The following is a 102,115-nucleotide window of genomic DNA, read 5'->3' on the forward strand; positions in this document are numbered from 1 at the left end:
CAACGGGGAAGTGACAAGCCTTTCCGAAGTCCGAAGCAAGTCCGAAGACGAACGAGCTTTTACGATTAATGATTAAATGACAAAATTTTCATTTTAGGGGTGGAGCTTTTAAACCCTTTAAGCTAATGTAGTTTTGAAACAACAGTAAACGTGACCGCATCGTCCCTAATATACATGATTTATTTATTTTTTTAATCAAAACGTTTCGTACATTTTTAAGCTTTTAGTGAAAACCTGAACAATTTCCATGTGTGTGCGCGTTTGAATCCGTTTTGCATATGTTTTCTTCAAAAACACTTCAGCTTGACCATAAAGCCGAGAATCGAGTTTCTCTGAAGATGCACCCTCTAATGAAACCAATCGACCTGATTCGATTCAAACTACGATATTTCAGCTTTCTGTTCAACCTGACAATGCCTTCAATGCTAACGCGTTCAAAAAGCCGATAATACCAATGCTGCCGATTTTCATCTGTGGTGGACCATGAATGTCGAAGCCGGTGCCTCGGTTAATTAAAGTTAATAACGAAATTGATAATTCTCGCTTTCATTCCCAACCTCGTCTACATTTCTCCTCGTCGCTCCAAAAACGACCCCCGTCTCATCCTAAAGCGATTGCTCTCGAAAAGCCCGAAACCTAAAAACCGAACCCGGCTTACCTTTTCCGTAGCTGAAGTGGAGTTTGATGGACTTGCCCTGGTTGATGTGCAGGTACGTAAACCACACGGCGAAAGTGAGCAGCACCAGCAGCAGCAGAAGTTTGAACTGCTTCCGTATTTTCTTCACAGGGAATCGCAGCATTTTCGCAGCTGCAGCATCATCGGCAGCGGCAAAAAAAGAGAGCGTCGGCCGCACTTCAGTCTGGCGCTTGGGGGAACGAACTCCTGATGTCACAATGTCATATTTGCAGCGGCATCGGGTTCGGTTTGCCGCAACTAAACTCCCGGTATCACGATCTCATCTTCGCGGACGGCAGCGGAATGAAAGTGTCAGCTGCTTCTCCGCTCAGGAAGCGGTCTCGTTTCGCTGGAAGTTAAGACTCTTTACGTCTAGGAGTCATATTTACACAACTTCTCGGTTTGGCACGTTTGGCGAAAAGGTACGGCGGCGGGGCATTACAGCAGCAGAGAAAAGTCAGCTGCTTCGCTCTTTGAAGACAATGCCATTTCCACAACGGGTTTCTCGCTATGCCAAACCTACAGAAAGGTCACACACGACTCACAAGCCGCGGCGCTCTTCACGACTTCGAACAGACTTCATTGAAGTCCCGTTTAGCCCGAACGGCTTTCGAAAACAGGTGGGGGGACGGAGAACAGTCGGTTTGATTGCAGGCAAGCATGCAAAGAAAAGAGCAGCGGGTTGTTAATCTGGTGAAAGCCGCTCTGACAGCAGTCCAGCCACTCCAGAGAGGATCATCCTCTGGATTTAAAGCTTTCGCTTCAAATGACCAGTCTAACTTTTAACATCGCGGTTTCGCATCTAATTACCAATAAACAATCTTTACTGTAGAAGCTCAGTCGTGTCTCTGGGATGAGGCGCAAGGCGCTTTTTAGACTTGCTTATATTAGCACCGAAAGCAGTGCATTAACAAATGCTGTATTTATCATCAGACCACATCGTGGCACAACGATTTGTTTTCCTCAACTTGAATTTCTATTCATCTTCTTTGAGGGATTCGCCTTGAAGTCGTCCAGAAAGTTGCATTGGGTTATGGACGACTTTGGCAGCGCTCTGAATCTAAACGAACTCTATTCAAGGCAGCGACCGTTAGTTTTTCACGTCTGGAATCAAACAGTGCCGGAAAAAAAAAAGAAAACGCGATGAACGTAAGACACTTTAGATTTAATTAATTAAATATGCGTTCGAGCGGCTGCGCCGATTCAGGATTCAGTCGACATCACGCGATCGCGCTGCAATGCAAAGAAGGGGAAAAAGCAATGCAATCAAATAAATGCCGCTTTACAAGCCGATCTTATTAAGAAACTAATGTGCAGCGTGAATAACCGCGAGTGTAGAAGCACAGCGCTCTCGCGGTTCATAGGTGATGCGGTCGTGCACCTGCTATCCATCCGAGTCCACGCGCAACTTACTCGCTCTTGGCAGGATCTCAAATCAAACGCGTGAAGCTGAACGCCGCGTCCGCCGTTAACGGAAAACCGCTCAGCGTAAAAAAAAAAAAAAAAAAAAAACAATAACACCGCTCTACTGGCGTCCGCGAGCTCCGGTACCGTTAGCTGCATCTGACATTTTGATTCCACTAGTGCTCTCCGCGAAACAAACGCTTTGTTTCGCCGCTGCGATGTGACGCGTCAGTCTCTGCGCGCGCGGACGCAGCGCGCGTGGATGCTGTCACGCCTTCGGTCGGGTGAACTATTTAGCGACGAGTCTCATAAATCCCACCAGCTCCGCTTCCAGTCCGACGATGCGACCGACTCTCGAGCCCCGCGTTTATCTGAGCATCCATGACGCCGCCGCGGAGCGACTTTACGAATCCTACTACGGGAGCGGCCGAGCTCATGAATTATTAAGTAGGTGGTGTTGACTTTACGCCGAGCGGCCGCGCGCGAGGTTCGTTAATATTCATGAGGAGGGGAACCAGCCGGGCTTACTGGCCGGGCGTCGCCGTTACGTGATTAATATTCATGAGCTAGGTCGTTACCGTAGTAGGGTCCGGAGATTCGCTGCCGGGCAACCGAACTTGGGCGGAGCCTTTATGGGCAGGAACGGTGTCCAACCACCGGCGGAGCTCCGGCGCAATAGATTATTACTGGAAGAGCTCCCGTGACGAGACGCACGCAGTCACGGTTAATCGTTCGCTGCGATGATCTCGCCTAATTGTTGATTTGATTCGGCGTTTCCATCATTTGACGGGCGATATCAATACTAAAAACGTGTTTGTGATTAATGTCTCGTGCAGGGTGCGAAGTGCTATTTAGGAAGGTTATCTATAAATTAATATAAAAGATAAATACTCGATATGTAGGGGGTTGAAATTTGGAAAGTGCATTTTTAAAATTAACCATCTATGCATCATTTGTTTTAATAATTGGGCTGTTCGACATTTATTCGATTAATATAGGCAACAATTAGAAATGCATAAAATAAATAATTTATAGGTTATTGTTTAACTTTTGATTACTTTTAAAATGTATTTTAATAAATCATTTTTTAATAAATCATATTTTTTATATATATATATATATATATATATATATATATATATATATATATATATATATATATATATATATATATATATATAATTATAATTATATATATATATATATATATATATATATATATATATATATATATTTTTTTTTTTTTTACTTATTGTATTATATAGGCATTTTTATATAACTTATACTATATAAATTATTACTTTCTAAATTCTAAACATTATATAGTATTTAGTATGATAATAAAAAACTTGTTAAATGTATTAATTATTTATTGTTTATTTGGTTCTTTATAAAAAAGTGTGAAACCACAAGACGATTTAAGAATCTATCTACAAGATTAGAATGGGCTCCGCTAGATACTTTCTATACAAAACAATATTCAGTTGAATTCAACATAACAGTTCTTTCTGGTCCTCAAATCTGATTGACTGACAAGAGTGTGTTATTCACTCCAACTGTATTTCTCACAAGTATCTGATGCCCAAATCTACTATAATGTCACGCAACACGAGTTTTTAAGCCGAAAACGTACCTATTTAGACTTCAGATATGGGGTTTGTTAATAAAGATAGCGTTTCCCTGCATGTGAACAGCTGGATTTGTCATATTACGGGGTAATTTAAAGCCCACGGCCTTTCTAAACTCCTATTTCGCATTTGAAGCAGCCTGCACATTGCCTGACTTTGATCATTCACAGAATAAGCACAACTCATCAAATCTTTGAATAATTAAGCCCTGTTTCTAATATGCATGAAGCTATAAGCCCTCGCAGAGTTTATATGGTGAAATATCACTGGCTCTTCGCAACCACGTTACAGTGATTTCTCTCCCGATGTCTTCTTCGTCCCATTTCCCCCGAGAGAGGCGGTCGTGAGCGGCGAGTCTGAGCACAGCTAGTAGGGTGACCGGTTAATTAAACATGTAGCTGTCATCATACAGCCGCGATTATTGCGACGCATAAACTCCCAGACGAAAGAGAGAAAGCCTAAGCGCGACGTTTCCAAAGCCGCGAGATTTTCTAAACTTAGAATGGCCTTTTCCCTTCCTGTTTGTCTTCCTCGCCGCTTTCCGGCGTGACATTACAATAAGACGGCCACCCTCGACCGAAATGTCAAGAGGATTAAAAGGAAGGCCTCCTCGTAATGTCGATTCAAATCTGACACCGCCGTTCCCCAGGTAACACTCTTCCTGCTTTCGCGAGAGAGAATCATTTCCACAGCATCTTTCAGATCCGAAATGTGACTCCCGCGACTTCCACTTTCGAGACACAAACAAACCAGAAAAGATTAGAGAAAGAGCTGATGAAATCTCGCTGACATGTCAAAGGAACGGTTCACCCCCAAAATAAAAACGCGCTCACCCTCGGGCCATACACGATGTCGAGGAGTTCGTTTCTTCTCCAGACTTGGAGCGGCGTAGGATCTCATCATTGCGTTTGCTTATCGATGGATCCTCAGTGAATGGGTGCCGTCACAGTGGTCCGAATGGCGATGTAGATGTCAATTGTAGTGCCACCTAGTGGTGCACCTTCGGGAGCATCCAGCTGAGCTCAGGGTCTCCTCCGAGACTGATGGTCTCTGACGCCCGGACACTTCTGGCGTAGAAATGAAAATGCTTAGGAAATGCCTAGAAAAGAAAATGGTTCAAATGGAGTTCGGGGCCGAGATGTGTTCGTGTTCATGTTTCTTAAAAAATGCTTCTTGTTGTTGCCCTCCATTAAAGAGATCGTACGATGCTGCTAAAACGAATATGGCACCGGCAGCAACACTATTGCAAGAATAATCTTTCTTTGCATAAACGCTTGGGCGTGGTTAAATAAACCCACACTGTGACATAGAAAAGTGGGGGCGTGTTTAAGCAAGCGGTTTTAGGGGGGTTTGGACAAAAATATATTTTTTAAAAATTTGTTATGTTAAAGAATACAAAAATGTTCATGGATATAACCTAAATGTATTATCAAAATATTTGAAGTATACATTTTCCCAGATATACGTTTTGATTATTTATGTAGCGGCGAACACGCACATAGCTAAAAATCATATTTCACAATATATAGTCAGACCCAGGCAGAATTTTGTAATTGGCGAATTTGTGCCGATCGGTTTATGCTTAAGCCGGTTATGATCTTTCTCCAATAAAGATAAAGAGATTACCATGTTTACATGAGCTCATGCATAGTCGGCTTACCAAGCATAATTGAGTTAAGGTCATGCATGTAAACACGCTCGATATTTGCTTTGCATCAGCTATCCTGCTCTCAAAGATGTCCAAAAAAAACATATGTCAATGAACCTTTTCAAATATGTTCGTATAACAATTAGTGCCGTCAAACAATTGCGATTAATTGCATTCAAAATAAGAGCTTTTGTTTATAGATATATTTGTACTGTCTATATTTATTATGCATGTACATGTGTGTGTATATATGTACACACATGTACATGTATATATTTTTCTGTATAGGCAGATATTCTCTCTCATATATATATATATATATATATATATATATATAGTGTATCTTTGGTTCCTGTAGCCAATTCAAGCACTTACTGTGTTATATGTTTATGTCTCTGTGAATAATACTTCTGCCTTTGCTCTTCATTTTCTTTGTCAGAGCTTATAAATCTTTGACTCGATGCTGTAGTTTGAGGCATTGAGCACAGACTGTGTGTTTGTGTGTGTGTCACAAAGTCCTAACTAGTACAACCGTACTTATTAGCTCATATTTCTTGGTAAATGTTAATAAAAAGAGACACATTTTAGTTCCGTGTTCGTAGCTAATGTGATAAAGCAAACCCGTGGACAGCTTGTGCGAACCTGACGAAAAGTTCGATCACTAGAAAAACTGTGCAGTTTAAAGAGTAACGCATTTCCAGTTAATCTGCAAGCACATTAAAATGACCCCTACTCCTGACGCCAAGAAGAGCATGAAAACAATGTTGCTCTTGCACAGTTCTGTGATCAATAAGAAAACCGCTGCTCCTCTGATGAATCTCAGACAAGAACGTGTTGATCTCACGACATGTGACCAGTAATTGCCTTTCCAAACAAACAGCTCCGTTCCTGTTTTCCTGTTAGAAATGCTGGTATTATCACAGTCACAACCAATGGAGAACATGATTATCGTATCAACAACTCTCACTGTAGACCTGAACAGAAACCCATGTGAAGCTACACCGGCTAAACACTCTTTGATAAAGCTTTCAGCCACCATAGTGCTTAACACTAGTGCTAAATTTCCTTTAAGGATATTTTATTATTATTTATTTTTATTATTTACTCGATATAACCGCATCACTCCCGTTACATCTTCAGGTTGCATGCCCGTTCACACCGAGAATGCTAACTATAAAGATTAGCATCCGCAAACAATATTGTTTTGTTATGCCCACAACATAAAATTATAGGCTATATAAAGACAGTTACAGTAGTATTCAGGTGCAGAAATGTAAAAATTAATTTTAAAACAACACAATAATGCTTACTGCATGAGACAGAAGTAGGTATTTCTAGCCTGCTGTCTCTTTAAAACTAAATGCACAGACCTAATACCGAAATGCATTCTTTTTTCTTTTTTTTTTTAAGTCAGCTTAGTCAGCAATATTGTAATGAAGGGAGACACAAGACATTCTTAAGCATCTTTTTAAAGAATGATTTTCTTTGTCCAAAGTACTGTATTTCTGCTATTTCCGGACTAGCATGAAGACGAATAATTGATGTTTTCGGACAATCAGCCAGAAAAACATTAGCATGTAATTGGATACGACAGGAGAGAGATGATCAAATGGCTGTAGATGTGACCACAGAGATTGATGTGATATCAAGACTTAAGAAATGAGGAAATAAAGAAAGGAAAATGGACATTTTATCCTTCAATATCAACAGCAGCATTTTTACTCATTTTTTAAACTCTGGCCAAAATATTTTTAAATGATAAATATAGTTAAGTTGTAAACAATGATCAATTAAATATATTTTATAAACAGAATATATCTTATATTTCAAAATGTGTTTAGGAGGCAAGAAAATACATTTCCAATCTTACAAGAGCCTACATTTAAGCCAATTGCAAATGTGGACAAAGTGGCCTAGACTAGATTGAGATCAAAACTAAAAACATGTTAAAAATCTAGATTTACGTAACTTATTTTTTGCTATTTTCAGTTTAAATGTGTAAAATATGTTTCTGCATGTGTGTGTTTATATATACATAATAAACATGCATTATAATATGAAATATATGGTATATATATATATATATTTTTTTTTCTCTGTATAGCAATAATAATGTAATACTAAAATATACTAGACCTAAAATACAAAATATTTTTTAACACTAATAAAATATGCTAGACTTTTTAATTTTTAAACATAAAATAGTTGGGATGTTTTTGCAACTCCAAGGCGTGATCAACAAAATAACACAGTAGGATTTTTATTTGCATGTGTTTCTGCATGATAATCACTTTGCTTAATCCCTCTAATGACCTACTTAATAATCAAGGGCGTCTGCATGCAGCGTTCACCTCCTTCACTCTGTTTGAGCTTTGTGAATATACAAGTGACTGACAATCCCGTCAGCTATAAGATCAGGCAGAGCCGTGATAATCAGCTCCATTTACGCTCAAGCCGGTGTGCTCCTGTCAGATATCAGGGAAGCGATGCAATAAACCGAGATTTAGCTGGATTCAAAGCACGGATGAGACACAAATGTTTATTTGTTCGTGCGGCGCGGCTCCGCTGGAGCTTTTCATTCCTAGCAAGTGAGAAGCAGAGCAGGTCAATGGAGGATAGACGTCACGTTCACCTGGTCTCTCGCAGCTGTCAACGTAGCACCTGCCTCGCTTTTTCCCCTCACTCCTTCCTTTTGATGTTAGAAAAGAAGACCTCGTTTCGGCACGGGTTACAAGTGATCAAAAGATTAGGAGTGGAACGGAAAAAAAGATGGGGGGAAAAGGGCCTTTCTGCGCTTTTAAAGAAAACTAACTACCAGTAGAGCAGGGGTCACAAACCCCTGGTTTGTGAGAAAGCGACGGACTGGAGGGACGTGGATTATTGCGACGTTTTTTATCAGCTGTTTGGACTGCATTCAACACTTAGCTGTTACTGCAGAGGGCTCTAAAGCCACTAAAATCTAAACTGCAAAGGTTACGGTTGCTTGAAATAAAGCGAAACGGCGTTATTTAACACCGCGATCAGCTTGCTCTGAAATGGGATCTTCTCAATATTCTTCTCGTGCAATATTCCTTCGGCTTTCCCCATAAATAAGATCGTTGCTCAGCTTGTCTTCACATGCACGATCAGACATGGCAGATGTTCAGAGAGCAAAGACTGAAATGATGGATTTTATAGATAATGATAAACAAATGAAACGCACGGCTGAATGAGACTCTGAAAACAACAACTATAATTATAATAATAACAGTTGTACCGAACTCCAAACGCGTCAGTAACCAACTTTTTAAATAAGAAATGAATGGATGAATCAATAAATCAAACAGAAATACTCCTTACCGTAAATTAACTTTTTTTAACTTTTTGATCTCACATATATATATATATATTAGACGTATAAACCTAAACACACTATAGTATAAAATAAATGTATAAATAGCATAAATTACATGTATTAAGTTCATACAGTATATTCTAAAAGTATTTCGTCACATACAGGTTTTTTTACTGCCTTAGTGAGGGACTTCTTTCAAAAAAGTTGAAAATATCTTACAGACACCAAACTATTGTTCAGCCGTGTAAATGGTTTATAAATAACTAGATGCATTCTTCCCTGTTTTTCCTGTTTGACACGATCTGTATTGTATACAGCACTGTACAAATAAAGATTACTTGACTTGACTTGACCTAACTTGTTATCCAAGGGCAAATAATATAGACGCCAAAGCACATCCAGTGGCGCTCGGAGAGGCTCGGAGGTGCTTTAATGTCTGAACACCGCTGACCTCTGCTGATCATCTGTGTTAATGCAGAAGCTCCAGATGTCACAGGCTAGAGCGTGTTATTGCTTAAAGTGTTACTCCTTACCAAAATGAAACCTGTTCCAAACCCGTAAGAGCTTTGTTTGTCTTCAGAACACAATTTAAGATATTTTAGGTCCAGAAAAGTATGAAAGACGTTGTCAAAAAAAAAAGTCCAGTGGTGCAACCGTAACGTCACGGAGCTACGAGAATAGTCTTTGTAGGGAAAGAAAACAAAAATGAGCACGTTTTCGTAGCTCTGTAACGTTACGGTCGCACCACTGGACTATTGTTGACGACGTCGTTCATACTTCATCTGAGCAGTCAATGGGACAGTCACAAATATCTAAAATTGCGTTCCGAAGATGATCTAAGCTTTTAAGGGTTTTAACGACATGGGGGTAAGCGATCAACGACAACCTTTTTCAGCTCTTTTAAGTTTTAAGTTGCTTGAAAATGAATGAGAAATCAGTGCATTATGGATCGAGACAGAACCATTTAGATCCTGTGTCAGAAGAAACCGAGGAACCGGTCACTCTGTACAAAATCCTGTCTGATACATAGCACGTGTGTTCTCTGTTTAAAGGTCTTGAGAGAAACTCCTTTGAACTCCAGGAGGGAGGAGATAAGAAAAGATACGAGCACATCGGTGCCGAACAAGACTCCTGGAGGAAATCAAGAAGACGGCAGATGTTCGAACCCGCGCATATGGCCTTTTACTGCCATGCATAATGCAAAACTGATAGATTTTTACGTTTTCTGATAAAATCGTGAGTAAGAAACACTTGAAACGTGGAAATGGGCTGTTAATTTACTCCAAGACGACACTTATCCACAGTGAAAGAGCAAAGTCAACGGCTGCCATCACTTTGAGAGCCAGAAAAACAAATCGGGGAACACAAAATGAATACCTGTGTCTCCTGATGATTTATCGATGTCTCGTGAAGTGAATTAATTAGTCTGTGAAAGAAACTGAACATTATTTACAACATTATGACCTTCATTCAGATGTTCAGACAAATGATTCAGTGATTCATACCTTTTTTATTGGTTCTTTTTAGTGAACTGTAGGGATAAGTATCCTAAATGATGACAGTATTTTCTCTTTATCATCGCTCACAAACACTGACACTTGTTTCACTGATGCTAGTCCGGATAACTGATGACTGGTGAGTAGATTAGGAATGATTATGGTTCTGCTGGTCTGAATCTGATCATAAGACTGTATTTACACTGCGCCTTCATCATAACTGCACAGTTTTGCTCAGATGGTCCTAAACCACCCCGGGGTCAAGTCAGGTTTGAGAACGGAGGGAAATGCATCAGAACGGCATGGAAAGCGCCTCATGTACGGAGGTGTGAAGGTGACCAACTTCATAATTGAGAAACACCTGACCTGCAAGATGTCCAGCATGAAGGTTAAGGAGGTGAACAGTGATTCTATTACAATTATTACAAATATCTATTTAAAACACAGTACGGCAGACCCACTTAAACACGAGCTACTGCTGCCTTTAAATTTTCCTTTCAAACAGCAAACTGTCTTCTGAAAGTCTGAACGCTCTAAACGTTTCTTGTTGTTCTCCTTGTACACACACACACACACACACACACACCACAGGTCACAAGGTACACAAGTCTCATTATATCCTGTCTACATAAACTATAGAGGAAAGGTTAGTTTACACAGCAAGCAAAATTGTGGAAATTATAGTTGATGGTCCAACATAAATGTGGTTGTGATTTGGGCGATCCAACTTTCTCTATGGATGCTTGTTTCCATATATATATATATATATATATATATATATATATATATATTTAAAAAGTGTTTGGAACTTTTTTTCTCACAATTTGGATTTTGTTTTCCTCACAGTTCCGAGTTTATACCTCACTTTTAAAGAATAAGACATCCTCGCAATTAGGAGAAATATGTCAGAACTGTCAGATAAAAAGTCACAATTAGCTTTTTAAAGTGCACCTATTATGAGTTATGAAAGATTCATATTTTAGTTTTGGGAGTCCCCAACATTGCTTTCATCGTTTTATAATACGCATTTATTTTTTGCTGTACTTGCTCAACCACTCCCAAATGATTCGCTCAACGATTAGTTGTTCCAAACGTTTGTGTGACGTTAATCTGCGGCGATTGGTCGATTTCATTTGCGCTCTGTGTACAGCCGTTACCGGGGGAAACAGCTATTTTTACCGCTATTTATTTTACAGCTAGTGACAAAAAACATGAATTTGCATTTTCAGACTCTTTCTTTTGAGAGACAATAACTTTATACAAACTGAACGAAAGCTCATTTTCGAAAATCCTTAATAGTGGCACTTTAATATTTTTTATTCCATGGCGGAACAACAGCTGAACTTGTGGAAGTTAAACTAAAAATAAAATAAAAAGTCAGTTACCTTTTTTGAAGCCGGCTTTCCTAATTTCCCGGCCGTCCTATATAAAGTAAAACAATTAAATAAATAAAAATAAACGAAATAATGTAAATAAAATAAAATCATAAAATTCATATGAATTATCTATATTTAGATAATTGCTAACTGCATTTTTGCGCTTATTTGTAGATAAAGAATGTCTTCTGGAGATTTATTCAAATAATTTGAGAAACAGAAACACGCAAAGTGAAAGCTGGGATCAGTATCCTTGTGACCCTCTGAAAACAAATGACTGAGACCAGAGTGATATTTCACAGATTCCATTAATGATTAAGTGAAAAGCCGCCATTGAGAACTGGAGGCAACTTCAAGGTTACATTTATGAACTTCTAGTCACACCAGAAAATGTGCCTTTTATCACATGACATTTATTTTCCTTGCTTGGGGGGGGGTTTAAGAAAGGTTAAACAGCTTAACGGATCATTAATTGTCAATAAATGTTTGGTTCGCATAATTTAACGATTATTATTGCCACGAGAAAACCAGTGCCTTGCTTACCATAATTGCAGCCAAGAAAAAAAAACTGTAAAGGAACCCGAGGCACTTAAGTGATTGTTGCGAACCTGTTCTGAAAGGCATTTACATGCAGCGGAGCAATTTGCAAATTAACGAGCTTACGGCAAGACAGCTGTACTATTACAAATTAACAGAACAAAGTAAAATCTAGGCTGTAGTGATTACGTAACGTTGTACACACTACTCTGAATGACCACTAGGGGTCTTGCCTTTAGGTCACCATTGCTCTTGGTGAAATTCATATTCCACAACCGTCAGGCGCAGCGCAGGACGTCTTATCAGAATGCAGCTCACTTGCTGCCGACCTGGGCAAGTCTTCCCAAATGCGAGTCTTGTCTTTAGAGCAGTGTTTCCACACAGGAAATCCAAGTCTGGTGCTCTACACACCAGTCAGACCTTGTAACGCAGAGGACAAACCGTCCTTAGTTAGAACGTCTATCAATGTCTTACCTTTCCGTTAAAGCATTTCGAAGACGTAGTTTAAATAGTGATGAAAGGACGGGGTGTTTATCTGGATGGAACCCGTATGAAGTCTTCAGTGCGGGTTTCCCCAACATCTAGAGTGTACGTAATTGAACACGAACGGTATGATATCTGGTTGACTGCTTTGTCTGGTCACTGCACAGAAGCGATCCATCCGTGAACGCTGGTCGAAAAGAGATCCGTCCTTTTCCAGTCGCTTTTAAGTTAAGGAAATACTGCACCCAAACGTGGAAAGACCACCCAAAATGGAGATGGGTTTGTTTCTCATGGCGCATTTGGAGAAATTTACTGTATCATTAGACTACATCACTTAAAGAGCCCAAAAAGCTGATAAGTAACCCACATAGCAACCTTTTCACTGTAGAAAACAATATTATGGATAGAGGACTCATATTTTAGCTGAAACAAGAGTTTGGAGTTACAAAAAAAACACTTTAATAACGGTTTTGTTTCTTACAAACATGGAGCTTTCACAAGTTAATTGATGGATTGGAGTAATGCTACATTTCTCCAAATGGGTTTCGGGTGATCAAACAAACCCGTCTACATCCGGGATGGCCTAAGGGTGAGTAAATTTGTGGTAAAATTTCAGTTTTGGCGAACTACGAATCATTTTATTCAACCTCATATAGCTCCAATCCTATCTAACTTTCATTTTTTCTGAGGAATACAAAAGGAGACGTTTAACAGTACGTTCAAGCTGCTCTTTTCCATACATTGTAAGTGGATAGGGACTGTTCCCCCCCCCAAAAAAAGAAGAAAATCACCAAAAACGTTTTGGTGTTCCACATGAAAAACTCAGGCTTGTAATTCCTGAAAAAAATGACAATTTTAATTTTTGGGTGAACTGTCTCTTTAAGGATTCATCATTTTCCGCGTGTTGCTGTCGACAATAACGAGACAAACACACTTGTAGCACATTTTCCATTGCATTGCAGTTGCATTTATTTCTCACTTGGACTAAATCACATTCATAGCAGTATCACTATAGTAAAGGAGCACTACAGTCCTTTTAACAACGATAACGAAAGGAATTAAACTACTGGACATTATAACAATAAGGCAAAATATTTAATAGACCTCACATCTGCTCAGAAAAAAAATAATAACAGCATTCGTTCACAACATAATAATAACTTCACAATGTTAAGGGTCAACTGTAAAAAATATATAGATATATAGCAAGAGAAAGAGAGAGGTATTCCAAAAAAAAATCAGAGATTCCCTTATTTTAGTAATATTGTTCACATACGTCAGACCATTAAACCACTTCTTTTTCGTATTTTTTAAAGATTGCAATCATAACAGCACAGCTTTTACTACTCAAAGTATTGTCACTGCCTTTTTACATACAGCATAGTCATAATATGTTTCAAACATATATTTGATTCTAAGGAACTCTATAATAATATTGGTCCATCTTTATGGTCATGTTTTCTGTGTTACATATGAATACGTTTGCAATTTTGCCTATTAGTTCTCTACAGCAGTTAGAGTCGCCTGTGGTTAATATTCATGTTAATATGTTGGTATCGTATAAGACTTTTCTCATAAAATGGTACCAACCCAGATCATACTATATCTGATGTTAGCAACAGCAACGACCCTTTGATTTACTCTGGAAGGCAGAGGTGATACAATAACATAAAACAAACTTGGTAAAGTTGTGATTGTGCGCAATCTTCGAACGTTTGAAAGCAAAAACTATCCCAAGTCGGAAAAAAAAAAAAAAAAAAAAAAATTAGCTTTCTGGTTTTCTCATCTACTGTCTGAAAGCTTAAACCTAGTGAGCTACCTAGACAGCATTTCAGGCTAGTAAATACTTAAATTTCACTTAATACTGAAAACACGTCGTCAATAAACACTATTCGATCGAAATAAAACGATCTGTTGTGACAGTAGCTACTGTGTTAGCTTAGCAACATGCTAATGAAAGACTCCTGTCACTGATTATGTTTCATTTTACATAAAAGGAAGCTGCTGATTCAGACAGCAGGCGTGGTAGCTCACTAGGTTTAGGAACAAATATATATTTTTGTAAAATAAGATGGCAACAATAGGACAAAAGGTGTACATCAACCTCTCTAGCAAAGTGCATTTAAAAGGTGCCCTATATTGTGACGCAAAAATAAAGTGAATTGAAAATTGGACATGGTCGAGAACTTAATCCACAGGGTACTGGTTACGGTATTGCACACAAAGGCTAGAAATTTACGTGGCGTGACTACAGAGCCGTTCACACAAGAGACGACGTTTAAAAAAAAAAAATCGGTTGAATACTACGACACAAAGGAACGGATATTATTGAAATCACTTTCAGAAAAAAAATTCCCTCAAGCCATGAAAGTTTTGTCATTGAACAAAAATAAAGTTACGAATCGACGAGAATACTTTTTCTACGCAAAGAAAATCAAAATAACGACTTTATTCAATAACTTGTCTTCTCTGTATCTCACTGCGTTAACCACAGCACCATTTTGGAGAATATGCACAAGATGCAAACTACTTACAATCTTTTGTCAGTTTTCTACGCATATTTACGCTTGGATTTAAAAAGAAAAAAAACAGCGCATCCTTGTGGCGCGGCTGACACAGAACAGCGTTTTTAGCGGCTACGGTGACGCTAAGAGACACAGATGAGAGAAACTGTCGAATAAAGTTGTGATTTTTATTTTCTTTGTGTACAAAAAGCATTCTCGTCACTTCATAACATTCGAGTTGAACCACTGATGGCAGATGGAGCATTCTGCCGATGATTTTTATACTTCACTGGACAGTGACAATTGTTTGGAAGTCAATGGGACAGTCCAGGTTTTCATCTAAAATACCTTAAACTGTGTTTAGAAGACAAACTAAGTTTTTACGGGTTTGGAACGACATTTGGGTAAGTGCATAATGACAACATTTTCATACTGAGGTGGAGAATTCCTTAAACTATAGCTGAAAAGATTAAAAAAATTGAAAACAATGTTAACCTCACGGAGGAGAGATATTATTGGAATCACTTTTTTCCAGCTATAAAAACACTCATGACACTCAGACTCCATTCAACTTTAAAGAGCTTGAGCGTTTCAAGTTATTTATAGTTACCTTTAAAGTTATTGTTCTTGGTGTGAACGGGTCTTTATTCAAACTGTAGATCTTCCATGACAACGATTGATGTCAAAAAAAACCAAAACACAACTTATAGTGCCCCTTGTGGCAATGCTCCGAATGCAGCATATACTTGTGTTACTTAATGAATTGTAACCTGACATTTGGGATAGCACAGCTAGGAACAAAATTGGCCTTTGGGAATTGCGTTGAGCATTTGCGCCTCAACCTCAAACACAGAATTTCAGGAAGGTAGTAAAGAGATGAAACGGAAAAGTGCAGATATTTACATCACTCAACGGTGTGCTTTGAACCAAGTGGTTTATTCCTCATTATCTTCAACGACAGGATCGCTATACCTAAACACTGTCATCAATACTGAACCCACTGAAGTCCCGGCATTCTGTTTCATCCCCCTCGACTCGACACAAAAGCATCAAACACACAAGCGCTGACAGAGGGGGTAAAACGATCGCGCTCATTGCCATTTGAATAAGGTCGCGAACTAAAGCAAAGCCAGATGGAAAGGAAATCTTCCCCGTGCCAGTGACACTTCTCAACAGACAGCATTTCAGCGATGGAAACAGAAGGCACCTGTTCTCCTCTATGGAGTCTGCATTAACACAATAGAGAAGGAAACGACCAGGCGAGGTCGAATTCTAACCATCTGGGAGGTGACAGCAGGTTGTAAACAAGGAAGAAAAGAAATGCTAAGCAGTAATATTGCCATCAAACAATGCTTACATAACATTTACTATAAGAAGGGACTCTAAATCACTACAAAGTCCGTTTGCCCCTAAAACAAGATTCAGGGGAATGCTCTGGGACTCTTTATTTTCATGAAAACCATCAAACAAACGATTGCAACTTCACTCAAAACGTCGTTCCGCCGCAGACCTTCACAACACATCACCGATTTGCAGCTTGACTCACAATGGCTCTGAAGAGACATGCTGTTTGATGACCTTGCAAATCACGTACGGTTTTACGACTAAGCTGAAATGGTTTTGCTGACAATGTGACCCCTGAATAGGGAACCTATGAAACTTGGCATAAAGCAAATGTGTCAAAATAGCCTCGCTGCTTCTCGAGAGCTCAGCGCTTGAGCTGAGTGTGTGCGTGTTGATAACGACAGTAGCGTTTATGTGCGTAACAATGTACTGGACGCAATGGCCAACAGGGTTGTGTAGACACCATTTAATTTTAATGTGCCTGAAAACAAGTCTTTGAATTAAAAATTTAAGTCACCTAAGAGTACGGCATCATTTTCATTCACATTAAAAACAAATAAATCGGAGTCTAACGCCAGTCCACTTCTATATGTCGCTGTTCAGCGCATCCCAGCCAGGTTAAAGATGTCGTATTTCTTTAAAATGGACCATTGTTGAGTGATCAGCTGTGTTTGCATCCAAAGCTCATTTCCACTCACACCTGAGGGTACAACAGCTGAGCACATATGAGCCCAATCTGTACTTTCCATCATGGCTGACGGTTCCCTCATTTGGTGAAAGATCAACGGACGATCCCTTATTGAGATTTATACATAAAAACAACAATCAGTTCAAATCAACTGATTATAAATACAGTACTGTTGTGTTAAGCCTTACGAAGCCTGTCAAGAAAATGTCCTAATCATATTTCACCGCAAAGAAAATAATATTTATAGTTGAATATTTTGCATAAATAAAATTAAGCCTATTTTAGTATCACTGGCTGATATATTTATGTAAATTAAGGCCTTATTAATTATATGAATTTACTTTTGCATTAGTTGTACCATAAAGAAGTGGGAAAAAACATTAATTCAAGAATCATTATTGAGAATAATAGCAAAAGCAAAACACCTATAAAGTAATGCAAAAAAAGAGAGAAATACTTTATGATCCTAAAATAGACATTTTAATTATGCAAAATATATGCTTTATATTGTGTAGTGAAATATGGTATGATTCACTCTAGTATGTGACTCAGCTAAAAAAAAAAACCCTCAGTACCACACACAATAAAAATGAGAACACTGTACTGTGAAATATTGACACGCTGTGAAATGCTCACACATTTTAGGTGGAGGATTGGATGTGAATAAGTGGGAAAAAAAATACTGGCTTAAAAATAAAAGACCAGCTAATCTAAAGCTGACGACACAGATGTCTATTCGCCCACCACAGGGCTTTCCACTTTCCCTTGAGTAAAACGCTTCCTGCTGGCAATAGACAAAGGAAAGTGGTTGGAAGCTTGATACATGTGTATCGTCTGACATCACGCCCTCTTTACAAACATCATCTGATACTGTACAGACAAAATAAATAGTTCATACTTATTTGCTGTTTCCTTGTGGTAGAGGTACTGAGCGATGCTGCTGACTTGGCAGAAACCTAAGACTAAGATAACACCGACACCGTCACCAAATCCCCTCCAAGAAAGAGACTGGCATCCATTATTATGAAAGTCTCGTGCTGTGTTTTCCTATTGGTATTGGTCACGTCTCAGCACAGAGTGTAGGATATGGGCTTTATCTACTCCAGAGACAATGTTAGCACTGTTTGCAGCCAATTGGGCTTGACACGATAACTTCTCCATCACGTGTATGCAGGCATGGAGCTTTGTGTACTAATCCAAAGCCATGAAACAAAATGACTTTGCAATGTGTCACTGACACTGGATAAGGTATAGCTCACAATACTAATACATGGACTTGTGCATTGAATTTCAGTACAGCAGCACTACACTTACATATCTGCTTTAGTATGATTAAATTTAGAAAATCTATGCTGAGGTGGGGAAACCAGCCCCCTAAGAAGAATTGGAACTACTTTGTATTGTTTGCTAGTCCATTCTGCATACAAACACTGGTCACTCAAGATTCACCCTTTGTTCACAATATAAGCCATCAGGGACTCTATGAAGTGGGCAATATATCATAGACATTAAGAAGACAAACTGATTGTCTCAATCAAATTGGGAACAATACTAAATGGGAAGGCAACTCTAAGTTGGGGAAAAATGAAGATTCGTAACCAGAAGGCCAAAACTCATCTGTCTTTCCTTACTCGATACCAAAAAGAAGGTGCTACTACAGAAAACAAATGCAGTATTGTAAGTATGGACAGAGACCTGAATGAGTCAAGAGTGAACCTGATTAAGACTACAAGACTATCTAACCTTGTAAATGAATCCAGCATGGAATACTCCCATTGGTTTGGTCTCACATAATCCTAAACAGGCAATTCCTCAACTATAATCAATATATCCTGGTCATGGAGGGGAACTGTGGATGGACCAGGGGTTGCAGAAAGTGGAACTTGTGTAGCTGCTAATGATGTTGAGTCATTTGGGGGAGGTTTGTTAATGTGTGGTTCCTCAGGCTCTTTTCCGAGCCGCATCGGCGTCTTGACATTCTACAGCCGACAATGCGATCAACATCTGGGCAGCATAGTAGGTGGCCATTATGATGGCTCGGGAGTGGGGAACTGGGAAGCAGAACTTGTTGACGGCAATGGTGAGGTCAGACACCATGAAGAGGACGGCTCCAAGGCAGGCCGACAGTTTCGTCCAGGTCCAGAGGTCATTGGCGAGCTGGACTCCAGCGATGGCCCTCCAGCCCATGAAGCCGATGAGAGCGATGTAAACAGCTACCAGGTAGGTGAAGGGACCAGAGAGGTAGGGGTACAGAAGGGTGTAGCTGAGGCCTGAGATCACAGCGATGACCAGACCAGCTCTCAAGTTGAGGGGCTTCATCCCAAAGGCTGAAGAGTAGAGGATGTGGGTGACACCGAACATTAGGAGTCCTGGTAAGGCAAATACAAATGAATTGAGAATATTTTATAGTGAAAGCAGGGGTGTTCAATCCAGCTCCTGGAGGGCCACTTTCCTTCAGAGTTTGGCTGCAACATACCTTGCTAGAAATTTCGAGTAATCCTGAAGACCCTGAAAAGCTGGTCCAGATGTGATTAATAATGGCTAAAGCTGAACTCTGCAGCAAGGTCTCCAGAAGCAGGAATGCATACCCCTGAATGGAAGCATTCAACTTATAGCAGTGGTTCTCAATTCCAGTCCTCATGTACCACCACTTCTTATCTCTTATCACAGACGTATGTTTTATTTGACCACAAGTGCACTGCGAAGTTGACATCACAGGATATTCAGCCATAATTCCAGTTCGAAGTGAGCAAATATGTTACATTTTAAGGGCATTAAAGTGTGCAAGACGTGAATATAAATTGTCTTAATTTATAGAGATATATTATGTCACATTTCACACTTCTCTAGCAAGTTTCGCAAATCCATAAATAAATGTGCCAAAATGAAGTAAACAATGGTTTTCCAGAGCTCAGGAGTAGGGAAAAATTAACACATTGTATGGACCTTGTTATTGGGACAGAGTTCATGCATGGAACTTTCTTCTAACGAGCTGGTTATCTGAATCAAATAAGAGAAATAAGAGAGATTTGCAGAGTATGCAGAGCAAAGACTGGAATTATGGACCCCTGACATATACGCTGTCAGGAAACAAGTTATTCTTGGTCTCATAATAGTATTGTTTATTCCAAAGGAAAACTCTGCTTGAGTAACTCTGTGGTTCCCAAGGGTATCTTCGGGCAGAATGGTTTGTTCCAACCCTCAACCCTGACCCAAAAAAACCTCATTCAACCTCTACGCTACTTTCGCCATGTAAAAGCTGCTGAATCAGGCATGATAGTTCAGGGTTAAAACATGAAATGTCTTGCTTGAGAGTGGTGACTTGCAAAAAACCCCCACAGTCTTCTGCTTTCAGATCATTTGCATAAACTCACTGAACCCCCATTTGGAAAGGCAACAAAAGTTAAATGTAATATTCTATTGATGCAAAGCTTCTGATAAACAAAATGATTTGTTTTCTACAGATGACATATCTCTTTCTTCCCATCAACCCATGTAGCAAATAACTCTTAATCCTTTTTTAATCAAATCAGAGCAACACAAATGAATTAACTCACCATGACTAAAGTAGCCTTGTTCCTGCCAGATGAGAAATGCGTCACCCAAAGCTGAAAAAATAAGTCCTGCCAGGATTTTCCTGGCACTGGAGTGGGCACCTAAAAAGCTGATGCCATGAGCGAGCAAAAAAACCCAAAGACAGAAGATGGGCAGGCATTTGATGAGGGCACTGAACCAGGAGGGGCTCGAGGTGGGCAGCCACAGAACAAAGTAGACGCAAGTGGCTTTGAAGAACGGAACAAGCTTTGGACCCTCGCTCTTGACCTGCATGACAAAAGAGAAACTGAGGTTGCTTTCATGGGAAGTGAAACACACCACCATATGAGGCAGAAAGACGGACACAGAGCTGTTCTTGTATTTAATACTTGGAAGAGATAAAAAAAAGAATAGTTACTGAAATGTGATCCATGGGTTTTTCACGGAAATGTGACATAACATGAATAACAACTATGACAATTGTTAAGTCTCGGAAGTATAAAAACAAGAATTATTTTTTATTTAATTATTATTAATTTAAAAGGTACCATACCATGAAAACCCAGATGGTCTAGATAGTCACCGCCAAACCAAAAAAACCCTAAAGGAGGAAGTAGTGACTTACACCTCAAAGATATTTGTTCTTTGTTACACAAAGGGTCATACGAGTCTGATTCCACAACCTCCTCGTTACAAAACTGGATGATTGAAGAAAACTTCAATGGGTGATTCTGGACTTTATCACATTAGGAAGCTGTCATATCTAATCTTACTTATAATTATGTGTAACTAGTACTTTGAGAACTAGATTTTATCAAACTCCAAAATAAATTATTTCCAGGGTATTGCTATGGCGGTCTAGGACGTTTGCTAGTTGAGTACTGCTGGAGGGTTTCTAAAGTGCTCTGGGTTCGTTACCAGGGTATTTCTATATGGTTTCTGGGGTGTTTTAGGTGGATGCTTAGGTCAAAACAGCCCACCCCCAGGTTTCTATGATATTAGCCTTTTTAGATATGACTTGGGTTCCTCCTTCACTGTATATTGTACTTTTTTGGGGTCGTTTGGCAGGAAATGCGCTCAAATTGTTCATGTTCTTTAGATCAAATCACTGATAGTAAATATAAACAATAATAACACTTGCCTTTTATTTGTGTAAATCTCTGCACTTATATATTGGAAGAAGTATCAGTGTCACGACTTATGTAACAGGGACAACTACTACAATGACGAAACCAACTTTTCTTGTTCTAATCCTCTTCTAAGTCCATGTCTGTCGTCTTGGAAGTCTTGGAATTTGTAGTTCGAGTCGTTGCCCGTGGGGGAAGTGGAAAAAGGCTATTGTTAGCAAGTGTATATTTTAATCAGATTCTGGTGTACCCCGCAGTCTGAGAAAGGTCACGCTGAAATACAGAGACGCCGCGAAACAAGTGCTTCTGATTTCCAGCCAGTTAATGCAAGGAGACTATAAAGGAATCATGCCGTGTGCATACAATGTAAACATGTGGTGCTGATCTTTAAAATAAAAGTGGTAAAAATTCGCGTTTATAGATCTGAGCGGTTAAATAAATGGTTGTTAACATGTATATTGGAATATTACATTTTAGATTGAAAAAAAGTTTTAAAAAAAGCAGATTCGTGTTTATCATTGTATTGGTCAACTGGTTGAGGCCGATATGGCATTTATAAAGCAATTATTAATTGCAGGTAACGTAATACTTTTTTAGAGAGTAATTACTACAGTAATCTTACACTTCTGTACACATTAATTACATTACTTGTGGATTATTGTGACGTTTTTAATCGGCTGACCCTTATACTGACGGCACCCTTTCACTGTAAAGGACTCGTTTCTCCAAATCTGTTCCAATGAAGACAAACACATTTCCATCTTGGACGGCCTGGGGACGTGTACATTTTAATTTTATGGGTGAAATATTTTGTATAAAATAACACCGTTAAAACAGAATGCTTTTAATAAGACAAAACAAACAAAAACAGTATATATTTAGAAGGTTTCGATCTATTTTTTGCATATTATGTGTGTTCTGTGTGGGTATATATATATATATATATATATATATATATATATATATATATATATATATATATATATATATACCATACAGTATATGTCTGTATATATATATATATATATATATATATATATATATATATATATATATATATATATATATATATATTTTTTTTTTTTTTTTTAAATGTGTGTATTCATATATGCAAAATATACACGACACAGGTGTGTGTGTGCGATATTGATTGTGTCAGCAGAACTGAAGTCATGTCAAGAGAAACTACATGAACTGGGATGCTTCTCTTTTCCAGTTAGTCATAATGCAAGCGTCTGTATGAAAGAGGAATGTCACGAGAGTTTCCACAGAATAAAGCCCTTTGAAGGCAGATGAAAGCAGACAAAAAAAGGAGGAAATACCGAGAACGTAAAAAAGCTGCACGAAGCTTTTTTTAATTATAGATCAACTGCATCTCGGCATAAATAAAGCAGCGCAATTCATGATAACACAGCACATGGTTTGTCGAGGCGAGGTAAACATGAGCATGCTGGTTATAGTCACGTGCTCATTGTTATTCCCATTTGAACAGACTCCGACTAAATATACATTTAGTGCAAACAGTGATGTCGATGTCATACCTTCAACGACAGACGAGCATAATAATAATAATAATAATAATAATAATAATAAAAAACGCAACCACGCATACACAACAATAAATATACGTAAAAAGAAGCGGCTGTCAGGGCAAAGCAATAGATGGATACGAAATAAAAACGGCCATACATTTATGAATCCGTATGCACTGCGGTTTGAGTTCGTGTCTTTATGAAGTGGTCGTGTCGATGATGCGCGGATGTTTTGACGCGAAGCGGTAGATAGGAGCTTAGAGACTCACCACAGTGACAGGAGAAACCATCTTTGTCCGCGGTTGAACGGCCAGGGGGGAGATGAACGGGTCGGTCGTCGCGAACAGAGCACGCGCTAGTATTTATGTCCCTTTGTACGCGAAATTTGTTTTTGTCTTGCGTTTGGGACAGGCCATCATCGGTGGGAGGAGAGAAATCAGCTGTGGCGTGGGCGGGGCTTGCGGGTAAAAACAAGCTCCGTCCAATCGGAGCGCGGGAAGGCGTTTACGTTACGACGAGCCTCATATTCACGCACAGTTTGTTTGTTGCTGGAATCGCATTTTAATGCGTTTCATTGTCAGCGTTAACTCTCTCTATCTCTCTCTCTCACACACACACACACACACACACACACACACACACACACACACACACACGTCCTTAACACAATCTCACATGGACGCGTTTGGGACCGAGCTGGAAAAAAAATAAAAAGTTTTTTTCTCTTTATGGAGTTTTGGTTGCTGCTTAGTCTCCAGTGTGATGCTGTTTACAGTCTGTGTGGTTAAAAGCACTATATAAACAAAGATTGATTGATGAAAATCATATCGAGATGCGTAAAGGGTTTTTTGAATCTGTGTCGACATCTTGTGGTAGCATTAAGTAAACAATATTTTGTTGCTACTCACTATTTTTCCTAAAAAGTCGTTGATGTTACCTTGAAACTGGCGTCTTGGTATCGTAAGCTTGTTTATAATACATTTTTAAAATGCTAAACAAAAATAGGAGCTATTATTGAGGAGGTAATATGTACTTGTGCTGTCCATAATAAAAAAATTCTTTTATTAGGCGTTATTTAGCTAAAAATAGCTTAAATACATTTATTTTTACGGAATATTAAGTGAAGGTGCATGAAAATATCTTGTAAATTACCTACCATAAATGTATAAAAATATACGAAAACGTCCTTTTATGATTGCATTGCTGAGTATTTCATTTGGAAAACTTTAAATGCGATTTTCTCAATTTATATATATTTTCTTTGTATCTAAACCAAATATGTCCAATCAAATAATAATAAACCTTACACTGGTGTAAAACTTATTTATTGAGCTGTCAGAAGACGTATACATCTCAATTTCGGCAAATGTATATTTTTGTTTAATTGTAAAGTGTTTAATTTTGTTCAATTTGTCTAATCGCTTAGCTTATTTAGTAAAATAATATCTAAAAAAGGAATAAAATTAAAAAGCACATGAGAAACTAGCTATTTCTGGTTTTATGTTAGCAACCTATCTACAATTACCCAGTATATATCTACACTTGTTTATCTTATAAACGCGACACTGAAACTTACGAAAGAAGAAAGCGCGTGTCTTAAACGACCGGAAGTGACGCGGGTGCGTGAACCGGATGACGTGGGTTTGGTTGTTGCTCTCACCAGAGGGTTTTCCTTATTCGCGTTGTTTTATAACCTTTCCGTTTCACGCCGTTTCGTGACAATTTAGGGAAACCGCTCCGGTGTCACCGAACGAAAACACAACGAAACTTTTTGTATTAAAGAGCCAGAAGCTCCCGTTGTTTAATGGTTTAAACGCACAGCAGCTGATCAGATATGGCGAACAGAAGCTGAAGGGAGCCGATTTCATCGAGGGTTTCCTTTTAGTTTGCCTGTCCTTCCTCCGATACTCGGTTTGTTTTAACAGCAGGGCTGGTTCGGGCTGATTTAGAGACCGTATTTGCGGGCACAGAGGCTGCCTGAGGTCAGTGTTTGTCGACTGGTAAGTGGTAGCTATTGCTATTGGCTAAGTAAGCGAGCTGTGGACAGTTAGGGATCATGGATTTCGACAGCGTGCTATCCATCGCCTCCCAAAACCAAGGCCTCAGCAGCCTACCGGTATGTATGAGGAAAAACATGAAAAAAATGAATAAAACATCATTTATTGTCTTTGGAGTATATTTAAATGTGCAATCGATGACATTGGGATATCCAACTACGTGCAGTTTTAGTCATTCAAATGTTTTATTATTGCAAAGGGATTGCATTTTATCATGTTTTAGGGTGATTGTTAATTAATTTTGCTTATTTTTTGGAGAAAAAGCCTCCCACGTCAGGTATGGAATTAAAAGTGCTTGTAATTTCACATGTTTGCATTTCTATGTTTTTGTTTTTTTAGAAGCGGTATAGCCTGAAAACCGGTCCGCCCAAAAAAGATGTCAGGGTCAAGGGAGTAAATTCGTCTGCGGTGCAAGCCTTTCTGAAAAAACAGGCTGTGGAGCAAAAGAAAAAAGGTGCTTTTTTTCTTTTAAGCTGTACATAATATATCTTAAATGCATAGTCCGTCCAAGTCATTGTTGACTTGCTGTCATGTCACTGAAAGACGGCTCTCTTCCATATAATTAAACTGAAGGGAATGGAGGCTGTCAGGATGATGAAACGGATTTTAAAAGCACCATAAAGACACTCCATTTGACTTATATTTAGACACATCACATCTGCATCAGGGTTGACCTCAACCACATAAAATGTCACATTTAGTTAAAAAGTAACCAACGGTTTGTACACAATTTTAAACCGGAAAGTCGTTTTGGCTCTAGATTTTCTAGTTAAAGTTATTGCATTGGGATAAAACATATTCGGGTCTATTATAAAACGGATTCCAAAAAGAAATACAAGACGTAAAAAAATAAAAGGAAAGAGGTGTACAAAAATAATCGATCCACGATCCAAATATTTCACACAACAAACATTTCATCACCTGAAGATAGTGAGATCTTACTCTTTTTATTTTTCTGTTTAACAGCCAACAACAACATATTTTGGTGGACACGCTTTTCAATGCATTAAATGGCACGCTCACTTGAAAGGGCAGCGCACAAGAATTATAAGCTTCTTAAAGGGTTAAAGTGCTCATGTGCCTATATAGGTCATTTAAAGCCCTATCGTCACCGTGCCGTTTTTCCAAATGCACTTTTTTCTTTAGAAATGCATGTTTTACTATAAAATGTAACCTACGTGTAACCTAAGCACAAAAGTTATATGGATCCCTTTTATAATGTCTAATAGAATTTATTTAGTTAAACCTTTTAAGACCTTGATTAGTTGTTTCAGGTGTGTTAAACTCTCTAAAGCTTGACGTAAGTAATGGTCATCTGAAAAATTGTTTTTTTTTTATGGAATGCTAATGTGTTTTTTACTGAGTAATATTTGACATATCAGGCCTATATATTTTAATAGAGGGAAATGTTATACTTGAGGAGGAAAAACACAGAGGAACTAAATAAAAAATGTTGCATTTGCTGATATTTAAATGTCAAAAAACTAAGATGAAATTCAGAAGGCTCGTAATGTAAATTTATAACAGTATAGCAAACTACTAAAAAAAAATCGGTGCATATAAATATCAGTTGTTACTCAATATTATCCAAATTCAAAATATTGGATTTTTGGAGACCCATCCTACTCAGACTTGACGCTCATGCAGACTACCAGATTCCTGCTCCGACCCCTTTCATTTGCCAATTTCCATGACTGAAGTGAAATAATCTGTTTTCCATCAACTGGTAACTAAGGGGTCTGAAACACAATTAAACTGGCAGTGGGTGGGTTTCAGAAACCAAAACAGAGGCTATTATGTAGTATGTTTCTTAAATGGATGCAAACATACTAGAGTATTTTTATGCTTTAGTGGAGTCAAAATCCTACATACAGCACCTTTAAAAAGGTGTGTATAATACTGTAGGGTTAAGTGGAGTTAAACTCTCGGGATAGTGGACTTGCAGGAGCAGGATAAGACAACCCTGCAATAGGGATTTACAAAGACTTGAGAGTGAGAAAATAACTATGGTACTTCTCTTCCTTCTTAGAACTACAGAGTAAGAAAGCAAAAGAGGGCTTGCTGGCCAAAAGAGTGGAGCTGAAATCCGATAGGAAGGCAAGAGCAATGGCTTCCCGAACTAAGGACAATTTCAGAGGTTACAACGGCGTCCCTGTCATAGACCAGCCCAAAAAAAGGCGGTCGAAGGGGGAGAGATCGGAAGATCAGGAAACATCAAACGCATATGATGATGATGATGATGATTGTGATAATTATGACTATGAGGGAACAGATTCTGAATCTGAAGAACAAAGCATGCCTGTTAAGCCTCCATCTCGACCCGAGTCCTTCAGCAAAGTTGACAACAAACCAAAAAAACTCAGTGCTCCAGCAAGGCCCCCTTCGTCATCAATGAACTTTGCAGACCTTTTGAAACTTGCAGAAAAGAAGCAGTTTGAACCAGTTGAAATGAAAGTAGTGAAGAAAACAGAGGAAAGGCTCAGAACAGCCGAGGAGATTCGAGAACTTGAAATGGAGCGCAGAGTCAAGAATCAGGATAGAGGGAAAGATGCCAAACCAGACAAGGACTCAGGACAAAAAGAAATTCGAGCCCAATCCAGCTCAAATTTACAAAGGAGGAATGTAGACAGAGATGGCAAAATTGGGAAATTGCCCAAGCCATCAGGAGAAAAGTACATGTCAAGTAGTACCAGCAAAAAGCCAAAGCTTCAAGCATCCAATGAAAGAATTCCAAGTTCTGCCAAACCACATGGAGACAGAAACTCAGGCTCCTCAGGTGCCTTAAACAATAAAGCTGCCATGAAGAACGGTGCTTCGTTTCAAATGAAGCCAGCACCATCCAGACCCTCACAAGGCCAAAGGCCCACAACCTCAAGTGACCTTACCCCAAAGAAGGGGAATACCTCAGTACCTCAAGGGAAATCAAGTATTTTGGGAAGTCGTTCTGGAGTTGCTCCTGGTGCAGCTAGACCAGGTCAAGGACCACACAAAAACTCTGGGCAAGTTAGATCTAGTAACTCTGAAAGAGGTGGGCATCCTCAGAAACCTGCTAAACCAGGACATTTATCACGGCCTGGGAGCAACGGACAGGGACGACCCTCTTCTGGTGACCCTTCAAAGCAACCAAGACCAGGTGGCAGTTTGCAAGGTCAGCAGGTTCCTGGAAGCTCCAAGGCTTCCATAAATGGACCAAGCAGGATGGGAGGTAATGTTTCTGGGAGATTGGTAAACGGCATGGGCTCTGGCCCTGGAAGACCTCAGTGCACTGTTGTTTCAGAGACCATTTCATCAAAGAACTTTACACAGAGACCTGGGATGGTTCCAAGACCTGGGATGGTTCCAAGACCTGGAATGGTTCCAAGACCTCCAGAATCTCAAGGCCCCAGGACAGTGATTGGCCCCTCAGGCCACAGAGTCTTGGTTAGGCCTCCTGGTAAGTGTTTGTTAATATATTGTCAAGACAGCTGCTCTTTCGGCACTTGCCGGACCCAAGCTTTCATGTAATGAACCTTGCAACTAAAGTTAATGGCAGTGGATTACTCCATAATTAAACATTATACACGTAGCATCTTCAAAAATACTCTTAGAATTAATTGTATGTGCAGTCAGTTCCTAATGACCAAAATCAAGTCACATCATAGTTGGTTTTACAAACCAAGACGACAAGTTCAAATTGTGGTGGTAATCGACAGGACATAGTAGATAATATTAAACCAGTTACCATGAAAGATCCCTATTTTTTTGCAAAAGTTATTGAATATTCCAACAGTTGATTTGGTCTTAGTCTTATAAAAAACTAGGAATACTGTTTCTTGTTTGGTAGACATATTAGGTGTGCTATCCTGCACAAATGTCATCATTTGTAATGAATTAATTACTACTTCTGGTTCTGAATGTTCCATACATGAACATATATTCTGACTTCAATGGTAGAATAGTTGCCTTGTCCGAAAGTCACCGTGAGAATAACTGAAACCAAACTTGGGCACATTTGAGTAATATTAAAGCTATGTAAATATGTGAATAAAGGTATTTTAGAATCTTCATGAGTTTATATGTGCTCATTGTTTTCCCATCGGATCATATTATTTTAGGTCTGTATCCCCATGCAGTCTGATTAAAATTTTATTTGGAATAAACTCACTCGAATCGATTAATCAGAAAACATTCATGTCAAGCTCAAACTGTTAATCTGATTACTAACTGATTATTTGATTGCATGTAAACGGTCGATTCTTGTGTTTGTTGCTCCAAGTACTTGTATTGATTTTGCATTAGAATGAGCTTGATTTGCACATGTATATATTCATGTTCTATAAATGAGTACATTTGTTTTGTATTAGTAATCAGTGGCAGCATTAATGTCTTCTGTGTAATAAGTTCTATCCCTTGAACTATTTTTGAAGGACCAGCCTTGCCCCCCATAACATCCAGTTATAAACGAAAGCACGAGGATGAGGAGGAGTACGACTCTGAGATGGACGACTTCATCGACGATGAAGGAGAAGAACAGGATGAAATTTCAAAACATATCAGGGAAATCTTTGGCTATGACAGGAACAGGTGAGTTTTTGCCCAGTTTAGGATTACAATAAAATATCTGTGCACTTGAAATGATCTTGCAAGCTACACATATCAGCCAACTTTGCGCTAATGTCGTCTTTCGTTTCAACAGATATAAAGACGAAAGCGACTATGCACTGAAGTTTATGGAGAGCAGCTGGAAAGAGCAGCAGAAAGAGGAAGCGAGGAGGTAAGAATTCAGATGCAAAATACCAATGGGTCAATAGTAGTTGTGACAAACTGCTTTTGGTTCATCATCTACACCAAATCATCACACTGTTGCCTTCTTTTCTGTGTTTTGCCTTGCCCCTGATTGTCTGATTAGCCTGCGAATGGCAGTGCTTGAGGACCAGGAGGAGGAAAGACGAGAACTTGAGGAGATGAGGCGGAAGAACGCCACGAAGAGAAAATGATTGTGATCATTGTGTTTCCGACAGACTGAAATAAAATGCTTCTCTCCCTTTACGCAGAGGACCGGTGAAAATGACGTTCCTTAATGACACCTCTTTTTTGTTTCTGTCTCAGCTTACGCCTGGGCATCAAGGAGGATGAAGAGGAAATGCGTTTGGAAGAGGAGGAGATGAAAAGAAAACTAGCAATGAAAGCAAAGCGGAAAAAGATTTAGTTTACCTTACTCGACTTTGATCTCGTCTTATTTGGTTGGGAGAAACCGAGTGGAATGGAAACGCCTTCCTGACATTGTTACATTATTTATTTGAATGCCCAAGCCATGGGAGCAGGTTTGCACTATCAAGAGCCCATCTGACTTAGCTGAGCTTCGGAGAAAATAATATATAAAATGAATATCTGAGAATCACGATAGCATTTTTTTGTATCTGTAGAGATCATGAAAGTATATCTATGTGGATGCCTTACTCAAGCACCAAGTTCCAGATTGGTCCTGATTTAGGGAGAGTTATTTTATAACTTGTGATATTTAATTGGTGAAAAAGACAGAAGACTGCCATTTTTCCAATGTATTTTTTGTTAAAGTGATTTGACAGATCCTGTTGTCCTGTCGTTTGTTCGTTCGCGTCATAGCTGTGAAAGCAGATCCGGTTATAAAAACCCGGAAGTGGACATTTGTCTATTTTTAGCTGGGATGTTGCTCAATGTGACATCGTTCACATTTCAACATCATCTAGACACTTCAAACTTGTTCCTCGGGACCCACAGCTCTGCACAGTCTCCCTAATTTACACATCTGAATCGGATCATCAGCTCATTAGGAAAGAGCTCCATGTGTCCAGTGTGTCAGATAAGGGAGACATGCCAAACGTTCAGAGCATTGGGTCTCGAGGAACAGGTCCTGGAGACCGCTGATCTAGACAGCTAGTCAACATCTGTAGCGTAGCAGCACAGTAGCTGCGATTTAGCCGAAACAGACATGATCCTGGATCAACATTAACTGTCCAAAAATATAGACTATATCTAAACTTTACCCAACCCAAAGTTTGTTCCTACAATCAGTGGGAAATAATAGCTGGTTAATGGGTGAAGAAGCAGCTAACCCTGATCATAAGCCTAAAACAGATATTTCCCTCAAATCCGAGTCATGGATTGGAATATTGTTCCAGGATGAACAAGAATGTTGATCCAAAAAAGTGCTTCGTGAAATCACGCTCACCACGGTATTCTGGGAAGAATCTGTAATCGTCAACAATGACACGTAAAAGTTATTGTTGAAGACAACTACGATCCGGGCTAGCACTACTAGATGTAATTTTGAACATGTCAAGCAAGACAAAACCTTTCCTACCCAGATAGCACATGCCAGTCTGCAAGATGTCTGCAAAAGATCTCTTCATCTGGAAATCATCTGCTGTATACGAACATCTGACAGACGTCTTTGAGTTTTACATACGTTTTAACTAATAAATGTCTTAAAGACATCCAGTAAACGGTTGTATTTGACATCTCATAGGAGTCATTCTACAGACTTGAATGCAGACATCAAATAAACGGGTCTTCGATGTTTGTGTCTGTATTTCTGTACCACTTGCTCTTGGTGGTTTTGTCACTCAACCAGAATATACCTAGGCTGGTTTTAAAGAGGTTTTGGCCACATCCTTGGTCCAGCTACTTTCAGCATAAACTGGTTTAAGTGTGTTTTTTCCATCATCTCCATTAACCACTTCAAAGGAAAACACATAATAGGTTAATAAACGACTACATAGGATTTCTTTGCTCAGTTTGATTTGGGTTTTGGTTTTAGCAGCAGTAGGTCTATAACTTATACCCACAACAGTATCACAAAAACGGATATTAGTATTTTAATGTTCACAAAACAACTATTCAGAATCAGAATTAAAAACCCATATTAGTCATTTTGCAATATGCTGGACTATATATAATATATATCCATTTATATTATAGCACAAGGTAACACCAGTGACAACTTCAGGTGTCCGCTGTTTTGAGTCTATATTTTAGAATATTTATTTAGCACTTTGATTTATTATGCCATTTACATTATATATTTGATAGTTATGTATACATTATTGCATTTTAAATGGTTTTGACCTCAAAATAGAGCACTTTTCAGTTTTTTTTTCAGAGCAGTTTTTTGCAGCTGGGAATTATTTATAATTAATTTAAAAAAACCAAATATTACCACATTAATGGCTCAAAAATGTGTAGCTGTAAAAATGTGTTTTTCAGTTGTAATATTAATTGAGTGACGATATCATTTCACTGTTGTCCATTTTTTCATGAATAAATGTTCCAAAAATTAAAAATGTGTCTTACTGTCTTTCAGCGCGCCGCTGTGTCGTATTTGTGCGACACCCCTCCGGCTTGCCGTAGCAGACCGCGCTCGGCCGGGAAGTGTTTGCGGAAGTTTCTCGTTGTCGCCCGGTCGAGATTGAACCGCTCCCGCTGTCCTGGGTTCGCCAAACTTTGTTTCGGGTTGAGCGGAGACAATGGATTTCAACTCGGAGTCTGTGAAGAAAGTTCTCTCTAAGGTGAGTGTCTCGCGCTTGTCCGCGCGCGCGCTCTCATACTGTTCAAAAAGTTAACGAATCAAAGCCGGCGATGGACGCCGGTTAAACCTGTTTGAAAAGTCGAGTCATCTTTCAAACACGGATTATTTTCTCTATCGACGCTTTCTTAACAGTATAAATTTCGGGATGTTGCTGTCGAAGAGCTGCAGAAAGTTTCTCGCCTTCATCCTGATATGAAAATAATATCTGGCACATACAGTGAGTACTTCTAACGATGATCCGAATATATGAAACTACATTAATCTGCTTAAGAATTCAGAGAATCTCCACATTTTATATTAAAATCACTACGTGAAATAGATTTTTTTTTAAACGTATTCGCAGCATCTAGTGACAGTTTACAGAAGGACCTGCTCAAACTGGTTGGCAACATCCGGGTCATGTATCAAGGTGAGACTCCGCGCGTGTCGGGTTTAAGTACAGTGCTGTAGCTGCTAATCGCTCAGAAGATGTGTCATGTGTGGACAGGGCGCTCATATAACCTGCCTGTCCTGCTGTGGCTCTTGGATTCGTTTCCTTTCGCGCCTCCCCTCTGTTACCTGAGACCCACGTCCAGCATGGTCATACGGGAGGGAAAGCACGTGGACTCGAAGGGCAGGATACACCTGCCGGGTCTGCACACCTGGGATCACGTGAGAGAACCTGCGCTAAACACAACACTTTCGAGTCACTTCACTGATTGTCTGATGAATTACATTAATTTGTGCACATGTATAATTTATTTTTGATTCGTGGATATTTAAAATGAATATGGTCATTTATGGTCCCCCCAGATAAATGTATTTTTTTATTATGTTAGCATGTTTTTTGTGTGCTTTATTGTGTTAGTTAGGCTGTATTTTTACTTATTAACTTATGCAATAAGTAAACATACAGCCTAACTAACAATAAAGCACACAGAAAACATGCTAACATAATAAAAAAATTATAAATAAATACATTTCTGGGTTTTTTTTTTTTGTTTTTGTTGTTGTTGTTGTTGTTTTTTTTTTTTTTCATCATATAAAAATCAAAATCTAAATAATCCAACTTTTTGATTTTTGATTGAGATTAATTAGAACGCGCAATGAAAAAAACCCTGTAATTTATTCCTGTGATCAAAGCTGAGTTTTCAGCATTATTTGTTCCTCAATTGTTATGATCTCATTAGCACTTAATTATTATTAAAATATATATATATATATATATATATATATATATATATATATATATATATATATATATATATATATTAGTAAAATAATGTCATTGCTGCAGCCAAAGTCATCTGTGAACGGGCTTCTGGCGGAGATGATTGCTAAGTTTGAGGAGGAACCTCCACTGGGCACCAAATCTTCAGCCCAGGGCGACGATCCAAACAATCTTCTGACCTATGTGTCCAGTCTCGCTCTTAACGAAGGTCAGGCATGAAAATATGCTGCTGCTCCTCATGTAGAGTACGCTTTAAATGAATTGAACCCACGGTTGGTCTGATCCGTTCTTGCAGGTGGAGGTCGGCCTGATCAGGAGGTCAAGGTCTCTGTGATTGGTGGAGGAGATTTGGGCATCGCTGCTGTGTTGAGTATTATGGCAAAAGTAACTACAAATCTGACTTTTGTTTTTTCCAGAAATAGCTTATGGCTGCGTAACTGCATTTTTCTGACCGAGCTGTATTGTCAAACCTTCCGCCGTAGGGCTGTGTCGATAAACTGGTTTTGATTGACGTGCCTGAGAGTTCAAGCAAAGGTGGCACCATGGATTTGGAGATTTTCAGTTTACCGAAGGTCGAGGTCTCCAAAGGTGCTTGTCATCAGCACGTTTAACACATTACCGCACTTGGACAGAAAGAAAGAAGCAAAGTCTACTTCTCAGTTATTAACTCTTAATTTGTAAAATCTAGAGAGAATTTCATGATATACTGATTCAGATTTTACCCCAAAATCTATATCTTGCCTACCCTTTGTGCATTTTAAAAATTATTTTAGGAAAAATTTTAAAAAAAAAATATATATAAAAAAAAATATATATATATATATATATATATATATATATATATATATTTCATTACTTTTTTATTTTTATATTTAATTTAATTTCAGCATTATTTTGATAAATTAAGTTTTTTTTTTGTTAGTGAGCACTGATTCTCATTAATGTAATACAAAAACAATTTAAATGGTAGTATTAAATATATGCTCTGTGTATTTATATTATATACATGCATACAGTATATATTTCAAAAGTTTACATTCATTTACATATTAATATTCATATAATGCGTTACATAAAATATGCTATATATAAAATAAATTTGTTCTTAAAAATAAATTATTGCATGTATTATTCATAATAAAAATACAAATTACACGCATATTATGGAAAAAACTTTAATTCTGGATGCAATTGTGATTTAGTCCTATGTTTTAGCACTTCAACTTTTTAATGAAAATCATAAACGTTTCCTTAAGAATTGGCTAATAAAATGTTTTATTTTGAAAAAAAGGGTTAATTATTTAAAAGGAAAAAAACATTTTTTTGTATCGTTTACTGATAATCTGCGAAGATGCACCCCTCGCAAAGTCTTTACGGGTCTGTAGCTCTCAGTTGGACCGCCTGCGTTGTTAAAGTCACGACGGAGTGTGTTTCTTCTTCTCGTCTCAGACCTGTCGGCCTCGGCGGGCTCCAGGGTGCTGGTGATCACAGCCAATGCCTGGAGTGATGAGCAGTCCTATCTGAGTGTAGTTCAGACGAATGTGGACATGTTCAGAAGCATCATCCCTCGTCTGGCCCAGCTCAGTCCCAAAGCCGTGCTGCTCATCGCCTCTCAGCCAGGTTCACGTCTCATTCGTTATCTGCATCACTACTTCTGTTCTTATAGTAAATGACCTCTCGACCTCTCCGTCACCAGTGGACATTATGACACACGTGGCCTGGAGACAGAGTCATCTTCTGCCCACTCAGGTGATCGGCGTGGGCTGTAACCTGGACTCGGAGAGACTGTCTCACATCATCAACATCTCACTGGTGGCGAACAGCACGGGCAAGCAGGCCTGGGTCATCGGAGAACTGTCCGAGAACAAGGGTGAGTGAACCGGTTGTTAAATCGTGGTTATATGAAGACCTCAAGTGTGCATTGATGCTTTGAGTTCAGAGTCTGGTTTTAATATGAAGTGTGATGGCTCTCTCTGGTTGTGGATCAGTGGCATTGTGGGGTAATATGGGGCCGGGAACTGACCAGCTACAGACGTTAACTCCAGTGTCCAACTCCACCAAACCGTTAATGGACAGGTATGGGTTTCAGTGATCAGCATCCAGATGTTTTTCATTTGAGGTTCGTTACTGCACTATGAAGTGTGAACGGTTTGATACGTTCTCAGGGCCTTAGAGATGCTCAAATGCAGAGGTCAGAGGTCATGGTCGGTCGGGCTGTCCGTCGCTGACATTGTTCACAGCATTGTAACGGACAAAAAGAAGATACACTCCGTCACAACGCTGGCTGAGGTGAGTTACTTACCTTCAGTAAGTGTGTGTTTAGAGGAACAGCCAAACAACATTGCAACATTATAAAGATTGTTGTTGCTTTATTAAAAAGAACATGGGGTTCTTAAAATTTCTGGAATCACAAAAAAAAATAATTTAATAAATTCTGTAATAATAAGAACTTATTGCTGAAGTGAAAATTCAAGTGAGTTTACTGTAATAAAAATGTACTGCACTAAAAAGGTTTCATTTATTTTTTTTATAAACATTATATGTGTATGAATCTAAAATATATTGAATTAATTCCATATTTCTAAAATCACGTTCCAAATTTGTTGTTGTTGTTATAAAGATTAAGGGTCCTATTCATTTTTATTTAGGCATTGTACCAAAAATAACCACTGGGTGCAACACCAAAACTGCATTGAGTTAGTTTTTTTTTTTATATACATTTCTGGCAAAATATTATCACGAAGTAACCACCAAATACTAACCTTGAGACTCATTTCCAATGATAAAATTTTAAAATAATACAGTAAATCCACCCACTAGGGGGAGGAGCCTGCTTTTAATGTTATAGCATTTCTATTGTAATAAAAATGGTTCTCACAGGATGATTTTTTTTTTTAAGCTTTCAAACGATGATTAATAAAATTTCAATTTAACAAAATAAAATGCAGCTAACATTTGTAAAGATTTTGACACTTTAGATTAAAACTTTATGTCTAGATTATCAGAGTTGTTTAAATGCAAACCCTTTTTATGAAAATGACAATATCGGAGCCCTGAAACTGTTAATTTTGAGATCATCTAAATGCGTTTCCGTCTTTCAGGGATGGGGTGGAATTGGTTCCAAAGTGTTCCTCAGCTTGCCTTGCATCCTCGGTGAAAACGGCTCTACCCGATTACCAGGAGTGGCTCTGGGTTCCGAGGATGAAATGAAGCTGAGGGAGAGTGTGGCGTGTCAGGTCAACCTCTTCATGCAGCTGAGATTGTAACTCGGGTACTGGATGAAACCACATCTCCTCTACAAGTTCTGTTACAGTCGCAGCTTTAAGACACGGAAGGTAAAGATGCACATTAGACTTTCCTGCAATAATCTTTATATGCTCACAGCAGCCACTGCGACAGTCTGACACCAATAGCACTGAAGACTTGGTTTCCTTTTGAAGCATTACGTATATTATTATTGCACTTGTTTACAAACTATGTATATGCAATCCTTTTGGACCTGTAAGTGGTTATCTGTGAGAATACTACAACATTGGGGCCTTTATGAAGGTTATGTTTGGCTTTAAGTGCTTGTTAAACGCTGTTACCATTTAGGCGGGTCTGTGATTGCTTGTAAATCAATTAAAGTGCACGGGTTCCCGATGTGCTTTTATGCAAGTGAATGTATATTAATTTATCAAGAAATACATTTGACCCTGTTATTATATTTTATCACATGCTTGTGCCATATACCTCTGAATGTGAAATTAGAATCGACAACAGCAATAATGTAAATATTAAAATAAACACTTTATGTACTGTTTTTCTTATTGCAAAAATGAGACCAGTTTTGTTTTGAAGTTGTTAATCAAAAGTCAAATGAGCATGGAGTTCAAAAAGTTCAAACGTTAAATCGGGTTTAAAAGTTTCAACACGAACTGAACATCAACACCTGAGAAGCATAATGTAAATGCAATTAAATATAAGCTCTCAATACAAACAACAAAGTGCAAATCAAACCTGTTCTATTTACAATTACACAAAAGCCATAAAATGGCCTTGACTATACAGTTTCTTCATTTTAACATTCAGTGTGGTGGCTGTTTCCCAGTATATACATTTTTTTTTTACCAAGCTGTGCTTCTCCGTCTTCCACAAGATGGTGCTAGAGGGCAGTTCACAGCACTAAGGAAGTTCCTTTTTGAGCAAATGCAAGACCACTGAAAAAATGCCCTTTCAATGTAATCAGGGAACTTACGTTAGAGTGGAAAGATCTTTGTTGAAATTTCCACAACCTTCAATGTGCATCGTTGGATGCATTTTCAAAATATAACCAAAGTTTAAAAAGAAACCATTGCACCAAGATAAAACCGACCAAGAAAGCATAAGACAAAGAAATAGCAACTGCTCTAATTGAGATGGGGACACAATATCTCCCAGAAAACAACAAACAATAATGGTGGCCAGTGGAAATGAAAGAATTTCAAACCACATGATGACTCCCTGGAAGGAGTTGCTTCTCTTTTAGAAAAGGGGATTCGAGTATATCAAATTTGCATGACACACTGATAAAACGCACACATTCTAGCATCCTGTTTAGATCTGTCATATATAACAAACCTTGCAACACCAAAAAAAGTTCACTTGATATCATCGAATAACAAAAGTGTGACTCCGGCAACTAATGACTTGAAACATGCATTCGGTAGAAGTCTGTATCAGAGTGGACAGGAGAGAGCACTGTGGGGCGTGATTTTTTGGGCGGTAGCCTTGGGAGCTGTGACTGATTCTTATCTTGTTCAGTCTGGTTTGGAACCACCTGACTGCACGGGACTGAAGGTTCAACAGTGGGTTTATCTGCAAAGTCAGAAGGTGGTTGGGGAAAAAGGCAGTCTGAGTTCACCCAACTGTTTGCCGCCTCAGTGCATGAAAGAGGTGGAGGGAGTGGTGAAGAGTCAGGTGTGTAGAAGAACATAGAAGGGGGCGGTAGAGAAAGAGACATGGCATCTTCTGGAGGAAGGGGAAGGGTGGTGTTCATTAGACTCAAGTTTGGGTTCTGCGGCAATGTGGCCGCCGTTTCTAGTAGTCTCTCCACAGACAGATCCTCCTCTTCTGAGAGGTTGTCGTAATGTGAGGTGTTGGAAGGTCTCCGGTCACTTGATGATGGCGGGACATACAAGTTGACTGGAAACTTGCTTAGCTGCCGATAAGACCTATACGAGGATGGTGACGAAGACGGATCTTCTAAGATGAGATCCAATGGTTGGGTAATTAGTGGTGGAGGAGGAGGAAGGCAAAATGTGACATCCTCTTCTGAAGGGGAAAGCTCAACCCTTTCTTCGCTACCGGGAAGAGGTGGAGGAGGTAATTCTGGTAGATTCAAAGAGTGGATACTGGATGAATCTGTAATGGGTGGCTGGTATGGAGGAGGCCAATCTTCAGACACCACTGATAGGGGCCTACTAACACATTCATTCTTCAATGAAATAGTCTCTGCTGCAAACGGGGCAGGTTTTGGGAGTAGTTGATGATGCTGATCTGGTCTTTGTACAGGTGCAGCGTCTACATTCTTCACCGAGGTCCCTGGTTCTTCAGGTGTAGCTTGTGAAAGTGAAGAGGTGGAAGTTGAGTGGGTGTGTTTTGAAAAAGGGGAAGATGAGGTAATGGTAGGGATGTGTTTTTCGGTGCTTTGCTTGTGGGTGGTGGTGTCTTCTGTCTGAAGCTTGGTTGAGGTTTGATTGTTGTGTGCCGATTGTGGCAAGGGTACGCACTCAGTCTTGATTATGGGAAGCAGTATTATTGGACGCTCCTCACCCAGGGGTATCTTTGGGAACTCATCTCCCTTGGCTACAAGTCAAACCCAAAAAAGAGAGTTGTTATAACAGTCTAGAAACCACAGTACAGAAAGTTTCTTTCAAGATTCAGCAAAGAACCCTCTTTTACTCAAGTTGCCGTATGGGTCTTAATGATACATTATAGCAGGGGTCATCCACTCTGGACCCCAAGATCCACTTTCCTGCAGAATTTAGCTCCAGCCTGGATTAAACGCACATACCTGCAACTTTGTAATAACCAAGACGACCTTGATTAGCTTCTTCAAGTGTCTTTGATTAAGTTTGGAGCTAAACTCTGCAGTAAAGTGGATCCCGAGGTCCAGAGTTGTGGGCTCCTGCATTATAGGTAAGTGAGAGCTTTCCCCTGTCCAAATGGTTTTCTAAACATTATACGGCACAAGAAGTGCTTTGTGGAAGCTTCTCAACCTAGAACCTATATTTTTGAAAGTATACAATGGGCTTCTTAACTCTGCCCTTTAAGGTCCATATTTAGCTCAGCCCCAAGAATTTCCTTCCCGATCAAACTTGGGACTGGGGGATATATGTTGATCAATATTATGCACATCTCTTCAAATCCGGTTCTTTGATTAGCGGTAAATCTCCATTACCTGTTTTCAAATGGAGCTCCAGTTATTGCAGTTATTCATTAGGGGTAGCTTGTCAGTGATCTACGACTCTGTGTATTAACTGCCGCTCCATTTGAAAACAGGGGATGGAGATTTACCAGATTTGTATGAATATATATCCCCAGCCCTAATCAAACTCACCTGCCAGTAATGTTCTAGTAATCCTGAATACCTTGATTAAATAGTTCAGGGGTGTTTGATTAGAGTTGGAGCTAAACCAGAGTTGAGAACCCCTGGTCCACACTTTGCCGAATCCAAAGACATTCAGAAGCAATGTACCCATTGTAAAACAAAGCTTTGTTAATTTTTCTCTTTGGTATTTGCTCAGAATGTTTACAAGAAAACACATTCTGTCTTTTACCTGGAGGAGGGAGGTCAAGCTTCATCCTGCGGAGTTCTGTCATTGACGACTGTAGGTGCTCAATAACTGCATCATCGCTCATGCTGAAGGAGGAAGCAATACGCTCTTGCAGAAACTCCCTCAGGTCCTCCAGAGACATCTTCAGAAGATGCTCTGACAGAAAAAGAACGAGTCTTTAGACTTTAGAAGCTTCTAATTAAACTCATCTACACTACCCAAATATGAATATTACAGGAAAACATGGAGTTTTTCCATATTTCACCATGTTCTTCCCTAGTTATTTCACTTGACTAGTTACGAGTATGGTGACACAAAATAAAACTGGGAAAAAAAACAAAAAAACAACTCCCAGGTCGAAGTACTGCAAAGTGCTCTTCTGCCATGCAATACATTCTTTTTTTATCAGCTTAAATTCGCCATGTTTTATTTTGTGTCACCATACTTACCTATTAGTCATGTAAATGTATTTAAATGGTGAAAACATAGAAGTGTTTGATGGCTTCTAAATTTATGCCTGTTTGGTACCAAAGGAATGAATGGCATAAGCTAAGTGCTAACATAGTGGAGCTGCGCACTAAAGCAATTAAGTGCACGCACTAAGACGGGACAGATGTGTATCAACTTATCAAGTTGAGAAAAGAACATACTTAAATATGGAAAAACTGGTTTTCTTTTAAAGAATATCTGGCTGACAGAAATCTGCCATTTTTTATATATATATATAAAATCCATATATATATATATATATATATATATATATATAAAATTTTAATCCACAACTACTCAAAGCCCAGATTAAACATTGTTTTAAGTTTACTCAAAGCTCATTTAAATTTTGTATCGTAGATAATTACTAGCAAGTCAATTAGCTGATGCTTTTATTCTACATAAATAGCAATAAATTTAATCCAGTGAGTGCATCTTGATTAAGTTAAGTTTCTTGCTCAAGGGTGCAATGATGATAGTTTATAAATGACCACTTCCAGGAAGCTGATCTTTAACCACTACACTATATTCCATGCTGGACATGGTGACAGCTCATGTTTGTCTACAGAGATCCCCCAAAGTGAGATTCTTACTTACTTTTGTGCAATTTAAGAAGCGTATAGGCCATGGCGGTTAGAATTTTTTCTCCTTCTAATATGTAGATGTCCCAAAGGCGCAGAGTGAGTGTAAAGGGTGTCTATATAGCAGAAACACAACAGATTCAAGTCATCAACCAGCTAAGCAGAGCTCCAGCATGAATAAAACATTGGTTCAGCCCAACCACATGAAACTTTTAGCAGATGATGTTTTCAGTCTTTTTTACACAAAAACTCACTGTATGCAAATTATGTAATTCTCACTGACTTCGGACTCCGTTTGGATGTGGCTAGTAAAGAATTATGTTCCTGTTGAGGGTGGCAAACTGGATCAAAGAAAGGTGGTCCAGAAAAAGAGCACCAAAATACACCAAAAATAGGCCCATATTTTATAGTAATATGTGCCCTTACAGTAACACTATGAACCTTCTAGGGTTAAATAAGATACAAAGAGGTATCTTTAAGGGTACTTCCCCAGTGACAAGCTGCTGAACACCTAAAGGTAAATTTTTTTGCTATTTTTTTTTTTTCATAGATTCGTTGAGGTTGCATTGTGACACTTCTGTCAAGGACTGCAAAATCTTATAATCATACGAGACAATGTGAATGTTTGTGTTAATATTTCATTGTGATGGAGTTTAAACTCCAGAATTAACACCTTTTACTAGTGACAGTGAAAATGATGTCTTACCCTGTCGATAAAACACTGAAGGAACCATTTGGTTGTGTAGATACCAGTGGACATCTGTTCCTTATCCTGAGTGGAAGTAAACATCGGAACAACTGAGAAGGTGGTTATATTTTGTTAAAGTCAAACAACCTGAGGTGGAAATAAGAAATCTCACCAAGTGTTTCCTGAGTTTGGGAAGCAGTTTGGACAGTATTTGGTCATGATGAGCCTGAAAACGCTGGAGTTTGGGAAACCCTGGGATGAAGAATCCTTTAAGAATCCGCAGAGGAAGACAGAGATGATTTACCAATTACAGAGTGTACTATAAAATCATAAGATAACTATTTATCTACACAGAGTAGAGTCAAAGAGACATACTCACCATGCATGGCATGTTTCTGATTGGTCAGTAGCTGTGATAAGGCCCAAAATGCATCTTCCTCATTCATGTACATGAGCAGAATGGCAGCGATCTGACTCATGCCCTGACAGTAGCTCACTTCCTAAACAAAACCACGAAAACCAGATAGACTGAGTACACATTGTCACAGTCTTTACTCAACATTTGGACACAGATAAAGAGTGGCCTAATGATTAACGGTGCTGATTTCACCACTTACAAAACAATAACTTTAGCACTTTTCTTGTCAAAAAAAAGAATACAAGATCAAAGTGGTAAAATTCTAAACCCCTTGCTTCTCTCCATCTCTCTCGCTCACTCAATCTCTCCTTCCCCCCCTCCGTCGCCCACCTCTCGCCCAGTTGACCCAGTTTCTACCAAGCAACATCGGGAAGGAAAAGGAATATGGTACCGTTTCCCGTCTCTTTGAGACCGGCACACTCCTCATTTGTTACAAACAATGAAATTTATGTGTCCCAGCGGTTTTGTCAAACATCCTGTCTAACCATTAAAAAAAATAATCTCTTACATTTGTAATGTTCCTCTTCTATATCATCTGTGTTTAAGGCTAATTTCCAGAAGTTCCCAATAAATAAATTAAATGGCATATCATGCGATTAGCACCGGACAGACGGCCTCTGTTATCGTCTAAAAGACCCTAGTCACCCATAACCAACATCAGAGTCACTGTCTCTAGATTAGTCTGTCTCCAAACCAGATTCTGTGCACACTAGCTTTCTTGTTCCAATACCTAGTGAGCTGCCTCGTCGTCTTATAAAAGCAGCATATAAAGCCACTGAGGATTTGCTACATTTGCTTACAAATTTCAAGTTTGATGTTAGCATGTTGCTAAGCTAACTGTCCTTTCCTAGCAACGAGGTGCATGTCTCTGTGCGAGTTTGCTGTGTTTGGAAAGGTTTAACGTTTGGTATTTTGTGAAAGGTCTTCAGTCGTTTAGTGCACAAGGCCCAAATTTTCTACGTAACCATTTACAAATTCGTCCTACTGTTTTACAACCAGGTTTAAAAAGACACGCAATGCACATTCTAGCATTAAGTTTATTCCGTCGTTAACTTTATGCACATGCATTTACAGACAGTCCTTCTGATCTCGCATTTTATACAGTGCAGATGGCATTCAAACTGGCATGCAGCCACATCTTTATTCACTGGTACAAATGCAAGTTTTATTTTTGGGTTTAGGGTCTATAGTCATTATATTTAGTTTAACGTAAGAACAATAGAAGTGGATGGGAAGTCCCCGTTAGTGCAGTAATTGTGTGCGTGTCTGTGTTGATAGGGTGGGACACCGGACTGCCCTCCTTCCTCTCTGGCCTCGTTCATCCAGCACATGCTGTTCTGAGTTACGTAACACATTTACACACAAACATTCGAACTCCGTCAGACTCTTACCGTGTTGTAGACCGAATACGCTGCCAGCACATGGAACAGAGCTTGCTGTCTGTAAAGGATGAAAAACCCAGGTCATACAAACGGTTTCTAATATATTACATGATGGCTTTCATTGAGAGAGAGAGAGAGATGGATAGATAGTTTTCTTAAAATGAATAATAAAAAATATATTGGCCACAAAACCTGTCTTTTCTAAAATATAATAAATCTACAATATTTTGTCCAAAAAGCACTGAGGGTCCAGCTAGATCGAACAGCTGAAAGAAACCAGCTCACAGCAGCAGTAAGAGTCCATTCATGCATAAGCCATCACATCCGGAGATGAACGTTAATAATTCATCACGTCTGCAGATTTGAGAAGATTTAGCAATGCACAGCGAGACCCTTCGTGAGAGGCCAGAGCAAAGCAGAATTGTGACTAGAAACACATTTAGAAGCACTGCAAACAAACAACAGATGTGTTAAACGGCGCTTCCGTCCCGTATCCTCCTATTGCAGCGCCAATAAAAATGTAGAAGTCATTGCTCAGAGCTTCCATCCGCCAGATACCCCGTTCAGAGATGCTGGTGGTTGATCTATGTCTGTTGTGGGTGTGCCGCCCGTGCAAACCACATGGCTCAAACCTTTCGTGCACTTTGGTCTACAAGCCATTTCATTTTGTAGAGCAAGTGGTATGACACTAATAAAATGTCAAATTTACTTAAAGGTTATTGAGGGGCATCCTATTGACATTTTGTAAAAAAAAAAAAGAGATGTATTCATTTGCTGTCAAATTGGAAAAATAACCAAAATGTTCCTGACTTCTGTTCATTTTTAAGAGGATACATCCTGCAATCCCAAGTGGGCCTTTATGATTGTCCTGTACTAAAGGAAATCAGTTTTTTTTCGTGACACTGTGGCAGATTTTTACTTGTCACGGACAACATCAAAGTATGTATTTATTCTGGGCATAATGGTAACGAGTCACCGGTTGTGTCATTTCCTGTGAGGCCGCTCACAGTAACAGGAAGTTGAACAAAAACTCAGTCGCGGAGAGGAAGTAGCTCTTGTTTTGGTTAAGTTTACAAGGCCTGAGCGCTTCGTTTCAGAACCGTCTCAACTCTTGCTGTCTTGTGCGTGTGTTTGAGTGATTTTGAGAAATATCTTACTTGACCCCAAAGCGTTCCATGAACATGATGTGGTTCCTGAAGGTCCTGTTCACGTCCAGATCGATCTGCTTGATTTCCGTCGAATACTTCTTGGCCTGTTCCTTCATTTTCTGCAACAACATTAAAACAGAAAGCAGCAAACAGGTTTAAAAACAGGTAGTCCTACCGCAAACTATTGGCAGATGGCAATATACTCAAACTAGGGATTTTTCTGGGATGTTTAGAAAATGTTCAGGGATCTGTAATATTTTCTAATGTTTTAATAGATGCTCAGCAAGGCCACATTTGTACAGTAAAAAAATACATGCCTGACTCAAGCAAGGAGGCCTCAAAAATGGCCAAAAGTATTATTTTACTGACTTCTTGCTATTTTATAAATATTTGCTATTTAATTTATGCAATAGTGAAAAACCATGTTTAGTATTTGGTATTCTGCCGTTGGCATTTCTTTCATCTTGTTCGGTTGCGACTTCGGCCAAGAACCAAACCATTAAACCTGTGTCTATAATTTTGGTTCCAGAACCTTGATAGCGTCTGGTTTCCATTTAAGTGTGACACTTCTGCTGTTGACATTCGGCAGAGCAGCAAACAAGTTATAAATATTACAGCGGCTCCTAGATATATTTAGAAATTCGGATATAGATACACGTTCATTTATAAATAAACTCTTGCTAAGCTATAATGATGCCAAAATAACTAGCAGGGTAACAGAAAGTAAAGTACATCTGGATCTAAAATAAAAAAGTTGGGTTTTTTTGAGTCTCCTATGCATTTATCGGATCAAAAATACAGTAAAAACAAAAATAGTGTTAAAATAAATGATCGTAAAAAGTCATTTATTCCAGTGATCAAAGCTGAATTATCAGCATTATTACTTTCACACGATGCTTCCAAAAAAAAAAAAAAATTCTGATTATTATAAATTGAATTGCATTATTATTATTATTACTATGATCAACGCGTTTCTTTTATGAATATAGGTTAAAAACAACTGCATTTCTTTGAAAAAAATTTACATTTTAACGTCTTGTCAAATTTGCAGCTTATTCTAGCAACTTTTACTGTAATTTTTACAGTAAATTTGAATCTTATGTAATAACTGTCGGACTATGCACAGCGGAAAACCATAATCGTGAAACAAAACGCTGTGCCAAAAGGGCAGACCGGAGACAAAACACGTCTGAATAATTTAAACCCAAACAATCACACAGGACAAACCAAAACCCAAACAAGCCGTTGAATGAGTAAAACGAACACCAAGCAGACACCGTTTCACTCAAAGCTCCTACCTCGTACTTCCTGTAATTCGCCTCTTTCACCGTTTTCACGTCCAGCAGCAGAGCCCAGGCCTGGCCGCGCAGCTTCAAGGGAATCCCCTTGTATACCCGCTTCATCATCTGCAAAAAATGCACACGGGAAGAGGAAAGAGATGGGGAGATTTATTTTTAGTTTCCAGATGTGTGTGCCTAAAAATCACCAACACGCAGCAGCCTAGAGCGGCATATTATAGGAATGCAATGGCGGCAACAGCGATATACGAGTTACCTTTTCGCTTGTGCAGTACTTCTCCCAACTTTTCACCATCTTAACCCATTTTTCCTCTCTTTCAACCTCCTGGAGTTTGTACTGGGGAAACAGCACACTCAATTTTAGTCACTATTACGGACTTCTCAAAATGAGATTTCACACAGTCTCCGCAGATTACGGTCTTGAACCATTATGGACGAATCGTTCGGGAATCGTTGAGCAAATAAGGTAAAAATAAAAATTTTGGGGAGTTTGGGACTCCCAAAACCAAAATATGCACCTTTCATTACCCACAAAAGGTGCACTTTAAATGTAAAACCTTTGTAAAAACAAAGGGGACGTTTAGCTAGAATTTTGAACGCCGCTGAATTTTGCCATAAAAGGCGTCAAAATTAATTTCAGGTGCAAAGGAAGCTGATATCCTAAAGTCACCTTCTCCTCCGCCGCGGTCGGTGTTGGCAGTTCCTCTTCACTGGAAACACAAAATACAAAAGGGGAAATGATTGATGCTTCAGAAGCTTCTGGCAAATAACATGACATTTTACTGAGGATTTATATATATATAAAAAAAAAAAACATTTCCAGCGGTCACGGTCGACTATTATGCAAAGCCATATTCTTCATAACATACTTCGCACATGTTCTCCGATGAAGCAATCTTCTAAGAGTCATGGTGTCGCTAGACTGAGTGTTAAAACGGTCAAGACAGGCGAGACTTACTGCAGGAAACCGAAGCGGTCCGTGACCTTGTAGATGCTGTAGTCGGCGTCCTCCCAGGGGTTAATGTGCACACCCTCCTGCCTGCCCTGCAACCGACCCAACAAACAAACTGAGGAACTGGAGCAAAGGCAAAAGAGCCTCAAATCAAGAGACTCTTAGTTGAACAAATTTGCTCCGGACGAAAAAGTCGTCTTGTTTGAATTAGGACAGAAATATGTTTTTATATACATACAAACATTCACAGGATGTTATTGAAAGCGATTAATAATTTGACAGCCCTTTTTTTGGCCAAAAGTGAAGTTAAAATGCCTTGATGAAAAAAAATGTTTTTATCATCTCTCATTCTGACGGCACCCATTCAAAGGACTCATTGGTGAGCAAGTGATGCAATGCTACATTTATCTAACTCTTACTATGAGCAATCATTGATGATCTGGGGGTGAGTACATTTTTCAGTGAATGTCTATTTTGGGCTCACTATTCCTTTTAAGGAAAAACGTTTGAAAACACCCCACTTTTTGTAGAAAACAACTGAGATCTACAAAATAAATAGAGATCATACAAGAAACCCCAGAATCTACAATTTCTGCCAACAGATTGTATTTCTGTCTATCCTGCACATCTTATCGGTCTAAGCTCCACAGTCTTATCTAAAAGTATCTGAAGTACGTAAAGAACTTCCAAGCATGCAGACTGTAGTCAATATTTGAGTGTAGCAACAATGTTAGCGTGACATCCAGCTGTTGTCCGTCAAAACGCTTCCTCCTCAAAAGATTTTGGCTGTGCCTGGAAGCTAAAACTTGCTGGTTTTGCAAGATGAAAGCATGAAGGCTCAAAGGATTGTCCAATGCTCGCACAACATTCTGCCTACTAAGATCTGGCCTTCTTCTGATTAAGTTTTAGCGAATGCACTTATTGCTTCAGAAAAACCTGGTTAAATTTACATGGTATATTCAAGTTTTTATAAATTGGCTTCTGCAGAAACCACAATGTGTTGAGCAACCTTAACTAATGTAGATGAGGCAATATGTTTGCATGATTTATTTCAATTAACCTTAACGTACAGTAACGTAATGTACAGTGTGCAGCACCGTTGTACCTTCATTGTCCATGATATCCCACAACCCTGTGTGTGCAGTTAAGACACATTAAAAATGGCATCTGATGGAGCAATTAAAGGAACAAGCCAATTTTTGAAAATAATTTTCCAACTCCCCTAAGAGTTAAACAGTTGAGCTTTACTGTTTTTGAATTCTTTCAGCCGTTCTCCGCTTAGCATAGATCACTGAATCTGATTAGACCGTTAGCATCTCAGTCAAAAACTCTTCTGTAGTTATACAGTGTACTGAGACAGAAAATCAAAAGTTTTCTAGGAAGTTTTCTATTTTCTAGGCTGATGTGGCTGGGAACTATATTCTCATTCCGGCATAATAATCAAGAAAGTTTGCTGCCGTACCATGGCCGCAGCAGGCACATGAACATGCTGGGGACTGTTTTCAGTCATTGCACCTGAAAACTAATATCATTGCGCCTGTTGCAACAGACCTGGCTGAAGGGATTCAAAAACGGTAAAACTCACCTGCTTTACCCTAGGGGGGTTGGGAAATTAAGATGTTTTCCAAAAAGTGGAGTGTTCCTTTCAGAGTAGAATAAACTAAAAGGAATACACATTGCAGTCTCAAGATATTTACATTTGAACCCTGTCTTACCTAAATCTTATTTGCATTTGAGATGAAGGCCATCCAAACCTGTTCCTGGAGGGCCACTGTCCAGCAAAGTTTAGTTTCAACCTGAATTAAACACACCGAACCAGCTAATCAAGGTCCTCAGACTCCCTAGAAACCTCTAGGTAAGCGTGTTGGAGCTACACTCTGGATACTTGCCCTCCAGCTGCAAGACCGGACACCCCTGCTTTAGATCATTAGATTTTGTTTTATGCATTTGAAACCTGTCTTAAAAGTCTTCATACATGGTACCTTAAAACAAAACCGCTGTACGTGAAGTCATGACTGCAAGGCAAACTCTTCTAAAAAAAAATTACCACAACATAACCACAGCTACCTTTATCTACTAAACATCAGCATTACAACAACAACTCACATCAGTTGTGTGGAGCAACAAAAGAAAAGCTGATCTTTGCCAAGAACAGCAAACTACGGCAACTTTTGGGTGGTATAGTTTAGTGGTTAAATATCTGGAACAGCTGATCCATGAGCAGCAACAATCATTTCCTTAACAAGATACTTAACCCTAGACTACCCCAAACAGTGGTATACCCCAAATCTTTAGACTGTAATTGTTTATGACCATTTTACTTGGGCTACTTTGTCAATATGCATTGCTGTCCATGTCATTGAGGGTCATGGACAATCATTAACCAGTTTCCCTCTCGTCTGGACATCGGCTTAACCAGCCTAATATCAAAACAACAGGCAGAAGGTAGACAACTGAAAGGATGTAACTTGCCTTCTCATATTTTTGGATGATCTCAGCCCGTTCTTCCGCTATTAGAGTATCGATGTCCTTCTTCATTTCAAAATCTGGAAAGGGAACAAAACAAACAGAAGGCTTTGAGTAAATTGGCTCATGTGTAAACTTGCTCCGCTGAATGTGATTCTTCACTAATCCTCTACTGAAGCCACCTTCAGGTCTGCTTGGCTAAATCCCATGAAAATGATCGGAGGCACATCTACATTCCACCAATATTACGACATTCATCTACGTTCTGTCTGACGTTGGAGTTCATCAAGACTCAAAAAGTGCTGTGATGTCGGCTAATTCTTCAGACAGCATTCTTGTCGGGGGAAAAGTGCTGAACGAACTCACATGGTGCACAAGAACACCAGGATTTAAGTCACATGGGCAATCCATTGACTATTACACAGACAAACACAAGAATTGATTTTCATAGTCCAATTCTCCCTATTATGAAACTATTAAGTAAAACCTTCAGAATATGTGCTTTAAAAGTACTAATAAACAGCTAATTATTAACAATAGGCATGCTAATAAGCAACTAGATAATAGTGAGAAAAGGTCCCTACAAAAGTGTTATCAACTCTTTACTTAGGGTCTCTTAACTAGTTTCTTATTAACATGCATATTACTAGAATATTTGCCATTTATTAGTATACCTAAACTTAGTTAACTACCTACTAGCAGCAAATTAGAAATTTATTAAAAAGGAAAAAGTCGTAGTTGATAGTGAATAAGAGTTGCCTATTTTTAGTTGGTTCTGTGATGGTAACTAGCCCCATTGTAGCCTAAAGCTAGATAATCTGGTTATTTCAGGCTGAACGGACCATTAATAAGTTGTCTGCAAGTCAATTTGAATAAAAATTCTACTCAAAAAACTTAAACTTTTCTCTCATTTTGACTCTAGTTTGAGAAGTCAGTTTAACTCTGGAAATCTTACTTAGTCCCAAGAACATCTCTGGAGACAACATGGGATGAGAAATTGACAGAGCAGGACTTTCGCAGCTGATACTCGCCACCATGTGTTGTAAACAGTGGAGGTCAGTTAGTTCACATTCTCTGTGGACAGGTGGGAGTCTCACTGAGTCTACAGTTCACCAGACAACTGCTCTGCTGAGACACATGGGCACCTTTCTCTGTTTAAACACCTGTCCCGTTCGGATCGTATAAATGGAAACCCAAATTTCCCTTTCAAACTTCACTCTCAGAAAAATTGGCTACAGTTGTACTTCAGGGGTACAACAGCTTGCCACTGGGACAGTACCCTCAAAGGGATAACGTTTTACCTTACTTACCCCAATGTATACAATGAGAGTCCATATAAGCTTAGTATTTTAAGGTACTAATATTTTAGCAGGATGTTTTTAGCTGAATGATGTCCAAATAATTAAAGCTCACATCCCCTTTTCACTTTCATTATATGTAAAACACTGGAGTTATAGCATTTCTTCTTTTGTGTTGCGAGTCATGCAGTTTTTTAATAACATGTATGCTAGGGGATTAAATAAAAAAAAAATGTCATCAGCCTCTTGAGAAGTCAAATGAGCCACGATAAACAGATCACAGGCTCGGGACTTGATTTCACCTTGATTTCTGTTAGTGCTGAAGGGAAAGGCTTCTCAGGGAAGCATTAAGTCTCTTATAAGCTGACCAGAGAAAACAGGTCACAGCTAGCAAGAGATGCAAGCATAATTTATTTACCGCACTGAGTCTCGTCTATGAGTCTGGGATCTTAATGGCTTGACAGAAATCATGGGACCCAAAAATGTGGGCCACTGCAAGTAGGATTGCTAGTGATGTCTGTATAAGTGCTATTAAACTATTAAACCTTTTTCTTTAGGTTTAACAAAATAAACCAATGGTCTAAAGGTTTAATGGTCTCATTAAAATATGTACCACTGTTTTTACAAGAGAAATGTCCACCGAGTGTTGCTAAAACACAAGTTCAATACATGAACCATGGCACATTTTTATTACTTTGATATAGGTATGTATTGCTGAGTTTCAGAAAACACTTTATTAACGAAAATTGTGTGTGGAAACGATTTTACAGCCTTTAGTGGTTTTTCACGCACTAAAAGGTAAGTTTACACCACGAGACCAGGTAAAAATAAACCGCCTTCAAGGCAGATCAAACAGGTTTATAACTGTCCAAGCAAAGGCTAAAACTTTCTCATGAGAGAAAGAGACATGAAGTCATTCACTGATCTTAACAAATAACCGCATTCTTTCTCTGATAAGTCTGCTGTGATGCTGCAATTCTTCTATGAGGTTTCAGAAATGATTTTTACCCATTTTGACAGCGTCGAACTACTACAATGAGACTTGAAGGTTTCGTTTTTGTGCACACGAGTACAAAGTGCATCATGCATCGCACCTTTAAACTAAATGCAAGCCCTAAATCCGCAGTTGGATCCTGTTGAAAAGACTGCGTGATGTTCAGCCAAAGGTATACAGGTGTGTCTCCGCCGCCAGGCTGTTGTTTGCACAGCATTAGCGTTTCCTTTGTGAATACAATTGCAATCGCAGCGGCAGGAGGGCAATGAAAAGGTGTTGATGGCGAAAGATCCTTAACGCCGATCTGTTCCCAGTTCAGCAGTTTTTACCGAGCCAATATGCATCAATACACACAGCGGAGACGCACTACAGTTCACACTGAGGTGTGAATATTCACCTTTCATGTACAGCTTTGGGTTTCTTTTGAGAACAACTTCAAGAAACGCTTGAACTTACGTAGGTTACATTTAATAAACCGTGTACAAAATCGAAGTTTAGCCTTGTCGGTTTCACATCAGGCTCGGACTTTCCACGGACTGACCACTTAATTCGACGTTACGCAACCAAACTGCAGAATCTCACCGAAACCCGAGAGTCAAACCACAGATAAATTTAAACAAGTACAATAAATAAATAGGACTGTATGCCATGGATCATCTCAATCCATGTAGTCCGGACTATTACAGTACAATAGCGTAATATCCTTTCTCTGGGTGCAACGCCAAGACGAACTGCTCAAACGATCATGACTGTTCAGCATGTGATGCACACTGTGAAATATCCATGGGATTTAATAGTTAAACATAATGTCGCAATTTCAAGGCTGCGTGACAATATATTACTAAACTTCTCTATATAAGACTAAGTTAACCAACCAAACTGAGAGCATTTTCATTATAGGAAAAAGAAATTAAGAATAAAATGTTTTTATAATAATATAGAGTATATCATTTATATTTGTATAGTGCAATCTTCAAGTTTTTTTTCTAATTTGAAGAGTTACGAAAGTTGAAATAAAAATTATTTTTACTTTCTGTTTTTGTTCCAAACCAGTAAGAGTTTTATTAATCCTTACGAATGATATTATATTTTTAATGAAATTCTGAAAGTCCATTATACCAAAATGATAACGCTTTGAAAGGTTCATGATGTTTAGTGGAGGAGGTTTCATTTTAAAAGTCTTAATTTGTTTTGTTTTTTTTTTTTTTTTTTTTTTGCATCAAAAAGAAGACTTATTATTAATAATAATTATTTGTAGTAATAATAGTAGTAGTAGTAGTAGTGCTGGCAAATGATTAATCACAATTAATCGCATCCAAAATAAAAGTTTTAGTTTACAAAATGCCTGTGTGCTGTGTGTGTATGTATATATATATATATATATATATATATATATATATATAAATAAATACACATACAGTATGTATTTTAAAATATTTACATTTATATAATTATGGTTTATATTATATATAAATATATTTAAAATATAAACGTAACATTTTCTTATATATATATATATATATGCGCACATGTGTTTATATATAGGTTACATAAAAATACACAGTACACATGTGAACGTTTATTTAGCATGCGATTTAATGCAATTAATTATTTGACAGCACTAATTATTATTATTTTGACTCGATGGATCAGGCTAAGCCCGGTGCTTTTGACACAGAAGAAAAACTGTTCATTGTTTGTTGCCCAAGTCTAGCAAATCAACCTCAATCAGCCTATTTTGACTCGATGGATCAGGCTACCAACGGAAAGGTGCGAGGTGTGAGGAATTCAAGAGCGTCCAGAACGTTTGGCATCTTACACAGATCCACCATAAACATTACACAGAATCTCACAGTGGCTAGAGATATCCAACATTACAAAAAGTGGCAGATATCCAACTTTAAAAAGTCGGAAATGAGCCATGCACGATTTTTTTTTGGGGTGATGACAGCTTATTTCCAGCAGCCCGCATCAAAAGTGACTCACAACGCTTTTCTAGAATCAACAAAAAGGAGAGAAACCAAGTCCTGTTATTACATGGCAGGCCACGACGCGTTACTTTCCTCCCAGACGATCCATTGTGTAAACGCATAACACAAATCAGCATGTTCAAATGTCACAGTTCAACTTTCAGCGGCCATATCTCTTCACTCAGCCCTCCAACGACACGGCGAGCGAAATCTAATGATGTAAGGCTCGTCTCGAAGTGCCTCCAACGCCCAGCCGTCCTCTTTTTGTGCTTATGTGCAGCAGGCCACACATGTCGATGTGACTGCGGTTCATTAGTTCTCACTGGAGGGTTTCAGAAACAGAAACGCGTGGTTTCCGCTGGCCCACTTCCCCCGGGGAGCGTATTTTAGTACAATGCAAAAAAAGAACATCTAACTCGGAGACTTCTGGCACCACCTTGCCTGCGATACGAGGGTTTGAGGGACACCCAAGCGTTTGGTGTCAGGCAGCTAAACGCAAGAGCAAGTGGAAACCGGCGTGGGCCACACCTTGAGCCCTGAGAGAAGGTAAGGAAGTAGGCTGGTGACCACAATGCATCCTGTCCTTCAGAAGTTCAAGGTTTGAACGCTGAACAGTCTCATGGGAACCAGCAGTGCATTGAAGTCAAAGCACGGTTCACCTTCACATTTCAATCCTGAAGCCCACTGCACCTATTAATGCTTTTTAAAATGAAACGAACGGGTTTATTTACACGCAAGAGTACTCAAACGGTCACATTTAACTCGTGCAATTCAGTTTAGATAGATGATGCGGCTTTATTTGAGCGTTTGATGCCAATTTAAGAGATCAAAGAGTCCAAGGAAAAGCCGCGCGAAGTTTAACTTTTAGTTGTGAACCGGCTCTATTTAAAAACAAGACCAAGTTATTCTAGCGTCTAGACCAAATAAACACTCCCAAAGCAAGGCTTTGTCAGACTTAACATCAACAGACTTTCATCCGAGTCGTTTTCATGCGAGTGACAGCAGCGGCCGATAAAAGACACTCTCATCACAACGGGCAGGAAATAAAAAACAGCATTGTAACCCAAAGAAACGTTTTACCTTTGAAACCAGACGCGCTGCACGGGCTGTTAGTAAATACCATGTGTGTTCATAGTGAAGCCGCTCGGCGTGGACAGACGACTCTGGGTTCAACTCTGACTGATCCGAGCGCGAGAGCGCGAGAGCTGGGGGGCGCATGCGCGGTCGCGCTCCGCGGCTCGGAGTTCAGGGATAGTTTCACTGTACGCGAAACAACTGTAACGTTAATAAAATATTCACGGAAATGTATTACTTTAATATACAATTATTATTATTATTATTATATTAAATGTATTCTACATTTTAATAATACAATGCATAACATGATCTATATTTATACATATATTTATATATAAATATATATATATATATATATATATATATATATATATATATATATATATATATATATATATTTTTTTTTTTTTTTTTTTCAATTATTATTATTTTTCATTTTTTTTTTTCTCTCCCTTTCTGCTGTTCATATGGTATTATATAAAGCAGTTAGTAGTCGTTTTGCGTCCCCTTGCGGCCATGCATGCATGTTTCCGTCCAATAAGATTTAGGTGTATTTGCACAACGGTCTTCTCAAATAAATAACAGGTTTATGTAAGATTAATGCATGGCATATGCATTCCTTTTTGTGATTTGCTGCTTAGCTGTTCGTGTTTATTGGTTCCATCTTCGTCTTTTGAAAAAAAAAAATGCTAAGCGCCGGTTTAATATATAATGTGACATTAAATGTTAAAATGTAATTAAAAATGTATGTCGTGGGAATTGCTTGAGAAAAAAAAAATGAATGCAATATGTTTTCGGACAGACAAGACATATTTGTATCGTCGCTCTGTGTCTCAGCACAGGAGGACTATCAACAAGCATGCTGAGAACAATGGCTTGCACATTGCCTGTGATTTGGCAGTGAAAGTGTATAAAATGTAAAAGTAACAACAAACACTATTTTTATTCCAATAAATATAAAAGCAGTTTAATGTTTTACTTCACATATTTCTTTAAAATTAATTGATTGATGAGATTTATACTATTTTTATTTAATTGCATCCAAAACAAACAAACAAAAGTATAAATATGTCTATATATTTAAAAACATATATGTTCGAATTTTATATTAAATATGTCTCTATTTAATATAAATTATATTAATATATAAATTATATGTATATGTAAATATTTGCTGTGTGTGTGTTTACATAAATATACATTATTGTTTTCATTTTATTAAGATATCAATTAAGTATGTATGTATGTAGGTTTCAGTGGTTTGAAGTTAAAATCTTGTGATTATTCAATTTAATTGAAACTGCAGTGTTTCGGACCACTTAAATACTTAAAAACACATCAAATAGCGTATCCCTTTCTAGTCTATTAGCATTAGCATTAGCAGCCCATGCCGGCAGACGCTTGAAACCGCATGTTTTTCTATTTCATATCTATTGAAAACCAACAGCGCATTCTGATAAAAACGTATGCCGGTTTGGTATAAACCCATACATGACTATTGTGGTGTATTATGCTAATGATGAATGAATGTGGGGTTTTGTTGGGGCCGGTCAGGAGCGGGACGAGGGGCCCGAGGGCACGAGTGTGGCGTCTCTGGATGATCTCAGGGACATCGACCACTTACTCTGCATGCGCAACATTAACGTCTTTCGGCCTAGAGGAAATGTTTAGTTCTCAGAGGCTTCGCTTTCATAGTTCTCAATTATGTTTCATCTACATATCTGACGTTTCTTTGAAAACACCTCAGAATAGACAGAATAAAGCTATGCAGTACGAATAGTGAAGCTCAGTGAAGTATGAAATACATATTTAGTTTTAGCCTTTGCTAACCAAAATATATTTCAGAAATAAGAAAATATATCTCCAGTGTTACAGGTATAGCCTGTGTTATACATTTGCATAAAATTATTTTTAAAAATGAAAAAATATATTAACATTTATATTGTAACATAGTTTATATATTTTAGATACATAATATTTTAAAATGTATTTTGCATATTTTGAAATGTATTCGAAAGCGTTTAAAAATTTTTTTATTTATTATCTTATTATTTTCCTGGCAAGAAGACGCAGTAGTTGAAAGTTTTAGGCAAAAAAAATGTATATTTTATATAACATTAGATATTTAAATGTTGCAGCAACATCCACTATTATATTATTTATTTATATATATTTTTTATTATATATTTATTTGTAGTATTTATATAATATTGTTTTATAAATGTAATATTATAAAATTTATATTTCATATTTAACATGTTTTCGAAAAACTGAGCGATTGTTACGCTGTGGTTCAAGAGAAGGAGCGCTAGACGAGAATATAACATAAATAGTCTTTTTCTTCTACACACCAATTAAATATAGTCGCAGGCAGGCATACAGAACAAAACCACATACTGACGACGATCGGACAAACTGAACTGAAACAAACTGGACTTAAATACACAAAGCAAATGACTGAATTAACAAGACACAGCTGAACACAATAAAACAATTAGCTGAAATTAGCGCGCACCGAACACATGGGACGTGAAAACAACAACACAGAGTCCAAACATGTGACAGCAATACGGTATCAAAAAAAAAATGCTATTGATATTTAGCATCATAGAAAATGATTTAGCGTGTTTATGTGTGTATCTGCGGTGATGAACTGCGTTCCCCGAAACGCAGCAGCACCCACCGAGCCCGTTATCGGCATCGCGGTCAAATGGCCACCGTTTACATCAGCAGCAATTGCATTAAAACACAGATGATTGGAATGATGATCTCTACGATCTACGGCGCTACACGTTCCCCCATGCAAAGCGGCGCTGACAGAGCATCCATTCCCGCTACGAAGAAGCCTGTTTGCTGTGAAGGGTGTAATTTTCAAACAAGATGGCGTGGCGTTTTGGCAGAAGGACAATAGGAGACACCTGTGACAGGCGATGGGCCCCGCGTCATCTGCCCTTCTGTGCCCCCGAAACCACATGTGGCCAACAAACCACGTCACATCCTAAACATCTGCCTGGTCAGATATTAGCAGAGCGCATCATTTGTGTCAAAAGACGTTTTTGGGACGCGTTTCGGGATAATTGGGAGGATTAGGATCTCTCTGGGGGTTTACGGGGCTCTCGAGCTGCTTGGCTTTCGTCTAGTTAAAATGCAAGAAAGCAGACCAGCCATGGTGTAGCATGCAATATTGTCAGCTTAATAATCGTTTTGTGGACTCAAGTTTTGGAGGCAGTGCGTAAACGTGACTTGTAACAATTAATGCAGACTTTTAATGTAGTAAATTTTATTTAAATTGTGAAAACCAAATACATATAAATTAATTTGCTTCTTATTATTAATTAGTAAGATAGTTGTTGAGTTGATGCGTTGGGTAGGATTAGAGATGTAGAATAAGGCATCAATATGTGCTTAATTAGCACTAATAAATGTCTAATATTCGAATCATTTCAATGCTATTAAGCAACTAAAAGGTGTAACCGTAAAAATAAAGAGTTACCGAAAATTCAAATAATTTAAATAATTGTAACGCCAAATTCATTATTGCTGATTCTGAATTACGAAAAAAATTTTTATTACATCAATAGAACAGCCATTATTTTATCGCTACCTTGCGCTAAGATATATTTGCATAATAAATTGTAAAAGGTTTTCATGAATTGTAATTGAGCTTCTGTTTAACGATGTATAGCAACCCATGATCACGTCGACTTTGAGTAAAAAATTAAAAGTATACTTTAAAAGCTGTGATACGACACAGCATTTTGTGTAACAAATAAAAATAATATAAAATCGACTTAAAATCGGCTCGATTATTCTGCAATCCTGTGGATTAAACTAAATCGTGCCTTGATGATAGATCACACGTCTCTACTTGACACAGTTTCGTAAAAATTGTGAAAAACAGTAAAATTTGCATATTCGGTCTCCCGAAGTAAACAAGCACTACGCTTCCCTGCAAGCGCCAGGATTTCCTTCAGGAAATGCTAATTGTTTGTTGGTTTACGTGAACGAACTGAGGTCGAGGGTCGAGCGTTCGGCAAACGGCACTTCTTCGTTTCGCTGGGAGTTCAAGAAACGTCGGGCTCCTCTGACCCAGGGTCAGGTCGGGCAGTAAGTACGCGGTTAGACCGTCTCGGATCCCATAAATACATTTGGCTCTGTTGACTCCCTGATGCGATAAAGGCTGCAAAAGCCCTCGAGCGCTGGTGTCTGCGTGACCCTCGACTCTGTTGGTCAGAGATGAGACTGAGATTGTCCTCCATGCATATACAAATGGAGAGGGGGCTACAATGAATGTCAGCCCAATTTATGATTACTCGACTGAAATTGTTGACGGATGTCGAAATCGAAACCGTCTGGCAAATGTTTCCCGCCCGGTTTTTTACATCTAATGCTGGAATCGAGGCGGACTGAAGTGGAGGGGGAACATGAGAGATCGCTTTATTGACACAAACACACTGTAGAGTATGGACCGCCTGTCCGCGCATCCCCTGGTCTCCATTAGGTCCTCTTCAGCCTAACTCTGCAGTAATGGCTCCCTGGGACACTTGATGAGCCCCAGGGCCACTCGAGTGAGGTTAGGAGGCCGGCGTGGACGCGTGCCGCAGCTGCAGCCATTATCCGGAGGAAGTGGACGTCTTCGACGAGAGCTACAGCGCCCACTGCTTCCACGTCACAGCCACAGCCTGCCATGTTTACCGAAATGGCATTGATCCGGGGCTTATGACGGCGTCGGCTCTCCGGTCACGGCGCATTTCAGAGGCAATTTACTCGCATCTGCTCCGATAAGCAATTTCTCGCGCGTTTCATGACAGAAAGCCTTTTATCGCCACACGCAAACATCGTTCTGCCCTCTGCTGTGGAATTGATCTGTCTCGTCTTGTCATTGCTCACCATTTTTTAGTCATTCAAAACTGGCCGAACGCAAAAAAAGGGTAGGGAATATTACCCAGCGTCCTTTTTGTGGGTATGACTCAGGGCAGAAACCAAGCGATCTGGAGATATTCCAAACATTTGTACTTTTAATTATATTTTAAAACACTTGTAATCCGATTACAGTTACTTTTTATCGATATGGTATATAAACAGAAAAATTAATCTAAAAGTAATCCAAAAGCAGTTCAATTAAAATACCCAAAATGTGTATGATTTGCTTTACTAAAATCCATGTAATTTGGAACCATTTATGGTAAATTACTAAATTAATTTACAGCTGGGAAACACTTTAAACTTGGAGGGAGGAAACCGCTGCTGTTACGCGTATATTTATGTATATAAATAACCATTTGAAATAGCAAAAATAGCATTTATTTGGCCAAAGTTTTGGAATCAGAAGCAATCTCGTTATTACAGAACTGGGAATTGGGAAATTTCCAATAGCACATTAGCATTAATTCTGAGAACTAGCATATTAGCGGTGCTAAGGCAAGCGTAACTATTGTTCAGCTTTGTTCAATAAATCAGCAAGTACTGAACTTGGCGTGTAACTCGTCCTGACAGAAAGCATCGTAAAGTGACATTAAATGCTGAAAGGATTTTGATATTTGAGTGAACTATGCCTTTAAATACTATCGCACCAAAATCACTACGTTTTGTGACATTTTAAGGGCGACTTTCTTCATAAAACATATAAATCTTCTTTAACCGGAAAGCTCGGATCGTTTTAAAATCAGAAAAGTGTGTCTCTGTCAGGTCATGACTCGAGGGTGAAAGTCAACAGCAAAATCGGTCCTCGCCGTTGTGAATTATTTTCGCAGCTCATCAGCATTTCAAGAAAGGCATTAAAGAACGTTTCTGTTGTTGTTTACCCCTGTTATCGTGAGAGCTGATCTTGAGAACGAAGAGCGAGAAGAAGGAGATGAAAGGCCGAGGAAAACGGTGTGTGTGTTCGGCGGCAATAAATGTCAGAGTTTAATTAGGAGGTGCGTCTCTGGGATTGGGGTGTTCGTAATTATCACATCCAGCTCCGTCTTCGCCCTGCGGCAGGAGCTACACATGCTGCCATTACCAAAGGTAAATTCAATAACACGCTCACTCGCGGAGAAGGTTTGGGACTAATGGGAGAGGGGAAGGCAGTGCTGTTGGACCAAAATATCCCCTCAGGTGAGAGCTGTTATAATGAGTGCGATACACATGAGGTGTCTTACGGGTTTAAGTTACAACGTGAATGTACTGGACTACAGCAAAACAAGGGTCCTGCACTGAACGTGTCCAGAAAGAGCCAAAGAACTCTTCGAAATACCATATAATGGTGTCTATATGTACATGAGAAATAAATAAAAACAACAAAACAGACGCACTGTACTACCACTGTACATGAAGGACATGGAAAATGGCCATTTCTTACCACTAAGTATTAATAAAACACAAACAAATTATTGCATTATTTTTTTTTTTACAATATACAGTATATATACACACATATTAGACATGATTTTAAAGTTCTGCTGTGAGCTTTTACCCAAAGCCTGCTTAAATATAATCTTCCTCTTTGGCTATACTCAAAATAGGCGGCAATTCGATCGCAAAAATAGCATCATCTCATTAAATTCAAAATGAAAGGTTTCAGAAAAGTAATTACATAGTACACATTACTCCGTAATAATGTTTTAAGAACATTGTGTTGTTTCCTTAAACGCTCGCTGATAAAACTGGCAACATTCATGCATGTTCATAATGAGCATTAAAGGGAAAGTTCACCCCAGAATGAGTCCCTTCACCCCTCAGTTGTTCAATAACTGACTTTCTTTTTTTTTGCTGAACATCAAAGATAATTTTTTTACAATGTAGGTAACCGAACTGTTGTTAGCATGGGGTATAGTATCTATGGTACATAGTATATAGCTTTTTAAAGACTATCCAAATAGACACTACAGTTTCTACAGAGCATCAAACTCGACTACAAGGTCCTTTTGGGGACGTTAGGATGTCACTCACGACACAACCGCAGTCACGGCTCAAACCACCTCTGACAAATTACATGTGCAAAAACTGACGGAGGTGCACTCTACGTGATTAGCCGTTGTGCTTGGCAGCTGTATTTTGACACATTGAAGCGCAATTATGCCAGCGGGGTAATTACATCCACACCATAACCAGCAAAACACATAGTACAGATATGGCTTTTGTTGCATGAAAAGAAGTTTTCATGCACTCTGCTTAACAAAAGTTAATTTATCCATCCATCCATCCATGCATCCATCCATCCATCCATCCATCATCCATTCATCCATCCATCCATCCATCCATCCATCCATCATCCATCCATCATCCATCCATCCATCCATCATCCATCCATCATCCATCCATCATCCATCCATCCATCCATCCATCCATCCATCCATCCATCCATCAATCCATCCATCCGTCTTTTCAAGTAAGATTCTTTCCAAATGATTAAATTTGATACATTGCAACATTTTCAAATAACGGGCTATTTTGATACTTTTAATATGCGACCACAAAGCCAATCACAAGATACTATTTAAAAATCTTGGAAACTCAAAATATTGCCTTTAATGAACATTATCTTTAATTAATGTATTAATGATTTTTGGCATAAAATAAAAATAAATAGTTTTGACGCATACAATGTATCGTTGCCTATTGCTACAAATATACCCTGGTGATCAAAAACTTTGATTCAAATCACAATTTTACAGTCCGTTTGCAACCCTATATTTTCTTAATCTCTCCCTATCTAGCTAGTACTTACCTTTTCATAATAACATAACAACTTTATTGTATTACTCAATTGTAAGTCGCTTTGGATAAAAGTGTCTGCTAAATGCATTAATGTATATTTTTTAATTTTTTTGAGACCACATTCACTGTAGGGAGAAGAGCACTTCCGCAATTCTTCCAAATGTCTCCCTTTGTGTTACACAGGGTTGGTACGAAATAAGGGGTCAATAAATGATGACTAAATTTTATTTTAATCCTAAAAGCTTAAACACTCAAAGTTGCCTTTGAACATGGTAAAGAACTAAAGATTTAGCAGAGCAGGATCGGATTAGCTAGAGGGAGATTTCCTCAAAATAAAAAGTGTCTAACACAATCAACAGGCGTCTCAAACTTGAAGAAATATTAAGAGCTGTCGTATCTGAAAACACGATTTATACATTTAAACCGCAGTGAACTGGACAAACTACAGCTAGACATGCCATCCAAAGGTTTCACGGACCTGAAATACTGCATAAAACCTGTCACATTCATGCGTTATTGTCAGCATCTGATTCAAAATCATTGTTATGGTTATCAGGTAATACAGTTGATTACGTTTAATAGAATATTTATTTGTTGTCCCTCCCAATTTGTGCATTTAATGGCCCCCGGTTGAAAGGTAACATTCAATGACGGCAAAAAAAAAAAAAAAAAAAATGAGAGAAAGAACAAATGAAGGAAAGAGAAAAGAATTGTGGGGGACGAAGAATAATCGAACAGCTGTGAGCGTGCTGCAATTACTCTGTCTGAAGTCTAACAATTATGCCGCGGGTCCCTTCGGGAGGAGGCTAACGTCCAATCAATACGTAATTGTGATAATTGTTGTCCCTGTGCCGGTGTGGGTTATTCTGTAACTTACAGAAAAGGGGGGAAAAAAATGAATAAACAGTGCACACTGAATGCCAAAGCGATGTCACCTAGTTCGGTACGGCATTTAGAACAAAGACGCTCAATTTGCAGTGTGGTGAAACGGGCCGTGAACGACGGTGAGTCAGAGCATCAGGTGCTTCGTGGATAAACATTCTGCCTATATCCGTCTGTTAATATCCATCATTCAGAGCAAACAAGGACATGCTCCCAAGAGTGGTTTTGGGATTTTAGTAGAGTATATAGATACTCAGCGCTATTGGACTACGGCTTGGGATCTCAAATCGAATTCTTTTATTTTTATATTTTGCTGTAGTGTGTTATCGGTTTACATTTTCAAATATTCATTTGGTAACACATTAGAATGGGTAATTAGCTACGACTTTCCAATCAATTCATTTTTAATTTGCTTACTGCTTACTGATAATTAGTAAAGTAACCTTAAGGTTTAGGTATTAGGGATGTAGAAAAAGTTATTGTAGAACATGGCATTAAAGGAACTCTCCACTTATTTGGAAATAGGCTCATTTTCCAACTCCCCCAGGGTTAATAAGTTGAGTTTTACCGTTTTTCAATCCGTTTAGCCGATCTCCGGGTCTGGCGATAGCACTTGCATAGCATAGATCATTGAATCCAGTTAGACCAGTATCAAAATGCCAGTTAGCATCAAAATGTTTCAATGTTTTTTTTTTTTTTTAAAACATTACTTATAGTTATACTGTGTGCCAATACTGGTGGAAAATGAAAATTTGAGATTTTCTAGACTGATATGACTAGGAACTATGCTCACATTCTGACATAATAATCAAGGATAATCGCCGCAGGAGGGCGCAGTGATATCACGCAGCTTTTCATTTTCTGCCGGCCTTAGTACACTATATAACTACAGAAAAGTCAAGTTTTAAACAGGAAAAATATTTGAACTCTGACTCTGAAAAATGAAAACTTTGTTCATTTTTGAACGCAATGCTACTGGTCTAATTGGATTCAATCATCTATGCTAAGCTATGCTAAAAGTGCTAAAAGTGTTGACTGAATGGACTCAAAAATGGTAAAACTCAACTTAATAACTTTGGGGCTTCAAGAAACCTACCTGCAAAGCTACAGTACTGTTAAAAGTTTTAGGCTCTTGTGCAAAAATGCTGCAAAATTAGGTTAAAAATTAATGTCATAAATTTTCATAGATTTGTCATAGATTTTCTTCATCAATTAACCTCTACTAACTAAATTAAATCAACATTTGCTATGACTATCCTTTGTGTTCAAAGCAGTTTTTTCAGGTAGGTTTTTTGAAGGGTCTTGGAGATGTTGTTCCCTACAGTTCTTCTGGTTTTAGTCTGTCTCAGTTTGTTCTGTTTCCTCTCTGCGTGACAAAAATCTCACTGGATTATTACAATCAATGGCAAAATGAATGTTTGGAAATCTAAATGACATTTATTACTGACACACAGCAAATGATAGAAATAGCTGACTTAAAACTGACATAAACCAACCCCCCATGAACAGTTCTACAGCAGATACTTTGAAAAGAGCGTTCCATGTTTTTGTTTCGGGGTGAGTCTCTGTCACTTAAACCAATAGTATTTTGACAGCGTGGGTTGCCAGTTGACGGAAAACAGAGCATATTACAGCCACTGAAGTCAGCAAATGAACAGGGTCAGAGATCTCAAATTCAAGGCATGAAAAAGCCTCGAAATTCAACTTAATCACTCTATAAATTAAAACACAGATAAATAATCTCAGCGTAAGACTCATAGCCTTCCATTGTCATTTGTATTTGCATTGATCCTGTTCATTGATTCAATGACAATGATTCGGAATTCAATAGAAATTACTACTTTTTTCAAATACATGGCAGAAATAGTAAGAGTAGTATGCTAATATATTATTGCTTAATAGCATACACATCAAAGCAGATTTATTCTGCAAAACAGTATTCTAGATCCATTAACCCTACCGTCAAATAATATATTTTACGGTTCTACCAACACAGTATTACGACCAATTGTGTAGACCTCTCGTACAAATTCATGCGAATTGTAAAATACGTATGTGTTTTAACAAAATGAATTCGTATAAGTGAGGTCGTACGAATTTGCACAAATTAACCACCTCGTAAAATACATACGAATTACTGTGGGAACGGGCTGGTTACTGGTTACTATTAGTTGCTCATTAGCATGCAAATAACTGGAATATTAGCCGTTCATTAGTGCTAATTGAGCACATTGTAATCTATATGACCTTAATCTACATCTCGAATCCTACCCAATACCTAAACTTAAAACCATATTGCTAACTATTAATAGGAAGCCAATTAAGAATTTATTGAGGAAAAAGTCGTAGTTAATAGTTAACAAGTGTTGCCTATTTGAAACTGAATTACCTGAATTATCAGTAATAGTTCAATAACTAATAATTGTGTCACCGCCAGTTGGGCTGTGACTTAATGAATGAATCAGTCTTTTTAATACCAGTTGAGCCAGTGAAAATTGTAATCGAGACTTTTAATAGGATTTAAGTATTTAAGACGTTACTTACAGAGTCTCGTACCTTGTGCCTTTTGATAAATTTTTCGAATACTTTTCGCTTCAATTCAAAGCTAGTAATATTGCGCTTCAAACATCGAGGCAATGAATAGGGAAAAAACAATATGCTGAAAGAATGTGTGAGAAATTACAGTCGAAGTCAAAAGTTTGATTTGAGCGCCTGAACTAAATGTCGTTGTTCATTACAAAAACGACATTGTTTCCTGATTCACCGAGGTGACCTTTATCTTTTCACTTTCTCAAGCCAGAGTACGAAAACGGCAAACGCTTAAATGCCCGTTAGACCCGTTTTCCACATCCCCATCCACCTCTTTCTTACAGAGAAAGTTCAGCTTTGTTTCATCCTCAAACTGTGCAGAAAATCGGCGTACTTCCTTTTAATGTCACCGCGCGTTATCTCGCCCCGTCCCCTGTCCCTCCCAGTAAAGGACAGTGTTTCGCCGCACGGCCCGAGGGTACACAAGTACTCTTTAGCATTTCATCTCACAAACCCCCAGCGCCCAAGTGCTTCTCCAGCTGTCGCCGCATGCGAGGCCCAGAACTGCTTTTAATCCTTTTAGCGTCCGGACCGCGGGGCTCTGCGCATCATGACTTTAATCAGTTTACACATCAAACTGTTCCCGGCTGGAGGGTACACTTGATGCTCAGGTAGAAGACCGAAAACAACTGGCAGGTTTTAATCGCAATTACGTTTGCTGAGGAAAATCACGATGGATTTTCGGTTGAGCTGATAAAGTGACTCAATTTTCCACAGCTGACTTTTGCTTCCTTTTGTTGGGAGAGGAGACATTTTGGCCGTCGCATGGTCGTTAAGAAAAGCACGTTTGCCGTTTTCATTCAGATAAGGCTTTTTCCCCGAATTGTATACCGTTTAACTGCCGTTTATCTAAGTTGCAAACTGATTCGTATTCGGCAGATTACGTTGAAAAGCAACCGGCTCTGGCTCATGTCATGTAACATAAACGTTAGACCCTCGGGGTGACTGGATAATGTTTAAGGTTGCAGGTTCAATCTAAAGTTGTAAGTCCTGTTCTATCATCGTCATCATCGTGCCCTCGAACACGGCTCGCTCCAGGCCGTCCGTCGTTGCAACTGGTGCATTATAAGTCACTTTAGGTTAATATTTTTTAAATGCCAAGTATCTAAGAGCTATAGATGAGTAATTAGACCTGTATGGGCAGGGTTTAAAAAAGGAAGAGAAACGCTGGTTCTTTTAAAATGAATTGTCACAGAGACATCAATGAATCTGTAAAATTCTCATAGAGATATCAATGAATCTGTAAAAGTTCTCATAGAGATATCAATGAATCTGTAAAAATTCTCATAGAGATATCAATGAATTTTTTTGTCCATTGCAAATGGACAACAACTTTTAATGATGCTAATTTGAATGGATAATGTATAATATGCTGAATGGCTGACAAATCAATCATTTAATCAATCGGTCAGTCAAAATAAATATTACTGAGATGGCTTTAACTATTACATATTAACAATAATAAATAATGTATATATATATTTTATTTTTATAACTAAATACCTTAGCTTTTCAGCACAATTTGAAGTTAACACATACACACACTTTGATATTTGTGGTTTATAAGGAAACTTACAGGAGACTTTATGCAGTTTCATATTTCCAATAGTACGTTTTTTAACCAAGCCTGTTGAATTACGAGGACGTTGGCAGCGTCCTCATAAACCACCTTTAAATTATAATATCTCTATCATTAAACAAATCTGCGCCCTCATAAACCACGCCCCCAAACACACGCGCGCGCACGCACACACATTACGAAACAAACTATAGGAAAAACTATAGCACTATACTACATATAGTTGTTGTATATAGTTACATATAGTTATTGTATAGGAAGATATACGGAAGGCATAACGTTGAATTACTTGATTCGTTTTTAGTCCTACATTAAAAAAATATTATCTACTCATATGTAGAACTTCGTCAGCAAATTAACCAAAACACATTTCATACATTGTTCATTCATTCGTTGTTGGTTCGTTTACTAGGCAAATCCTCAGGGGTCAAATATTGAGGTAAAAAAAAAATGCAGGTCACTGCTCTCTTTACAGGGCAGGTCGTTCATTCATAGCCTGGTTATTGGCGGATGATTTAGCGGGACGCGCGCTGGCAACGTGAACGGACAGTTACGCGGCAAAGTCGGAATCAAATTACGAACGAATGCGGCGCGAGGAGCTTCAAGACGGTTAATGACGGAAGTCATTTGACGTCAGTCGGGAGAAATCATCTCTATAAATAAGGGCGAAAGAAAGCTCCAGATGGAGGTAAGCGAGCTGCGGTCCCGAGAGAGCGCGAGGTACCTTCATCTGTTCCGACATGCCGAATTCAAGCAGCTCCACATCATCCACGAAGAGCATCCGGAGAGCTGCGTCCGAACTCGAGCGCTCCGATTCCATCACGGTGAGAGTCCTCGCACGCACTCAAAGAAAGAAAGAAAGAAAGAAAGAATCGTTTGACATCGAAATATTTTATGATACGGCGAAACGGCGGTGCTTTTAGGCGTTAAACCCCACCGGAGTTTCTTTTAAGGTAAAATACGCAAATATTTAATTATTAAAACGCGGCAATATTTTAGTTCTTTAAACAAAATACCAAACCGAATGTCATTTTATCTTGTTAAAAAAAATAAAATTAGTTTTAAATATATAAAATAACGACGTAATATTCTAGTTGATAATCAATCGATAAAGTTCGTGAAGTTATTGCTCAGCGTTTCTTTGCTGGTGCCGCTTAGTTTGGTGTTATATAGTGCGAATCAAATTCATGCATTCGTTCAGTAATATTTTGTGCGCTTCTGATGCACGTCTGTTGCTCCAGATCACCGTTTCGCTGTGCGCAAATGGACTCTCCGTTGAGATTTACGCACAGCGTTGCGCGGTGATTAAAGGCTGTACGCACGCGGCTGTATCATCGGCTCATGAGCATATGATTAAGTCTGAGCTATATGGCAGGTTTACATAGACTGCGTTGAAGTTCTTACGCGATTTTGGAGATGTAAATCACCTCCACCAGATGACCAGAAGGTAAGCAGGGCTGTAAGCCCGTTATCGTTATTTCTGGTCTTGATGGATCTTTTAAATGCATGGAAGTGTTTGGTCTCGAAGGAACCGCGCTCTTCTATTTTGGCAGTCTCAGAAGTTTGTGGGAAGGCGGCAGAGTTTGATCGAGGACGCGCGGAAGGAGCGCGAGGCGGCGGCGGCGGCGGCGGAGGCTGCGGGGCTCAGCGAGCAGATCGTGTTCGAGGAGAGCGATGGGAAAGCCTTGCTCAGTCTCTTCTTCTCCCTGAGGAGTTCAAAGAGCCCAGCGCTGTCCCGCACCCTCAAGGTTTTCGAGGTAAGGCGGGATTTTTTAATGCGCAATGATACTTTTAGTTCAGATAACTTGAAGAAAATCTTGAAAATTCGATATCGTATGAATCCTGGGCACTAATAAGCATTATATGTAAACCACTTATAAAAAGAAAAAAATATATGCTTTTTATTAGTTCCTTCATAACTATTTCAAATCTGTTTTTATTTTTTGACAGCTACTTAGTCTTTATTTTGGGGAAAAAAAAAAACAACAACTGTCAACTAAAAATATTTTAAACAATAATTTCTAATCTGAAGTCTGAATGTATATATATATATTTGTGTGTGTGTGTGTGTTTGTTATTTTTTTTACTTGATATATGCTCTTGAGTAACATAAAATACAAAATAAATGATTAAAAAATCGACATCTGAAATGTATTTATTCATAATGCACATTACCTTTCTAAAAAACTGTAATAAAATAAAATAAAATATTCTCGATATTTTATGTTATGTTTATTTTAAGTAACAATTAAATACAAAAGAAAAAGTACATTAATTGAATTGCTCATTTTTTACTTAATATAATATGCCAATATATGTTTATTCTTTTAAAAACAAAATGTATACATATATTTTTAGACATTAGTTTGAAGTTAATTTTCTTTTCTCCTTAGCATTACTGAGATTGAATTATTGCACAAAGTACAGAAGGATAAAATTGCAAGGAAATACAAAACTGTTCAATTATATATTAAAACAGATATTAACAATTAAAGATATACACGTATACATATGCATCAGTCCATACGCATTCACATACAATAAACATAAAAATGATGAAACATACAAGTGCAATTGCTAAATAAATACACAAAGGAAAGATTGATGAAAGTCTGATGGCGTTGCTACAGTACATGCATTAATGTCTAAACCTTCTTGTTCAACTACTGAACACCGCAGACGTTTGAAGCCAAGATCCATCATCTCGAGACCAGACCGAGCCGAAAACCGAAGGACGGTCTGGAGGATCTGGAGTATTACGTTCAGTGCGAGGTGCACCTGTCTGACGTCGGCACACTGGTCAGCTCTCTGAAGAGGAGCGCAGAGGACGTCAAAACCACTAAAGAGGTCAAATGTGAGTCGATCAGAACACTGCTCTGCTTATCCGAATGCCATTTACGCTTAGCCTTTCTACTTTTGTCTTTTCCCAGTTCATTGGTTTCCAAAAAAAATCTCTGAACTGAATAAATGCCATCACCTCATCACCAAATACGATCCGGATCTGGATCAGGATCATCCAGTAAGTGTTGGGTTGGTTCTTCTCTGCTTCTAGAATAAATACACACTCACGTTTAACTCTTTCCCTGTATACTAAGAGCCTAATCGTTTCGTTCGAGCTTCATGCATTCTTATTTGATCAAGTTTCGTTAAAAAACTAGCGACGTTTTGAACGAAAAGCTGAAACATTGCATTTATGTAAAAGACTGTGTCTGGATTGGATTCAGAACGATGATTGAAACATAGACGGGGCAGATCAAGTCACCTTAAACACCAAGCTGCAAGTCTTAAAGCTTCCTGTGTTGACATTTCATTCAGTAACGTTTTAGATTTTTTATCGTTTGATGATCGTGTTTTTTTACGTATGCAAGGAGCAATATGCGATTGCTCCTTTCTGCTTCTTCTTCACATTGTTTTGATTAAGTACTCTTTCAGAAGACGCATAATAGCGCCTCCTACCATACAACAGTGAAAAGTTGCGCAAATTGCGTCAATCGTACATATTTGACAAGGTTGCTACGTTCGTACAGCCTCACTTGTACGAATTCATACGATTTGTGAAAAATAATGCATTTTACAAGGTGGAAAATTTGTAGTAATTTATGCGAAGGACTTAAACTTAACCGTGGCAGAAACCATTGTATAAGCGAGGTTGTATGAATTCATGCTAATTAGCCAATGTGTAAATTATGCACTAATTGGCCATGAGATAGCGACGGTCAAACGAGTTAAATGGCCTCAAAATGTTTAATAACAAGCACTGGTTTGTGGTTTGTTTTGCAGGGATTCACTGACCCCGTTTACAGAAAACGGCGGAAGATGATTGGAGACATTGCCTTCAAATACAAACAGTATGTTGCAACCATGTTTAGTATTTGCTTGTCTGGACAGGTTGGCACGGATATTTGATTGACGGCTGTCTCTCTTTCCAGAGGAGAACAGATTCCCAGAGTGGAGTATACAGAAGAGGAGATCGAAACATGGTGAGTTCAACTGAACTAAACAAACAACCCCCAGATGAAACTCAGCTAGAGATCCTCGCCCTGTCTTTTTCATTCAGACTTCTTACATGCAACTTATTGTGTGCGCAGGCGTGAGGTCTACTCCACCCTCAGGGATCTGTACACCACCCACGCCTGCAGCGAACATCTAGAGGCTTTCCGCTTACTGGAGAAACACTGCGGCTACAGTCCCGACAACATCCCTCAGCTGGAGGATGTGTCCTGCTTCTTAAAAGGTACCAATCCAATTATAACACAGCAAGAAAACAGAACAACCCGTAAGTCATTCAGCATTCTATTTATTATAGCAAATCGCGTTTGTTGCTAAGAATGTTCTTCAGCACTGCCAGTAAGAGAACAGAAGTAACAGAAAACAGCAGCAGTATCAGGACCCATCAGAACATTTCAGCAACATTCCTAGCAACCACCCTGAACATAGTAGTAACCACCAAGGGGACGGTGTAGTAATGCCATAGTTACCTTTTAGAACAACTGCATAGCATAGCAATCACCTACAACACCCTGGCAACCACTCAGAACACTGTGAGAATAGGCCTTAATAACCTATATCAGTGCCTAGAGCTAGCACATAGCAACACCTTGACAACCACATATAACACCTTAGTTACCACAACGAACAGCTTAGCATCCTCATAGCCAGAAGCAACCACCCAGAAATCTGTAGTAATAGGAACGTGATAGTAACCTGCATAGCAGTGTCATATGAATAATCTAGAACACCCTAGCAACCACATACTGGAAATCTCCCTGAATACCCTAGCAACTACTCAGAGCACTATAGGAATGGTGGATCACTGCCATAGTAACCCCTGCATAGCAGATTTACAGAAATGACATATAACACCCAAACAACCACATAGCAACACCTTGAAAAACCAACTACAACACATTTGAAACTTCATAGAATTACCACAGCAACCATCCATCAACTACGTACCAACACCCTAGCAACCACCATGAATAACATCAATCACTCAGCAGCTTTATCCCATAGTACAACCCTGGCAACCACACAGAACACCTTAGTATGACATACAACTGAGTACACTTTAGTAACCACATGCCGACTACATACCAGCACTCTTGTTAACTTACCATCCACCCAGAACTTCCAGATCTCTCCCTTAAATTCTTAGGAGCCGTTTAAAATGGCTAACAAGCTGCATGGCAATACAATAGATAACCACTTAGAAAACCGGCAAAGCAATGTCAAACAAATAATTAAAATATTTAGAGCACCTGAGCAAGCACATAGCAACACATTGGCAACCAGCATTTTCACAGCTGGAAGCAAACACCCAAAAAGCAACCCACCCTGAAATCTGTACTAATAGGAACTTGATAGTAGCCACTCAGAAAACCTGCATAGCATCTAGTACACACTAGCAACCACATACTAACACTCTGGAAACCACCTTGAACACCCTAGCAACCACTATAGGAACAGTATAGCACAGCCATAGTAATCAAACACCAGTGTTGCAGAAATCACCTAGAACAACCAAGCAACCACATAGCAACACCCTAACAACCACTTAGAATATCCAGGTAACCACCTAGAACACTGTAGGAATAGTATAGCACCGCCATAATGACCACTCAGAACACCTGCATAGCAATTTCACAGAAATCACGTAGAACACCTGAGCAGCCACATAGCAACCGCATAGGAACACCCTGGCAACCATCCAGAATGCTGGTGGTGAGTCTCTCTCTCTCTCTGTCTGTCTTATATGAAGAGCGCACAGGGTTTCAGCTGCGTCCGGTGGCAGGTCTGCTCTCTGCTCGGGATTTTCTGGCCAGCCTGGCGTTCCGCGTGTTCCAGTGCACACAATACATACGACACGCTTCCTCCCCCATGCACTCGCCCGAACCGTAAGGCGCTTCCTGTCACACTGTTTACGTTTATGAAGACGCTTCCTGCTATTATGCATTTGATTTGCGTCCAGACACCTGCTAATAAAATAGCGTTCAAAAAAAGGCCGCAGCGGTTCATAAGTGAATGTCGTCCTCTCCAGGGACTGCGTCCATGAACTTCTCGGACACGTGCCGATATTGGCCGACAGAACATTTGCACAGTTTTCTCAGGTATAAAACATCAACCGTATTCTCATATAACTCACGTTTCCTTACGAATTCCTTACGGTATTGTGAATTCAATTGTGTTCTCAGAGTATTGGCCTGGCTTCGCTTGGAGCTTCCGATGAAGATATCGAGAAACTGTCAACAGTAAGTACAAAACACCTTCAGACGTCTTTCTCGAACGCCGCTCTCGTAACAGCACTGGATGTGTTTTCAGCTGTACTGGTTCACGGTGGAGTTTGGACTGTGTAAGCAGGCGGGGATGGTCAAAGCGTACGGAGCAGGACTGCTCTCATCTTATGGCGAGCTGGTGGTGGGCGGCAGTCATTTCTAAAATCAATTGTTTTGCTGCTTTTTGCGGTAAAACCGTTTACCGTCACCTGTTGTTTTTTTGCAGCATTCTCTCTCAGATGAGCCAGAGCGCAGGGAATTCGACCCAGATGTCGTAGCTGTTCAGCCCTACCAGGACCAGACTTACCAGCCCGTCTATTTTGTGTCTGAAAGCTTCTCAGATGCTACAGAGAAACTGAGGTGAGCTGCGTTAAATAATCTGATGCTGTCAGTACTGTGGGTTTGGTCTTTATACAGATAGCTAACAAAATGAATGTTTTTTGAAATATTGGCTAGGATTAACATACTTCACAAAACCACTAATAACAGTTACTTGCAGTTGAATCGTTAGAACTGCTATTTATTCATTATACTTTTTTTGCATAATGTATGGTAATAAATCGTACAGCACAAAATGACAATAAAAAAAACTATGTAACAGCGTAAAATTATAATTAAAATTATTCAATTAATAAATTTTATAAAATAAAAATATATATATATATATATATATATATATATATATATATATATATATATAATTTGAGTCAAAATATATTTGGAATTTATTATAATACACCATAAAACTAATTAAAATAAACATTTGAAATTCAATAATTACAACTTTATTTATTTACAATTTACATATCTAAAAAAAAGTACCGTATGCAATACATGACTAAAATATATCCAGCGATTATTATATTTATTTATAAAAAAATAAAAGGTGTTAAATGATATATATTAAAGACATTTGCATTTATTTATTTATGATGCATAATATATCCTTAACTTTTTTAAACGAACAAGACTTGGGTAATACATTTTTGAATATACAGGGAAAACTGTGTGTTTTAGATTCATTTTGCAATGTGGCTTCTTTGTCTTCTTCTTCTTGCATAAGTAAATAAATTTAATTGACTTTACTTTCTGAACATATTTCACATGTTTTTCATACACTTTTGTCTCTGTCATACATACATCATTGTCTTGTTTGCAGTGAAATAATTACAGTTGTTTGTACGACAATAATTATACTCGTTTGTTTTTAAAACAGAGCATATGTGACCCGCATCAAGAGACCATTTTCTGTGCGGTTTGACCCATACACAGACAGCATAGAAGTGCTGGACAACCCTCTGAAGATCCAGCAGGGGCTGGAGACCATTAAAGACGAGCTGAAGATTCTCACGGACGCCCTGAATGTGTTGACTTGATTCTGTCCCGTTCCTCTCTGCTTCATATGTGACGGTCTCATCGTTATGCCGTGTGTTCGTGTCTACATCTGCTGCTACAGACGTTGTTGCTTTTAAAACGCAGAGTGCCAACCTCAAAACCTCACATCGGTAGTTGACTCCAGAAACCTCGAAGAACGCTGGTGACTAAAGAGTTTTCTTTTCTGTTGACTTCCATAGAGTCCATGCTTGGTTGCCAAAATTCTTCAGAATACGTTCCTTCAGGTTCCACAGAAGATATATTATATATCGGTTACCAAAGAGTTCTGATTCCCATTGAGTTACCAAAACTGAACGAAAAACAGCGGAAGCTGAAGCTGTTTAGTTCACAACCATCTTCGAATTTTGTTCTCGGTGGATGTTTTAAATCAGGGCAATCAAACGACTCTGGTTTACATGCATTGACTTTTACTGTAGAGACAAAAGAACATGAGGAAGCCGTTCCTCAAAACGTTCCTCAAAATATGTTTTTGGTAGATATTTTAAATCTTGATAACCAAACAGCTCCATTTCCCGTTGACTTATATTGCATAAAAAAATACAGAAAGTCAATGAAAGCTGAAACCGTTTACTGCAGTTGCCATCATTCTATGCCATCAAAATATGTTTTTTGTAGATATTTTAAATGTTGGTAACCAAACATTCTATGGATAAAAAAATGTAACGGAAGTCAATGGAAACCAAACAGTTCAGTTACCAGTGTTCTTCAAAATATTTACCAAGATATTATGAATGTTGGAAACCAGTTTTTTTTTTAATTCTCATTGATTTTCATCAAATTAAATAAATACAGTTGAAGTCCGTGGTAACCAAAACTGAATTGACGAAAAATATAATTGAAGTCGTTGGAAATGTTTTGGTAACCAGCATTTTCTGAAACTTTTTGGTTGCCAACGTTCATCAAAACATCTTCTTCGTGCTCCACACATAAGAGAAATTCACACAGGTTTGGAATGACCTGGAAAACAAGGATGGAAAAAATAATAACAACAACATTTTAATTTAACTTAATTTAATTTATTAACTATCACATGCTTGAATTGATGGATCACTCTGAATAAACAGAAACTGTGTCAATATGACATTATTATTATTATTTTATGTTTTTAGATAGATCTTCAGTGTAAAAAAAAAAAAAGGTATTAAAGCTATTGAAGCCAAAAGTTATGAAATCTCGCTAAAGTTCTACATGAAAGTAAGTTCAAAATATGTACAGTATATAATCAAATATGTCTCATAAATGCAAATTCTGAATGTATTAGTATTCCAACTATATTCTTAAAATAGCCCATCAGTGCATTCAGCTGACGTATTCTCTTACAAACGGTAGAAATATTTTATTAATATTGAACACAGCGAATCATTCGTGAAATAATGCAGGCCCGCTTAATGCCTGCTCGTGTTTGTCGGAAAAAAATGAAATATGAATATAGTCCATCTCTTCAAATGCCATTTCTATTAAAGCTGCAAGGAAACTGTGTGACCATGTTCGTGCTAATATAAAGAAATATGTTTGACTATGACGTGCTCGACTTCCTGATGTTCCGTCCGGGGAAAAAAAACAAAACAATGTCGGTTTCAGAAATCCAGAACATCTCCGGATAAACTACAAACGCTTTTTTAAAGAAAACAGCCACCGCCAGATGGTAGTCTAAGCATGTACGTAGGTGAGAGGAAGGGACAGCGTAACGACCAGGGCTTTCGTGAGGGTCATGTCATGAGGTTAGGATACGGCTTTTGGGATGTAGTTGGCGGGAAAGATAACCGACCGCTAAATACGTTTTACGCGGTGGAGCGCGTCACGTAGTGAACCAGTAGGTGTAGGATATTCCTCCAAGACCGAGACATCCCTGAAGATTACAGTTTACATCATTTTAACAACCCAGCCGAGGTCACCGAGTTCAAAACAAAACGCTATTCGCGCCAAATATTAGATATTGCTGACCGGTGAAGCCTCCTGAGCTTCTTCTTTTTATTTAATCGACGGCCTGTAATGATTTGCGCTGGTCCTGTATCAGGCGGTTCTGTCCATTATTGCACGTGGCAACGTGACCGAGGTGAAAATGCTGCTCACTGAACGGAGTGAATGATTTATTGCAAGGCCCTACAGATCTTTTGGGTTTCCTGCTTTCCCCTCATCTGATGGATAATAGGAGACAGAGGAAGAGAGGTTTAATGTCTTTATAATGGTGCTTCCAGTAACAGAGTGCATTGATAATTCATGCCAGCAGCAGGACCCTTTTTTTTCCCACGTAGCGCTATTCGGCTTTTTACCAGCGGGGGCGCCGTTTTCACACAAAAAGCGGTCCTACTTTTGCAAATTCTGTCAATTCTTGCAGACTTCACGCTGTTTAGAGACAAACACGTTTCTTTAATAGCAAAGCCGGCTTCGGGTTGGATAAGGAGCCTGTAATTTAACAATGCAACGCGTTTTTGAACTACTTTATTTAACTTAGAAAATGTCATTTTAAGATTCCTAGTCCTGAAATAAGTTTTCATCGAATATTCATTGTCCTATGCGAGCACAACAGTAGCATATATATATATATATATATATATATATATATATATATATATATATATATATATATATATATATATATATATATACATGCATTTATTGATCACGTGATAATGAACAATTTAAACCCTAGTAAGTGTTCTAGTAAGGCAGTAGTAGACATTTTGGCCCTGCATTTCATATCAGATGGAGACTAGTGTCCATGAAGAATAACATCTGCATCAAATAATGGCCCTTATTGCTTTGCCAGGTGATGGATGACATTTCCAAGTAATTCAATCAAAGCAATTTAAGTTCAATTCAAGTCCAGCTAATTCTTCATTATCCTCTCAGTGCACTGAACGGGTCAGCCTGCAAAGTGAATTACCATCATTACAGCCACTATTCGCGCGAGGATCGATAAGGCAGGTGGATATCAGAGGAAATGACGGCAGAAAGCGTTTCATCTCCCCACCCTCTCATCATCCGGGGCACTTTCCATTGTAAAATTTTACACATCGACTTTGTCAGGAACCCGCCGCTAGTGATGACGTTTGCGTTTCTAAAACGTCCGTCTTCTTATGTGCGCGCCTGCGTTGGTTTTAGTTTACAGTAGTGATCATTTTAGAGGTTGTTTTTACGATTTGGGTGCCGGGGAATAACTATTCGCTAGACGTCGCGCAGAAAAATGTTGGACATTTTAATAAGGTGTTAAGGCATAATAGCTAGCGTTCATTGACCTTTTTGTGATCTGGAATTCTTGGAAAACAGCAGCAGGGAACTCGGCCGGGCTGCTTGACTGACCGCTTCTCACGGACATGCGCGCCTGAGGGCCGGGGGGTGGAGAGGGTGTTAAGGGGCGGGTTTGGGTATATAATACTTCTCTCAGAGAACTTTTGCCTGTCGCCTGATTTTTGGGACAGCTCCACACACCATCTCAACACCAACCGGGGAAACTAAACCGACCTTCTTAACCAAATACAACAGCACGGCGTTTTTTTTTTTATTTTTATGTTGACATGGAGGACCAACTAAAACACCATTCTGTTTGCCATACCTGCTTGAGAACAGACAGTGTCATAAATAAGGTAAAGAAAGTCTTTTCACAACCTTTGCGGAGTTTTGGACGCGTCCGGAGATGATTGCGAGCTTGCGTAAACAGAAAAAAAAAAATTAGACTTGCAAAAATAGAGTCGCATTTTAAAAATCAGAAATTGACACGGTACGGTAAGGTTTGTAGGCGCGTTTTCTCTTGCGCGAGCTGTTCGCGTAATGCGCTGGAGATGTTTTCGCTAACGGCTCCGAACAGCTTGACAGCGCGGAACTGCTAAATAAGGACAATAAGAGATGGTAAACATTAACCCTATGCATTTCTGCAAAGCTGCTTTGAAACGGTGTGCCTTTCGAAAAGCGCTTTCCGAATAAAATCCGACTTGACACTTTATTCTGGAAACGCGCGCAGGAGAAAGAAGTTGCGCAAGGGGGCGACAGCAGTTTAAATGCTGGATTTAAGGAAATTATATGCTGAGTTGTGAGGAATGAGATAGCTGGGTGTATTGAGCTGTCTTGCAACTTGTTGAAGGTTGTGCAAGAGCGTAAAGGAAGGAGATAAAAGCTCGAACTTCAAGCGTTAAGCAGATAATTAAAAAGTCGATGCACGCATGTAGAATTCTAGTGTGTTTGAAGAATTGCGCTGGGCTGGCGAATTCACTGCACTTGAGGAACCAATGACAGATACCTACGGACGATGTTGAGGATAATTCATCAGACATTAAAGCATCATCTTTATGGTGAAAGATTGCATGCGTAATTGATTGAAGTCCAAAGTTGGACGCCGTGCATGCATGCAAATTTCCAGAATGTTTGAAGAACTGCATAGGAGACTATTAGAGAAGCAAATGACAGTTCCTCAAGACTGCTCCTGACCAACAACACTGCAGTTTAAGGAGAAAATGTTCAGTATTATTAATGCATTTTGTAGCCTGCTTTACCAAAACGCCTGATGTGAACTACAATGCATGCTTTCCAGGTCACGAAGACACACTTTTCCATACTGTATGTACTGATTTTGACCGTGTGATCAGGCAGATAATTGAAAAGTCGATGCCCATGCATACACACGCCGAAGAACTGCATTACTGAATGCAATGCCTTGAGGAAGCTAACCTAATAGTTACTTTAGGAAAAAACGTTCAGTACTAAGTTCAGGTAGACGTTCGTGGGATCTTCACAAAAAGAGAAGCTTTATACTTGCATAAATGCACAAGTTAAAACTGTCTAAACTAACTAAAACACCTTATCTCCACAGGTCATAAAGATGTACTGGTCCATACGGATGCCCATATGCATACTTTTTTTAACCCTGTCTGCCTTCGAAGTGGCTTCAGCTGAAACGTTATGCGGTGGAGAGCTGGTGGACGCTCTACAGTTTGTGTGTGAAGACAGAGGTTTCTATTTCAGTACGTACATTTGCACTTTTTATTTTCTTTGCTTTTGCTTAGGAGTTGGAAAGCCTGCCAATTGTATGTCACGAATGACCAGAGTTACGAGCGAAGTCTCGGCAGATTGTGCTGACTGGGCGCATTCTCTCACGATATCTGTGATTGCATATGAAAGGGATGCTAAATGAGCCACAATGGCCTGGTTGTTTACTTGCACATTCCGCCAGGGAAAGTAATAGTACCCAAGTGGCATTCCATTCACCTCTCCAGAAATGTTCCCAGGCTACACTCAATTGAAAAAAAAAGTTGTTTGTCTTCTTACACGGCTGGATGGATTGAGACAGCTTCATTACTAGTTTAGCGTAACAGATATTAACCAATACGTTTAATGCGATATATCAGATACATCTGCTGGTAGTACACCGCTCGCCATGCATGGAGGGGGTCGAGAGCGCAACTTTTTAAATATTTGTCGTCTTCCTCACGCCAGCACTGACAAACAGACAAGGCCTTTGTGTTCTTTTGGCCGCAGAAGCCTAACTACCCCGAAAGATCATTATCCAATTTGGGCCAGCGCAGATTTTCCCCCCTCTATCCACCAGATCCACTCTTGTTCAATGTTTCCCATCCTACAATCAAGAACTCCTTTTCAGATCGTGGCAACTGTGAGAAGCACAAATCATTCGCATAATATTTGACTGAAAATCAATTGTTCTTTCCTTTTCCCGGTCTGGCTCCCTCTCCTCCATTACTGTGTCCTGTATCTTCACTCTTTCATGCCAAGTCTGTTCTTCTACCCCTCCCCCTTGCTCTCTTTCATGCTCTCTTTATCTCTGCTGAGCTGGCAAAGGACAAGGTCAAAGGATATCCACCATTTACTCATCCAAAGACTTTTGCCCTTCAACTCTTTCGCTGTCTTATTTGTAGGCTTTCGATCTTCCGTTTCTGGGAACGCGCTGCCGGCGAATTCTTCGAAACCGATTTCGAACAGCTCAATTAGACGGCATAACAAGATCAATCCGGGCGAGAAAACAAATAAACAGACTCCATTTTATGCCACAGATTTTGGCTTTATTATACACCACAGATGAGTCCCAGTCAAAACACAATGAATCGATAATGAAATCTGCTTTGACAATAGAATCAGGCCACTGTAGCTTGATTTACATCGACTTGTTAGTAGGGTTTGTTGAATGTGTTTGCATGTTTAATGGTGACTGTTTAGACAGTTTTGAGCCAAATCTCCTTCTTGCAATGATAGTTTAAACTAGCTGAGTTTATAGTCTGGTTTAAGATAGTCAGATGGCTTTGCAGCATTACTATTTTGGTGGTTAGCTGAAAAAAAACCCCCATCAATCTATACTAGTTTGCTGGTCTTAGCTTGTATGTTGGCTGGTAATAGTTTGTTTTTTCTAACTTTTCATCTAGATTACTAATTAGACACCCAGGCTATCACTTTAACTAGCAATCTGATTATTTGACAAAAGCCCCAAACTCATCCAAATCATTATCTGACTCATGTGTCTAAACATCACTTAGAAACCAGCAAACCAGTTAAGGCTAGTTTGCAAGAATAGCTCACCCAAAACATCTGTCAACTCACCCTCTTTTCCTTCCAAAACTGCGTCTTTTTTTCTGAGGAAGTAGATATTTTAAAGAACTCTGTCCAAGCAACAATATTAGTCTCCAATGACTTTCATTGCATAGCAGGTTTGGAATTGAGTAAATAATGACAGAATTGAGTGACTTTGTCTGAAATGTAAACGGAACAATGCTATAGTGTCTTGAACTCATGATCTTCATCTGTATCTCCGCAGGTCGACCAACCAGCAGGTCGAACAGTCGACGTTCTCAAAATCGTGGGATTGTGGAAGAGTGTTGCTTTAACAGTTGTAACCTAGCTCTTCTAGAACAGTACTGCGCTAAACCTGCCAAGTCAGAGAGGGACGTTTCAGCCACATCCCTACAGGTCATCCCGCTGATGCCCACATTAAAACAGGTATGTTAGCTGTGAGGAAACAAGAAAAACTCTCCAGTACTTTATCAACCTCACCATCTTGATCGTCCTGTTCTTTCTGCTGAACTTGTGCATCCTGGCATGTGGGGTAAAGAAAACAGTAAGCCAGAGTGAGGAACAAGTAAGCAAGTATTGTCCCAAAACTGCTGACCAAGCGGAAAAAGATATGATAGAAGAGGTCATACATAGGTTGAAATTTTCCTGTTGATTTACATAACATACTTGGATTGGGTTACAAGACCAGCATCTCTCAACATGATTAGAATGTTGACTAGGTCATTAGGCAACTTACTTGTTATTATCCTAATTTCGTGTTTTCATGTGGAGCATGAAATAAGATATTTAGAAAAAAAATTTTCAACAATTTTTGTGGATTCTCAAGTTGTCTTGACGGTTGGATTTTGGGCCGTTTTTGACAAAACCGTTTTCTGAGATTCTGAGTCTTAGAGGGTTTGGAATCTCATTTTTAGAGATCATCCAGTAGAAACTGTCTGTGAGAATTCTGACCTTTCTCTAGAGTCAGTTTCTAAAGTTATTGTTTTTCTCGCAACAGGAGGTCCCAAGAAAACATGTGACCGTGAAATATTCCAAATACGACATGTGGCAACGAAAGGCCGCCCAGAGGCTACGGAGGGGCGTCCCCGCCATCCTGCGGGCCAAGAAGTTTAGGCGGCAGGCGGAGAGAATCAGGGCCCAAGAGCAACTGCACCACCACAGGCCTCTCATCACGCTTCCCAGCAAGCTGCCGCCCATCCTTCTTCCCACAGAAGACTACGTCAGCCACAAGTGAAACCAGGATCATTTGCACAGAGCCGATGAAAAAAAGACTAGGGGATCAAAGCTTTTTGTCTCTGACGTCATTTCTGTGGCAGTCCTCAACAACCCTTCTTCCTTCCCCATCAGACGTGCTCACACGCTCTTCCAATTTCTATTCTTGCTGTTTTGTTCACCAACAAAAAGGCACATCACAAACGAGAGGAATTCAATTCAGGTGAAGAAGCAAAGAAAAGAATGAAGATGCCGCGGAACGCTGAACGTTTCGCCGGTTCGGAGGACATCGGAGCACAAGGAACAGCTAGAGCTAGCATGAAAGAACCCATTCCACTGCATTCTCCCGAGACAAAAGTATCTCTCTTTTAGTCCTTTTACATATTAGTTTGCACCTGTAACTATAAAGGGACATCCACACTGTAAGGAATTGTTGTAAAATTAGATTCCTGTTCCAGCACCTTGTAATCACAAATGAAAAGCAGAGAAGAGTCTGCGAATTGCACATCGCCACGGATTACGTCAAAGTTCTTGTTAAGTAAATAAAAAAAGGCACTATTTTTTTATGGACTATGAACGCGTAGCTCAAAAAATGTCATGGTGCTAGCTTTGGGAACGGACTCAAAGGAGAAGGGGTTGAAAAGCACGTTTTTTTTTTCCTTCGAAACTTTATTAAACTTTCCGTTTTAAGGAAAGTGTGACTTTTGAAAGAGAAAACAAGAGCACGAGGGATATCGCTGCATGCAGACGTGTACGTAAGACGCGACGTATGCATCGGGCCGCGCCGGCGCCGTCGCAGTTAAAAGGAAGGAGCAAGTGTGGGGACGCCGAAGGGATCATGTTCGAACGCCTGGACGTGGAGAACTCGTCTCCTTTCGAGCGTGGCTGCACAAATCCCCTGCTTTGCACTGCAGGAAGAAAGACATTGTGACCTTGAAAAAGTGGGATGTTTGTATTTTCTATGTTCTTTTTCGTGAAAATGCTTCAAGGAAAAAAAAAAAAAAAAAAAAAAGCCCAGTTTGGTTTCTGGTACCGTGACATTCTTGTTGTTGCAAAATAGGCTTTGTGTTTTTGTAACGTTATTTTACAGTTCTGAAAAAAAGGCACAAATATCAATTCAAAGGGAAAAAACGCAATAATGTCAACTAACATATATTTTTAACGTTTATCCGTAGTATTCACATGCTTTTGCCTGAAAACAAATACTTGAATATATATATATATATAAATATATATATATAAATATAAATATGAACATATATATTATAATTAGTTTCCAGGGACATCACGTAATATTCTTTTAGTCTGAGCTGTATCTTGCGTAATGAGCCGCCAAGCTTCTTTTTGTTTGTTTGTTTAAATACAAATATGGGCACTGTATAAAGGCATTATTTATTTTGTTATAAAATTATATATTAAAATCGGTCCAAATACAGTAATATACATAGCACTGATGCTCAACTGATGGATTTTATTTTATATGCTCTCTTATTTTCCCATTTTACATGTAAATGCTTTTTGTAGATGCTTTGTACCAAAAAATATTTCTTTTCTTTTTTTCTTTTCTTTTTTTTTTTTTCCTTTCGGTTCGCCACAGAGCTATTTTAAAATCAATATTTTAACAGCAGCTGTAGCCTGGATCGCTTAGGCATGTTGTAATACAAAAATAGGCACATACTCAGAAGACTCTCTCTCTTTCTCTCCCTCCCGCATGGCTTTTTAATCTGCCAAATGGATTTCTGTTTTTTTTTTAAAAAACAAAAAACGACTACAAAAAAAACAAAAAAAAACTTTCCTCACGAGGATCTGGATAACCCGGTCTCTATATGCCGCGATTGTACACAACCCGATACGGTTTAAGCCACTTTAGTTCTGTTCTCACAGTCGTCATTTTTGGCTTTCTCTAAGGTAAATCCGCAAAAAGAAAGCCACGTATTTGGGGTCGAGAAGAGCCTGCAGGAAGATGGAGGTGTTGTCCCTGGTTCAATGTTTTCTGTTGTTGCTGAGCGATTAAACTGCAGCTGTAAAAAAAGCAAAACGATGTCACCAAGAGCGGACTGTTACACATCCCCTCGATCTCGCCATCTTACAACAATATGCCCTAAATCCTCTTATTTCCTTTCAGTTTGGGTGTTTTTTCAAGTCCTCCATGTATCTTCATCGCAGTTGTTGAAGGGCTACCGTACTTAGTGACCCTAATACTCAGGAAATATCAGTGGATTTATGTGAAAAACCCAATACGAGGCCATTTTCTTTTTTCGGTTTCTCAGCCAAGCACAAGAAGTCAGTAACGATTTTTGTACGCTCCCCATCTTTACGGTCATAAAATGATACTATAGTATCGCTTAGTACCTTGAAACTTAAAGGTCTAAGTGCCTGCAGTGTATCCCGCTGCCTTGATAATCCAATATTTATCTGATTCATATCAGTTGTGATGAAGCAGTGCAATTATTTTAATCACTATCATTATTTCTATTATTCAAACATCCCATATTTCCGAAGACATTGCCATATTTCTGTTGTTATTCCTGCAAGGACTGCATTCGCTGTTGTTCTTTCCAAACTGGTTACTTAACTTTCCATGCAAAAAAAGGCGTGTAAGGAAAACACATCCTTTCGCGCTAAATATGAAGGGATCTTTTGTCTTTCATTGGCAACGGTTTAATATCAGTAGCCCACGCAGCCTGTGTGTATTTTAATTGATTTAACCTCTGCACGCTAGAACGTCCGAAATGCACAATTCATGTACTTTCATTTTTAATATCAATAAAAACATTTTATCGAACATGTTTCAGTCATGTGCAAGCGTATGTGTTTTTATTGCCGGGTCGCATTGTAAATCATTTAGTAGATGTTGAGGCCTGCACAGAATTTCCGTGATGCTTTTAGCATCTTTTTTTTTTTTTTTTTTTGCACTGGCTGATTCGCAGAAGTTAAAAGTGTGCCAACGGAAAAGAAAATGCACTAAAATGTGAGCAAACGGTGAGCAACTGTCTTGGGAGCAGATGCACAACAGCTTCACGCACTACACTTATAAAAAAAAAAGCTACAAAAGCTGTCATCGGGGTAGGTTTGTACCCTAAAAGATGCATATTTGTACCTCAAATGTACCCATTAATACATAAATTGTAGTTATTAGTGCCTGAATGCTGCATGTTATCATGTTACTATATTCTTAGTTTTCTCTCAAAACGTAGGGTTTAACTCAAGCTCAAGCTTTGTGACAAGCACTCACATCTCCAGTCTCCAGTATTATTATTTATTTTTGGCAGATGCATCGTCATTGAAATCCCAATTTGTGTAGAATCTGATGATTGATGTCATCACGCTTAAAAGAGCATCTTATTTGACCGAATGGTGACCGAAAATTCAGTATACCCATTTAAATCTTACATTATTATAATATTGCTTCGTACAGTTTTCCCAGAAAAAAAGTTCCCAGATCTCAAAGGCTAGGACTCTAAATCAAGATGATGTAGTGTTTATATGACAAGCCTCATTCTGTAGGTTTGCTAAGGTTAAGTGTAGGCTATTGTTGATGTCGGACTCCGAGTAAACAGCATCTGAACGTAACAGAACGATGGTTACCATCTAGACATGACCGATCATGACCTCATCCTGCAAAGGTGCAATAATCAAAGCTAAGCAATTGTAGATAGCAGCTCCAATGGATCTTTATCGCACAATATCATTTATTACACCGAATGTAATCTTTAAAAGGACTATTTCGCCTGTGACAGACAGCTCTGTCATTATTTACTCGCCCTCATGTGTCGTCCCCAAACCCGTATGCTTTTATTTTTTCCGTGCAACACAAACATGGAAATATATTTCATAACGATCACGCTGGTAATGACATTACTATTTTGTCATTACAGCATAATACAGCACAATATAAACTGGGTCACCGTGATTTCACCAAGTAATGGACGAGTTCCTGGAACAGCATTTTTGAACACGACTGGTTGCTTGTAATGTCGGGATAAGCAGGGACGTTGATCCAGAAACTTTACGCACTGCAGACCGATCAATAGCTTGATTGCTATAAAAAAAAGGCTTTCTAAAGGAGTGGTCAACCGGTGAAATTTAAAAAACTACACTATTGTGAATTGCGTAGAGATGTGAAGCTCAATTCACGAAGAAGTCACTTTCAAACCAACCGACTGATTCGTTTGGCGAAATCTGTGTGGGGAAATCGATTGGTTGAATTCCAGATAACATGGATGAAACGCCTGGATGTTTTTCGATTTGCATGCTACAGAAAAAACAAATGCAAAAAAACCCTCCAGAATGACATGAAGGCGAATACTCACATAATAGTACTAGATGTCCATCACAAAGTGGTCACCAATGAAAATATTGTGCTGCAGGTACCTTAAAATGAGTTCAATTTTTAGCGCCTCTGGTTCCATCGTTATTAAGTCGATGAGTTTTTTAAATTGTTTTTTCGGTCAAACAAGTGGCTAAATCAGACGATAGGACATTAAGCATCAACACAACAACCAGGTAAACTCATCTTCTTACTAGTAGCTTCAGTGTGTTTATTATCACTCTCGTGCAAACTATTCTAACTACTCTTAGCGAAAATGTTTTTTTCATAAGAGTCATTGAAGCTACCAACGTTGCTTTTATCTTTCAAAGGGTTTAAATATAAAAAAAGCATTATATTTAAGCTTAACATTTTATTTGTAATTATTTGCTTGATTAACAAAGAAAAAACTTTGATCACAATACTTATTTTCAGTTATATTTCAAAAGGTGTTTGTCGAGGAACAAGAGAAATGTGACCTTCTGAGTTGGCCTACAAAAATACGTCATCTGTAATATTGGCTTAACTACATGTCTCTAGGAATTCTGGGCCTGTACTGAAAATCATGTTTAGTGTAGGCGGTAGGCTATTTTTTAACAACACCTGGTACCTGGGTAATGGATAAGCTGACTTTCCTCTGACAAGACTCTCATCATTCTTCCAAGAAAAATATTTAGTCAAACGTTTTCTCCACGTCTGCAGCCTTCTTGCCCTTTCTCTCCGGTTAACTAAAATGCGGAACATTTATCTTTTTAACAGCTGTGCAATTGAGTCTAGTGAATACTTTTCCAAGTATCAAAGTATATAATATATATTTTGTTATGTTAATGTTAGAGATTATCGGAATATGTGACCCTGGACCACAAAACCAGGCTTAAGTAGCATGAGATTTGTAGCGTTGGCCAGCAATGCATTGTAAAATGATCAAAACTGGTTAAAAAGATTGATTTTTCTTGCAAAATAATTAGGATATTAAGTAAAGCTCGCGTTCCATGAACATATTTTGTACGTTTTCTACCATAAATATATCAAAACGTAGTTCTGATTAGTAATATTCAATGCTAAGAACTTTATTTGGACAACCTGAAAGGCGATTTTCTCAGTATTTAGAGTTTATTCCAGATTTTCAAATAGTTGCATCTCTGCCGAATTTCGTCCTATGTTTACAAACCGCGCTTCAATGGAAAGCTTGTTTGTTCAACTTTCAGTTGACGTATAAATCAAATTGACTTTTGCGGTCCCACATCATTATGGGCGCCCATAAATCCCTCGCTTGTTAACCTATTAATTAGCGAGAGGAGCAGAAGTGACAAGAAAAACAGTGAGTCAAGTAGGGTCATTTTAAGGTACAATATACCTTTAAGATGAATCAGCTTTCGTTCGTGTAATCCCGCCGGCACTTCTCCGCGGTTGGCCGTTTACTGTCCAGAACAGCTGACTAAGGACTACTAGCTCTTCCTTGAAGCCTTTTAGATTCCTTTTAGCTGTCAGAGGCTGCACTTTAACGCACAGAGCACTAGTGTGTGACAGATCAACTAGTGAACCATGGCAGCAGGCAACCTGGCGTGTGGTAGTGACTACTTTTCGTCTGTTGCACGCTATAATGATGGCAGCGCTCGATAAATACCCTCAAGACTCCACGTGGATTTCGTTAGAGGATGAGAGAAAACGTTAAATGTTGCAAGACGTTAACCTGCTTGTTTAATTTAGTGCAGTGTGGCGGGTTTAAATATTAACGGCCGCTTCCATTTCCCTGCCATAGATTTCAATCGGAGAACAGTGTCTTTACAACGTGAATGAATATTTCAAAAAGCTTATCGTTCACGTGTACTCAGTGAACTTTTGCAAGTGGTTGGTAATACATTTCTCATAATGTTCCATCACGTCGACGTAAAACACATAGATTCAATTATATAGCAATTTTGCTAAGTCATTGATATGCAGTTTTATTTAGTTGATTTTAAGGACGTTTCAAGATGGTTGCAGCTCGATTCTATGCAGTTGCTTTGGAGTAAGTTATGTGCTTGTAGGTTGTTTTTTTTTTTCAGAGGAATTGCTAGATATTTGTTAGCGTAGCAACTGCCAGGGTGTTGCCATGCAGATTATAGCGTGTATATGAGAATTTATGTGGTTGCCAGGTAGTGCTGGGCACTGTCGTGCTGTCAGTAACATTAATGGTTTAACGTTAGCCAGCCTTAGCGAACATTTCTCTTCATTTTCTTGGGTAGCCATGTTGCTGCTTTAGCAAGTTTGCGCTGTGATTATTCATAGCTCTTTGTTTAAGGTCTGGTCCCGAAAAATGTTTGTTTGAAGTGCTATCTGGTCCTTCACCGATGCCTCCAACCCAAAAAAATGTGATAAACGGAGGGGTAAGGGAAAGGGGAATGGCTAAGAGTGTAGAAAGTGCAGAAAAGGGATTGGGCCTTAGGCTCTACCTCCAAGTCTGAGAACGTGGAACAGCTGAGAGCACAGCATTATGTGTAGTCGTCTCAGAATTACGGTAATTACAGCATGCCGTGAACGCGTAGTTCTAGTTCTTTATAGCTGGGAACCTATAAAGAACTAGATTGTAGGTCCACCACAGTCTCACAGATCTGAAGGGAAACACTGCCTCAACAAGCCAAAGTTTTTGAGACAGTATTCATATTCACAACGTAGCGAGAAAGCATAGGTTTCATGCTTATTTAATACTTAATGGGATTGTTTAATTTAATAAACTTATGTACAGATTTATGTGTAGAAACACTGGCACTCAAGCAATATGGGAAAAACTGCATACCGACATATATTCATTCTTCGTACATAGCATGTTAAGATCTAGAAATACTAAAATGCAAGAATTAACGTGCAAGTCTACATATGTTTGTGGCTCCGATAAGTCATTTGCGCAACCACTGGACATACAAGGTGCTTCGGATCAGCGGATCAGTGGCAAATTAATTGAGATGGCCAATGAAATAGTAGGTGACGTTTACCGTTCACAGGAGAAGAACATGAATTCCAGCACAAAGCATATGTTTAACATAGAGATAGAAATAGAGAGAGGTTTAAGATGCAAATCATTAGTCAGCTGTTAATATCAATATAGTGCATTAATAAACACAGATGAATGTTTTAATGCACAATGTTCTCTATGCACGCTCACTTCCAAGTTTTTTTCCTCAGGACCTTTACTTACATCTGGTGCTGCGCCAGAAGCCATTGTTCTTAACGAAGAGCTTTCTAAAATGGCCGAGGAGAAGATGACTTTTGAGTTTACAAGAACTTCCTTGAATTGTTGCAAATGCTGTCCATTGTATTGCAAGTCTGCCAGCTGACACACCAAAATGCAGAAAGGCATTTTAAAGCTTTTCAAATTTCATCGACAACATTAGGGTGAGTATTATGCTACTGTTTTCTAGCAAATCTAAATTTGTAAAACTGTTGAGGGGACATTTATATCTAAAATGACGCTAAACTTGTTAACTTTAGTAAATGCACTAACTGACATATATATTTAATAAACTTATTATAAACTTATTATAAACTTATAATATTAACATGCCCCATTGGTAGGTGCTTGTCAGTTAGATACAATAAAATATAGACTGTAAAATTACCATAGTCTAAGATTGTTACATTATCTTCTTATATCTTGCCATATTCATAATACATAACAAACCTGTATGATTTAGCAAAGATTGTTGCTGGTAATACATTCACGTAATGGCTGAATATAGACTGGTAGCTTTTAAACGGAAATATGTATGTCCATCGGCCTTGTCACACACGCATACGGTGGCGTTCAGTTGGGTCACACAACAATTCATGAAAAATGCATGAGAATATCTTTGCATGACAATCACATATAGATTTTTACCTGAACATTTGAAAAGCTATAAATAAAGCATGCATTAAAAAGGGTGGGGGTGGCGGTGTTACTGGAAGAATGATTGGCCAGAAAAATGAAAAATAACACACTCAGGTAATAGGCCAGTGACTGTTATACTGGCCTCATGTATCGAACCTAGTTAGCCAGTGGTGTTTAACCCATTAAATATAATTTACAAGTGCTTGACCAAGTAAAATAAAGCGTATGTCATGCCCCATGCCTTAAAGATAATTCATAAATACACAATGTCCATCTATTGTTTACAAGTCAGAAACTATGGTTACATAATTAGAAAGCCTTCCTCATGATAGTGGTTGATTAGGAACAGACAATTAGATCGCTTTGTTGAGCACAGAAGAAATACAATCTCGTCTTTATGTGCTGCTCCTGCTATAACAAACACAGCATTGGCTGGGATGTGGAGTGAAATTGATTTCATTATGAAATCAGGCCTTTTGGAAAAAAGTGAAGCAGAAAAAAAACATGAAATTTAGATGCTTTAATCTTTAAACAAAGCGGAAGCGCATAAAAAAAACATGGAGGTTTGAAGAGTTTGCTCGGTTCAAGGAAGTGACCCCCTTTTGCTTCCTTTCAGACGGGAGTAATTAGAGGAGCTGTCGCTTGTAGAGGAATGCCTGGCCACGCTCTACCCAAGAAAACCAACGGTGGCCTTTCTGGTCTGGCCAAAACTTGTCAGACGTTGCCAATCTGCTTTCAATAGTTGGCTGGTGTTCCAATGCATCCCGTGCGTCCGACCAACCACGAGTAACGCTTCTCAGAGTGTGCACTTTGGCCAAGTCTTATCAGTGGCCAGAGCCTCATGCTGAAAGAAACTGCGATGGTTCAGCATGTGTTCATTAGTGACCGCTTCTGTTTGTTTTCAATACAAAGAATCGGTGCAACTTTTATATGCGAAGGCAACTTTCCAGCTACGAAGGACGACTTTGGGCCACTAGGGCTGCTGTGGGGACACGTCACTTTCACTGTGAGCGTAACGCGCACCTGTGAGAAACAGGTGTGCAACGCTTGTAGTAACCTGATCAGCAGTTTTGAGTCTAAATGTGCTGCAAGGTGCAGCCAGAAAGAACATGCTGAGCTGAGGTGTTTTTCCTCAAGAGAGGTTGTGGTTGTCAAAAAAAAACTGGGTGAGAAATCAAACTTAAAGCTGTGATTGTCTGATCTTGCTGCCAATGTGATAATGTTTGCCTGCGATGTTGGCAGCCATTCAGAGTCGGTCAAAATGTTCGACGAACCGTTGATAATGTAAAAACCTTTTTTGGTTTATGCACACATTTGAGAAGTTCTTATTTCAAGTTTTCCTTTGTCTTCGTTTTACGGTAAAGTCCCAAACCCAGAGCATATTCTTTATAATAGACTCGTCCATACATATCTTCTTCAAAATGTTTCACGCAAAGAAAGAAGTCGTAACCTTTACTCTCGCTGTAGTGTTGTCACTCATGTCGTGGAAAGTCGGTGTGTTTCTGTCAGGGTGTGGTTTGCGAGAGAAGGAGCGCTAGACGGGAATGCTACAAACATAGATCTTTTAATCTTCCAAGCGCAAAAGAAACAACATCCTTACAAAGAGGCAAGCAGAAAATAACCACACATATAGACGACAACGATCGGACAAAGTGAACTGAAACGCACAAGGAATAAATACACAAAGTAATTGACTAAATTAACAAGAGACACCTGAAGACAATGATACAATTAACAGGAACGGAAGGTAGCGCAAACAGAGCACATGGCACAAGACAAAAACAACAACAAAGGAGTCCACATGTGTGACAGTTTCCTAATATGGTAAGGGGCGTATCACTACCCTCACACTTGAAGTGATTGGCCAATAACAACGCATCGGAGAGCTGGCCAATCAGAGCACACCGCACTTTTCAGAACGATGAGCTTTGTAGAAATTGACGCATTTCAACTAAATAAAAAAAAAAAGTGTGTATATATATATATATATATATATATATATATATATATATATATATATATATATATATATATATAGGCTGTATTTTTGAAAAACAACAAAATAGTAAAAATGACAAAACAGCAAAAATTTAACCTTAAACTATAAATATAAAAACTATTTAAAATATTTCAAAAACTATAATAGTATCTGAAATAGCACTGGTTTGTTAAAAAGTGAAGATTAAATGGTGTTCCATATGAAACATGAATTTAGATTCATCTTAGATAAATCACAAGATTTTACCTTGTCGTTCCCTAAAGGCCATCACACGGCACCGATGCTAAGCTAGCGCTAACCTAAAACTCAACCACAAGATTAGTTATCGGTCTACCTGCCATGTTGCGGTCAAATAACCGGGAACTGTTTCGGTACGAGAAACGAAATGTAGGTGAACATGCCAAACATGGTCAAAATATTTACAGTAACCATAGTTCTGGCCATCAACACAAAAACACTATGATTAAAAATGATGCTGTGGAAATACGAAACTAACCACAATCAAAATACCGGCCGTGAATGAAGTATCTATATGGGTTTTGGAAAAAGAAAAACCGAGGACTGAAGTACAAAGACAGCCATCTAGCATGAAAACGTTTTATTGCGACATTTCTCGTAGATGCCTACAGTGTGCGTGCCGGCTAGCTATATGAGCTAGCGATGTTTACGGGTTCACTCAACTGCAACTACCGAAGGTTATACTGTACAGTTGCTCCGTGGCTTGATGCCAGAAGGGCTCCACGGTCACAGAGCAACACGTGCGATCCCAGAGACATCACTGACTGGTTTATAGTCTAACCATTGATAAACAGGTGAGATAAAAGGGTGGATTTCTTGATAGAGTTATTGTGCTGCAGAATTTGCAACTGAAATTGATCGGCTGTAATTCCAGAATTGTTTTGCAACTTTTAGCGGGAACTAGATACCATCTGATTAAAAAGGCATTCATTTTCATTAGGTCGGACTCACAGTTGGCTTGGGATGTTTGATGAATTGCATTTTGGTGCCCACAAACCGACCCGCTGTATTGTTTAGAGTTTGCTCTTTTATAGTTCCAGAGACTTGATGGAGCTCTCAGTTATGTTTAGGTATGAACTTTGGTCCAGATGTTTCTCCTAAAATCGGAGGAATTCAACTCAAATGAGAAACGTCTTGACGCATAGTAAGTACATGAAAGCTTTTTTTTTTTCTCGTGAGAAGACACTTAAAATTATTTTTTTGTTTGCATACCTTTGGCAGATTTTGATGTACCGTGAGAATTTGAGAACTCTTCTGAGCAGTGTTGCAGAATGCTTGCAGAGAAAAGTAGCCTGCTTGAAAAGTCCTGAAATGTTACTTGATCATAGATTATCATACCGCATAAACCCTTTGCATTTGTTTACCTTATATGCTTCATATTCTTTTTTTAAATCAGGCAAATTCCCAATACAATTATTCTAGACTTATTTACATATTTTTTTATCAGACAATGCAACCCAATAAAGAAAATATGCAGTCACTTCTGGGTTTTATGCCATCAAGTGAAGTACATGACAAAACAGCACATGCACGTAAGTTAAAAAGACAAGGGCTGTGTTGCGATTTCAGCTGTTTTTATGGTACAAATAACAGAATGCATGCCTTATTTTGTTTGTTAAGCACAAAATTAAGAGGTAAAGTATTTGAAAGGTCACCAAAAGCTCATTATCTCAAAACTGAATAAAAGCCACAGCAACAATGACAAACTTGCTCAATTGGATTTCTTTATATTGTGGAGAAACAAATGAGATATTGAAGTCATTTCTTCTGGAGGATTCTGATGCGAGTTCATCAGTTAGCGGGTCTAGTATTATGCACCCAGTTTAAAATGAATCTAGATTAAACTGGATTGAATATCACATGCCTCTTGAGCGGTGAAGGGTACGGTAGTGATGGATATCTGTTCTGAATGTGTGCTTAACCTCAGCCAGTTGGCAGCATACTGACTCATTAAATGGACAAAATAACGTTGATAAGGTAGTCAATCTTTTATCGCTTTACAGAACCTTGGAGTATCTAATAACTTTCTAAATGCAATTATTTTGTGCCGGTTTTATAGCATTTAGGTAAGTATAAAAGAATCGCCAAAAGTTGTGTACCAATGGTTAAAACAAAAGCTGTAAGAGATATTATAGATGCTTCCCATCTGCTTTCCCATCATAGCAATGAATAGTATAATGGTATTTGAAAATGTTTCAGCTCAGTTAGACCAAAAACTTGTGCGGTCACTGTATGAGTCATTAATAATATTCGGTGCAACCAAAATCTTGCGCTAGACCTCACACAACTTTTTTTATTGTACCATGTCTGTGGTTTTCTTCCGTTCCTATTTTTTTGGGGGGTCTCTCGACGTTCAAACCACTTTAATAACCGTTTCAAGATTTAAGGATCTATGGTATGGAATGAAAAATCCATATGGGCTATAGATTTTAAATGCAGTACTATTCAGTTCAAATGGGAGATACAGCAATGTTGCTTGCGGACAGTTTGTCTTTTACCTTAAATAAATACATAAATAACCTATACAGTTAAATGGCATATTAAAATCATGTCGACGGCTTAACACGAAGGGTTTTTTTTACACATTGGTACAGTTACGATTTCTTTATATATATTTTTACATATAGCTTTCTTTGCCTCTCTACTTTCATAGTTTGAATACAATAATGGCAACAATAATCATGTAGTAAAAATCTGATATTGTGACATCCTCATTGTATATATAATATCTGGCTCTTGGCATTTCAACATTTGGCTTTTTTTAAAATAAAAAACTAAAAAAAACTGCCGTTGGTGCCGTGACCCGAATGGGGAGTAAGGATCAATGGGGGTGAGTGTAACAGAAGCCAGCTAGAAGCCTTATCTCATAAGGTGCACTAGCAAGTGACACTAAACACTGTGGTCTTTAGCATCTTCGTTAGCCTACCCACCTTCATCTCCCAATAAGAGCTTTTGAGAAAATTGCAATTGTGGCACTAGACCAAAACAACTTGCCTATTGGTAGTTTTTTCTTCTTCTTTTTTCCCTGCACCACCCCTTTCTCTGAAAACTGTCAGTTTCACTTTAATGCTCCATTAATGCAGATGGGACCGCATCCAGAACTGCTCTTGTACAGGGCCAGCCAGTACTCTTTCACACCACAAATTACAACGTCTTTTCTGTTTGTGAGCTGTACGCAAGACTTTGTGACTAATGATGAGTGGCAGCATGGTATCTGTTTGTTCCGGAGCAATTGGCATTATTAGAATAGGAAAATCAGCAACCAACCGCAAGAGAGGCAATTAACAAAAAGAGACGAGGAAACTATATAACGTTGACATAATGATCTGACTCAAGCCCGTTAAAGTGTGTCATTGAATTTTTACATTTGAAGTGAAACATCATTATAAAAGCATCTCAGATTTTTTTATATTTGTATTATACATACCGGGTTTAGCATAGAAAAGAAAATGGAACTTAAGTTCTAAAATGAACTTATATATTAAAAGCAAATCTGCAGAAAGGTTCTGCAGCTGAAAAAGCTATTTACCGTTTCATTGGGTGATGTCATAGTTGCTGGAAACCGAATGTGTCTATGACATCACTGCACTCTTTTCTAATTTGCTGAAAAGAATTACATTCACTGTTTATCTAAAACATAGACATGAAAACAATCCTTAAAGCCTACTAAAGTCAGTAATCAACGTTTTGCTTTTGTCAAAAAAAAAAGATCTAAGTTATAAATTGGGCAAAGGGGTCATAAATAGCGCTTTATTTCAACAGCGTTTTCAAACAACATTTCAGGAACCAAAAAAGTTACAACCAGGGTATTACATCAGGTCGTGTTCTTCTGAGCAGGTAACTGTAGTGATAGCAAGCCAGTCAAACTGTACGAAAGGGCGCTGTCGTCAACATTATTGTCAAAGTGCATTTGTCAGACCAAATAACTCATGTTGCATTTAAAGTATGCGTTTTATCAGTCCACGCCAGATGCCAAGATGCCATTGGCAGAGCATGTAAAAGCACACGACATGAAGATGTAAATAAGTCATCCACGTAAAAACATATGTCAGGTTTCCTGACAGTGTTACCTAGTGAAAAAGTCTACAGTCAAACAACAAAGGACCTAAGACAGAGCCTTGTGGTACTACGTGTACCACCATGTGGTGCTAACTCCTAAATGTATAAAAAAATATTATCTGAAGTAAAGGACTTTCTAACACCTAAGCGAAGAAATATATCCATGGCTAGATATTAAAAGTCAGCACCCGGACAAGTGCTATCTCTTTAGTAAACTCCTCAGCATTCAAGGGGCTTCTTAACCAGCAAGAGTTCCAGGTAGACCAGCATATTAATGCTGCTAAATGAGGTCAGACAGCACGGTTATACTGTGTAAGCTGACCGCTTTTACCAGCGTTATTATGGTACACCAGCGCAAGTCCAGCCTGAACAAGCATGAAAATTCGCGCTGACCTAACCTGCCCTTTTCAGCAGGTTTTACCAGCATCACTATTTGGTTTCTTTACAAGTTTCTCTCTGTATCAGAAACTGGCACTTTGAATGACGACTTATCATTATTTAAGTAAGTAAAGGTTTGAAATTATAGTCAATACCTCTTTTATTTGCAGCGCTACTAGCGAACCTGTTATAAAGAACCATTTGTGCAACTAATAAACAGTGTTATTTTACTTTCTCACAAATTTCACAAATTCGCCCGATAACTGTAAAAAAAAAAAAAAAGATACGCCCGTAGGTAGTTATGTTATTAAGCCAATCAATCCGAAATGCGGCTGGATTTTCCGGACAGGTAAACATGTATTATTTCCTGCGTAGCAGACAGACTGTGCGTGTGTACAGTTCATGCGGCGTATAATTTTTGGCCTTAAGTGAACGTTTACTCGTCTCCACCAAACCTACGCTGTGTTATTTATGTTAGAGTAGGTCAGCCGGTGCTGTCGTAGATGGTAATAAATGTGAATGAAAACCAGACAGTCAAAAGCTGCTGATTCTTACGCATCAGTCTCAGCATGCTACAGTCAGGCAGTTTAGATCTGAGGGACCAAGGACAGCTAAACCACAGCGCTCATTTCCTCCTTTTTTTTGCAAAGCGTGTTGTTTTGTGCCATAGCATTGCTTAATGGTAAAACGACATGTTAAACTCTAGTTTGCTTAAGTATTTAAGCATTTCCTTTGCTAGACAGCTAATTATATAAGCTTTTTATAATCTTGGTTCGAAAAAAAAAATCATGCTGTCAGATCTATAGCCTAGTAAGCTGTACACTATATATATATATATATATATATTGTGACGGGAGGAGCCAACGACAGACACAGTGGGCGTGGCGTCAGGCCTCGGAGAGGCTTTTTATTAACAAAAATCAAAATAATACAAAATAAAGTATCCAGGGGAACGTGTCCAAATAAAAGGGGGATCTGGTGTCCTCGTCGTGCTCCGGGGAAAGTGCAGGTTGAGGCCGTGTTCCAGGGGGGGAAGGGTCCAGGTAAGGGGTGGAGTCCGGCGGTCGCACGCGCTCCCCTTTTTCTGGTCCGGGGCGCGAGGGGCGGCGGCTTCTTCCGCAGCGTCTCCGTCGCTTCTTTGCTCCGGGCGGCAGAGTGGGATGAGCTGTGTGGTCCCAGCCTGGACTATGGGGGTCCCACGACGCACTTCTCGGACGGCGGGGTGAGGTCCATCGCGCACCCTTCCTGGACCCACGAGGACACCAGCGTGCATGCACGGGGGAAGAGACCGGTCTCCCGAGGAGAGGCGCGTTCGGTACTTAACGGCGACGGTAACGAGGCTAACTCACTTCAGGTGTGCCTCGTCACACGCCGCCAGACCTGAACAATACCCGCCCCTCCTCTCGAACACACCCACTCCCGTCGGGAGCCTGGTGAAGGGCGGCGAATAAAGGACGGGGTGATGGTGACAATAAAGAGGAGGGGCAGCCGACTCGTCACAATATATATATATTATATCAATTGCTCACCGGTGGATCCTCTGCAGTAAATGGGTGCCGTCGGAATGATAGTCTAACCAGCTGATAAAATAAAAACATAACAACAGTCCACCCCAGTGCATCAACTTAAATCTTTTAAAGTGAAAATCTTATTTAACCTTAAGCCATTGCTTCTGGCCAAAATAGCAGCCCATAATCCATAATAAAATTTAAGTCCAATCCCTTTTTCTTCTCTCACATGAAAATCCACCCGGATATTTGTTCAGACCTTTGTTTTGGACTGTTGTTGCTTGTAAGAAGCGCTCGATAAATGACATATATTTATAAATACGATACTGTACATATATTTCTCTCCTGATTCAGACAAGATGACTTTTCGCTAGCGAAATCGATATTATGGATTGAGCTTTTTTTAACATGCAGCTTTTCACTTCACAAGGCATTAAGTGATGGACCGGCGTGGATTAGTTACTTCTGGATTAGTATGATGCCTTTGTCAGCTGTTTGGACTCTTATTCCGGCACCCATTCACTTCACAGGACTATTAATGAGTAATATATAAGTGATGTAATGCTACATTTTGCCAACTCTGTTCCGATAAAGAGCCAAACTCATCTACAGTACATCTACCCGTCTCAATCAAGCCTTTTTTTTATCACATGATAACAGAACACACTGTCACGAATTTTTTTTTTTACACCGTCTTGCATAATTTACAGCTAGGTCCAACTTGTCAGCGCTTCCATGTTTCCTCTGATTTAATAAACCATAACACGAAACAATCAGAAATAGGTAAGTACGGTGACTTGATTTCAAATCAAAGCCTACTGGTAGATTTACAAAGTAAAAGCCTGTAACATAGAGTTTAACTCTGACGGTATCAGAATAAGAGTTTCGACAAAAACAAAAGAATGGAGCCATTTCAATTTGGTTGGGCACGTTAAAAATGGCTTCGGAAATATTTAGGATCCAGATCAGACTCTTATCATGCTGATCTGAGGACATCTGTTTATATTACTCTCTTTTACATCTGGTGTTAATATTAACATCTTGGTTTTCAAACTCCCAACTGCGCATATTGGTGACATTTAAACACTAAGTGTAAATGAGGCCATATTTTTAAAAGATCAATCCATAAATGCTTAACGTGACAGGTCATTACTGGTATTACAATGACGTATAACCTCAAAAATAGCATTAATCTCATATATAGCTACGGTGGGCCTGTCAAATTTCACAACTTGAATCCAAGTCCCGGGGCGCAAGCGTTGCTGTTATAGTCATTATAGATTTTACCTTTAAAACCCATTACAGCAAGGCTATTAAAGCAGAACCACTGCAAAGGAACGACTTTTAGGCTAGCTTTATAAAGAATTAACATAATTGCAAATATATCTTTTCGCGTGTTTTATTCTTACTTTAATTTGTTTTGAAAACGCTGCTCAGTTTTTGACTCGGATCCCAGCGACAGAGCCAGAAAAAAAAAGGACGATTTCGTGCCTTTACAAAGTTTACCTCCCGCAAATGACGATGTTCAAAACAAGCGAAAGCCATCCATAACATGCAGCTATTTCTGTAAAAACATTACATTTTAACTTCAGCCAAAAAAATTAATAAATAACATCAGGCGCGTTGAAAAAATGTTGGCCCTTCTGTGAAAACAATCAGTGGTAGCCAAGATGAAAAACATATTACTCAGCGAATATCCTCACATTCTCAGGAGTCCTATCAGTTTCCCGTGTTTTTCTTTCCGAAAGCGCGCGGATAAGGGTGACTTGCTTTTGCACATCGCTTTTCTCGAAACGCTCGGCTCCGCATTCCTGAGCGGCCAGAAGTTCCAGTAATGCCAGCGTCAGGCACCGTTTCGAAATCTGGAATTCGGAGCATCGTCCCGTGATCCCTGCGCATTTCAACAATTAAAGAATGTGAAGGAAATTGGGAAAAAACGCCCGGGGTGGCATAGAACATCACGGAAAACATGAGGAGAGTTCTAGTTTTCTTAACAGCGTAAATATCATTTCCGACAGGTGCCAAGAGAAACACGTTAAGGTTCGTGGGTGGAGGAAAGAGGAGCTCCATTCTAGCGTATCTCTAACTGGCACAGACACAGCATTGAAGTCAGCTCTAGGATTTAGTGCCATTCATTATTCATATTCTCGGTGTTTGGCCGTTATCAGA

The 102,115-nt window shown here is 38.9% G+C and overlaps 7 protein-coding genes across 12 annotated transcripts in view; 4 read left to right on the plus strand and 3 right to left on the minus strand.

Moving 5' to 3' along the window:
• b4galnt4a (beta-1,4-N-acetyl-galactosaminyl transferase 4a) overlaps positions 1-2,475 on the minus strand; it is a 111,013-nt gene extending 108,538 nt beyond the window's left edge. For both annotated transcript variants that reach the window (XM_043228560.1, XM_043228559.1), the window contains exon 1: positions 659-2,475. In XM_043228560.1, the coding sequence (XP_043084495.1) occupies positions 659-800 (142 nt within the window). In that variant the 5' untranslated portion in view covers positions 801-2,475. The remainder of the gene's footprint in view (positions 1-658) is intronic.
• Positions 2,476-13,522: 11,047 nt separating this feature from the next.
• Positions 13,523-23,758, minus strand: tmem86a (transmembrane protein 86A). Its single transcript, XM_043228048.1, has 3 exons — positions 23,581-23,758; positions 20,676-20,940; positions 13,523-19,487 (listed from the first exon to the last, which is right to left on the minus strand). The coding sequence occupies exons 1-3, from the start codon at positions 23,599-23,601 to the stop codon at positions 19,060-19,062; spliced, it is 714 nt and encodes a 237-aa protein (XP_043083983.1). The 5' UTR covers positions 23,602-23,758; the 3' UTR covers positions 13,523-19,059.
• Positions 23,759-24,915: 1,157 nt separating this feature from the next.
• spty2d1 (SPT2 chromatin protein domain containing 1) lies at positions 24,916-30,936 on the plus strand. 3 transcript variants are annotated; one of them, XM_043227283.1, is made up of 7 exons: positions 24,916-25,427; positions 25,708-25,822; positions 27,398-28,801; positions 29,775-29,931; positions 30,044-30,121; positions 30,257-30,346; positions 30,457-30,936. In XM_043227283.1, the coding sequence occupies exons 1-6, from the start codon at positions 25,368-25,370 to the stop codon at positions 30,342-30,344; spliced, it is 1,902 nt and encodes a 633-aa protein (XP_043083218.1). In that variant the 5' UTR covers positions 24,916-25,367; the 3' UTR covers positions 30,345-30,346; positions 30,457-30,936. The 3 variants fall into 3 exon arrangements, with proteins under 3 accessions (XP_043083218.1, XP_043083217.1, XP_043083216.1); XM_043227282.1 differs by having other exon boundaries at positions 30,257-30,936; XM_043227281.1 differs by lacking the exon at positions 30,257-30,346.
• Positions 30,937-32,728: 1,792 nt separating this feature from the next.
• Positions 32,729-37,942, plus strand: uevld (UEV and lactate/malate dehyrogenase domains). 2 transcript variants are annotated; one of them, XM_043227284.1, is made up of 12 exons: positions 32,729-32,894; positions 33,047-33,131; positions 33,258-33,323; positions 33,402-33,565; positions 34,191-34,332; positions 34,420-34,508; positions 34,607-34,712; positions 35,574-35,744; positions 35,821-35,994; positions 36,113-36,200; positions 36,290-36,413; positions 37,226-37,942. In XM_043227284.1, exons 1-12 carry the CDS (start codon positions 32,853-32,855, stop codon positions 37,388-37,390), a joined length of 1,416 nt encoding a protein of 471 aa, XP_043083219.1. In that variant the 5' UTR covers positions 32,729-32,852; the 3' UTR covers positions 37,391-37,942. The 2 variants fall into 2 exon arrangements, with proteins under 2 accessions (XP_043083219.1, XP_043083220.1); XM_043227285.1 differs by lacking the exon at positions 32,729-32,894 and having other exon boundaries at positions 33,083-33,131; positions 33,383-33,565.
• A 9-nt stretch (positions 37,943-37,951) lies between these two features.
• On the minus strand, positions 37,952-55,833 carry si:dkeyp-19e1.3 (USP6 N-terminal-like protein). Its single transcript, XM_043227280.1, has 14 exons — positions 55,686-55,833; positions 50,350-50,423; positions 47,884-47,969; positions 47,596-47,635; positions 47,182-47,262; positions 46,926-47,033; positions 45,637-45,746; positions 44,489-44,537; positions 43,059-43,179; positions 42,852-42,946; positions 42,698-42,763; positions 42,008-42,107; positions 40,925-41,077; positions 37,952-39,950 (listed from the first exon to the last, which is right to left on the minus strand). The coding sequence occupies exons 1-14, from the start codon at positions 55,726-55,728 to the stop codon at positions 38,785-38,787; spliced, it is 2,292 nt and encodes a 763-aa protein (XP_043083215.1). The 5' UTR covers positions 55,729-55,833; the 3' UTR covers positions 37,952-38,784.
• A 13,175-nt stretch (positions 55,834-69,008) lies between these two features.
• th (tyrosine hydroxylase) lies at positions 69,009-77,619 on the plus strand. 2 transcript variants are annotated; one of them, XM_043227996.1, is made up of 14 exons: positions 69,009-69,257; positions 69,809-69,880; positions 69,987-70,190; positions 71,113-71,287; positions 71,364-71,452; positions 72,214-72,281; positions 72,363-72,413; positions 72,522-72,667; positions 74,192-74,327; positions 74,471-74,540; positions 74,625-74,681; positions 74,752-74,847; positions 74,932-75,065; positions 75,922-77,619. In XM_043227996.1, exons 1-14 carry the CDS (start codon positions 69,174-69,176, stop codon positions 76,079-76,081), a joined length of 1,542 nt encoding a protein of 513 aa, XP_043083931.1. In that variant the 5' UTR covers positions 69,009-69,173; the 3' UTR covers positions 76,082-77,619. The 2 variants fall into 2 exon arrangements, with proteins under 2 accessions (XP_043083931.1, XP_043083932.1); XM_043227997.1 differs by lacking the exon at positions 69,809-69,880 and having other exon boundaries at positions 69,012-69,257.
• A 1,879-nt stretch (positions 77,620-79,498) lies between these two features.
• Positions 79,499-86,616, plus strand: igf2b (insulin-like growth factor 2b). Its single transcript, XM_043227998.1, has 4 exons — positions 79,499-79,687; positions 80,908-81,058; positions 82,858-83,039; positions 83,611-86,616. The coding sequence occupies exons 1-4, from the start codon at positions 79,619-79,621 to the stop codon at positions 83,845-83,847; spliced, it is 639 nt and encodes a 212-aa protein (XP_043083933.1). The 5' UTR covers positions 79,499-79,618; the 3' UTR covers positions 83,848-86,616.
• Positions 86,617-102,115: the final 15,499 nt, after the last annotated feature.

This window comes from Puntigrus tetrazona, chromosome 25 (genome assembly GCF_018831695.1).
Source record: "Puntigrus tetrazona isolate hp1 chromosome 25, ASM1883169v1, whole genome shotgun sequence".
In the NCBI taxonomy this organism is placed as follows: Eukaryota; Metazoa; Chordata; class Actinopteri; order Cypriniformes; family Cyprinidae; genus Puntigrus; species Puntigrus tetrazona.

Coding starts and splice junctions, on each gene's coding strand:
- tmem86a (XM_043228048.1), bottom strand. CDS start 23,601: ATGGTTTCTCCTGTCACTGTG. Junction 20,941..23,580: donor TGGTTTCTCCTGTCACTGTG/GTGAGTCTCTAA, acceptor TTTGTCATGCAG/GTCAAGAGCGAGGGTCCAAA. Junction 19,488..20,675: donor ACAAGGCTACTTTAGTCATG/GTGAGTTAATTC, acceptor TTGCCTTACCAG/GACTCCTAATGTTCGGTGTC.
- spty2d1 (XM_043227281.1), top strand. CDS start 25,368: ATGGATTTCGACAGCGTGCTATCCATCGCCTCCCAAAACCAAGGCCTC. Junction 25,428..25,707: donor AAGGCCTCAGCAGCCTACCG/GTATGTATGAGG, acceptor TTGTTTTTTTAG/AAGCGGTATAGCCTGAAAAC. Junction 25,823..27,397: donor TGTGGAGCAAAAGAAAAAAG/GTGCTTTTTTTC, acceptor CTTCCTTCTTAG/AACTACAGAGTAAGAAAGCA.
- uevld (XM_043227284.1), top strand. CDS start 32,853: ATGGATTTCAACTCGGAGTCTGTGAAGAAAGTTCTCTCTAAG. Junction 33,566..34,190: donor GTCTGCACACCTGGGATCAC/GTGAGAGAACCT, acceptor TCATTGCTGCAG/CCAAAGTCATCTGTGAACGG. Junction 34,333..34,419: donor CAGTCTCGCTCTTAACGAAG/GTCAGGCATGAA, acceptor CCGTTCTTGCAG/GTGGAGGTCGGCCTGATCAG.
- si:dkeyp-19e1.3 (XM_043227280.1), bottom strand. CDS start 55,728: ATGGTATTTACTAACAGCCCGTGCAGCGCGTCTGGTTTCAAAG. Junction 50,424..55,685: donor CAGCGCGTCTGGTTTCAAAG/GTAAAACGTTTC, acceptor TTCCCTTTCCAG/ATTTTGAAATGAAGAAGGAC. Junction 47,034..47,181: donor AGTACTGCACAAGCGAAAAG/GTAACTCGTATA, acceptor CATTTTTTGCAG/ATGATGAAGCGGGTATACAA.
- th (XM_043227996.1), top strand. CDS start 69,174: ATGCCGAATTCAAGCAGCTCCACATCATCCACGAAGAGCATCCGGAGA. Junction 69,258..69,808: donor AGCGCTCCGATTCCATCACG/GTGAGAGTCCTC, acceptor GCTATATGGCAG/GTTTACATAGACTGCGTTGA. Junction 74,682..74,751: donor ATATCGAGAAACTGTCAACA/GTAAGTACAAAA, acceptor ATGTGTTTTCAG/CTGTACTGGTTCACGGTGGA.
- igf2b (XM_043227998.1), top strand. CDS start 79,619: ATGGAGGACCAACTAAAACACCATTCTGTTTGCCATACCTGCTTGAGA. Junction 79,688..80,907: donor CAGACAGTGTCATAAATAAG/GTAAAGAAAGTC, acceptor TTATCTCCACAG/GTCATAAAGATGTACTGGTC. Junction 81,059..82,857: donor AGACAGAGGTTTCTATTTCA/GTACGTACATTT, acceptor GTATCTCCGCAG/GTCGACCAACCAGCAGGTCG.